A 144,179-nucleotide genomic window follows, 5' to 3' on the forward strand; every position below is an offset into this window, starting at 1 on the left:
AAGGAAGAGGATTGTATCTGATTTGGACTCTCAGTTTGTATGCAGAGCTGGCAGGTTGTGTGGAGCTCGCCTTGAATTGGGATCGCACATCTGTTCTGCAAGAATTTACAAGATGATAGCTTCCACAAAACACCAATATGTTTGATTTCAGAAGTGTTGGGGCTTGGGCTTCCACTTAAGCGTTTTGGTGCATAATAAAAAAGGTGTGTAATGAAAGAGCACGTCTGCGTGTGTGTGTGCGTGACACAGTCCCTTGAACTAAAGTATTTCTGCACTTACCCTTGTAATTTTCTCTCATTCCAGTACAGCTGATTTTTTTGTTTTTTTGAGGTGAGAAAAAGTCTTGTGCCTTATGCCAAACCAGTGTGTGTAACCATGGTTTACATGCAAAAAAAAGGAACAAGGGTTCGAGCACCAAAGACATTAATCACTATACATCGTAAATCCTTGTGTGCTCTCTTTAGGATTGTCCCTATATTTTGTTGGACAGTACACGTTGTAAAACATCATTGCAAAATGAAATCAGATCACTAATTCATGGAATTTTATTTCAATCTGTACTGCATAGCAACAATGTCATTCTTAAGAAGGGAGCTACTTAATTTGATTTTGACTGGATCCCTCTTTACACGCCACCAGGATAAACACAGACTTCACACGAAAGCATTTAACCTCTCTTCCTCATAAACCTGGATAATGAAGGGTGGGTACAGACTGAAGCTGGATAGAGATGCTGTGAAGTCTGTGGCTGTGACCTTTCCACCTCAGACATCCAGGAGCACACGTTGTGCAGCAGTGAGCGCTAACGAAGACTGCCCTTTCCTGATGTACTGAGGCTTCGCAGTCCCTGCTACGGTGTATCACGTAATCTGGGATGATGTAAAAATGGTTGGCAGCGCAGAAGATGAAATAAGCCTTCCTCCTTCCTTCCTCATCTTCCTCTCAGATAGGCTGCCTGAATTGCTTTTGTTTTGGGATGAACCCTTGTTCCAAGTGATTCCTGCACGGAAAAGAATGCAAAGAGCTTTTTACAGCTGCTGGTCATAGGCCATGTCTGTGGACTCCTCAGATATCCGTCAACGGGCCCATTTCCGTGGTGTTGCCTAGTCCCCATTATCTGCACACACTAATCAAGTTTGCACCATTTTCAGATACAGCGATTTAACAAGGTCTTGTGTTAGTTTTGGTTTTTTTTTTTTTTTTAAGGAAAAGTGCTATCATGCCTTTGACATCTGTATGTGAAGAAATACCCTGAACTGCTTTGGCTGCCAGTTGTCTCTTTGCAAAGTAATCTTTGTGCTACGTATATGGCGGCAAATGTTTCTGTAGTACAACCCCTTACTCCTTTAATTATGGCTTATTACCCCATGAAGGATAAGAGTCAATTAAAGCTCTTAAATATACCCTATTAATGACAGCTATAAATGTACATAATACTTTAGCAGTGCTGTACTGGAGTTTGGTATGCTAAATAAAGGCCCACAATCTTTCTAAAAATACACTCCTGTGACTTTGAAAGAGACACAGGTGGAAGTTTACCTGGAGAAAATAGGCGTAGTTGACAACTTGTGGCTGAAAAATGGTAAACCTCAATTTCTGAGGAGCTCTTTGTTGCTTATAGATCAGGCATGAGAGAAATCTTGCTCCTTTGAGGTGACTGCCAAGCTTTTGCCCTGGGTACAGATGCGGCTTCTTAAAGACAGAATGTTATTTACAGCCTATGAGATACCTGCTATTTTTAATAATGCCTCTCAACAAACAAATAACAGAAATTTTTGTTTATATTAGTGAGTGTTGGTATGTGTGTGTGTTGTGTGTGTGTGTGTCCATACGTGTGAATGTAGCCCTTGCACATAACGCGCAACCTGTGTGTGGCCGTGATAGGTGGTGTTCTAGTCATGTAATTAATTAAGTCCAGGCTCACCCTAATGCGCAAGCTCCAGGGTGTGCACCCATCAGCCTTTCTAAAGCTGGAGCACTAGATTACAACACTGACACGCCTAAGCGGGGGCCTGACATTAACCTCATGCTAGATTTAAATCATTCCAGCCGGTCTGTTTTGAATTTCCAAATGTGTCGTACTGTTCTAATGAGTTAATTCATTTGGTATCCATTTCCTCCTGTCAGCTGCTTTTGGAAAAATAAATCGTGCATTGTTATCTTAGCCTTGTCCATCCTATTAATGGTTTAGGAAATGCAGCTGAAGATTATCTGGAGTTTTCTATGGCAGAGGTTGACCTACGGCAACGGGACCACAATCAATCACATCTGGAAGGAGTCACAAACTGCAAAATGCTTATTCACTTTATTTTCTGTCTGCAGCATAATACTTATTTTTTTTTTTCCCACCATTCATGCAGAGGGGTAAAAACAGAAGTGAAAGCTCAAGAATTTTGTAAAAAAAGTCCATTTTGGTGCATAAATGTTATCCACCCAACCAAGACGGACACACCAATATACTAAAACCACCACATTTACCAGCAGCACATTGGAAGTCTTCTCTATTCCCTTCTTGTTTGGGTGTAGCGATTAAATTGACAATACCATGACAGTTTGCCTGTGCTTTCACAGTGCTGGCGTGAGGCTGGGGATGGAGTGGGGATGGATGTGGTGCTTCCACCCCACAGCGTCTGCCAGCGCTGGACTCACAAAGGAGCGTTGTCCAGAAGGAGCCATGGGTCACCCCGAACGCTGCTCTCACCCGGCTCCATGGTGCAGCCTTCGCCTGCGATTTGTCAAGACCTGTCCCCTGTTTCCCAATACGATGTTCAAGACGGCGCTACCTGTATCCTCTAATTCACTCCGGTGAGAGGCATTACTGTTAACTGATCCTCACGGAGTTTATAAACCAAAGCTAGCTGGGGTGCCTCTGATTCCTGCGTAAGAGCTGGAAAAACTCCCATGAGCGGCAACTCCTATCTATTAATCTATTAATTGGCAGCAGTAGCCTTCCCTGCTCTTTCCAATCCCTCCACCACTTCCAGAAACTCCCATTTTTTTGCCTTACACATCTTCCTTAGTTTCCTAGCAAGCATTTCAAATCTGGTACCCTATGATTATTCCAGAAACTAATTTTTAGGAACGCCTAGGCATCTTTGATCCCTGGCGTTCTGGCTGCGTTGCCCCTGTCAGCTTTTTGCACTGTGCTGTGTGCTAACCCCACTGCGGCACACAATACAGAGGTACTCATGCCCATGCTCTCCCTTCTCTCCAACCACAACTAGATCATCTCAAAATATCTGTACTGCTCAGGGGCTCTACATCTCACGTGAGGGTTCATAGATTAATTTAGCACAACTAGTTTACCTTGGGATTTAAACAAGCTACTAATTTAACAGCCCTGAATCCTTTGGGCTGCCCCTGTGCTGAAGTCCTGTGCTTCCCATAGGATCTGCGGGAATAAAGAGTATATAAAAAGAAAAAGAAGCATGAAATTCTTAGCCTTTCAGCCCTTCATTTCCCCGTGACTTTCAGACAGTTCTGACTTGCACACCGGAGAGACTCAGAGGTATTTTTTTTTATGAGAAACAGATTGAATGCGCAGGTTTTCATTGATCTCAGTGCAAGTGAAGTTCACCTCTCTGAAGAAATCCCTGAAGAGTCTAACGCACGGTGCCAGGCGTAGTCAGGACCTCGTACTTGAGTTCTTCTCCTGCGCTTCCATTCTCCTCAGCAGGTGGTGGAAAGTCCTCTTCATTTTCCCTTATTATGTTTTTAAGTGTTGCAAATTATTTTGACCATTCTAGCCCTACTTTGACTTAAGCTCCTGAAGCAGAGCCCTGAGATGCCCTTTAATCCTGAACTGAGAACTGAGTGGGAGCACAAGCTGCTTACACAGCAGTGGGGAAACCTGTTCTCCGAGAAGGAAATCTCTACAGCTGTACATGGTCCTCATCAGCACTGAAGTAGTGCACAAATCCGAACTGGGCGGAACAACTTGCACCCTTCACACATCAGAATTTCCATTTTCCCAGAGTGTTTCACGGTGGGTGAGGTAAAAAACCCCTCCCTTCGAGATGCTGGTGACTCTTGGATGGCCCCGCGTGCCTTGGGTGGGCTGCTTGGCTGGTGTCCCGCGGGTAGCTCGTATTTTCCTTGGTGCTGAAGAACTGCAGCTACACATCTGCAAGATACTCCAGGGAGAAATGGACCACAGTATGATTTCCGTAAATAGCCTCTCAAATCCAAGATTTGTGAAAAAAAAGCTGTTGATGCTTCCACTTAAATTCTATCTTTATTTCTATAACTTAGTTCAATTTTAGCCAAAAAAAAAAAAAAAAAGTAATGCATTCTCTGTAACAGAAATTGGTTCAGTTCCACTGAAATGTGTGGAATTGCATCAAATATTCCAGCAGAGAATTTGGCCCATGAAGGGAAAAGGAGCCTCAATAATGCTATTCTCTCCACATGAACATTCATTTTCCTTATTGTCTGTACCAAGAGATCATTTACTCTAGTCAGAACTCCAACTGCAATTTTTACTATCAAGAATATTGCTTTTAAATAGAAAAATAAAAAGTAAACTATGATAATTTTCAATACTATACTACTATAGCCTCAATTTTCAAGGAAAAACATTACCAAACTCAATTTCGGATAACGCTCTATTATGTGCAAACCACTGTTGATATAATAACCTCTATTTTAGGTTGCTAGTAAAGAGAAGAACAATGTGACCCATTTAAAAACTGGCTCACAGAAAAATATTAGCAAGCCATTTATCATTTCTATTTAATTTTGTTGATGAGAACCATTCGACAGAAACATTCCTTTGTTACAAAACTAACAGTAGCATAGGACGTATTTGAACATAACACAGGCACTTTGCAACAGTACTGAGAAATGGACTTTCTGTTTGTTGCCAATTGTTTGGAAAAGAAATATAGAAAGGAAAACACTCACCTTTGAATTCTTCAGTACATGGAGCTTAGATTTTCTAGAAATCTCTGATTAATGGGCAAATCACACTCACGCAACTGGGGTGCTGCGATGGCTGGGTACAAGCTCTTTGGGAAGGATAGGACGGGATAGTGAGGAGGGAGAGTTGCCCTGTATTTGGGAAAGAAGCAGGGATGCACAGAGCTCTGCCATGAGCCAGCCGAGAGCTGATGGGTCTGGGCGGGCTGGCAGACCAACGTGGGTGACATTGGCATGGGTGTCTGCTACAGACTGCCTGATCAGGTAGAAGCAGCAGATCAGGTCTCCTTCAGATAACCGGAAGAAATCTCATGTTCACTGGCCTTGGTCCTCTCAGAAGCCATTAACAACCTTGATATCTATTGGAGGAGCAACACAGCAGGGCAAAAACACCCAGGAGGTTTCTGGAGTGTGTTGATGACACAGGTGGTTGAGAAGATGAAGAGGGGAAGTGCTCTGGAGGATGTGAGTTTTCCAAACAAAGAACTGGTTGGGAATGTGGAGGTCAGGGACAGCCCTGGCCACCTTGACTATGGGATGGTGGAGCTTAGGATTCTGAGAGAAGGCAAATAGCACATTAAAACCCCTGGAGAGCAGGAGAGGAAACACTGGCCTCTTCAGGGACTTGCTTGGAAGAATCCTAAGTGAGACCATCTTGAAGAAGCGAGGAAGAGTCCAGGAGAGCTGGCTGACTTTCAAGGGTCACCTCCTCCAGATTCTAGAGCAGTCCATCCCCATATGCAGGAAAACAAGCAAAGGTGGCAGAAGGCCTGCATGGATGAGCAAGAAGCTCTTGACAGAACTCAAAGATAAAAAAGAAACATTCAGGAGGTGTAAGTAGAGTTGGGTGATATACGAGAAATATAGAGACAGTGCCCAAGTATGCAATGATCTGGTTAGGAAAGTCAAAGTTGAATTTGGTGTTGAATTTGGTGAGGGATGCGAAGGGCAACAAGTGAGATTTCTATGGGTGCATCACCAAAAAAAGGGAGACTAGGGAAAATGCGTGCACACTGCTGAATGAGGCAGGGGACCTCAGGACACAGAAAAGGCCAATGTACTCAATGCCCTTTTCTCATTGGTCTTTACTGGTAAGACTGAACTTCAGGAATCCTTGGTTCCTGAGACCCACGGGAACATCTGGACCAAGGTAGAACTACCATTGTTGTAGGAGGACCAGTTTAGAGAACACTTAAACAACTTGGACACACACAAGTCCATGGGACCTGATGGGATGCAACCACAGGTGCTGACAGAGCTTGCTGATGTCACTGCAAGGCCAATCTATCAAGAGTGAATCCTTTGAAATTATGCCAATCGAGAGAGGTTCCTGAGGACTGGAAGAAAGCAAATGTCACTCCTTTCTTCAAGAAGGAATTACAGGCCAGTCAGCCTCAGCTCAGTCCCTGGGGAAAGGATGGAACAAATAATCCTGGATGCCATCTGCAAATAGATGAAGTACAAGAGGTGTTTAGGCATAATCAATGTGGATCTAGGAAGGGAAGATCATTCCTGACCAATGTGGTAGCCTTCTAGGACAAAATGACTAGTCTGGTGCATGAGGGGAAAGCAGAGGATGTTGTTTATCTTGAGTTTAGCAAGGTTTTTGACACTGTCTGCCTCAACATTCTCACTGGCAAACTGACAAAGTACAGACTACATAAAAGGACAGTGAACTGTTCCCTGAAAATTGGCTGAACTGCTGTGCTTCAAGGATTGAGATTAGCAACACAAAGTCCATCTGGAGGCCACTCACTAAAGGTGTGCCACTGGAGGCTGATACTGGGGACAACACCGTTTAACATCTTCATAAGTTACCTGAACAGTTGGACAGAGCACACCCTTAGCAGGGAGGAGTGGGTACTTCACTAGATGTTTGTTCTGCCATCCACAGGGACCTTGGCAGGCTGGAGAAATGGTCTGACAGGAACGTCATGAAGTTCAACAAAGGGAAATTCCAAGTCCTGTCCCTGGAGAGGAACAACCCCAGGCACCAGTACAACCGGTACTGGTACTGTACCCCAGTACACCAGTACTGTGGGGTCAATCAGCTGGAAAGCAGCTTTAACAAAAAGTACCTGGGAGTCCTGGTGAACACCAAGTTGAACATGAGCCAGAAACGCACCCATGCAACAGTGAAGGCCAACAGCCTCCTGGGCTGCACTACGAACAGTGTTGTCAGCAGGTCAAAGGACTTGATCCTGCTCCTCTGTTCAGCACTGGTGAGGCCACCTTTGGAGACACTCAAGACCCAGCGGGACATGGCCTTGAGCAATCTGCTTTAGCTGACCCTGCTACAAGCAGGGGGTTTAGACTAGATGATCTCTAGAGGTGCTTTCCAACCTCAGCTATTCTGTGAAGTCATTGCTTATATAATTAGAAAAAGAGCTATGTCTGTATGAAGCATTATAGGCACGGATGCAATCATGTTTTTCTGCTGTTACTAAGTTCTATTATAAAGAATTCCTGTATAAACCTATGGGGTGTTACGTGCGTGTGGAATCCTGACATCCACACAGAGAGACAGCAGGGACCTTTTGGCACCTGATTATGGGGCAGATGGGGGATGCTTTGCCTCTCCCCACCAGCCACAGCCCTTAGGGGCTGGGCTGTCCCATCCCCAGGTAAGGAACACGGTGAGCATCATGACCTTGGTCCATCCAGTGTGCTGGGGAGAAGGAGCGAGCTGCTGGTGGGGGACAGCTGGCTGTGCTGGCACCGCGGCAGCTGGGGAGCCCTTCTCTCAAGGAGAACCTGCACCTGATTTTTCCAGCCTACTTTCTAGACCTTTTGTGCTGATCCCGCAAAGCACAAAGGGAATAGAGCAGGGCTGGGAATATACGTGTGAAAAAATATCTCCCCCAGCCTTTTAGGCACTGAACAGAAGGAATATGTAACAGCATGACTTTTGCACCAGTTCCACGGAGATAAAACTGCTTCTGAAAGCAGTTTTTTTGGTTGTTCAGGAAAACTCATTTTCTTCCCAGGTTTGAATTAGACAAGGGCATTTCATTTTTTCTTCAGCTTCCTATTATTGTTATGATTATTATCATCAGTGAATTATTTTGAACGTCAAGCACATGGAGCAAACTAGACTTTTTTTCTCTTTTTACATCATCCTTTTAATAGTAAATTTTTGGTCCGCATTTTAATAAATGGGGGACCACCACTTACTCTGTTCAGGATTAATGCATTCATGAGTCTTATTTTCAGTGGCTATGAGAGACAGACAACATTTTAAAGCAAATCGAGGTAGTCGATATCTTCCCTAATGCATTTTTAATGTATGAGACATGGTAAGGACCAGAAAAGCATTCTGTGCTCTGCAATAGCATTTGACAACAAAAAAAAAATTAAAAAGCAAAGGAAGATAAAAACAAGATAACACAACATATAGAAGAGGGAAAGATAAAGCCATGCTATTAGTTTCCAGTTAGATAATTTTATTGGGATTTCCAGCATACAATGAATGAACATGATAACTGGTGGGGGGATGAGGATGTTGTGATATTAATAAGAATGTAATTCCATATGAAACTGTCCTGTGATTTATAGCTAATAATATTACTGAAATGAGGCTAATGAAGGCAATCAATCCTATATAATCTTTTTTTTGTAAATCTGATTCTCAAAGCATTTCTAGATAGAAAAAGGACACGTTTGCCTTCTCCTCCCAGCAGTCCCTGCTGACATGAGAAGTCCCACTGAAATCAATTGACAAGCAGTCCGGGGAGTAAATAAAACTCTGTGGATGCACTCCTGTTGTGCCTTGCTTCTGCAGTCCCCCTCTCATGACAATGTCCTTAAAGCCACATTTTCTTTGAGTAAGCAAATTTCTCCAGTGCGTCTGGAGTGCAGTTACAGATCTTACTGGCGTACTAATAAACTCTAGCTGCTGTGAAAGTTACCTTTGATCTTGCTGACTTGGGTACTGATTGCAAAGACCGTTGCTGTGCTCCACCAGTCTTCCCAAGTTCCAGATGATAGCCTGGTGCAGCATGACTGAGTAACAGCAGAGTTGACAAGGTCCCTTCCCCAAGGATAGCATCCCCAAGCAACAGCATCTTGGCCTGTATCAGGAACAGCGTGGTGAGTAGGACTTGGGAAGTGATCGTCCCCCTGTACTCGGCACTGGTGAGGCCCCACCTCAAGTGCTGTGTCCAGTTTTGGGCCCCTTACCACAAAGAAGACATTGAGGTGCTGGAATGGGTCCAGAGAAGGGCAACGAAGCTGATGAGGGGTCTGGAGAACAAGTCTTGTGAGGAAAGGCTGAGGGAGCTGGGGTTGTTCAGCCTGGAGAAAAGGAGGCTGAGGGGAGACCTTCTCACTCTCTACAGCTACCTGAAAGGAGGGTGTAGAGAGGTGGGGGTCGGTCTCTTCTCCCAAGTCACAGGTGATGGGACAAGAGAATATAGCCTCAAGTTGCACCAGGGGAGGTTCAGGTTGGATATTAGGAAAAATGTTTACACGGAAAGGGTTATTAAGCATTGGAATGGGCTGCCCAGGGAAGTGGTTGAGGCATCATCCCTGGAGGTATTCAAAAGACGGGTTGACATAGTGCTTAGTGACATAGTTTAGTAATGTGGGGGGTTCTTTTGTGTGGTTTTCTTTTTTTTTTTTTTTAAATTAGAGTTAGGTTGATGGTTGGACTAGATGATCTTAAAGGTCCCTTCCAACCTAGACGATTCTATGATTTCTGCAATCAGCCCCTCTGCGCTGCACCCAGCACTGCTTGGTCCCGCTGGTATTAGTGCTGGAGTAAAGTAAAGTAAGGAAAGCTTCATTGTATTTACCCACGCTGCAGGAACATCGCAGACTGCAGTGTATCTCCACTTCTTCCCGTGATCTTTTCCCACTCCAGCCTGCCTTTGTCTAAGCAACTGCAATCCATCTTCAGCGAGATCTGGCAGATCCCTGAAAACTTACAGACTGGCACTTTTCCCCCTCTTTGTTCTTGCTTCTTTCCAGTGTGGTTTCATCACCCATTTTCCTGGGGAGGGAGAATGCAATTTAGAATAGGTATCTTTATAGCATTTGGAAGAACACCTATTTCTTCAGAGAAATGTCATGGGATATATTTAAGAACACAGACATTTAAGAAATACTGGAAGTAATTTTACTTTGCTTTGTTTTGCTTTGAGTTCAGAATTGACAGTTCTCCTTACGAGGGAACATCTACAATGAAATCACTAATCCTGTGAATACTTTTGTGGGTACTAATGTGTGACCACCATTCTTGGCAGAATGTAAAGAGAAACTTCCACACATAACATCTCCTCAAGCCCAACACCTTCCTCTCTAGGGTTCTGGAAATGGGCAGTCTAGCAGAGGTTCCTGTCTCCGTCACCACGCTCATTTAAGTCAATGGCAATAACCTTTTTGATGTCAGTGAGGCAGGATAAGATCTTGTGTCAACAGCCAACGCTCACATCTTTCCTCATCCCAAGAACCTTGCTGATACCTGACTTAACAACTTACAGGTCCACATCACCCAAATACATGAGTAGGCACAGACGTGACAGCAAGGAGGTATGATGGTGAAGAAAAGGATGTGTATTTAAAGTTGGAATAAAAATATGTTGTTATGAACAAGATAATAGCACGCATTTTTCTGTTCCAGGCTTTTTTCTGGATGCTGGTTCCAAGCAGCTGCTGAGGTTAGTGGCATGAAGCACAGGAGATTATGGGCAAAAATGTATTTGAAATATCAGATGCTCGGAATAGCTGAAGTCTTATCTGAGCTTGGTGAGAACAGGCTGAGATATGACACAGACTGGAGAAACACCAGCGACACAGCAAAAAAGGGAATGGGTACTGGTTTCAAAAGGAAAATAGTTGATTATGTTTTGCCAGAAAACAAAAGATTTTAGTTAGAGTCCTGACTGGTTATTTGTGTTCGAGGTTACTTATGAAAACCACTTATCACAGAGCAGATTAGATCCTAGCACTGTTGTGCTGTCATCACTGTAAATTCATTAATGCTTCACTGAACTGTTCTAATGCCATTAGACCGCCCCGTGTCACATGTGTCTGTGAATGCTCCCTTTGTCTCCCTGCTTAGCGCGGAAGGTGGAAGGCACTGGAATTGAACTGATTTTTCAAGCCAAGAATCTTTGCAGTCATAAATAAAATAAGTCCCTTCAGCTTAACACTCATTGCCTCCTTTCTCCTGTAGAAACAGATGTCAGCACAAGGAGAAAGCAGGTGCAGAGTGCCTCTTTCAGCTGCTTTTGGAGGAAAGCAGGAAGTGAATAAATCACTGGGAGACGTGTTGTATGTGTCTTTAGAAAAGCATTTATAACTTCTAGATACGTTTCTGCTAATGAGGGTGTGAGATGCCAGCTCTTTGGAAGTTACAGCATGCGCTGTTGCACTTTCGTCAACTCTGATGGATGCGGTTTGTGTGGGAATATAATTTAAACATGAGGATATGAGGAATGATTTATTATATTACCAGAGAAAGTACTTAAGAAAAAAGGCCTAGTACCAGAAAAAAAGTCTGCCTTAGTTGAATGCTATTAGAATTACAAAATTTCTGAAAAACTGGGAACCCTCAAACAGATGCTCTCCATACATTGCAGTAATGTCTGAATCCGCAAATAAATAACCCTGAAGTATTAGTTGTAAAATATCATCATTTATGACAAACAGTGTCTTAACTCCTGAACTTAATGAAGGCCACGATCTTATTATTGCTGTTAAAGTGAACAGCAACGTGAACTGAAAGGATGTTACGTTTGGGGGTGTGGTGAGAATTTGAATACTGCCATTTTCCCCTGAGCCAATCCAGCTGTCATACAAAATACTGCCATTTTTCAATATGGGCAAGATTAGACCCAGTATGATCCATAGTCTCTCTGAGATGCCGGACCGAGGTGAGTAGAAAGGAACAGAAGGTGCCGTAGCCTCTCTTCCCTCTCTTTCCACATCTATCGGCAGAGCTGGTTTGGCGTGGGTGGAAACACACCATTCTTTGTCAAGAGCTGGCACAATTTGCCCTCATTAGCGGAGCATGCCCACTTTTATTTGCCACTCTTGCAGTACCTCATTTTAAACGCCACGCCGCAGGGATTTTGTAAAGTCTGTGGGATTTTAACTAAGAAGGAGAAGTTTTTTCTTGTAAGCTCCTGCAGCTTCCTGGCCTTGATGCAGGGCACTGCCTGGCACGGATTTCACTTTCCCCGTGACACTGGGAAAGCACTAGCCCTTCTGTCACACAACGACTTGCTTCGGTGCCCTCCGCTAGCAAAGAAGCTCTGTGATAAACAAGCTTTTAATTTTGTATTTCCACGCTTTTTAGTTCGTAACTCGCAACTTGACAAAGCTGTGTGTCAATGACTGTGCCAGAAGCTCAGCCCCGAACAGAGACGCTAGAAGAAGTGTGAGGGAAGGGGAGAAAGTGCTCACAGGAAGCTCACAGAAGTAGCGTACCTTTAGAAGCTTTGTAGATGCTTTGATTTAGTGCCATCAGCCTTGTTGCTGCGATCCTTCTACTTACTGCTAATGTAGGCAGTCCAGGAAAAGTCCCAAGAAACTCTAAATGATGCCTTTCAACCTGAAAAGTATCTTCTGCCTCCCTGAATTCCACGGAGGGATCTGCCAAAGCCAAGAAATGTGCCGGGACTCACAAGGAGCCTGCCCTGTCATATGATAAGGTCTCTCTGGAACAAACTGTTGTTTAATCAAAGTAAATAGGTAGCCAAAATATCACAGAGCATCAGGTTTTCTGCAAAAAGCCCTGCTGGCTCCTTCAATATGACGCCAGCTCAAGCGTGTCAGGTAGAACTGCTGGAGATGGGCCATATTCTGCGTGAAGGGAATACCCGGCACTTGAATGCATGCTAACATACCCAAGCGAGAGCTTTTCAGTGCCAAAATGAGATTTGAAGTGCTAAGCAAGAATAATAATACAATTTAGGAGAATTTCAGTTTGCTATGAGAAATACCGACCCACAGCTGGGAGCCAAAAATAAGCTATTTCAGAGAAATAAAGCTGAGCAGTTTGGGAAGGAGCAATGGAACACAAATAGCAGAGGACCTTTTCTGCTTACCTGACGGTCTTGTTCCCTGATACCTTCACAATAATCCTGTCTCCTGGTGCTCTTCCTCTGCCCCTTTTCCAGATGAAGAGAGGCTGAGCTTATCAGCTTTGCTGATACAACAAAGCACACCGTGCTACCAACTAACTCCCTTCCTGTGGAACAAACATTAGGAAGCAGCTGAAGAGATATTTAAGACTCACGTGTTTCGGTGTAAACCAGAAAATGCCTGTTTTCAGGTTCTTAAACAGGAGCGGGGAGACCGTGAAATACAAAATCTTATAGGAAAAAATAAAAAAGGCTTATATCAAACTCTTCTTTTTAGTGAAGAAGTCTTCCCTGATGCCTTCCCCCCCTTTGGAAAATGAAGCTGCTGTATATGGATGTATTGCAGGACAATCGATAAGCTATTAGAGCCACTGGCTAACTTACTGCATGGAAATCTGGGGGTTTTCGGGCAAAGATTTCATATTCAGTGTGTGAAAGGATTTTTGTTTTTAATGGCATGTTTGAAGCTGTTCAGTGGCTTGGGAAGTTAGCAATCCCTTTACACTTCTGAATGTGAACATCTCTGTGTCCGTCTAAGATGTCCTTTTTTTGAGGCTGGGGATACAAAGATAAATCCCTTTAGCGATTCTTTTTACAACACAGCTAACCTAAGGCTGGTATTACTGCATTATTTTTGATGATATTATCACCCTGGAAGAATACCAATTCAAGAAATCAGCATTCAGTGTTCCTACTCCAAACATTTAAATTAGAACAAAATCAGCTGCTTCCTCCTAGTTATCTACATTGAAACATGATTAATGAACAGCAAAATCTAAATCTGAATGGAACCATCTCCTGTTCCTAGGTTCCAGGTGAAGCGTTTTGAGTTGCAAAACTGAGGATGTGAGCTAAGAGTCTTTCTGGCAGCATTACAGTGTTATCTCACACTGTCCTCTGTCATTTACTGCCTGATCTCCCTTTAAATACTTTCTCCTTCATAATTATTATCTGCAGTTGACCACTGGACTTTGAAACTGCAAACTGCTTTCCCTATCTTTTGCTTCCTGCTGTAATACTTTGAAATCATACGGTTTGGTTTCTATTGCCAAGGTTACAAGTGACATGACTCAAGAGGGAGAAGGCAGAATAAATTGCATGCAAATAGGGAGTTCTTTAATTGCTACAAAATATGACAATGTCACAACCGGAAAAAAAAAAAAAAAGCTGTGGTACTTAGAATCTGGTGCTCATTCAGTGGTGAATAGAAAAAATAATTAAAAATAAAACCTGTAATAAGTGGGAAAGGGAGTAAACAAATATTGATATGAAGTAGAAATTGTGGACTACAAGAATATTGACGAACACTTTAGGGAAAAATCCATAGCTAGGGTTCACACAAATAAGTAACCATTTTCGAACTATATTAGTAAGAAAAGAAACACTAAGTCAGTTACTGGCTGAGACTGTGGAATTGTTAATGACGACAGAGAAACAAAATATTCATAAATATTTTGAGTGTTCCATGTTTGGAGAGAAGGAGTCTGATCTTCTTACATCATGCGTGGATATAGAATTTTACAGTTTATCAATAGCTAAGTGGTATAATACAATATCAGAAAACTTAGAATTTTTAAATCTGATTTTAATTTATGTACTCACACCCTAGAGTTCTACAAGAATTGGCTGAACAGATCTTCAGTCTTTTCCTCAATTTTTAATAAATCCAGGAAAATATTACAAGACTTCAATAATTTTAACATTATGTAAATATTAAAGAAAAAAAGAGAGGAATGAGATAATGTAGGTAATTACTGCCTAATTAGGCTGATGACAGTTCCAGGAAAAATATGAAACACATTGATATGGGATTGCAGTCATAAAAGCTTGATGGAGAGGAATATAATTAATGCTAGTGACAACAGTTTTACAGAAAGTATGTCTTGTCAAACAAAACATATATAGTGAGATTACAGGCTTTTTATGAGGCATATGATTTACTAGTGTACAAGATTATTAAAGATGAACACTAGGGCTCATTGAAATGAATGGCATCTTAGGTCAACTGACTGTAAAATGATAGCGCAGGCTGAGTCCACATTGTGTAGACTGGCTCCCGGATACCCTGAATCAGAAAGAGGATTTAATGTTTATACTAAACAGCAGCAGGACAAGAGCTCCAATGTCTGATTCAACAGAAAAAAAAACCAAGACCAAACAAAAAAAGAACCCCCAAAAGACCCCAACCAACCAAAACTAATGTGAATGGTCGATTTTTTCACATAAAAAAGAAATAAATGAGAACACAGAGGTGAAAACAAGAGCTACACAGGAGAATTCTGATGTTTGCATTTTTAATGTGGAAAATATCCAGAAAAAAGCTAAAACCAAGATATGCTGGTCTTGACACTCTAAGAAGTGTTAACGAGCTCCTCTTGTTTAGACCACACAGAGGTGACCAAAGTGGGTGAGTACATTAGAGAGGAAACAAAAAGCAATAAAGGCTCTTCCATTGAGGCAAACAAGCATGATATGAACCAGCGGCTGGAAGTTAAAGCCAGATAAATTCAGATTAGAATTGGGTACCCATTAGTTAACACTGAAGGGGGTTAACCACTGGAACAAACTGTCAAAGTAATGAATTCTTCATTTCTTGAAGTCTTCAGGTCATGCATTTCAGGAAAATATACTGTAGCAAAACACAAGTTATTATTTATTGATAGCCAAATAATTAACTTAATACATGAGTGACTGTGTGAAATGCAATAGCTTGTGATATAGGAAACCAGATCACACCCTAAATGTTTGATTTCATAGCTTTACCATAGTGGGGCATGTGAGCACTTTGTCATCTATGGATGTCTACACATTGATAAGCAAAACTAAGTAGATTGAATGAAGAACTTACTCTTTTTTTTGGCCATCATTTTACAGAATCAAATGTGTTGTCATCCCCCTGCATCCCCTTTCTCATGAGCTTCCCAGATGGAAAGTCAACATCTTTAAGCCACCACTTACTTGTGCTCTTCTAGTGAAAAACTGCTCAGGCTCGTTATTTAGCTCATTCTCTCATTTTATTTTAAACAGTAGATATTGTGTCTTTCCCTGATTCAGTGATTCTTTTTGAAACATTTAATTTGCAGGTGGTGGATGTAACATCTATCAGTTTCGCTGACAAAAAAGCCACTTCATTTCAATAGGAATTAGATGAAACTCATAATCCTTCAGGAATCTCGCTGAATGTTAAAGATCTGAAATTACTACAGTTAAGTAAATAAATATTTATCATCTCCTTATGGCAGATTTTTCCTCTAAGCATCCCATCTTCTTCCTTGAATTTGGGTCTGGGCTTATCTTTAGTTCTTCTTCCTTCCTAAAGAAATAAAGAACTATTTACATAGGAGTTTTGCCATGTCAGGGCCCTTGATTATCATTTGCATTCTGTGTTTCAGACAGATTGTATTTCATCCTTTATCTGACTTTTCCTTTTGGCTTACCAGGGGAAAAAAAAACCCACCTCACTTCCCTTCTACTCTGCTATTGTCTGCAGGATTTCACTTCACTTTTGTACTTACTTTACTTCATCAGCAATTCCTGTTATCTTTGACACTTTTTATAATTCTTTACAGATTTTTTCCTGGGCTAGATCCTGTTAGGGAAAATAAAAGCTCCAGGAGACTACACTAGATTATTCTCTATTTTTTTTTTTTTTATTGTGCCCTTAATTACACTGTATTTTTTATTATTTCTTCGCTTCCCTTTTGACTGTGATATTTTTAGTCCTTAGAAATGGCTTACTATTCCTTGGGTTTTCTTTGAAGAACTTGAAACTATCCTGCTGTAGTTTTAGTATCCTCTAGATGTACATGTGAATTCTCATGGGCAGCCATAATAGCCCCATTTCACACATTTGAACCCGGGGAAGAATATATGCCAATTATGCTCATTGGTTTAGAAATGTTAGCCTGTTCTTATTTTCCCTTCATCTCTTGTGCACTCTTACAGATGCAATTTTGCACGTAAGAGCTTTATACCTGTACTGTGGAAAAACTTGTGTACACGCTTTCAGATCAAGGTGTCGATCTTTTAATTCCCCCCCCCCAACCCATGTATATTTTAAAGTGAAACGCGTGAAGCGTGCGCAGGACCAACCTGCGGTCCCACGAACTGGCAAAGCCGAGAAGCACAAATTTACACTCACAAACCATAAAACACAAAAGGCCACTTGAAACCACCTTTTGGTGGGGATGTGAGGGGAAATCGGGATCCAGCGGACATATTTTGCAATGTTAGCAGGATGGCATTTGCCAATGTAAACTGGACTTGCAAACATTCAGAGTCTCTCACTATAAATGGTTTCTCTTTGCTATAAATGCTCCCTTTATTAAAAATGGTCTCTCTTCACCTTTTCATCTTGGACTATTTATACTACCCGACCATCCTTTTCCTTTTTGCAACACATTACTTCAGCTGCAGAAAAAAATGATAGGCAAAGAATATTATTCCAAGAATACTGGAATACTATTCCTTGTAATGAACTAGTTCCTTTCAAAACGTGCGGAGAGGTTTTCAATTTTTTTATATATAAGCTTGTGCTTTAACGGTCAATTGCAGAAACTTTCTGCTTACACTTCTGAGTTTGGAAAAGAATCAGACTTATTTGGGAGAGTAATCTGGCAAGAAATAAGGATAGAAACAAGACCATGGGAGAGATGATTGCTGGCCAACTTCATAGTCCAACACAGGAAGCTAAATAGGAAGCCTGAAAAAGCTAGATGACCCTGATCCCTTCAGTTGCCTGTGTTGCTGTATGGACATTGCCTTTTCTTTCAGGACACCTTGGCAAGAACTGAGATCTGACTTGGAGAAGCCTAGACGGACTCTAAATTGCCACAGATGGACTGCTCTAATATCCCACAGAACATTTCTCTCCTTATCATAATATTAAGTCCTGTGTGCCCTCAACTACTCTATGCTGGCAGGAAGATAATAAAGAAAAAAGTGAATAATAAAGGAAATATGATCATCTCTCAGTCTGAATTTCTCATCCCTCAAATCAGAGCAATACCCACCAGTTCCGTGGCCTACACGAAGTCCTGCAGGTAGGACTGTATAGTTTAAAATAACTTGTATGTAATTCTGCTTTTCTTTTTCCGACAGATTTCTTGGTAAAAGGTACAGTTCTCTGCATTGGACTCTCCCTGTCGGAGTGGTGAAAGTAATAAGTATAGTTGTTGAAATGCAACCTCTTAAAAAAAATGTTGCTAGTCATTAATGACAATTTAGGCATAAAAATTTCAGTATTTGGATGCAGAATTCTCATTCAGGCCTGGTTTTGCCAGCATATACATTTTAAGGTGTTTAGGGAAGCTATGCTGTCTTTTGAAAAAAATCAGTGGCTGTATAACAAATAGTAATAAGTATATCTAGATATAGGATATACAAGAACATTTGTTTGCAGTCTCACCAGGATTAAGTATTACACCAAACATATTTCAAAATGCTGCTTCTCGGCTGACAAACAGGGATGTCAGAGACGCCGCAGCTTCTCAACTACTGTCCTCTGAGTTCAAAGAGGAACTGTTAAGCCCTGGCTCTGTGCCCGAGCTTTTTTTTCCTGATATCATCGAAGGGTGTGTGATCATTAATCCCAGTTAAACAAGAAGTCAGCATGTTCCACAGAATCAAAGGCTGAGCTGGGTTTCAGGAGAGAGGTGCTTCTGCTGGTGAGGTGCCATGTCACTTTGGCTGGGCTTCTACTTTTCACCCATCAATTTGGTACTGGCTTGAGGGCCATAACCACCCCTTCCTACAGATTTTTCAGCATGGGCAGCCAATGTAGCAAACACCACAAGCAATAAATTTTTACAGAGTAAAGAGTGCATTTACGTGTATTATAGTTATATATTTAACAAGTTTTCTTAGTAAAGTCAACTATTGGGAGCTTCTACACAAACTTAAACTTTCGATATCTAGTAATAACACTTCTGAAGATTGATACAAGGCCAGTTTAGGAGAGAGATGGAACACAGACGGCTGGCACAAACCGTTTGTTCCCTGCAAAGAGCGCACTTAATTAAAGAGGAAAGAACTGTAAAGTGGAAGTAGGTGCCTTGGGACAAGCATATCAGGTGACACAACACTGCAACGGTGAGTGTTTGTAGATGATTGCACAGTACACCAGTGTGTGGCAAAGGGCAGCGCACAGGGCACCATCAGTAAACTACATACAGGAACAAAAACGGGCTGACAGAGCACGGCACTTTCAAGAGCGCCTACCTCGTTACAGGAGACCAAATCCCACTGATCTTGAACAAGGCTTAGATCATACCTCTGTCCCCACACCTGATTGTCTCAACCCTTTTACTTGAAGCTGGGTCCCCAAATGACTGGGTTGGTTTGTGCAGAGATTGGTCGGGTCAATATCTGCATTTGTGGTTGGAGTTTAATGTGAGGGCTCTGTCCCATGCCCCATTTCACTGTGGAGACATACCCTTGAACTCCTTTGTTACATGCTTCACCATTAAAGAAGTTGTAGGAATCTAATCTGCTGATTAGATCGTGCTATTTCTGACTGATACTATGGAAGAAATAGGATATCTGCACAAAAAGCAACTCAGCAGACGTATGGGAATAAAGAAATGCCAGCTATTCAGTAAGGCTTTACCTGCTATGCCTAATTTTACAGAGAGATATGAAACGAATGGAAAGGTTAAAAGGAAGGGCAACTAATACCAGCAGCTTAGTTCTTAAGTTCAGTTATGAGTGGAAAGCCATGAAAACTATTTATTGCAAAACAGGAACTCGCAGGTCTGATAATGTTGCCCCTCATAAGTGTGAAATTCTAGAACAGACGTCCCACAGGAAAGCTACTGCAGGAAAGGATTTAATAGAGGGCATGAATGAAGTACTGTGCTTCAAGGAGCAAGGGAATGAACCCAGCCTCCTAGGACTGTTTTTTTTTTTTAAAAATGTGAGGCTCTGTTTGAAGAGGAAAATGAATTTCCAGTCAGATGGACCAGAATCAGTGATGATTTAGTTTGTTTTTTCCCCATGTGGTGGAGCAATGATTGAAAGGGACCGACATTAATAGAAACAACTTGTGTGTGTTTAAGAAGCAATTAGGGAATAAAACATAACAACTAATAAAGCCAGTTTGGTATGGGAGATGGGTATGCATAATACAACATGGTATCTCGTGACTAAAATTCATGTTAAAAAATCTGAGTGTTCTGTTTGTATTGATGTCAGGTGCTCGCTATATGAGGAAAAATTTGCTTTTTTTCCTCAGTAAGCTGTACCATGGTTGTAGTTTATTTGGGTAGTATATATTCCTTTCAACCATCAGTACTGAGGGTAGTAACTAATGATCCTGCAGAACAGAAGCGACAGAGCTGGGCTCCCTTGCTTGATCGGTGGCTCCCTTATCCTCACTGAGAGTCCCCCATCCACGGGAGGGACACAGTGCTGTGGTGTGAGGAGGAACCACAGCATCACAGAATGGCTGAGATTGGAAGGAACTTCTGGAGATCACCTTGTCCAAATCCCCTGCTCAAGCAGAGCCACTCAGAGCAAGTTCCCCAGGATTGTGTTCAGACGAATACCTCCAGCGATGGAGACTCCACAACCTACTTGGGCAACGTGTACCAGGACATAGTCACGTTCAGAGTAAAAAAGTTTCCTGACGTTCAGAGGAAACCTCCCATGTTTCAGTTTGTGTCCATTGCCTCTGGCTTGTCACTGGGCACCTCTGAAAAGAGCCAGGCTCTATCCTTTTTGCATCTTCCCTTCAGGTACTTGTGCACATCGATGAGATCCCCCTGAGCCTGCTCTTCCCCAGGCTGAACAGCCCCAGCTCTCTGCCTTTCCTCACGGGGGGAGATGCTCCAGTCTCTTAACCTACTTCGTGACCCTTCGCTGGACTCTCTCCAGTGTGTCCATGTCTCTCTGGCACCGGGGAGCCCAGAACTGGACCCAGCCACCCCAGGTGTGGCCTCACCAGCGCTGAGGAGAGGGACAAGATCACCCTCCTTGACCTGCTGGCGTCGCCTTGCCGAATGCAGCCCAAGGTATCACTCACCTTCTTTGCGGCAGGGGCACAATGGCTGGCTCTTGTCCAACCTACTGCCCACCAGGACCCCCAGGTCCCTTTCCTGCCGAGCTGCTCTCCAGCCTGGTGCCCCCCAGCCTGTGCCGGGGTTGTTCCTCCCGGGGGTCAGGGTTCCACCCTTCCCTCTGTTGAAGCTGCTGTCCCCTGGTGTCCCCAAACCGCCTGTGCCAAGCCCAGCGGGGCAGCGGCAGCTGCGGGGGACACCCCCCCCCCCCCCTACCCCACACCACCCCCGGGCGAGGGGAGCAGCCTGGAAGGAAAGGGAAGGGAGACGCAGGGAGGGCAGAGGAGCAGCGACACACAGGGGACACCAGCCGGGACGCCGCCCGCTCTCCTTCTCCCTTCTCCGCCGGCTGCCACCCTCTCGCCCGCCCCGCCGCGACACCGGGACAGCCACCGGCTCCCGGGACCGCCCGCCGGCCGCGCCCCCCCTGCCCCTGCCCCGCCGGAGGACGACACCCGCCGGCGGAGGGCGGGCCGAGGCGGGGTGCGGAGCGGCCGCCAGCCCGCCGCAGCCCCCCTCACACGCACCGCCCGCCCGAGGGGAGCCGGGGCCGCTGGCAGGGGCGCCCGCCCATGGCTGACAGGAACCTGATCGAGGGCGCCGAGCCCTCCCCGCCCCGGGAGGAGGCTCCGGAGTGGGGCTACGAGGAAGGTGAGGAAACTTTCCCCGCGGCCGGGGGCGAGTGGGGAGGATTTCAGCGGCGGAGCGGAGGGAAAATCGACCCCCCCTCCCCGCCCAACACACACACTCCCCCGGCCGCCGGCGGGAGCGGGGAGGCGGCGGCGGGAGAGCGGCGCGGAGCGGCGGCCGCGGAGCCGCCCGGTAGCGGTGGCCGGGGCCGGGGTGTCGGGGAGCAGCCCCTGTCCCCCCCGGCTTCCCGCGGCGGTGGGTGATGGCGGGGAGGGTCGGGCTGGCCCGGGAAGCCGCCGTGCAGCGCTCGGTGCCGGGTCTGCCCTTAACGGCTTCTCCCCTTGTGCCTCAGGGGTGGAGTGGGGGCTGATTTTCCCGGATGCTAACGGGGACTACCAGTCGCCCATTAACTTGAACTCGAGGGAAGCCAAATACGACCCCTCGCTCCTGGAAGTGCGGCTGTCGCCCAACTACGTCGTGTGTCGTGACTGCGAGGTGATCAACGACGGGCACTCCATCCAGATCGCCCTGAAGTCAAAGTCAGGTATGCCGAAACGCGGCCTTCGCGCTCCCCGCTAAAGCTTGTGTTTGCCTCCATTCCGGCTGTGCCTGCATCCCGGAGCATCGGAAGGGCAGCTGTGCCCGTCAGCGAGGGGTTGTCCTCCCTCGGCATGGACTGCGGCCGGTAAGAGCTTTGCTGTTGGCTCCAGTAGGGAAAGGAGCCAGCTTTGCAAGGAGAGCTGCAGGTTGCGATGGATGGTCAGTCAGATCGGTGCAGAGCGTGTCCAGGGATTCCTCCCTGTGGTGGTGTCATCTAATCCGCTGGCTTTAGCAGTTGCCCACATTCAGAAGCAGTCCAGACTATCGCTAAGAACAGTGTGATGCCAAACTGCTTTGTACAGCTGGCAAAATTTGCCCTTGGTCCAAAGACTATGCAAGTTAAAAGAGCTTTTTCCATTAGTTTGAGTGGGCTGTGAATGCTAACTACAGACTCGGGCAGCTTAAGAGAGATACTCCAGTTATACATGCAAACAATGTTGATGAAGAGCAGGTAGCACAGCAGTCCTCATTTTCTTAAAGGGTTTTTTGGTGTCATTCATCCAATAAGAATGAGAAGCAAATAATGAAAGAAACAGTTCCAACTTAAATGAAATTGCAGTATCTCATTCAGACCTTTCATCTGGATAAACTGTTCTGTATGGAGGAGACAACTGTCAAGAAAATAGGAGGAAAAAAAGTTGTTTGTGCTTTCCATCAACTGTGGTAGTTCTTACCACGTGTTTGGAAGAGCATCCAAGTTATTCTAACCAGTCTTAGCTAGCTACAGCCTTTTGGGGGTATTTAAACGGCTGAACATTGTCAAAACATGAGACATTCCAACTTTTGTTTCCTTCTGAGATCCCAGTAGTCGTGAGCTACAGCTGTGCTGGGAGTGAGGGAGTCAGTTTAGTTTTACACTGAGTTCTTTAATAAAGAAGGGTTTGTTATTTTAATAATTATGCTTTCCTTTATAATTTCCTTTCCATGATAAATTCCATGTATTATTGCGACACAGAACATTTCTTTCCACAGAATTTTGCAGATTTCCAATACAATATAAATTTTGTGCTCCCAGTCAGTTTTACTGCCTTAATCAGGAGCAGAGCTCTTTTCCCAAGCAGCAAGGTTCTCTCTGCAGGAGCAGGAAGGTTCTTGAATTCTCCTGTGGAGGAAGTGAGAGTGACTGCAAATGACATCATCACTTGCATGCCAAAATGCAACTCCTTCAACCCTACCTTTCCCAAGGCCAGTTTGGAACTTAGTAGCAATAATTAATGAGGTGGGACCAACACACTTAAATGCATGTTCAAAACCACTGGAGACTTAGGAGAAGGAGAGACTTCTTTCTAAACTTGAATGCAGTCTGATGCCAGACTGATGAGTCTTGAAATATGAGAAAATGTGAAGTAGAATAAGAGTTTATGACTGAGATATGGAATTATGATTTCGGAAATCTTGTTTTAGTTTCAGCTTTTCCTTAGATTTCATGTTACATAATTTTCCATTCTCCGTTTGTAAACTGGGGGTGATTTACCCATTTTTGGGTGGGGGAAGACAACATTTATTATGCCTACCAAGAGAAGAAAAGAGTTAATAAGCTGTGTTTGACCTAGTATTCTGGCCAATTTTCAGGGATTGCGGAAACTCCTGCAGCTTCTTTTCCTCACGGGGGATCTCTGATGACAAATCCATTTAGCCAGATTATTTTAATGGGAACTGTTGAGCACTAAATGCTTTTGAAACTCTGTCCAATTAATGTGGAAGAGATCCTCATCTACTGTGACGTTAACAGTCAAAGAAAAACTTACTTGTGGAAAAACGTAAACTGATTAAGATATATATTAAAAATAAATTTGTCGTTACTAGTGATTGATTTTATCCTTTAATTCAAGACACACAGTCCATCTGGAATTCCCAAATCCTACTTATTACTTAATTGCAAACATTTCCACAGGCTGCTTCCAGTTTGATCGTGGTTACATGTGTTATACATTAGGTGGAAGAAGCATGACCAACTGTGTAATGGAATTGTATATTGAAAAACGCTTTAGAGGATATCCTACTGACAGAGAGACTTCTCTTAAGCCAGAAGTGGATTGCACAGTGGATGATGGTTTCAGAATCGTTTTCTAATGAGGATCAAAAATTGCTGGAAGGCAAAGCGAAGTTGCACGTTTGACGCATTGACAAGGATCAAGATTTGATGAAAGGCAAAAGAAAGATAAACATGCTTCATGCACTGAAGTGTTTTTATCATGGGATCAGTGTTATAACTTAAGCTTCAGAAATAAACTCTTTGAAGCTGCTGCAGGTTCAAGACTCCATCATAGAGAGAACATTTGTTCTAGTTACACTTTCTCTAGGACCAATATTTTAAAACAGAGAAAATGCACCATTTTCCTAAGAAGTAGCACTAGTTAAGTATCATGTTTCTTTATATTTGTCCAGATTTCCCGAAATACTTTAATTGGTTGTTTCCCCTGATATTCACCAGATTTAGGGATTTTCCCTATGGGATATAGGTATACATAGAATATAGATAAAGCAAGTTTAAGAAGCAAATCTGAATCTGTAACTACATTTAGGACACTTCATTTTAGAAACCCTAATGGCTCTTAGATTAGTAAAGAAGAATTATCAGAGGAAGGTTAATCAGAATATGTTACTTTTTTCTTCAGTGTAATTGCTTATGAAAACTATAACTGATCAGTTTTCTTTCAGGTTTTTTATAGTTCTGTACTTTTGTTTTTATGTTTTTACAGCTGAATATGATTCAATTCCTAAAGTATGTTTTAGTGTTATACTATGTCTTGTGCTCCAAACTAAGGCCATTTAGTTTGTTTGTCAAAATAACTTTATATTATGGAACTTTAATTCCCTAAAGCTGTAGATTATGCAATGAATTAATCCTTATCAATTATCAGAGATTGTAAAAGATTAATTCAAAGTCTATGAAACATAAGCTAGTATTTAATGGATTCTGGAGGAGACTATGATTGCCCTTAAGTAAAATCCAGCCCTGCCTAGAAGCCAATATTCAATGGTTTCAATGGGAAATTACCTACAGTTTATGGAGTAGGATTTGATCTGAAGCAGATTCACAAATCCCTGGGCAAGATGTTTACATTGATTAATTCCAAAATCAATTGGGCCTCACAAGGAACAGTTGCTTGCTTTTACTATTTATCGGGGAAAATGCAGAAGTATTGAGCTATTATATAATATTTGTGTGTGTGTGTTGCAGTTGTGGATAGATGCTTTTAAGAAATTCCGGATGTTTAAAAAACTGAAGTAAAAAGAAAAAAAAGCCATGGCTCCCTAGAAACTGTTTTTAAGTAAATAAGGTGTATTGTTGCTCCTGTGTGTAGGTTTGATTACATTTGGATATGGAGGCATTCTGTATCTCAGAAGCCTGACAGGTGGTGTATGGCTGAACAACTTTACCTAGCAAAATATTGGCAATCAAAAGTTTTCTATCAGTTTCTGTGGCTCATAGCAAATACAGGTGATGGGAGAGTAAGCATTTGGGCAAGTTGGAGGTAGTTACCAGCTCAATTCAGCCCCCCCCTGCCATCTGTTTAAAGCACACAGCTACTGTCTAGATAAGAGCAATAAACATATGAACTCTTGGGGCTGATGTTTTTATTTGGTGCTGTGACCAGCTGTTCTGCCTCCTAAAACAAAGGGTGCAGCAGGGCAGCAGTTTCACTGCTGTTCGTAACTGCCTGAATTCGCGCTCTGTACTCACACGGCACTTCAAAAGTAAAGATGTCAAGTGTCTCAGCTTCACTCTTCTCCTCTCTAGTACCGCTGATGATAAAGAAGCTTGCAACAATCTCCCCATTGTGTTTGGGGAATATATTCAGTGGCTTGTTCTGCTTCGAAAGCCACGTTCCTTACCATTTGTCTTCTTTCCCCAGTGTTAATAGGGGGGCCACTACCTCGAGGACATGAATTTGAGCTGCACGATGTTCGGTTTCACTGGGGGAGAGAAAACCAGCGTGGGTCTGAACACACAGTTAATTTTAAGGCCTTTCCCATGGAGGTAAGAGTGACGCTGCATTGCATAACACTCACTAAATGCAAAAGACTTTATTTCATAGCCTGAATTCCTGGTAATTCAAAAGAGGGTTTCTTTTAAGCTCAGCATTTTATGGCTTTATATTTTAACCACAAAGCTATCTTGCTGAGGTGTGCTTTAGTGCAGGTAAATTAGGATATGCATCTGGAACAGAATGCCTCCAGCACTCATCACATTGTGTGATTAATTGGTCATAAAGTTAACTTGCAGAATTATTAACTGCTGTCTTAATAATATTAGCGTTCTAACAAGATCTGCCATTTCAACACTTCCCATGTCACCTTGACTAATAGCTATAGATGGGGAGAACTAGCCACTGGAACTATTTCCATGGTGAATAATAACACCTTGGGTAAATTTGGAGTAGGTGCAGAGCAATTTGTTCGTGAAATAGCTTTACATACCTGAAAATTGAAGATTATATGATATTCTTGGGTATGTTCTATAATATCTCAATGAATTACAAAATTTTGAAACACAAAGTGATAATGCAGTCTGAAAAAAAAATCCAGCAGTTTCTGGGGTGTCAGTCGGAGCTCCTAGGCAACCCAAAATACTGGGAACTATTTCTCCTGCCCTCCAGCAGCTGTTCAGCATATTACTTAACTTCCCACAGTCCCGTTTCTTACACTTGTCAAGGAGTGGCTTGGAGTATGCCCTAGACCCTGGGCTGCACAACTAGTTTTAACAGATGCCAACCCCGATGTTTGGTGTCTTCAGCTTTGCATCTTTTGTTTCAGTTGTTGTGCGCTATTGGTTTTAAAGAAACTCAAGGTTTTTTTTCAGAGTTCTTTGAGTTATTCTTGCCTTATTTATCTATCATAATCCCTCACAAGCCTTTTTCTCGGTGGTGTTCAGTGCTAGGAAATTTGTTATTGTAGCATTATATTCATGAGTGCCAGGCTACTGGAACAGAACCGCTTTACAGAAAAGGATATAATAAGTATTAAAGCACCTGCTGCAGAACTAAGTGTAAAAAGCTTGTGGACTTACACCATCAGTCTAATTCTTGGCATTGTTCGGGTACTTTCTTTAAGAACTGTGGGTCAGATCTTGGTCTCTGCCGTTTGTTATTTTGCATTGGTCCATCAAAAAACTCCATATATAAAGTGACTCACAGGGGCTTTGCAGGTTGATTTCAGGCAGATCCTCTTTGCAGGTTGATTTCAGGCAGATCCTGGCAATTCAGGACTGTTACTTAAATGGGGAAGACTCAGCAACCAAAGGGAAAGCAGAAGAATCACCTCTGCATCCTGGTTACCTGGCATAATATATATAATATGTTTTTTATGGGCAGTAGGACCTTCAGGATACTGCAGTGTTTCTCTGAGGCAGGAAGTAGCTTGTTCGTTATGAAACAGCTCTGCTTTGTGCTTTTCCTCAAGGCTGATCCAGCATGTGGTGGTCAAGAAATATTGACATGAACTATGTCAAGAACTGTACTTGGGAGTCTGTCAGGGTCTTCTCTCTCCTTGTTATTAGGACCACTTTGCAAAGCATGTGTGTGAACAGTCCATTGATAATCTGCAGAAACCCCAGAATTCACTATTCTACATCAGTTCAGAGAAAAATCTACTTGACCCAGAGATGCAAAACAGCAAACTTAATCTGTCATGCAGGGATTTCATTCTTCACCTACTTTAAAAGCAGCACAGCAGCTGCACAAACAGAATTCTGGCACAGCTGAAGAACATCACCTGGAGGTGAGCGAGCCGGTGTTACCCCATCTCTCATATGTAAGCAGCTTTCAGCTAGACTCTGATCTCCAAGAAATAACTACTGATGCAGAAATTCTGTAGCAGAAGAGAATTACTTATAATACACTTTGAACGCAGTGTGAATGTTTAATTTTGCAAACAGATCCTTAAGCAGGTTAACTTTCCTGGCAGAAAATGACAGCATGGCTTGTCCTATCCAAGTCAGTTGCACACAGATGTATGGGCTGAGCCAGTTCATCATCTTCTGCCCCGTGTTGCAAGAAAGTGCCGGGCAATTTGTTCGATGAATGAGCTGCGTTTCCTTCCGCTATGTGCACAAAGAGCTGCCATATTAAATCCATCTCAGATTGTCCAAATCAAATATTATACTTGAGCAAGAATAAAACAGGTGCTTGTGACCACTGTAAACGTTTATGAAGTAGTACACCTGAAAGTCCAGAATGGAAGATTTTCTGTTTCCATTCCAGGGATTGCCTCACCTAATTTTTATTTGTGGAGAACAATACTTTTGATCAGGGGGCAAGGAAATCTTATTTTCTTAACTTTTAACCTTAGCATTGGTTTATACTGCTGTTGGAAATCACTGTAATTCTGAACGCATGTTGGGGTTGATTTTCACTGGGTTTGTTAGTTACTGGACACAAACAGTGACAGGTGCCTGTTTTGGCTATATACAAACAGTCTGGTGTAGTTCATGCTTTTGTCCTGTGCTAAATGCAAAATCAACATCTAGAACATCTCTCTTATGAGGAAAGGGTGAGGGACTTGGGTCTTTTTAGTTTGGAGAAGAGAAGACTGAGGGGGGATCTGATCAACACCTATAAATACTTAAAGGGTGGGTGTCAAGAGGATGGGGCCAGTCTTTTTTCAGTGGAGCACGGTGACAGGACAAGAGGAAATGTGCACAAACTTGAACATAGGAAGTTCTGTCTAAACATGAGGAGGAACTTCTTTCCTGTGAGGGTGGCAGAGCCCTGGAACAGGCTGCCCAGGGAGGGTGTGGAGTCTCCTTCTCTGGAGACATTCAAAACCCACCTGGACACGTTCTTGTGCAGCCTGCTCTAGGTGGACCTGCTTTGGCAGGGGGGTTGGACTAGATGTTCTCCAGAGGTCCCTTCCAACCCCATATCATTTTGTGCTTCTTTGATTCTGTGATTCTGTAAACAGGCAGTTGTTTGTGCACAAGTGCATGCCTAGAAATAGGTTGAGCACCAAGTGCATAAGTTGGGATCTTCTTCCAGTGAGCAAATCTAGTAGGATGTTTTCCTAAGAAACTAGAAATTGTTTACAAGGCAAATGATAAGGATTTTAAATTCTCCTCTCTTTGCAGGAGGAAGACAAGTCAAGGGACAAGCAGTAGTTTGAAAACATAAGTGCTTGGTTTAAGTGGGTACATTAACAACACAACAAACTAGACCCAGTTTATATACTCTATTACACCAGTATAAACCCTGTGCAGTTCTACAGAAATCAACTTTGAGTTTGACGAGATCTATCTGAGATGAATATCTACGACAATTTATTAACTGGAGCAGCAGTTTGTTTTTTTAGGACTGAAGACTGTAAGTCTTCATTTTATTATATTGGACTAAATAGTTGTGGAACAGCTTCAGATCATCAGTGTAACGATCTTTGTGAAGTATGACTAAAAAAGAGTGTTATTTTTCAAAGTTTGGAAGAGCACTGTTCAGTTACTTCCCTAGTCTCTTCACCTTTGATACCATAACTGCTTTTATAGAAATTAGGCAATATCCTGTATTAGTTGGGTAATATCCTGTGTCTCTTAGTGCAAAAATCTGCTATTTCTTACTAGACAGCTGGGGCCTTTGCGCATGGTTAGGATATATAGGTTCATGGTGAAATAGGTTAGACTACTAAGCTTATGTAACCTCTGGAACAGCTTCTTGAAATAACTCACACTGTCAAAAAACATTGTTCATGTCGCTTGGAGGCCGAGTTCATTGTTATTCCACCTTCCTTAACTGAAAAAAACAGAATGTTGACAGTAACACACCGGCGGTATCATTTTCACCGTGTTTGCAGTCAGTCAGGAGACCAGGGCAAAACAATAAATAGTTGTCAAAGGTAAGTACTGCAACACGTCTTCTTAAACAAGGGAAAAGCAGAGGGCTGTACGTATCGGTACAATACTCCTCTCTCTGCTCCTTGAAAACAAGAGCATGAAGGCTGCTCTTGCCTTTTGGCCAGAAATTGGAAGGAGACGTTTGTGCAAGCTTCTCCAGAAATCTTTCTCACCAAGGACTTCTGCACATGAACAGTGTTACTTTGCCTTTTGGCCACAGTTGCTTTGGCCACCGCTTGTGCGAAATATTTAGTAATGGTTTTAACATTGAGAGACTGTTTCTTGCCAGCAAATGGAACAAGGTGCCAAAAACTAGATTGTGCTTTGCAGTACACGTTTCCAGAGAGCAGTAAAATCCACATTTATGCCCGCATGTGAGTTACCTGAACCTGATTTAGGTGTAAGAAAGAGAGGAGCTGTTTGACATATTTATTCCTCTCCCTCAGGCCAAAAGTATGGATTGGAGAAGGAGGAAGAACAAATGAAGATCTAATGAAACTCTGACTCTCTCCCTTACCTTTGATGTATAACAGGGAGATAGAGGGGGACAGGAATAGCAAATCAATGCTATTTATTTTTGTTGTTTGCAAAGTTAAAATAGGGGCAGCTAAAAATGGAGGCCCATTGTACCCGATCTCTGTATAAACACATACAGTGCCAGTGCGAATCAGCTTACAGTCAAAAAAGACAGGAAAGGCAGCAGGAGAAAGTGAACCATTTGATGGCATCAATGCTGTTTTATAAAAAAAACCCAAACATAAAAATGTTTTCACTGCTTCTGAAGTGAAGGGAGACAGGGGAAAATTTTGCCTTAAAGGCACCTTTTACTTACTCGAGTGGTGGTGTGACCAAAAGCACATTCTGACCATAAGGGAACAGTTGTTTCCAGGCCGCTGTTCTGAAATAAAGCTATCTGAGAAAATAGAAAGGTTCCTTTCACCACTTGTAATATGACCAGGAGGATAATTCTTTGTAATCCGTCCTCTTTAAAATGTAGGATTATATTAGCTGTGAACCATGTGAAAGCTCTCAGTAGAAGAGGATTGGCAGAAAATAATTTTAAAAAGGTTTCCAAGATGTGCACGAAGATTAAAAACAGTATTGTTGTCTGCCTTACAGTTTTTGAGTAGAATAGAAAAAATCCAGTTGCCTGAAGGACCAGAATCAGTTCTGGTCTTCTCTCTTCAGTAGAAAAAAAGGTGTTCCTTTCTGTTGTGTAATGAAGAGCAGACTACTTCATTCTGTAGGCTCTTTCAGAGTTACTGAAATACCCGCTGCAATGAAGTTAAATATAATGCAAAAAACCATAGTCTACCCTTGATCTGATTTAAACCATTGAGTTTTCCTTTGTTCGTGTGAAATGACGCCTGCCTAAGGATTCTCAAACAGAGTTACAGCTTTAGGGCTTCAGGTCAAGCTGTTAACATTACGCTTACCTACCGAAGTCTTTACAGTCTTTGGTGTGGGCATTTTCCTCTGCCCAGCTCTGAAATCATATACCGTCACACTGTGCATCCCTTTTCTGGCATTTCTTGAGGGGAGGTGTCATGCTTTCAACACGGAAATTCATTCTTTGCCAACTTCTAGTATTCCTTGTGAACGTTATTTAATCTTCTGTTTGTTTTAATCAGTTTCGTAATAGCTTGTTAACAAATTATTTGGGTTAAAAAAATAAACCAGAGTATTTGTAATTGTAATAGAAGGCCTGGGAGACAGTGTGCATGCAAGCACATCTCTCCCGCTTTATGCAGAGACTTACAAACTGCAGTGGGACTGGGTAGATGTGGATTTAATCCATAATGACAGTAGTTTCTAATATGTAAGCTCAGTTCCGATATCTGTGGATTTTTGCCAGTAGCTTTAATGGGACTATGATCCCAGTCATAAACCCTAAAAGAAAAGGTTTTAAATCAAGGAGTAAATCCTGTTGCCTTAGCTGATTGCACTGATTACCTGCTTGTGAAAAAAACCTAATTCATTCCACTGGCTTTGGCAGCACAAGAGCTATGAATGAAGAGTATCTTGCTTAGGCAGTCATGAATTTAACAGGAGGCAAAAAGAACAGATTCCAGAAGGGTTTACTTAGCTTCATGCTGAGGTCTGGAACTCTGCTCAGAAATTGTCCAAGTTTTCTGGTGGACAATTAACTTGTTACTCAAAAGGCTTGGCTGGTTTTCTGAATTTTGGAACCATTGCAGATGAATACTGTGAGCTGTGGTTAAAACAGTGCGTCTTAGAAGAAAATGATGACATTCATGTAATAGCTCTATCCTTGACAAGTTATGAATAACAGATTAATAATAGTTTAAAGTAGATATGCCCATTGGACATTGTCTAATTTTTGAGGACAGAATTGTGGAAAAACACAGGAAAATCAGGCCAGTGTCTAAGCAGATGTTTTCAGTGGTGTTTTCCAAATCGGCACTGATTTATACAGAAACAGAATCTTTTAAATGTTATGTAGGTGACATTTACGAACACAACAATAATACTTAGCTTTTCACAGCACTCCATGGGCAAAATTGGTCCTAGCACTAGTTCTAGGGCTGTCATTGAATGGGATTACGTGGGATCCTAGCCCCATACATGCAGGTGTTTAAGTATTTTTCTCTGGTTTTCTACATGCCATATACTCTGCCGTCCCCTAATTGATGTGACCGCTCTTTGGGTTTTTTTGTAGTGGTACGAAGCTGGGAGTTCTCCGTGCCCTCCCAGTATGCTGGGGAACAGAAAACCAACAGCAAGATAAAAATAAAATTACCATCATTGTAAAAGCACACACGAGCAGCTTATGACTTTCGAGATTGTTAGTTGCTAAGCCCTTTCACTATTAGATTTTTATTGTGGTTGAAGGTTAATTCGACCTAAATAGGCGCATGCAGCCTCTGAAGTATACTTTGTTTCTAGGTAATTTGTCAATATGAGCTTGGATTGCCCCTTGTTTTTCTCAGTCAGGTGTAGTTTGAATTTTTCAGGGAATACATCTATGTGCTTTGTATTGTGGATTCGTGAAAACAGCAGGTGCGAAACCGAGCTGCTGTGCTAGCACAAACATGATTTTAGCTTGGCTAGTGCCTGAGAAATGCTCAGTTAAGCTCTGTGGAAGAACTGCACACATCTACAGAGGTAGCAAATGTGATCTTCTGTCTGTGCAAAATCTGCAGTTTATTTATTGGATTGTGGAAGATGTACAGGCTGCCAGACAGCAGGTCAAGGAATGGTGCCATTAATAGTCTATACTGAAGCTTCTTTATGCTTTTGTCTCTCTTTTAAGACTTCTCCTATTTACAGCCAGTCATGTGTGGAGAAGCGTCGTGGCTCATACCTAAAACTCTTGAGGTGGCAGTTGCAATAGTCTGTGATTTGTAATTTCTACCACGATGGAGTATTCTTTTAAGAAATAAATGGTCCAAACTGCAAATGACTGAGCAGAATAGGAAAAACTCTTCTAAGGAGAAACGTCGCGGGTGGAGAGAAGTTGGGTGAAGGAAATGAGAATGAGAAGAAAATGAGGAGTGACTCAAGAGGGAAGCCCTCCTGTGGGCTCCCCATTCCATCTTACCTCAGCTTATTGGTTTAGTTCTGCCAGAAGCTGAGGACAGTCTTTGTGCTTCTCCTGTAATAGGCATATTGCCCCAAATTTTCTTGCAGACGTGCTGGGCTAAGATGCAACGTTCGGTCTCAGCCCGTACTAACGGGTTTGGTGGCTCTGCATCCTCGCAGAGTGAGTAACCTTGAACAAAATAGCTTTTAGCAGTCCCTGTCTGTGGCCTCTGAAACTTTCTAAAAAGATGTGAATCTTTTCTGCTCCTTGAGCAGAAATACGGCTTTGCTTTCTCCTTATTCTGGTTTCTCACGCAGATGCCTCGGTGACAGTGCTTGTGAATATAGAGGCTGCTATCGTGACACCCCTTCTTGCCAACCCCGTTCCCAGCTCTAAGAAGATGGCTACTTAACGTTTTCACTCTGCTGTGGGAGAAGAGCTTATGTAGTCACTTAGAAGATGGGATTTCTGAAGAGGGTTTAAGCCCAAGTTTTTGAGCACAACAAGATGTTGTGCATCAAGTCACTTCCTTGATGTTTTTCTTGGCTGGGTGCCCTTGATGTGATTTGCTTCTGTTGTACATCGTTTTCGAAGTTCTGCCATGATCGTTGCTGGCATCTTGCCTCAGTTTCCTGGTGCCTTGGTTTTCCTGTTTGGTTTTCCTTGGCACTTTGGCACTTTGCCCTAACCACTAGGCCGAGCTGTTTTTCTGTCTAAGACCTGTCACTTGTGGAAGAAGCTGGGAAAGGAGATTCCTTATTTCCTCCCCTTCCACGCTGCATGCTTATTTCAGGACCAGTTCCTAGGTTGGCCCCAGTGAATGAGTTAGTACTCTAAGAGGGAGATAATAGCTTTCTGATGCTAACCTCAAAATTTTGTATTCTTTGTGCTAACGGTGCACACATGGCTTTTAAGAGGTAAAGGATAAAACCTATAGATCATCTAAGAGCTGAAAACCTTTGAAGGCTTCCACAAGTATTTGCTGTGACTCCTGAGTGTATCACAAGCACAAATAATCTAATCCTTAAGACATCAGCGCGAGAGAGACAAGTTCTGCTATTGCCAATGAACTGGTAGAAGACATGTTCAAAGGGATTAAATTGTTTGGCCATGGTCACACATGATGCCTTTTTGAGAACTGACAGAGAACTGACTCATGATTCTTAAATGCTTGAATTCTAGTAAGACTTTCAGACACTGTAGTACCGAAATAATTAATTTAGGTTGTAAATCTCAGTTCAGTAATTTCATCTGATGGGCTATCTGATGCCCTAGTCCGTAGACCACACTGTTGCCAATGAGATAGTCTCACTGGTCATTCCTGCCTCTTTGCTCTGCCAGCATTAAGCCATGTAATGAACTGGACTGGGAAACGGTTAAATTTTAACAAAATTTGGAGAGTTTATGAAACTATGGGAGAGGAGGAAGGTATAATACCATTAGGCAATCTGCAAACTTGCAGTTCAAGAGAAAACTGCTGGAGATGCATAACAAAGTTTATTATTTCAATGGAAGCTTAGCCAACATTACAAGAAAAAACCTGACTGAATTTCCTAGAGGAGTGTAGTATGGAAGAGCAACTGCTTACTGGAGGACAGTCAAGATTATGATTTAAGATAATATGCAGCTGCAGATTTTCATCTCTTTAGAGAGACACCCTTAGCTTTGAAACACAGAACTGTGGGATTCAAATCAGTTATTAATAAAACTTAGTAAATTAGCAGGGAAGGAGTGTTTTTTACTCTGCCTTTGTTAGAGAATCTGTTGTTGAAAATTAAATCAGTGATTTAAATCCTTCTACATATGAACAGTCTGGTTTTAAATCCAGGACAACAGATTGTAGCCAACACTTTGTGGAATTGGACATGCTTATATTAAATGCTTAGTCATATAAATAACACTTCCAGGATTAAATACTTAACCCATAGCACTTTGTGTTTTCTGTCTTCTTGATGGGATTGCTCGCCTGTAATAGCATCAACTATTCATCAAGGGCCAGTCCTTTTTCCAAGCTTTGCTTTTTCTCGCAGTGGAGCTATAAAAGCACACGCAGACACACACATACACCCACGCAGGTTGGCAAGAATCCAGAGTAAAAGCAGGAAGGAGGGTCCTGCGTGAAAATCCTTGATTTTTCCTTCCTGGCCTTCATAGTTGAAGGGAAGGAAGAAGAAAGGCTTGAATGTATATTTGTTCCTGTTAGCACGGGTAAGGGCAGACCCAGGGCACCTCAGACGACATGTTTGCTGAGGCCAGGCTTGGTATCAGAGAACAGTAACCTGCTCTGTGGTGCTCCTTGCTTCACACGCTGAGCAGAAACTTGGCACAGTGAAGAGCCTGACCTATGAATCTGACGGTAATAACTATGGAGCTTTCAATTTTCTTACTAATTGGGTTGATACTGGAAGTCAGCAATCTGGAATCAAGGCTGTTTTGTCTTTTTCATTCCTTTTCTTAGCCTGTATAATTTTATTACAGTTGGAAAAATGTTCATTTTTGATTAATTCCTGTTTTCTTTTATCTTCTCTGTGTTCCAGTGCTCGTGCTTTCAAATGGGAAGAAAAAATAAATACACACAAATCACAAATTACAGCATTCTCAGTTTCCCCTTTACCCTTTGATGTTCTGCCAGTGGTTTTCCGAAGAACCAGGCAAGCTAATGTCACATGTCAGCCACCTCTGTGAGCAATTGGGGAGAAATTCTGATTTTCCTGTTCAAGGCCTGGACAAAAGAGGTCTAGGTGGGGTTTGCAGATTTGTGCCCTTCACAAAAACTGAGACAAGTAAAGATATTGGCGTTGTGGTTGCATTAACCATAAGATAGTTTCTGCCCACGTCTTGCTTCCCAGTGAGTGCTGTGAGATCTGTTGGGCTTTGTGTCAGTCTTGTGTCCCCATCCTGTTTCCTAATCTAGTACACAGTCGAAATGAAGCCCCTCTCTGAAGAGTTAGTCCTTCTCTGGTTAGGAGAGGGACACAAGACCCGGTTTTCCCTTTTTTTTTCTTAAGTTGAAAATTATTTTCTTCTTTTTTAGCCTTTTAGCTTCTTTTACCAGAACAGAAAGACAAACATTAAATTGGATTTTTTACAGTTCCCATTACTTTTCTTTGTAGTGTACTGTAGTCTTTTGAATCTCTCCATATACGTATGTACTTCCTGCTGCTAATTTAATTTCTTCAATGGACCAACAGCTTTTTGTCTTATATGAAGTGAGGCTACTGCCTGTGATTACTCTGTTCAAAGGGAACACGGATCCCTGGTTAATATTAGAAGTTGCAATGTTTTTATTATTCTTTTTCAGTATGGCGTACCAATGTTGATACTTCTTTGGCACAAGCCACAACAACTGTGAGAGTGTTTCTTAAGATGCTGCAAATAATTCAGTAGTCCCCCTATTCCTTTCCTTTTCAGTGGCACACCTGAAGATATGGCACATCTTGAAGGTACGCCACATGATTGCCTAGACTGCCTTTGCTCTTGCTTGGCTGGCTTTTTGCAAAGAAAATAGATTTTGGAAGGTTTCTTTGCAACCCTTTCTTTCATGATTAAACTAAAATAATTTTAGTTACAGCCATGTTCCAGTTCATCTCTGTTTCAAAGATGTTGACAGAGGGGAGAGCACCACTCAGCAAGGGTTCTGGACTACCCTGATATCCCAGTCGAGCATTTGTTCTTCATGTTTTAGCTGTGAATTTAGCTTTTGTCCTGAGACATATAGTATCTCACACTGTGACTGCCAGGTTGTTTAAACAGCATCTCCGGGATACCTTGTACTCTGCTCCAACTTGATTTGTTTGCACCTAATTTCTCTGATTTTAGATTACAGACTTCTTTGTTCAGGGAATGTCATCTTGTTCTGTGCTTACTTGGAGCCTGAGAATTAAGTCACAGTCTAGACCTGCTAGATCTTTAACGCTTTCAATAAATTGTAACGAGCAGAAGTTCAGCAGAAGCTGTGCTTTCCCACCTCCCACGTTATATTAATCAGGAGGCTTTTAACGCAAGCTGTATCATCATCTGTGTTTCTTGGCGCTGCTTTCAGCTTGTCTCTCTTGGCGCTGGAATTACCGTTGCTCTCAAAGACAGGCCCACAGTTCCCTTTATGCCATTTTTTATGACCATGATCTACGTATGGCATTTTAAAGAAGATTTAGCTTCTACTGAAATTCAGGGGCATTTTGGCACCTATCCACAACAGAAGCCTTGAGAAATTCAAGTCTACAGGCATAAATCAAGTACAGTGATTAATAACCTAACTCCCTTGGCGACTTCCTTGTCCTCTTCTTGATTTTGCCCAGAGTTCATGATCTAGTCATTTGCTTTTGTTTGCATTTGCATTTTCAAAGGAAGCATATTTACCTTGACTGAACTGTAATGTTTAACCAGTTACTTTGTTACTTTATGGGGTTTTGTTTCTTTTTTTGTGGCATGGAGTATGTATACATACTCCTGCTTCTCCTAAGGTTTTTTCAAACAGCCTCTGTATCAATTCCATTAACTTTAATTTCCTAAACCTCTCCTTCAGGCTGTTAATAACTAACTTTCTATTTTTTTAATCACTTTTCTTGAAGCTGTGTGCCCTGGTCATATCCTTGGTTTGGTCCCCTTATGAGGATTTGGAACTTAATTACTGTATATTATGGTCACTGCCAGCAGCTTAGCCAATTGCTTCCTGAAACAATTCAGTGCCAAGTCAAGTATCAACTCATAAATTCTTGTGCACATGTATAATAGCAAGACACAATTTTTCCACATTTTCTCCTCCTGTGATGTTCTTTATGCAATATTTGCGTTGGTGAAATTACACATGAGTATTGTACAACTGGGCTGTGTTGCCTTCCATCATTCCTAGCTGAAATCCTCAGCTTCATTTCATCCCTCTCAAACCAGGAAAAAGACTTTGTGCTGGCCCTAGTTAGGTTGCCAGAGTTTCCCATTTGTACTGTTCCCGCCTGAGCTTTTATGGTATATTGTGAATGAAACTGAATATACTGATCTCTAACAAACTTGGGTGAGTCCAGGAGAACAGTTCTTAGCTCTCCAGTCTTCAGCAGAGCAGCTCCAAAGCTGCTTTAATTTACCTTAGGGATGTAGATTCATCCATGAGATGGGGTTTATGTGGAATCAAAACAGAGGTTCAGCTCCACTCTCTTTCTCAGTGCTGACAGAAATATGACAAAAAGCATTATGCTCAAAATTTCCAGACTAACATGTTTTAGATGCAACTATGGTTAAGATGTGGTGATGCAATATTCACTTAACTATCAGTCTTTTGAGGTACAGCCTATGTGAATTGAAATAAAAGTTGGGAAGATACGAGAGCAATAACATATCTCTCATCCTTAGATGCCTTCTTGTCCTGTAATATTACCAGGCTAAGCAGACTTTTCTGGAGCTTGTAATTGCTAGTTGCAAAGCTAACAAGAAATAGCTGTATAACCTAGTTCTGACCAAGGAACAAAGCTTTCCAGAAGATTAATTTACAGATGATGCAGCATGTATTGAAGAAAGAAGCTTTTGTAATAATTAGCTCATTAGTAAAGAGTGAGAGTGTAGAGAGTGGAAAAAGTACAATGGGCGGTTGCAACAGCAGCATAGATTGAAGCAAGCCTAGTGACGGTAGTGTCACAATGTGATATTCTAATAGTTGAACGTGCAGATCTGAAGAGGAATTCTTTAAAAATGATGGTCTTGTACTGTGTGTAGAGCACAAAAAGGAGCCTGTTGTACAGAATGACCCCCAGTGTCACAAACTCTTGCAATATGGGCCATGGTTGCTAATTAGCTTGAGGGAGGGACCTACACCCAGGGTGGGCAGGTGTTTCATGTTGCCTCCTGATGCCTCAGACGCCAGTGGTTTTATCGGGCATGAGTCCCCTGTAGGGCTTGGTTCTGGTGCTGGGGAGGTCAGGAGGAGTTTTGATGTTGACACCTTCCCCCTTGACTCCAAAGGGGTGCAGGCTTGGTGCTGCACATTGAACGATGTTTTATAGGGATCCCAATGACAAATTAGAGTTTCAGTAGTTTAGCAATAACTATTCATAAAGAAAGCAGTTATAGTACATGGACTCCTTTTTATGGTAGCAAGTCATTCCAGATTGTGCAGGTTTACAGCAAATTTGTAACATTAAGATCATATAAGAGTGCAGAAACACTGGAGCAGAGTCCTTCTTCTCCCCTTACCATTAATCAGATATGTCATAACAAAAGACAAGCTGTGATTTATTTCAGAGTGTATCTTCCTATAAGGGATGAGCCTGTCTCCTGTTTGGTCTGGCACTTGGGTGACAGATGGACACCAGCATGTTGCAGTAAGGGACTGAGCTAGTAGCAACTTCCCTGGCATTGCGAGAGCTGATCGAGTAAGCTCAGATGGTAGTAAGCTTAATGAAACATGGTCATTCACAGAGGTGGATGAATGAGATGGTCTGAGAAAGAGGCGTCATTCAGGAGTCAATCAAGAGGGGTCACTCTTGGCAGTCATGGGCTCCTGAACAGAGGCTCTTGGGGAGTGTGAAAGGACGAGAGACAAGGGACACAGGTTACAAGAGAGGTTCTGATTAAGTACAAGGAGAAGAAAAATCTTCACTATGGGGGAGGTCAAACACATAACAGGTTGCTCAGAGAGGTTGTGGGATCTCCGTTGCTGGAGATATGCAAAACTTAGCTGCACGAGGCCCTGAGCAGCCTGATCTGACTTTGAATTAGTAGCTAACTTTGAAGTTGGTGCTGCTGTGAATGGGGGAAGGAGGTGGTTGAACTTCAGGGGCCCCTTCCAGCATAAATTATCCTGTCATTATATGTTTTTATGTGTGAGCTGGGAATAAAGTAAGGTCAGTGACAGAGTTTAAAAGGTCATTTTTTTTCTCAGTGAGCTTAGGACCCTGCAGATTTCCACAGAACAGCCAGTGCTCCAGATGGGGAAAATGTACGTGGTTTTGTAACTCTGTTTTTTATTGAGAAGAAGTGGCTTCCAGAACTCATAAATATACTAGGTCACATACAGTGACTCTGATTCCTGCCAGAATCTATCATCCCAGGGACTCTGATTCTGTGTAAAAATCTACCGTCCCAGGCCTTTTCTTTTTGTATTGATGCAAAAGGTATTTCTGTGGTAGAGAAAGGAATGGATTTAAATGTAGGGTTTTCTTTTATTTATTGATTTTAAAGCCAGAATCTCAGGTCCTTACTCAGTTTTGAGAAGGTCTTGATTTGAGACAGGCCATGTGTTAATGTCAGTGTCAGCTTTTCCTAAGCAAGGACATGAGGACGGGGATCAGTAGTCTTTTCGTTGAGTGGGAATTGAGAAGATTCTCAGAATTTGTTCTATACGGAAAAATCCTTCTGCGGGGTTTGCTCTGCTACCTGAAATACTTTCTTAATCTTTCATGTGAAGAAGAGTCTCTCCAGCTGTTCACAGAAAAAATCAACGTTATCAGCACTTTATTATCATTTGCCTTCATGAGTTTTCAGTTTATCTGATTTTAAGGAAGTCACCGCTACAATTCTTAGATTTTACAGCTGGAATGTTAAAAAGCTCCAAATGTTTTTTTTTTTTATCCAAGAGAAAAATGTATTTTTTGAGTGCTAAGGAGTTTCTTACTCCTAAGCCTTCTGATTATTTTGTAAAAATACAGTCTGGCACACGGAGCCAGCCACCGATAATGGGTAACAGCATAGCTGGCTCATTTTGGTTGTATACAACCAGCATAACTAATGAATATCAAAACATTAGCTAACAAGTTGAGCAGAGCCTCTCCTGCCATACTGACATGTGCAGCTTGTTTTGTACTCCGAATGGAAACCACACAATGGTAAGCTGCCAATACATGCAGCTGATTATTTAGAAAAAACACGTGTGGTTGTGTTCATATGGAGACTAGCACCCCTTGAGAGTATGCACTTTTTATATAGCTGTCTCAAATAAACATAAAACTGAAGGTTACTGAAATACAGAGTACTAATCTAATAAACCTCTCTGGCTATTGCTACTTGTAATGTAGAGATGCATGAGTATGAAGTTGTCAGTGTAGGCAAGCATTATATTATATTTACAGTGTCAAGAGTTGTAAAAGCACTGGGCTCTTTCCTCTGTGCACATCTGATTCCCATAAATATTAGCAGGAGTTACAGGCCATGTTGTTTGTGGACTGCACTCTCTAGAGTTCCAATTTTGTAATGTTTGTAGAGTTTTTGCCATGTTTTTTTTTAAACTGTTATCTGATGTTTTCATCTGATGTCATATTACAAATGAAAAAAGAGCAAATAAAAGGCAGAACAGCTCCAGAGAACGACAGGAACACACAGCATAAACCACGATTTGAAAGGAAAGCTTTGCTACAAATGCTCAGATCTTAGTACTTCCTTGCTAATATTTCCCTTTCTGAATCACTTTTTTGTGTATTTACCCAGCTCCCATCTGAGCTACATTTTTCCTGCTCTGTAGAAGAATTAATTTGCTTTGACTTCCATTTATTTAAGTGCATGTTGACATCCGTTTATTTATTTAAATGTGCATGCAAGGGCTTATCAGAGTTAGGCCTGTTGGCCTGTTGTTAGAAAATAGAATCATAGAATCATAGAATAGGTAGAGTTGGAAGGTACCTTAAAGATCATCCAGTTCCAACCCCCTGCCATGGGCAGGGACACCTCCCACTAGACCAGGTTGCTCAAAGCCCCATCCAGCCTGGTCTTGAACACCTCCAGGGATGGGGCAGCCACAGCTTCTCTGGGCAACCCGTTCCAGTGTCTCATCACCCTCACAGGAAATAATTTCTTCCTAATCTCTAATCTAAATCTCCCCTCTTCCAGTTTAAAACCATTATTCCTCATCCTATCGCTCTGCTCCCTGATAAAGAGTCCCTCCCCATCTCTCCTGTAGACCCCCTTTAGGTACTGGAAGGCCATTATAAGGTCTCCCCGGAGCCTTCTCTTCTCCAGGCTGTCCCAACCCCCAGCTCTCTCAGCCTGTCTTCATAGGAGAGGTGCTCCAGCCCTCTGACCATTTTCTTAGCCCTCCACTGGACCTGTTCCAACAGGTCCATGTCCATGTTCTTCTTGCGTTGAGGACTCCAGAGCTGGACACAGCACTCTAGGTGGGGTCTCACGAGAGCAGAGTAGAGGGGCAGAATCACCTCCCTCGACCTGCTGGCCACATTTCTTTTGATGCAGCCCAGGATGTGGTTGGCTCTCTGGGCTTCTGGGCTGCCAGCGCACATTGCCGGCTTGTGTCGTGCTTCTCATCCACAATACTGTGCCATTAATTATAATTTTCCATTTGGTCGCCTGTCCAATTTCAGTTTGTAAATCCCTAACGACAGAACCTTTTCTATGAATAACTATTGCCCATACCCCCTTGATTCAAAACTGGGGGCCAGCAGTCCACCCAGTACTCTGTCTCTAGCAGTGTCCGTAAGGGATGCTGTATGGGATGCTGTGTAGGGAGAGCACATGAGCCTGACCACTTTTTGTTGTACTCCCCAGTCATGTACAGTCGTAGGACTAGGAGTGCTCGAGCCTACATCTCTGCCTGCTCTCTTTAGTGTCTCATTTTGGACTTCTTGTCCATTATTTGTCTAATCCATTAATGAACCTGCTGATACTATTTTGGCACAACAGTGTTTATGACAGCAAGTTCACAACTTGCTGTGTAAAAAATGGATTACTAATCTACTGTAATTATTGCCACTTCTGAGGAAGTAACACAGAAGCATCTTAAACACAGATCAGAAGTCTGTTCTGCCTTGAACTTCAGAAACCTAATAGAAAATGATGATTCTTGTTTGAAGGAGCTTACTGTGCACTTAAAGCATCTTTGAGCAGAACCTCAAAGTTCCAGAACCTTTTGGACCAGAAAGTGCTGAGTGCCCGTTTCAGTACCTTTAGTAATGTTGATTACTAAGCCTGAACGTAGTCAAGGGGTGTCTTCATTGGCCTGAAGTATATCCCTTTTTTATCTTTGTGTTATGTGTTTTGTTTTTTTTTCAGTAGACCATCCTGACCTCTCTTGAGCTAGGGATGGGATGGAGGGGATGCAGAGACCTAAAGATACTCCTAAAATGGGTAGCTAATACTTAACTTGCTCTCCCCGTATCCGTGGGAGATGTGGGAAGAGGTGCTGGCCAGTAGGTATGTTCCTTGGAAAGCAGTTCCAGTTGCAGGGCGTTTTGCACTGTGGTCCCCTTCCATGCAGCAGCAGCTTAGGGGTGTTTTGCAGCACGTCTTCCCGTCAGGTTGCTTATGCAGCCGCACAGACTGATTTTAGACCTCTCAGTGCTTTATAGTATTACACAGAGGTTTTGGTGTCTTTTTTTTTCTAGCTGATATATAGCCATATCTTATGAAAGTTTCTGCCCTGGTGAGCCTGCTGCCAGGACAACCTGTTTCTGGATAAACTGGAGTCGTTGCTGGTACGATCTGAAGCTCTTGCTCATTTTCCTCTTGCTGAGGCTCAGCATTTTCCTTTGAAATCTTCAGAAAAAAAACCAAACCCACTGTTGTCAGAATGCAGACAAATGTCAGATTACAGACTTCACCTCCAAAGGAGCGTAACACACTGCTGAATGCCACGGCAGCTTCAGCCAAGACCCGCCTGTTGACACAGTCGAAGTCATGGTCTCTTTACCTTTGGCCATCACCCTCGGTGCTATTGTTCCAGCCACCAAAGGACAAGCTTGGTGTGACATTTCCAGTCAACCGAGGCGCGGTGCCATGCGCCGCTGTTCTCGCCCCACCAAGGACATTGCCTTCCCGACTGTGGTCACCCCAACCTCATTCTTTTGCCTTTCCTGCTGAACGTCGGGGTTTTGGTGAAGCTTGTGGGGCTCCCTGAGCCCCCTCTGGTGGAGAACTGATGCAAACGCCAGGCTCGTCTCTGGGAAAATGAAATGCTGTCTTTTCTTGGGTAGTGGTAGTTCCGTGGCTGCTAAAGTGGGTGTTGGAGACTGAAACCCCATTATTTGATCCTGTGGTTTTGTGACTTTAAAAGCCAAAGGCAAATCGAATGTGTAACAAAAGCTTTTTATAGATGATAAAATGAACGGCATCCCTCAGCGATAGTGAGATTGCTTAGTTCTAACAGGGAGCATTTGTACGTCTAGAAGTTTTGTAGCTGTGGGCAAGTACATTTGTGTTAGTGTTCTCATGTGAAAATGAATTATTATATTTTTTAAGAAAAAGGTTTCATGGTTTTAGCACAGAAGATGCCTTTCATCAGCATGAATAGAATTATTTGTATGATAATTTGGAATTTAATTCAATTTACAATATGTTCATTTGAAATTTTATATTGACTTTTGAAATGAGAATCATCAAGAGATGTGCTTAAATTCTCATTGGAGATTAAATAAGGGGAGAGTGATTGCTCGAGGAACTGGTCTTCTGAAATGCTGAGACGCCTGAGTGAGCTCCTGGTGTCTGAGGGGCAATAAGCATTTCACAGAGGCTGCTCCTGTGCAGAAATAAGACACAAAATAGGAAGACACACTATCTGTTTTCAAAACTAATTTTGCTGGAGGTGGTAATGATGTTAGATAACAGGGTGACATTTTAACTTCTTAGACACATGATTGAGCAAAACATTGATCATGATTTTACAACGGGAATTAAATCTGAGAGTTTGTATTTTTTTAGCTGTTTTATCTATGTGGAATGTGAAAAAGTTGTTGGCAGATAAACTTCAAAGCAGCTGGGCTTAGGATGTTGAAGCTCTGCAATGTTATCAGACCCAGCCACAGAGATTACATTTTAGCATTAGTGCTGCAAAAACTCGTGTTTGAAATGCATATTACCTCTCAGTAGATACTGCTGTTCTTTCCTTCCTCCCTCCCTCCTTCCCTCCCTCTTTCCCTCCTTCCTTCCTTTAACAGTTTTTACCGTCAGTCTGTTTCCCAGCACTTTTCTTTTTCCCCTCTTTCCCAGATCTCCCTTCGCATCCTCCTCCTTCCCCTCCCTCTCCTCCCTTCCTTTCCCCTTTCCAACTCTCCCTGCTAGTCTGTCTTCCAGCACTTTTCTCAAACACCGCCTCCCAAATCATGCTGTGACACCTCACCAGAACAGACTTAGTGTTTACCGTACCCTGACATGTATTCATGCGTTAACTCCTGCAGACCCTGCTGCCTTGTGGAAGGAGGCAGCTGAGGGCTCATATTTTACTTTTTGGCATCCTTTTCACTGCTGTCCCTGCGATGGTCTCCTCTAGCCATTTTTCTCCACTTGGCTTTCTCTATGTTTAACCTTTCCTGAAATCACTTCTACTGTTACTACTGACATTTGAGTCGCTCATCTTGGGAGGCGATATGCAAGACAAGTGACATTAAGATAGTACAGTCAGCCCCTCAAACGTGTGTTTAGACAGCCTGTGTCCATAATCATACTCCTGCCTTGGAAGAGAGTTGGCTAGCCGAGAGGTGACACTGGTGGGTTTCATTAGATGATGTTATTTCAGTATTTGAAGTGAGGGAGGTAGTCATTAACATCATTAGCATAGTTATTCACACCTTTGTTGTAGATATTTGGTAACTGGCTATACGTAGAATCATAGAATGGTTCATGTTGGAAGGGACCTTAAAGATCGTCGAATTCCAACCCCCTGCCATGGGTAGGGACACCTCCCACTAGAGCAGGTTGCTCAAAGCCCCATCCAGGCTGGTCTTGAACACTTCACTTTCTCTGCAGCTGACCTTTTTTTTTCTTGGCATTCCTGATGTTTATAATAGGAATCTACATATATATACGTGCACAGCCATAGGCACGCACATGTGTATATCCACTCATGCACACGCACGTGCTGAGGCTTTGTTAATTAACGTTAAACTGCTGGTGTTCTTTTATTACAAAACATTTTTCTCCATTGGTCTATTTGCACTGCTTTTTTTTAGCTTCATCTAATGCACTGGAACTCCACACTGTACGGCAGCATTGATGAGGCAGTAGGGAAGAAGCACGGCATAGCTATTATTGCTTTGTTTGTGCAGGTAAGTTTCCCGTGTTGCACTTGTTATCACGCACTATCATTTGTCTGAGAAGAACGAGTTCCTTTCATTTTTAATGATTTCATAAAATAAAACGGTGTATAACTGCTGTTATTCTATTCAAAAGATACTTCTCAGTCATGTTTTCTGTGTATGTGCTAAATAAGTAATTCATGTTTAAACAGGATATTGAAAATAGGTTAGTTAAAGAAGGGATAATACATAGTTAGCCGTCTCTCTCTGTGACTCCAGCTATAAGCAGAAATCCACTCCCCATTCCTCTGAGAACAGAATGAGGGCTCTCAGGAGGTAGAGGTGCTTCACTGCCTTTGTAAAGTTGTTTTTTCCATTCCTGGCCAGGCCTGCTATTCGGGGATTGAGGAAATACACAGAGGAGAGGAGGAAAGAGGAAAAAAAACCCTATGAACCCATTGGCAGAGCCAAAAAGTGGTAGTAGGCTTGTCCTTTTCTGAACATAGGGACAAGTGTGTTTCTTCACACAGGAGAAATGTGAGGTGCGGCGATAATACTTCTTCAGAGATGCCAGATTGAGAGTGTAAAGAATCTCACCACAAACCCTCAGAAGAGCCTGTGAGAAGGAGACTTAAAGTTTGCTGGGGACAAGGTGTAATGCAAGCTGGGAAGTTAGCCCCGTAATCTAATTGCTGTTGAAGGGTTTTCAAGGGCTGTAGTCTATAAAGAAGATTTTCCGTTTTAGTCCTCAAACACTAAATTCTCATCCTCCTCATGAGAAATGGCAAACTTTTATTTAAATGGGTTTGGAGGAAGACGTTTAGAGTTCATGCTTAGATCAAATGAATTTTATTTCACAGTGATATTATTAATTTGTCGTATTTCATAACAAGTTTATGAGTGCCTTTGAGCTTTACCTCTGTTTGAATTTAGAGGTACATTGGTTACAGCTCCAACACTCAGATAGAACTGCTAAAAATGGGAGTTAGAAAGTCTTCAGTTTTGTATCCTAGAGGGCTGTGTGATAATTGCTTATGTAAGTCACCTTCTAATTCCAGCAGAGGTAATGTTTGAGTTAGTTAGAAAGTTATATATAAGTTCTTAAATAAATCTGAAACTTCGATGATATATTTTCCATTTCTGGTCTCTCACCTTTATCAGAGTTCTTGAGGGTTTTTCATTAGCCAAAAAAGGCATCGTATAATTACAATTGACCAAGGAAAAACAGTATTTATGCTGTTTATTAAGGAATGGGAAAAGGAAATTCGGTGACCATTTTTTCCTGTTAAAGGCATGGAAATATAATAGTTTTGCACCATAGTTCTCAAACACATAATTTTAAGGTCAGTGAAAATATTTTCACTGATTTACATGACGGCCCTTGGTGATCATTAATTTAGAAACAGTGTCTTTAAAGTGATTACAATATCTTTTAGGCACTTAAAAGGTTTTAAATTGAAATCCCATTCTGAAACAAAAGAAAATCCTCTTAAATTCCTAGAAATCGCAAAGTACTTTTTTTGTTGACATTCAGTTGTTTCCTTCCAGTGACTACTGTGCCATTCTATTCCAAGAGAAACGAAAAGCAAACAAATTTCTCAGGGTTTAGCTCTCCCGTTCTCACTCACGCCCGCTTCATGCCTCACCTCGTATGTGTACACATTGGCAAAGAAATCATGTGGAAGGCGGTTCTGACTCTTCCTATTTTGACAATGTTGCTCTGAAGGTAAAAGCTAGGGTCCTGGAACGGGTGGTTTTGATCAGAAGCAGCTGAAATCAGTGTGCAGGGTGAACAACGCTCGTGGAAAAAAAGAATCTCTTATTTCAACAATGAGTTTCTTTTGAAAGCTTCATCTTCTGTGCCTTAAAGGCATTCGGTAAAGGGAGTGCTGCAGGCTGTCAGGAGCCTGGCTTTTGCCGTCAGGATCCCAGAGATGCCATAAAGGAGGGGATCTGACATTCGGTGCTCTGCAGGCAGGAAAAAAACTCCCCCAAGCTTCAGAGATACCTTGGGCCAGATTTGCAATGCTGTGGGAACAAATTAAAAAAGTGTCTGTTATGTTTGTTCACTCTGTTCCTTCCTGTGTACCTTTCTGACAAAAACTGGTAAGGACAAACTGCATCCTTGGCATTTATATGCCATAATGCTGCATGATTTTGCCTCCACATGCAGTATATGCTGCAAAACAGGGTTAATCAAAACTTACCAGACTTATCTGTGACTCTTTCTTTTGCTCTTTGAGTTTCTGTCTCTGCTTTAAATTTGTTTGCACCTTGTTTACTTTTGACTGGCGGCTTTACAGTGGTTTAATTGTTTGGAGTTGCCATGTATCGGTGTATTTGGTTAACACGAGGTTGTGTAGTTTAACTAAAAACAACTACAATTCTGGTTGACCTCCGTCTTGCCTCGCAGTTTCTGAAACAGAGAAATACTGAAACTCATCTTCGCTTGCTGTATTTCAGATAGGAAAAGAGCACGTAGGCCTAAAGGCTGTAACTGAAATTCTCCAGGACATCCAGTACAAGGTAAGGCACTGTCTGAAAAAATGCTTCCTTCACTGACCAGAGAGAAAGCGAGCAGAGGGTCTATATGAAGCCAAGAGAAGGGTTTCAGATGTGCCTGTAGGAAAACCATGTGTGAAAGCCATCATTTGGTGGCCTGTATCAGAACCTCAGCATTTTACAGTATTCAGATAATACACAGTCACTGTAGTTCCTTTTCTGGTGGCCGGAAAGCTTGATCTCCTATACCAGTAGCTGATTGCAAATACTACCTTTTCAGTGATTACCATGGAATCAGTGTGAATGCAAGCTCTGCAATATACTTAGTGAACACCAGCAGCAGTATCTCCAAACTTATCTGGTTTTAATTTCTAGAGCAAAAGAATAGATAAACTGAGCAACTATATTAGCTTGCAGTGGGAAATCAGTAAAAACACAATGCCGTCTTGTCAGGTGGATTATGTGTGGGGATGCTGAAGGACGGATAATAAGCTTAGCAGGACTGAGGAGATATGAGTGCTCTCCAGAATGTTGATGCTATCTTAAATGACCTTGGGCAAGTTACTGCTGTCTCTGCTTCATGGTGTCTGTCTGTAACATAGAAATAATCATACTTACCTCTGATTTTTAAGGATTTTGAGATGTGTTAATGAGCTGTTATATATTGGTCTGGAGTGATTAGCCATTCACTTCAGTGGATGCTGAAGGGTAGAAAAATTAGAAGCTGTTATTAGAAGGGAATTGAAAACCTTCTTGTAGTCAAATAATATATGGCAAACTTCAGTCATGATGTTTAATATTACAAACTCATTGTTTCTGAAGGTGTCAGAGAAAACAATAGTGTACAGAACTCTGTCGTTTCATTACTGAAAGGACAGCCAAGTAGAGGAAGTTCATGAAAGGCCTGGTCATTGTGAGCATGTTATACTAACGACTTCCAGAGGGTCAGCATCAAACCTACTTTTTTGGCATACCTAAAATTCTCTTGCGTTAAGTATGTGGAACCAGCTTTATTTTGTTAGGTGTTATCCATGGCAGTCAGGGAAAAACTCACTTTGGCCCTTGTTTTTTAAACTCATTTTGCATGGAACCCCTGAATTTCATGTAGCGAATTTCAAGGCTGGGACTTGGAAGGAACCCAGGTACTGAAGGCAGAAAGTTAACAAACTGCTGAGATGACCTTAGAAGTAAAATATAAAATAGAATAAAAAACCGTGTTTGTGTAGCTGCAAGGACAAATGCAATGATGATTAAATGGGGCTATTAATGAGGTTGCTTTGTACAGAAATTCAAGGCCTAATGCTATAAGAACACACAGTGTGTTTTACCTCTCCATTCATCATCATTTTCATAAGAAATTGGAGATGAGATTGATTTGTGTTCGTTTTTTCAGGGAAAGTCCAAAACAATACCCTGTTTTAATCCCAACTCTTTATTGCCAGGTAGGTGCCTTTGCTTACTTTTGTGTGTGTGGATTACTAGCTAATTGCAGAGACAATCTTGCCCTAAAGCATAGCCTAATTGCAAGCCTGAGAGAGAGTCCCATGAGGTGGTAATGCATTTTGCACCTAGTGGTGCTAACAGGAGTAGGGATAGAATCATAGAATGGTTATAGTTGGAAGGGACCTTAAAGATCATGGAGTTCCAACCCCCCTGCCATGGGCAGGGACATCTCCCACTAGACCAGGTTGCTCAAAGCCCCATCCAGCCTGGTCTTGAACAGAACACTTACAGGGATGAAGACTCTTTGGAATTATTGATAAATCTGCACCCTCATGGTGTGAGTGAGATGTGATACTGTAGTCCGTGCAGTGCTGGCAACGCTTATGGCTAGATTTCTTGATGGTTTATCATCCCACCTAGAGGGGGAGCTATGCGTAGTGCTTCCTCTGGCGTAAAATAGGAAGCTGCTATTCCTTAAACAGAGGCCTGTTTTCACTCAAGAAAGCATAAGGTTACCCACTTACCAAGGTAGCTTTTTTGGCAGCATCAAAAGACAATGCCATAATGCAATGACAGTCATATAGGATACAAAGGGTAGTGACAATAGGAGGCAAATTCAAATTCATATAACTGAAAGTTAAAGAGTAATAGTAAGAAACACCCACTTCCTCTACCTTGTCTTGAAAAAAAAAAGTGACTTTTTAAAAAATGCGTTTCTACAAGAAGATTCTGCAAGGAATCCTTCTGAGCTAAATTCCCTGTCATAGTGGCAAGATCTTTAATTTTCTGAAGTAATCCAGGTCTTCATTAAACTGTATTAATTATATCAGAAGAATATTGTTTAGGTTGCAAAGTCAAGTGCTCAGCAATTAGGAATTGCAGGAATTAAGGCTGCCTGTGCCCTTCATGCATATGCGTTGTAAAACATCTTTTAATTGCGTGACCATAAGTTATTTCTTACAGGACCCCTGCCTCACAGTTCCTATTTGATGCTGATCAAGTCACGTAAACCAAAATTTTCAAAAGTCATCTCTAACTATGTGTTCCTCATTTTCTAGGTGCCCGACTTGAGATCATGGGGTCTGATTTGCAGAAGTGCTGAGTGCTTACACCTCCAACTGAAGTCAATGGGAGCAGTGCTTTGACTGTATTAAGTGCTATAGAAAGTTAACTACTCTGAGAAATCAGGTTCTAAGCATCTCATACTGAACACCTCAAATGAATAGATGCATTTGACCTTAACTTCTCTGTGCCTCAGCTCCCCAGCTTTCAAGTGTGGGGGCAATCTGCCCTTCCTCACCACTCTGGGGTGTTGGAAGGATAAATTAATTCATGTTTGTGGAGCACTCAGACACTGAAGAAATGAGTGCATTAGAAACAGGAAAGATCAGAGAATGTGGTCCTTCTAACAAGCAGGATTTGAATAGCATGGGAAAAAGAAGACCAAGGACCACATATTGTACTGAGAAAGCCAAATATTAATAGATGCTTTTCAAAAGAATATCATCCATCTTTGCAAGTAAATGATGAAAGGTTCTCTAGAAAAGACATACGTGATCATGTAACAAAGTAGTGTCACAATGCATGCACAGGATGGGCTGAGTTAATTCTTGCAGTTCTTAACTTTTGAGTGTTTGATCATGCAACTTGCTTTCAATGGATTTGCTGTCCATTTCTATCTATTAGCTATTTGAGAAAGAAAATTACACCACCAAAACAAAATCCATTCACTGACAGTCACAGGCTTCATTAGCAAGATTTAATTCTACTGATATTGCTCTGAGCTAGTAGTGAAGTGACAGTAACAGGTTGGTTAGGTCAACCATGGAAGTTTATTTGTTTCCAATCTCCCATTCTGTCCTTGTCGAGCAAGTCACAACCTTCCCCCTCGCTCTCCATGCCATGATTAACCAGCCTTTGTCACCAGTTCCTGTCTAGTTTTGTTTCTTGTCCTCTCTTTTACAGTCAGGCAGTTTCCTCTCTGTACTCTGTACACTTCTTAAGCTGTGTCAGGGAATTATTTGTGAGCATGGCCTACAGCAGCAAAGGAAAGCCGCGTGTAGTCTCACTTAAAAAGTGCAGTGTGACTGGAATCTTTGAAGCCTTAAAATTAAGATAATTAGAATCAAACGAGTGTATGTAGGGTTAAAACTCTGCTTGGAGAAACTGTTGTACATTTTCTTGAGAGACAACTGTTTATTCTGGTGGCTATTTATAAACCTATTAATAAGTTTATAAACTTACTAAAATAAGTTTATTCTTAAATAAACCTTGGGTTTTTTTTCTGCTGTGAAATTCAACTCACTTTTCTAAAGCTAGGAGGCACCAGTGCATCTCAAAAAATATGTCACCAGAATTGTGAACTGAAAAGTTTGGCTTGAGCTGTTTTCTCTGAATTTTTCTAAAAAATGAAATAAGTTCATCCTAAGGAGACATATCCTAAATGTAGAAGTCAGTTAAAATTTGATCACCCTCTGCTTTCAAATGGGATGTTTCTTGCAGCTTTTGACACTTAACAGGAGTTCTTTCCCACCATATTATTCATTTACTGTGTCAGTTTAAGGAGTTGTGCACGTTATTTTTCACATCTAAGTGGCATTTTCATCTGCAGGGGGAAGTTACTGTAATATAAAGACCACAAGCTCATGTATATTCACACAGTGGACAGTGCTGGGCAGGTTATAAAATCACACTGTAGCTTACTGCGTACTAACGTCATCATACGAGAAAGCCCATTGCTATCATAAGCTGTCATAATTGAAAGACTCGATTATCTTCCTTAACGTCATTAAAATTCCACGTTTATTTTAATTTCAGATCCTCTTCTGCGTGACTACTGGGTGTACGAGGGCTCTCTGACCATTCCTCCCTGCAGTGAAGGTGTCACCTGGATATTATTTCGCTATCCTTTGACTGTGTCCCAAGTGCAGGTAACGGCTGTGCTTAAAGTGACCTTGGATTATGGTTATGAGCTAAAGGTTATAGCGTGCAAATATATATATCAGGACATTATATCTGTTCTCCTTGAAGATCCCATTAGATCAGTACATGGGTTTTCAAGTAAAGGTTAAGCCTTTTGAGTCACTGAAAGCAATGCAAAGGTCAGAGATGAAAAACCTTGTTATCATTTATCATCTGCATTTAAAATAATTCTTTATTAAAGTGAAAGAAAAAGAAAGAAGTCAATGGGCAAAAGAAATTCAGTTCTTTGTAATTGTAAGCTTTCAAATATCACTGCTTTTTGATGTTAAAGGAACAAAAAAGCACAGGGAGACACTATGTGCTGGAGAATGAAAAATGTTAACATAGTACAGGCTAGCTATATTGCATTGAACTGTATCTAAGTTATCTTGCTCTTTTTTAATTCTGTTTTATATTAAATGTCAACTGGAAACTACCTATTTAAACTTGATTTCACACATATGTATTTTAAAATGTTTTTTTTAAAAATTATATCTTACCAGTTGTGTGAGACTTTCTGTAGAAAACATTTCAAATCCATCTACAACTAATCCCAGTAAAAACAATGAAACCTCCTGATGAATATACTCCCACAGTCTGCGAGTCCCAGCTGGAGGAATGTGGGTTTAATTTAAGTGAAACTATCTAAAATCCTTGAAGCTGAATGCCTTAATTTTCATTGCCTACTCTGAAGCATGTGCAAACAGAAGGAAAAATGTATAAAAGGTGATAAATTCAGATTTAAATTATTTCAGCTTTCATAACCTAAAATTTTGCTAGTAGTCCCAGCATAATATTTTAACAATTTTAACAATTTGAAATTGGCAGTGTTTCTTTTCACATGAAAACTGAATTCTGGTTCTAATCATAGGATAAAAGCAATAGCTCCCAATAAACGTATTTGTATGGTAGCTGCAGCTTAAATGTATTCCATCATGAATCTGGTATTTTTTTGTTTATGAAAGGATCGGTCTTATGGCTGCTTGTTACTGAGTAAACGGAAACAGAACTCTGTTGTCATTATTAGATGCAGAACAACTTTTAAAGACAGAGTGCATTTCGTAGCTTGGGAGCCAATTCCATTCATGTGGGTAAATAAGAGGACTTAATCAGAAATATAAAGACCATATCTATAACACTGAGACGTTGTATGATACTTTATTTCATGCTGTTTGCAGATTCTGTTGTCTCTATTCCCTTTTAATCCAGACAATGCATGGAGGAGAGCACGATTCAAGCCATCCTCATGTGGTGGGAGATGGCGGGGGGGGTGAATGAAAGAGAAATTAAGCAGAGAAATGCAACTTCAGTTAATATTATTTTCTGCTCATATACGACAAGAAAACAAGATGTTGGAACATGGTGTGAAGGGAATAAGTCTTCAGAAGAGGATATTGTGCCACTGGTGTAACACCCAATGATGATGGCTTGGATGGGCGTACACTTCACTGGGTGAAAAACTGTCTCGATGGCTGGACCCAGAGCTGTGGTGAATGGAGTTAAATCCAGTTGTTGGCTGGTCACAAGTGGTGTTGCCCAGGGCTCAGTAGTGGGGCCAGTTGCGTTCAATATCTGTATCAATGATGGACAAGGGGATCAATTGCACCGTCAGCAAGTGCAGATGACACCAAGTTGGGAGGAAGTGTTGATCTACTTGAGGGTAGGAAGGCTCTACAGAGGGATCTGGACAGGCTGGATCGATGGGCTGAGACCAATGGGATGAGGTTCAATAAGGCCAAGTGCTGGGTCCTGCACTTGGGTCACAACAACCCCACGCAGCGCTACAGGCCTGGGGCAGAGTGGCTGGAGCTGCCTGGCAGAAAAGGACCTGGGGGTGTTGGTCGGCTGTCGGCTGAACATGAGCCAGCAGCGTGCCCAGGTGGCCAAGAAGGCCAACAGCATCCTGGCCTGTATCAGGAATTGTGTGGCCAGCAGGACTAAGGAAGTGATCGTCCCCCTGTACTCAGCACTAGTAAGGCCCCACCTCAAGTACTGTGTCCAGTTTTGGGCCCCCCACTACATGAAAGACATTAAGGTGCTGGAGCGGGTCCAGAGAAGGGCAGCGAAGCTGGTGAGGGGTCTGGAGAACAAGTCTTATGAGGAGCAGCTGAGGGAACTGGGGTTGTTCAGCCTGAAGAAGAGGAGGCTGAGGGGAGACGTTATGGCTCTCTACAACTACCTGAAAGGAGGTTGTAGCGAGGTGGGGGTCGGTCTCTTCTTCCAAGTAACAAGTGATAAGTTAAGAGGAAATTGCCTTAAGTTGCACCAGGGGAGGTTTAAGATGGATATTAGGAAAAATTTCTTCAGAGAAAGGGTTATCAGACATTGGAACAGGCTTCCCAGGGAGGTGGTCACCGTCCCTGGAGGTATTTAAAGATGGGTGGACGTGGTGCTTAGGAACATGGTTTAGTGGTGGTTTTGGCAATGTTAGGTTAATGGTTGGACTCGATGATCCTAAAGGTCCCTTCAAACCTAGATGATTCTCTGATTCAGTATTACCGTCTTACTTTAATTACTAAGCACATCCTGAATACCTCTCTTTTAACCAGCGGTATTCCCACAGTGCCTGGGGAAAAGAATGTGATTCATAACCATGTCCTTCTTTAGGTGAGGGGTTTCTGGTTTGTGTTGCTGCATTACTTTGATTGGTATAAACCAAATCCAACGAGAACATTGCAGTGATGAAGGGCTCGCAAGTCATAGAATTATAGAATGGTTTGGGTTGGAAGGAACCTTTAAAGAGCATCCAGTTACAACCTACCTGCCATGGGCAGGGACACCTCCCACTAGACCAGGTTGCTCAAAGACCGGCCCAGCTTGCTGTTAAAGGAGGGGCTTGGGTGATGATACTTTTCCCTGCCGCTGACACAGTATGTGGGTGAAGTGTGGTGCTGGAGCGGAGTGAGAGATTGGAGCGGACTTACGCCCAGATGATCCACAACACTTTTTATTCATTGTAGATCAGCATCAATTAGAAAAAAAATCCTCACTGCTAGTTTTGAGTGCAGCAGCATTAAAGTCAAAGTTGTGCAGAAAAGACTTATTAAAACATGAAGGGCTTTTGCCAAGGTGAGATAAAAATTTTACTTGCATCAGATACTGCTTTCAGGTGTCAACTGAAAACAAATATGGGGACAAGGAAGTGAGAGGCAGTGATTCTGGGATTCTACAGTCAAGAGAGACTGAGAGTTCTCCTGGATGCCAAAAAGAAGATTTTGGGGGTGCCAGAATATTTTGCTGTAGCCTAGACATCCAAGATTTTAACTTGTAATTAGCATTTTGGATGCAATTAAGTATCTAGCCTCTTTTGTGCATGTGGGCATGAGTGCCTGTGAGAGATTCCATTTAAGGAGAGATTAGAAATGCAAGGGCTTTTGTCTATGGAAAATAAGAGGATGTAGTATAGCATATACTATTCTGAATCATCCATGGAAGGTTGATAAAGGCATTTGATTTTATTAAGCCTGCTGTTGTATTAAAGCATAGATATCAGTGCAAATGCATTGCTAATGAATTTAAATACATTATTTTTACATGTCATTAACTTGTAGAACTTTCTTCTGTGGGATACTAATGAACACAGCTTATGAAACTTCAAGTGATTAATATAAATGCTAGTAGCATCTGTAGTTATAGCTGGTAAGAGACAAATTCAAGGCTTTCTATTTTTTATTTGTCAGGCCATAAAATAATCTACTCCTGAGTGTCAATAAGAAGTAGCAATAAAGAATGACACAGTCTGATATAGAATAGGTTTTATTGCCTTCCTCTGATGAAGCTAATGTGTCGGAGACAAGATACTCATTCACATTCTCATTTGCTGTAATTAACATAGCAATATTGATTAGCTTAACAAACTGTGGGTCACAAGGGGAAAAAATGAATAAAATTGCAGTTCTAGTTCATGGTTACATCTATACATTTTCACATGTACTTATTTTGAAACAATGAAGAAGTGACTGTTTTGGCATAGGCTGAGCATTGCAAAGTAGAGAACCTTTTCCTGTTTCTCCTGAAGATGTTTATAGATAGTAAAGTTCAACTGATGAGCTGATTTGCTACCGATCTAAGTCAATGTTAAGTGAGAAGAGATTAATCTCCATGTGCACCTCGCTTCGGCAGCTGGGATCCGAGTGTGTTGGTTATATGAACAGCAAAAGAGCGAGCCAGGACTGCAGCATCAGGCTGTGCTTTCCTGGAGTCCGATGTTATTTCCTTACTGCAAGACATGAGGCTTCATTTCCATCAGAGAGCCGTTTCCTTCATGGGTGGTTCTGTGCGAGGTCTGGATAAAGTGTGCCTGCAGCTCTTCTCCCCTGGAGAATAAGGACCTTGCAAATCTGGTTCTTGGAGTTTTACTACTGACCTCAGTGGAAGGGAGCTTATCTGGAAAGCTGCACTCTGCAGTGCTCTTCTTCAATATTCCTGCCTTGCTTTTGTGGTTTTTTTCATCCTCATTTATCTTAGATTGAAATATACAGCCCAGAAAGAACGGTGTTGACTCCTTTGGTGACACATGTGCCTACACTGCTGAAATACAGTGGGAGAAAACAGAAAAATCCCTGCTATTAGGCCAGTAAAGAGCAGGAGATAATTGTAAAAGACTTGCTTGTGCTTCTTTCCACTATATTTTTTTAAAAATGGGACGTGTGTGAATAATGTGCTTTGTGGTTCCCTGAAGCTCAGGACAAGTACATTGTCTAAGACACTCAGAGTAGGGATTTTAAACAATGGTGTGACAAGGAGCTGTCGTTCTGCTGTACTCATTGTCAGAGTTAACTGGTTTTTGTATTGAATGGTGAGGTCTCTAGTCCTTTTGTCTACCTCATTCAAAATCAAGACCTCCTAAAGGACAGAAATAGTAAGTAGCGTATGGAGCTGGAGTGGGATTTGTGCAAAATTTATGTAGTCTGTGAAATAAAGCAAAGCCCCGAGAAATTCATGGTATTCTGTTCCCGGGGAAGCAGATCTGTGTTCTTGGAAGTCATGGAGGCATGTGAGATTTTCAGACAGAAGGAAAATGCTTCTGTTCCTCACACAGAAGAAATGTTTGTAGAGAAAACATGCACATTCTATTCTTCAGCAAATAATTTAAGTGAAACGGAAGAAAGTAGTGTTCAGGATCTGAATACAGGGAAGTGGTAAACACATTCTTGCAAAATTCTACAAAATACAGACTAAATGCTTTTACTCAGTAGAAAGGTGACTGTTAACAATGTGGATTTGCCTCCTCACTGGTTAGAACTTGATCCTGAGTTTTGGCGTGAACAGGCCTAGGTGGACCTTAGTGTCTTCTGGGCATGAGAAAAACCTTTATAAATGGCTATTCCTGTTGAAAGTGTGTGAATAGCCAAGGGTGCTTAGCTGTGTGCCTCTAAAATATCTGTCTCTGCAGAAGTCCTATAGGGTGTACTTCCGAGCATTGACTTGTGAGGGGTTGGGAGGAGATAGTAGGTGGTTCCATATGGGTTAAAGCAGGATGAGTGGGGCACACATATTGCTTTATCACGTGGAATTTTAATAGGTAAAGCAGTGTCAGCACAGCTAGTGTCCTTCTCTGACAGAAACACTCTTCAAGAGTGAGGGACACGATGTGTAGAGGTCTGTGTCACGGGGGTTTGAACCACGATCTGAAGGACTAAACAAGGAGGCCGGAGATCTCAGAAGCAATTCCCCCTTGGAGCAGGGCTACAATTCTTGACTTCCCTGAAGACTAAAGAGCAGGCACGGGGATCGGATCAGTCCTGCTTTCAGAATCAGAATCAGAATCAGAATCAGAATCGTAGTGGTTGGAAGGGACCTCAGAGATCATCGAGTCCAACCAACAGTAAAAAAAAAAAAAAAAAAAAAAAAAAAACACCACAAACAAAACCACCACCCACCACCTGAACACACAACACAACAACCAAACCAAAAACCATCACCCACCCACACAGCACCCCACCACAAACCAGTAATCTTGGACACTAGAGCATGCCCTGAAGAACCATGTCTACACGTTTCTTAAATACCTCCAGGGATGGTGACTCCACCACCTCCCTGGGCAGCCCATTCCAATGCCTGATAACCCTTTCAGTAAAGAAATGTTTCCTAATATCCAACCTGAACTTCCCCTGGCGCAACTTGAAGCCATTACCCCTTGTCCTATCATCTGTGACTTGGGAGAAGAGACCGACCCCCGTCTCTCTACAGCCTCCTTTCAGGTATTTGTACAGAACAATAAGGTCTCCCCTCAGTCTCCTCTTCCCCAGACTGAACAACCCCAGCTCCCTCAGCCTCTCCTCATAAGAACCTTTCCTGACTGAAGAAACTGGAAGCTGCTTTGTGAGGAGTACCTCCTGGAGAAAGATTTCACTGTGGGGTTTGGGGTAGAGTATTTGTAGTTAGAGTAGGAGACAGCTTGCAAATGCCAGCTTTGCAGGGAGAATTCAGCTCTTCCCTCTTCTTCATCTGTGTTTGTTTGAAGTCTCTCATTCTCAAAAGATCAAACAAAAGCCATATTCTTGTAAAATGTTCCTTCCTAAACTACAATTATTTCAGACTTTCCAGAGTTGATTCAGATGGTGAAAGAGGCTACCTTAACAGAACCCATTCCTTCATTTACCAGCACTTGACTCCTGAAGACTTTTTCAGTTCCAAGTCTGTAGTGGGTTTGTTTTCAGTTTGCTTTAAATAAACAAACAAACAAAATCTTCTGAAACAGGGTTCTGCCTCTAAAAGCATCTTCAAGGAGCTTTACAGTTCCTTCTGCTTTTTGTCTTTGGAGTCTAAGCTGTCGCCTTATATCTCAGCTGCAAGAAGTTGATTGTTGATTTCCATGCACATTGCTTTTTGAGGAAAATAAAGCAGAGCAGAGCTAGCCTCCAAATCAAGTAAATAAGTCTGTATCAATTCTGCTGTAGAGTGGAAAACAACAATGAAGTCTTCCAGGTTGCAGTAAGAAAGTATTCTCTGCAGGCAATATAAGAATAAAAGTGCCATTATCTGCTGTTTAGTACCTCATTTCTTTTAATTCTGGACTCACACTTGCATTCAGTCTGTAATCCTTCATAGGCTGTTTTTCATGGAGAAATTAACTCTCTATAATCTCTTAGATGATAAAATGATTAATTACTTCATTTTGCTTTCTGTGTAGCTTCAGTTTCAAGTTTCAGCTGAGCTGAATAGTGAGGCATCACGGGGTCAGTGCAAGCACAAAGGCTCAGGCTAGGGCAGTCAGCCCTCAAGTAGGTTTGCTGCATCCAGCTAAGATAGCTTGTCAATATGCCAAAGCAAAAGCAAACACAATATTTTTAAGTAGTTGTATCTACTTATTTAGAATACCAGACTATTAAAAATAGCACTGTTGCACAATAAGGTCTGATATTGATGGGAATTGTATTGATTTTCTCAGTTTTTTATCAGACAGAGCATGATGTTGATACCAGGGATGGAGATGGAACCTGCTCACATTCTTCCCTACACCAGATTAGATTTAGAAAAATCTACACAGAGTCTATAAACCAGAAACCTATTTGGTTTTGACCAATTGAAATGTTTTGTATTGATTTTGGGCTGTATTTGATTTTCTAAGTACACTTAGCACCTAAATCTACACAAATTTTGAAGTGGTATTTTTTTTTGATTGGAAAAACCATACTTTTCCACATAAAATGTTAACAGACTTCCTCTAAAGCTGAGAGTCTGTTCAGATTCTCCTGGTTAAAAAAATAATTTTTATTTAAATGAAGCAACAACTTCAGGCAATAAATAAATCTCTGGAAGAAATCCAAAACAATTTATAGTCACCAAGTTATTCCTGAAATGCACTTCTTGGAAGAAGACCAGAATGATTACTCTCATGTCACAACTGTGAGGTTGATTCATAGGATGTAATCTACAATGGCTAAGAAGGTTATAGATGCCAAAAGAAGTTATGAAAAAGCAACAGATAAATTTGCCAAACCATGTGCCTAAAAGTTCTTATTTTTCTCTATATGTTAAATGTTTTGACAGTGCTGAGAACTGGTTTAAAATGTTATTGATGATGTACATTGACCTTAGTATATGGTACCTGAACACTCCAAGTTTCAAAGCTGCAGAACTTGCTGGGCAAGGCTGATTTTGATCATTAGTCCCATAGTGAAGAATGTATCTCAGCTTCTCCATGTCTGTTTTTCTGCCTTTCAGATAGAGGAATTTCGTAGACTGAGGACACATGTTAAAGGTGCTGAACTTTTGGAGGGCTGTGATGGAATCCTAGGAGATAACTTCAGACCAACTCAGCCACTTAGCGACAGAGTCATCAGGGCTGCATTTCAGTAGCAGAGGAGGAAGAACAACAACAATAAATCTTTATTCAGGTAAGTAAAAGCTTAGCAGAAAAAACAAAACATTGAAATAATTTTCATAGAGGAGATTTAGCTAAAGGAGAAAACACACTGAGCTCATTGCAGCTAATCTTATGATATATTGTCACAATTGTAAATTTTGACACTATACTGTTTTGTTTTATTCTGTAGTATAATAGTTTGGTTACTATTGATTCTTTACTGGCTGGAATAGTTCGGTTGCTATTAGGTTTTTTAGTGGCTGGAATCTGAAACACGATTTAGTGAATTGAAATATTTGTATTGACTTCAGTAGGCAGTGGATCTCGCAGAGTTTGATCATGGTTGCTTCTTGTAGCTTTAAATTTCTCCTACTGCAGTGAGCAACAGCACGGTATGCATAGGTTATGTGGTAGATTTCCCCAGTTACTGAGGTTCACTGGTTGATTTCTTACCATGTTTTTAAAAGACCAGTCATTGGTGAATCTTTCCAGTGTTATCTATTAAACCCCAGGATAGTAGTTCAGGAAGGAGGCGCTTTTTTTGTATCCCTTCTCCCTGCTTTGCAGTGCTGTTCTTTCCCAACAAGACTGCGTCTTGGACAAAACCAGTGCAGATAGAAGGGGAAAGTAATGAACTTCTGGCTAATTTTTCGTATATCATTCATCAAAGTAGTTCCTGCTTCTTGCCCTCAGTGATGTTTTGAGCCTTCATTGGCTCGCAGAGCAAGAATTTAAGGATGATGTTGGATTCAATGCATAAGCCATAATGCACATGTGAATCTGGATTATCCCCGCTTCAGTTACTAAAACCTCCCATGTCGTGTTCCCCTAGCCTCTATCAGCTACAATATAAATTCCCTCAATGCTCAGCAGTTACTCCTAAACCTCATTATACTTAGTTAATCAATGTTTTACTTTAATGAAAAACCTGGTAAAGAGATTCTTAGAGGGTTAAAGAAAATTTGTCATGAAGACAACTAGTTACTTTGAAAGTTGTGAGTCAAGGCACCAGATTTACGGTTGATTTTATAGTGAAGTGGCCCCACCTTGATGCAAATAGTAAGACAGCTAATCTGGGAAGTCTTCCAGGAAAGAATGAACTTGTTCACTTGCTTTCTTTAATAAGCCCTACTACTTTTTAACACAATAAAAAACATTGGGTACTCCCTATTACCCTATTTTACTGGTAGAATCCATTATATAAAAAGATCAGTTTTTCTACCTGCCCATTTCTCCAAAGCCATATGCTCACAAGAGAACCAATTTATCCAGAGTTTCACCTGGAATCATGCTGCTGAAAAGTTTTTTATAAACACTTTTGGGTAAAGACATTTATTTGTACATTAAATTCTTGGCCTATCTAGGTCAATGGTGGAACTCCTTAGTTCACATCAGGCTCAGTTGTGGAGTTAAGCCTCTTCAGAGCAAGCTATGGGTCTAGCCCCCAACTTCATATGAAGTGAACAAATGATCAGGCAGCAGATAACCCCTAAAAGAGATTGATAGTTCAGTGCTTCCAAAAATGGGTCCATTAAAACCAAGTGGGAAGATTATCTTTCCTCCTGCATATGACAGAAATTATTAAATGGGATGGGACAGCGGCCAACAATTTCATGGTCTTTCCATATAGTGTAAGCATTCAATATAGTGTATGCATCTAAACATTTTTGAAGTAAGGGTTTATTTGTATTTTATAAACCTATTTAGTATCCACATGCCAGAAGTTAGGAAAAGAAATCAAAACATTGGTCCTTTTATAAATACTGTTTTCTCATTCCCATATTTAATTTTGGGCACATTCCTAAGTCCAGTTCTCAATTACATGGTTCTCTGCAGTCACCAAATGTCATCACTTTAATCTTGAAATGGATGTTTCAAATTCATCCCAGCTTCTGCATAAAAATTACTTGGGAAAATCATAGCAATATTAAAGTACAATTTTTCTCAGAAAGTGAATAATGCCCTCAGGCCAGTGCAGGTAATTCAAGTCTGTAACAGTGAAATTACTTGACACGCTGAGTTTGAATTTTAAGCATGAAAGAGTTTCCTTTACAATGCTGGAATTGAAATGTGAAAAATTCCCCTTTTGCTTTCATGTTTGAAATTTTATTACATTTGTCAATACCTATAAAGATTTGTTTTAAATAATAAGATTTTTCTTGGCCATGCTTCACAAAATAATCTGCAGTTTTAATTCCCAAATGATGGAATTTTTAATGTAAAATGATAATAGTCACTGTAGGGCTATGCTAATTATGGACTCTCAAGCACTGAGAAAGAACTGTGGCTTTGTGTAGCCCACAGAAGAAATGGCACTCTCTCTACACCTGATTGAATTATTTATCAGAAATTCATTTGGCCAGGCCTTCTTTTTAGTTTTGGATGCATCAGTCCAAAGAGCACTGAATCAATCAAGGGTTCACAATATATTCTTGCTATTGAGTTTGTCTCTGGGGAGCTGGGAACTAGATACATGAACTGTAAAAAGAAATCATGTGGCTTTGATCATCTTTCTTCTATGCAAAGGGTGAGAAAGAGAAGAAAACAATCCTACATACTTTGTAGTGATTTCCACACAGAGTTCTCTCCAGGAGGAAAGTGTTGAGGAGCGGTAGCTTCTCATGCAGACCTCAGACATCCTCAGAAGAGACACCTTCCCCCCTTCATAGGCATGGGCCTTGATCTGGGACTGCTGACATTGGCTGAGTATTGCTAGGAAGGCTCAGTAGCAGATGTGGAGGTAATAGTTTGCAGGGTGGCATCTCAATAGTGATCCAAGAGGGAGCATTTTTTCCTTTCAAAGAGGAGATTACTTTATATTTTAAAGCTCATGTATGTCTTGAATAGTAGAATTACAAACCCACTGGTGGACTTCTTTCCTGCTTGGTACCCCACTGCCGAGGCTGCTGGAACTCCTGTCAGTAGAGTTTTTAATATTTACTTTTATTCCAAGCCAGTGTGTTGCAGCCACTTGAAGAACCTTGAGGAACATTAGTTTTCCATGACCTTGTAACTCTGTCAAGGAAAGAAGGGGACAAATGTTTCCATACGTGTTGTATATACAGGAGTAAAAGAGGTTGCTTGAAAGGTCTAAGTAGTTTTGACTGAATCAGAATGCAGAGTCTTTGTGTGCCATGGGTTTTTTTTGGGTGAATGTTCCTCTATCATGAGAAGAAGCAGATCTCGAAATACCTCCCTCAAGTTCTAGAATGAAGTTTGGCGAGGCTCTAAAGAGAACCTTCAGGAGGATGTAATAGGTAGAACTTTGTTGCTCCGCTTCTCTCTTTAACTCAGTGGGCTTTAGAATAAGTTTGTTGCTAGCTAGTTGGCCTCTTCTGGCCCTGCTTTTCTGCTAAAATGCATTTCTCTCTTGTAGTCTGGTGTTAATGAGTCTTTGGACTCTGTTGTGTGGGTGTTTCTGAAGTACAACCTCTAGAAAACAGCCTTTATATCTTTTCTCTCCTGCAGTTGCCAAAGTTTTCGCATCTGTTTCCTTTGAAAAACCCATTTTTTTTTTATTTCTAACCTCTTTCTATCAATCCAGTAGTGATAGATACAGGCAGGTGTTAAGGAATTTGGGGGGAAAGCTCAGTACAGATTTGCTTTTAGACATGGAAGGTGAAAAAATGGAGTCCAGTTTTAGGTGGGAAAGAACAATAGAATCTCAGAATAGTTGTGGTTGGACGGTGCCTCTGGAGATCTACTAGTCCAATCCTCTGCTCAAAGCAGCGTTAGCTACAGCGAGTTGCTCAGGGCCATGTCCATTTGGGTTTTAAATATCTGTAAGGATGAAGATTCCACAACTCTTTGAGCGACCTGTTCCTGTATTTGATCACTCGTGGGAAAAAAGGTTCTTCTTAACTTTAAATGATATTTCCTGTATTACAGTTTGTACCCATTGCCTCTTCTCCTTTCACTGGATACCATTGAAGAGTTTGGTGCCATCTTCTATACTTCTCACAAAGTACTTATACACATGGATAAGATCCCTCTTCAAACATCTCTTCTTGAGGCTAAACAGCCTCAGCAATCTCAGCCTTCCCTTCTATGACAGGTGCTCCGATCCCTTAATTGCTCATTGCTGGACTCACTCCAGTATGTCCATGTTTCTTTGGAATTGGGGAACCCAGAACTGGGCCTGGTACTCCAGATGTTTCATCAGTGCTGAGGAGAAGCGAAGGGTTATCTCCCTCAACCTGCTGGCAGTGCTCTTCCTAGTGGAGCCCAGGAGGCTGTTGGCCACCTTTGTTGCATGGGTGCATTACTGGCTCATGTTCAACTTGTCTACCAGGATGCTCAGGTCCTTTTCTGAAACAAAAGGTAGAAAGGATGACATTGTGACTTCCTCAGTTCTACCACTAGGTTTTTTGATGCTTCATTCTTGACTCGGAGCCCTTGCTGTGGGCATCAGGCTATTTCTCGATAATCTCAGATGATCTTGGAAAAAGATTTTTGATTCTTACTGTCATACAGCAAAGTTTAACAATGTGTTCAACAAATGCTGCCACTCCTAGAAATAAAATAAGAAAAACCTTAAATCTTCCATTTTATTAAAGGCTAGTTTTTTGGTAATTTGGGTCCTGACTCACTGTTTTTAAACATGTGAATTGTGAGTATTCCAGCAGGCTATTTTTTGGGGGGCTTGCCACCTTACCTAATACATAAGTACTTTTTCAGTAGTGTGTTCCTCACTGAAGACAGCATCATTTGTGGTTTCCAATGGATTTATTACCCTCTTTTTAATCCTTGTTGCTTCACATGTAATAGAGCTGATAGACATGCCTTTCTCCTCTGTTACATCAGTGGAACAGCTTTATCTGTGAATGACCAAGATATCTGATTTCAAACCCTTGAATATCAACTTCAGTTGGTAATGATACTGAATTCAGCCTGGCATGCCTTCGTCCCTTTATAAATCAGGGTGCATAAGCATGATTGCATGCATAGGATATTTAAATGGCATTGCTCCCATTTTCTAAGAGGAGGTCAAGTAAGTGCCTGGTACAAAAGTCATTGAAATCAATGAGATTCTTTTAATAGAAGTCAGCAAGATCTGATTCTAAAAAACAACTTGCTAAAATTATACTGAAAGAATATTTTCTTTTGAAGGTGATTGATAAACTTTAATTTACTTTCCGCTGAGCATAATCAATAAATTAAAGAATTTGATATCCAGTGTGTTGTCTCAAAAGTGCGCATCCCAGACACAACTTTATTTTGTATCTGTAAATGAAGAATTATCTTCCAAGTATGATGATTGTTTATATCTGTTCCATTTACCTATCTGCATTACTCCAGTTCTCCTGAACATGTTTTTTGTGACTGATTCAGAAACTCCTTGAAAAGTGTCAGTTTTTATACACACAAATGGATGTACACATTCATACATACACATACATTTTTAGTAGACCTCAGATTGTCAGCAGCTGCAAGTTTATTCAATGTCCTCTAAATTATGATAGGAGAAATTAACTCGGATTAAACCCCATTCTTAATATAATTACCATCATCCTAGTTGTACATTCAAGATTAGAGGAAAAAGAAATAAATGACATCATTAAAATACCAAGGTTTTGCTAGGGCTGAGGAACAGGAAGGAGTTATTTAGGGTGGGAGGAACAAAGACTTCGTGCCTGGTGCTGCTCTGCATGACACTGCGAGGTCTGAGCAGGCAAGCAGAAATGGGTAAAGCATTAGTTTCAGAGTGTAAAGCTGAGGAGAGAGGGAGATGTGGTGACCACATCCGGTGCATTTAGTGAGTTGATTGTGCAAATTACTTGCTTTTGAAGCTAACCGAGCTGCTCTTGTGGCAGCAAAACTACGCTGCCCCTTCTGTAGGGTCACTGAACAGGACATTGGTGTTGCCGGTGGGAACAAGCTATTACTGAACAGGTAGCGGTGCGCTCCCTCTTTGTGGCATTGCACATTGTATGGTGACAGTAGATTATAGAATATGAAGGGACATTGAAATACAGAGTGAGCCGTGGAGCTGTGCCTTTGAGAAATGGAGGTACGAGCGGCCCGATGCTGTAGTCCATGTTTCTTTGCCTAAGCAGATCTCGGTGAACTTCACATTTGAATGGAGGTTTATGTTACCAATCAATATGTGTCTTTACTCTCAGTTGCTGGTGGCCTTTGTCGTTCCTGAAGTTCACAAAGTTGCTCTGCTGAAGTTCCAGCACTTGGGGAACTTTCCTGTTATGTAGATCAGAGCTGGAATGAGCTTTCAGCAGCCATGCATCATTAGGCTACTGTGACCATTCTTCTCTTATGCCTGGTTTAAAAGAAAAACCCCAAAGATTATCAACACTAGTTCTTTAGAAATACAAATAATGATTTCCTAGATGTGACGAAATGCCAGTATTTATGCTGCTTCTCAGCATAAATTTTCCAATTTTTCATCGGTCATTGTTTGTCTCCATGAGTGTAGGTATTGTTTTTAAAAGGGTGTTGGTTTAATTGTTACGTTTCAGTCTTTGAAAGAAACTCAACTTCATGTTATCAACAAAACTGACTATTGTTCTCCTGTTTTTAAGAGCTTGTGTACAGTGCCCAACACTCTGCTGCCACTTCAGGGTACTTAAGAATGTGCTTATGACTACAGGATGGAGGGGTCAACACCTTTGTCTTGTGAGCCACACACCATAATCAGAGACCTACCGGAAACACACCAAAACTTTTGGAGTATTCAAGGAATGGAGCACTTCAGGAATGGCTGAAGGATGGTGCCTTTTCAGGTTGCTTCCCGCTGATTAGTTGTAATAGCAAGGAGTGGAGTTTGCACTGAGGTTGTAAGTTAACCCTGTAACATCAGCCTGACTTGTTTTCCCACTGCTGAGGATTCAAATTAGTGAGTAGCAAAACACTTTTGTTGCTTGTGTGACGTACTTCTGACACAGGAGCCACAGTTAGGGATCTGGTAGCCTCAGGCAGCCCAAGAGTCATAGACGGGTCACTGCTGTAGTAGGAATCTATGCTGTGTCCAGGCCAGAGCATCAAAAAGGGAATCAAGCCCTAAGTGAGGAAGAAAACCATTTTGAGTTGTAGCCATTTCCAGAATGAGTATCATATTGGAATTTTCCTTGTTCAATCCTTTAATGAGCTTTTCTTAGAAATACACAAATATTGGTGGAGGAATGGAAAACAGTCAAAATCCCTTAGCACCGCTGAGCAGGGCTCCCAAATTTCTTGATCTGTGACTGTCTATCAGCATCACACATTCTTTGCTATCCACAATGCACTGCTATCATCAGCTTTTTTCATGAAAAGCATTCTGAGAGTATAATTTGCAGCTACTTGCAGTGTATGGTTTGTACACTGCTACTTAGGAAGTGATAATGTAGCTGGGAGTGCCTGTCATAAAAAAAAAACACCCTCACAGCATGTTTATTGGCAATTTCAACACCAAAGCTGGAGTCTGGACACGCACTGAAACTCTGCCATGTTATTTTTACTTGTTGGGAAAATGCTGCAAATTAGTGGTGAGGCAGAATGGCAGGAAGCTTAAATCATCTTTGATAAAATTACACCTGTTTTTTTAAAATGTAGAGACTCCAGATTAGTACATGTGAAATACAGTAATGGAACAGCTCTCAAATGTCAAGGGAATTCGAAGGACCTACAGGTACATGTGCCTGACCACAGACAGAGAAGAAAGTCTACAATATGCATTCCTCCCTCAGCAATGCTATACATGTGAGGCAGCGGGAGTCGCTCTGGTTTACCTGAATGAAGTCACACGGGGTGTTTTAAGCAGAACATTATTACTCCATTGAAAGCGAAGATCCACGTAGTCACAGGTCTTTTAGTGGAATTTGTAATTCTAATGATTTCATATGGATGGAAACAGTGCAGTGAAAGCCTGCAAACAGACTCTTGCTAAGCAGACAGCAGTGTTTTGAAAACAAATAGAAAAAAAAAAACTAATCAAGTTATTTGGGTTACTGAAAATGTTTTTGCAACTGATAATTGTCACTCAAGGAAGAGAATACCTGCAGTGGTTGTTGTTAGCAACGTTGTGACTTGCACCACAGTTTATGACAGAGCAGTGCTACAAAGCAAAACTTACTGTAATTTTAAAAAGATTTTTATGCATCCCCACAGCTCAAGAGAAGCAAAGGTACACTTCAGTTAGCGAGATGCTGTTAAACGCCTACAGAACTAGATGTAGACTCAATAAATTGTGACCTTTCCATGGAAGGAATGCAAAGTGTTTCAGTAAAGATAAGGATTCGTAAAGTAGTCAGTTCTCTTTTCTGAAACACTCTAAATTCACGCCTGACCATATTTTCAGGTGATGCTTTTAGGAAGGTGTAAGATAATGGCGATCTGTAGTCAGTGTTAAAGTGTTTTTCCTGCCCATATCCTTTGATTTTTTTTAAGCTCTTAAACTTTTTGGTTTAACCTCATGTTTAGGAGGAGCATGCAAGATGCTTTTACAAGTTAAAAAAATAGAGACACTGTGTAAGACAATAATGGTAAGGAATATGTTAAGACAAAAGAAGTAGAAAAGTTCTCCAGAAGGCAGATTGACTACATTTAAATAGCAGAAGAAGTTTTTGATCTTGTGTCGTGATCTTGACCTCAGGCTGCTGCAGTGGGGTATCTTATTTCCTCCCTATCAGATGGAAAGGCATATTATCGTGGCCATCCTATTTCATTTCTCCATAGTCCCGTTTATTTGCACTCTCTCAATACTTTTGGAAGACTTTGAAAAATAATCCTTTTCACTGAAGTTTTCTTATATCTTCTCTTTCAAATGTTTTCTGTCTATTACTATGGAAACATTTGGACCTTTAGTTCTTAAAAATATGCCAGCTTGTCCCTGTCTTTGCTCTTGCCACTGCTTGTTTCTGAGATAAAGTTACAGTCTTGCATTTATCCCATTTTGTACAAGAAAATTGATTCTATGCATGTGAGAAATCTAAGTACATAAAATTATTATATGGAAGAATTAGAAATAAATATTCTTGGAAACATAAGGGTTTTGGTTTTTTTTACATTCTGAGGATGACTTCCAAATTTTAATTGATGTTATTAATACTTTTTTTTTTATAACCATGGGTGTTGTGATAATAGCTCTTAGATTTCCCAAGTATTTACACTGTATGGCACTGATTCTGAAAGGTTTTTTTTTGGAATGGTTGGCTGATCTGTAGAGGACTCCACCAGAAGCAGGGAGACTCTATTTATATGTAGGACTCCACCCAAGCAAAGGAAATTTCAGAGGCAGAAATAGAATCTGTAAGCAAGCAAGTCATCTGGGCAATTTTCTGTTTATAATACTCATGCCCATTTGTACAATTTTAGCTAAAATATTACATTTCCAAAAACTTTTCAGAAGAATAAGAGAAGCAGGTGTCTTCACAGCTACAGAAACCTTTAGCCTGAATAGTGTGTTACTTGACCACATGTATTATGGAACAGCGCTATTAATTTAGTATAGTAGAAAAACTACTCTTAAATAAGAATAAAGGATAAACATGAATAACAACGCTACCAATATATACAGTCAGTCTTTTGTCAGACGCTACGTTAAGTATTTCTATAACAAACACAACTGAAATGTTCAGACTGGCTCATAATTAGGCTCCTTTCCAAAAGTAATCCATTAATGCAATAGCTGCCCAAATCCCAGTTCAACTTAATTTCACTGACTTTGATTTTTGGACCAAAAACATTAAGCTTGAACTAGTGAAAAATGTACAAAATGTGCATTCAATTAAGGAGTAATTAGATACTCAATCACCCTTACATCACACTAGGGATTATCCAAGAAAGAAGAGAGATACTGCTCACTGCACTGTATAAAACACTTTTGTTAATTAGTTTAGCACTAATTGAGATTGAGAAAGTGTCACTGTGTCACAGCATTAGTTTGCCTATGCAGAACTTTAAGAACACAAAGTTTTTGGCTTCCTTTGAGCTTCCTAATTCAGATTTTTCAGTCTAGTTCCCAGACCCAGGATCTTCTGTCTAGGCAAGAGGAACCTTTCTGTTCACTTCAGGTAGGGGGTTGGTCCCTGTACCCTCATTTCCGTAGCCCACTGAAGAACATGCCAAGAGTTTTCCCAGAGGTGGAGAATAACTTTTTTTTTTTTTTTTTTAATGTTATACCTTTATGCCAAACCCCAGGAAGAACTGGGAATCCTCTGTACTATTACATAAAGTATGACTATGGTTAAACCAGCTGCTCTGTGAAGGGCTTACAGCCTCCCTGAGAAAGAAGCTGGTAGAAAGTTCTACAGGTTGACCATTGAATGTTCCTGCTGCTAGACACCATGACTTTGGGGGGTATTGGGTGATAACTAGGTATAACATAGAAATTATGGCACAGATTGTAGATGCTGACTTCTTGACAGTGCTGCTGGTGGCTGGTAGCCTCTGCACTCCCTTTCTCTTAAAGAAAAAGAGTGGGGACTCTCTAGATCTGTTGACTCTTCCTGCAAGCAATTGTAGCCCCAGGTGACCGTTTGCACCCAAGCACTTAGGAATTTTTTTGTGTGTACATACTAAGCTATAGTTGGCACTAAAATAACCTCAGGAGAAATCACAGAATCATAGAATGGTTAGAGTTGGAAGGGACCTTAAAGATCATCCAGTTCCAACCCCCCTGCCATGGGCAGGGACACCTCCCACTAGAGCAGGTTGCTCAAAGCCCCATCCAGCCTGGCCTTAAACACTTCCAGGGATGGGGCATCCACAGCTTCTCTGGGCAACCTGTTCCAGTGTCTCACCACCCTCACAGGAAAGAATTTATTTCTGGTATCTAATCTAAATCTCCCCTCTTCCAATTTAAAACCATTATTCCTCATCCTATCACTCTGCTCCCTGATAAAGAGTCCCTCTCCGGCTCTCCTGTAGGCTCCCTCCACATATTGAAAGGCTGCTATGAGGTCTCCCCGGAGCCTTCTCTTCTCCAGGCTGAACAACCCCAGCTCTCTCAGCCTGTCTTCGTAGGAGAGGTGCTCCATCCCTCTGATCATCTTCCTGGCCCTCCGCTGGACCCGTTCCAACAGGTCCATGTCCTTTCTATGTTGAGGACTCCAGAGCTGGACACAGTACTCCAGCTGGGGTCTCACAAGCACAGAGTATCTTTTGATGCAGCCCAGGATGCGGTTGGCTTTCTGGGCTGCCAGTGCGCACTGCCGGCTCATGTTGAGCTTCTCATCCATGAACACTCCCAGCTGCTCTCCGGCCATTCTCCGCCCAACCTGTATTTGTGCCTGGGATTGCCACGTCCCAGGTGCAGGACCCTGCACTTGGCCTGGTTGAACTTCATGCAATTTGCACGAGCCCATCTCTCAAGCCTGTCCAGGTCCCTCTGGATGGCATCCCTTCCCTCCAGCATGTCGACTGTGCCACCGAGCTTGGTGTTGTCAGCAAATTTGCTGAGGGTGCACTCTATCCCACTGTCCATGTCTCCGACAAAGATGTTGAACTGCACTGGTCCCAGTACCGACCCCTGCGGAACACCACTTGTCACTGGCCGCCAATTGAACCATTGACCACAACCCTTTGAGTGCGGCCATCCAGCCAGTTCCTTATCCACCAAGTGGTCCATGGAATCCATGACTTTGCAATTTTGAGACCAGGATGTCGTGCGGGACAGTGTCAGACACTTTGCATAAGTCCAGGTAGATGACATCTGTTGCTCTGCCCTTGTCCACCAAGTCTGTGGCAGTATCGTAGAATCATAGAAATATAGAATTGTTAGAGTTGAAAGGGACCTTAAAGATCGTATCGTAAAAGGCCACCAAATTTTTCAGGCACAATTTGCCCTTGGTGAAGCCATGTTGGCTGTCTCCAATCGCCTCCTTATTTTCCATATGCCTTAGCAGAGATTCCAGGAGGATCTGCTCCATGATCTTGCCAGGCACAGAGGTGAGGCTGACTGGCCTATAGTTCTCTGGGTCTTCTTTTTTTACGATTTTGAATATCGGGGTTATGGTCCCCTTTTTCCAGTCAGCGGGAACTTCACCAGATTGCCACAATTTCTCAAATACGATGGAAAGCAGCTTAGCAACTTCGTCTGCCAGCTCCCTCAGGACCCGTGGATGGATTTCACCAGGTCCCATGGATTTATGCACCTTCAGGTTCTTTAAGAGGTCTTGAACCTGATCTTCTTGTACTGTGGGCAGTTCTTCACTCACAGAGCCCCTGTTTTTGCCTTCCGTGACTTGGGCAGTGTGGTTAGAGCCCTTGCCGGTGAAGACTGAGGCAAAAAAGTCGTTCAGTAGCTCAGCCTTATCCATATCCTGGGTGGCCACGTCTCCTGTTTCCTTCCAGAGAGGGCCCACAACTTCCCTAATCTTGCCTTTATCCCTGACATATCCATAGAAGTTTTTCTTATTGTCTTTGACGTCCCTGGCTAGATTTAGTTCTGTCTGGTCTTTCTGATAATCTGAGATTATTAGTACAACAGAATGAAATGATTTGGCACTCTCCTGCCTACCACTTCCGAACTGAGAAGCACTGGGGCAGCCCAAGCAGCTGATTTCCTAAGGTTATGCTAAAGCACGTGAATATGTGTTTGCATGAAAACAAGTATTGATTTATCTCTGCTGGTAATGAATAAGAATATAGCCGCTATTAGGAGGGACAAACTGGGTGATTGCTTTCTGTCTCCTGAGCCCACCTGACTCCCATGAGAGCTGCATGCTCAGCGCTTCACTTGGTAGGGCCCCTAAAATGGCAACCAGTAAAAAATCCTCAGTGACTAGTATATTTTCCTTTCTAGTTTACAACCGTGCTCTCCACATTAGAATCAATTACCTGATTGATTCAGAAAGCCGACTGTAAAGCTTTCTTTCAAGTTAATAATTTTACCACTGCATTTAACTTTGCATTTTTATTGCCATTTCCTTCATTAAATCTTCCAGCACTGGCTTCACCCTAAAAGAGAAGAATCAGGACCATTATGTCACTGAAGTATATACCCTGGGACTGCCCCCACCTGCTGTCATGAAATCCCTGTTTTTAGTTTTCCCTGTCTCCCTGGCTGGACATAAACAGTCTTTCAGACCCACTGCGGAGGAATTTCAGTAACATAATTGTTCCATTCTCTTTTCAGAGAGGGGGGAAGACAATGCTCCCACAGTGCCCTCAGATGAGAAATGGAAACTTTTGAGGCTGCTGCTTCAGTTGAACCACAAAGCCCGTATTGTTTGTCTTCATCTAATTCAGCCTTGATAGACAGCTGTGACAGTCGGTCTGTCTGCATGGTCCAGTGAAATTCTGGGAATGGGGCCTGTATGTTAAAAGAAGAAAACATGTTAAATCTTCCAATTCAATCTGTTAACTATTTTTAAATGGTAATTATCATTGCTTATATAGTTTCTTTGCCACAGCATTCAATAGTGGTCTGTCGTCCAAATAGTACTAATTTTAAGCTTGGTATGAATGTTAATGTGTAGAAATAGTCATTATTCTTTTGAATGTTAGATTTAATTTTATTCCATATTGTCTCTTGTGTTGTCAGTAACCATCTTTTCTGTAGAGGGGCGGTGCTTTCTATAAAGCTAATAAAAACATTGTTTGTTCACAGAGAGCATTATACAAATTCAGAATTAATTTTTGGGCAGAAAGGAGCCTTTCTCTGCCAAACATATGCACTTAACATGGTTTATCTGAATAAGGATAAATGACATTTGCATTACTAGGAACCTAACTGAAATCAAGGACAATTTTGAAATACGGAAAATGAACGAATAAAACAATAAACAGAATCATCTGGATTATTTTCTACTTGGTCAGTCATGGAACTTTGCAAAGAAATGTTCAGTTCAGGCGGAAAATGATGAGCCTTTGTTCTCCTGTGAATTACGACAGTTCCATTTGTTTCTGTACATTGCTGAGGTTGGTGGTCTGGGAACCTGCTCTGCATGTCCTGAGCTCCCTGCACAGCATGGGGATCACCACGCTGGGCCACACATGACACATCTGACAGAACAGATAAGGGAATGGTACTCTAAGCCGAGTTCATCGCTTCTCATTCCTGCAAAATGCCAAGATCTGAAGGACAGAGTCAATAATGTGGTTTGCAATAGCTTTCATCACCATAGCTATTGATGAGGTCATAGAATCAATCACAGAATGGTTTGGGTTGGAAGGGACCTTAAAGACCATCCAGTTCCAACCCCCCTGCCACGGGCAGGGACACCTCCCACTAGAGCAGGTTGCTCAAAGCCCCATCCAGCCTGGCCTTGAACACCTCCAGGGAAGGGACATCCACAGCTTCTCTGGGCAACCTGTTCCAGTGGCTCACCGCCCTCACAAGTAAAGAATTTCTTCCTCAAATCTAATGTAAATCTCCCCTCTTTCAGTTTAAAACCATTACCCCACTTTCCTAGCATGAGGAGGGCAGGTTTATGCAGAGACCTACGTGAATGGAAGGACACCGGAGGCACAGATGGCTCCAAGCTGGCACACCGTGGAGGGTTGCAAACCTAGGGTTCACAAAGGAGAAGTTACTCCCTGGGAGCAGATCTGTAAGTCATCCATCACAAAGTCATCAGCAGTCCATGGTGAAGGCAGTGTTAGAAGTCATGCTTCATCCGCCTCATCAAGGGCTATGGGGAGAGCTGCAGCTGAATAACGAGTTACGAATTTGCAGAGTCATTTATTGTGTATATTGGGGACAGCAGAAACAATAGGACAAACCCACACACCACACGTGAGCTGGGTGAGGGGGAGTGGATACTGCTGACTACTTCATGTGCTCGTAACTGTGTGTACCACAGAAACACGTGCTTCCTTTGGAGAGACACCCAGCTGCCCTTGACAGCAGGCATTGCAATAAATGCGTAGAAAATGTACAGCAGGCTGCCCACCACGATGTCACCTGAGTTTTTTTTAGCAGAATAGCAGTTGGAAAATTGCTCTTTGGGCCTATAGAAACTTGGATTTCTTAGGGTTATGTGTAAGGAAGTCCCTCTCCACCTTCTGCCCGAATTTAATGAACTATAACCCCATTATCTAGTCAAAGGGTTTAAGATTTCAGTGCTGGCCAAAACCACGCTTTCCATCTGCAATGTTCCCAGCACTTTGAGAATGTCCATGTAGCAGCTTCACTGGCTGCTGCCCCTCAACCCTTCATCAGTGACTCCTCAAGCAGCTGCAGCCAGAGACCAACCCCAACATGGTGGTCACCAGAGCCTGGTGGCCCACATTTTGCTATAGGGCAGGGAGGGGTCTGCTGCAATGACCTGCAGTGGTTGGGCTGGACTGTCCACAGTTTTTGACAGGAGTCTTGATAATTTGTCCTAGTGGTCAGGTTCAGCACTAAAATCTTGAAACAAACCACCCCAAGACAAATCCCTACAAGGTGGAAGTCAAGTGGTTTCTGCCAGTTGAAGACCTATTCCTATCTTCTTGCACCCAGCAATGAAGGAACCCTCCAAAAGCAGAGTGAGTCACTATCTGAACCTGGCATTTCCCGGTTACATGCACGGCTCACTAGGAAAGATCTGTTTCCTTTGCACACAACTTATTATTAACCGCCGAGTATTAACTGAGAGGAACTGCGATATTAATACAGCAAATATTGACATTATGATGAAGTCTGAACTAGATTTATTCTCTAAATAAACGTGTTCCTTATCTTGGAGCTGGCTGATATTATTCTGGCTGTGAAATACAGATACATTGCAAAGCAAATGATGTAATGTCTCCACTGAAAAACTGAAGTCCATTATTTCCCTTTCCTGTGCTCCTTTCCTGTGTTTGCTGTTCTTTCCTGCATTGCCTCTTGCAGTGAACTTCTAGTTGTATAAATACCGCTGCCGAGGAACTGAGGTTAGTAAATTTTTCTCAACATTTGTCAGGCTTTTTTTTTTTTTTTTGTAGGTTTGGCTTTGAAAGAGGCAAAAAACCCCACTGGTAAAAATACTTATAACTGTATTTTGTCTTTAGAATCATAGAATCATAGAATCATAGAATGGTTAGAGTTGGAAGGGACCTTAAAGATCATCGAGTTCCAACCCCCCTGCCATGGGCAGGGACACCTCCAGGGATGGGGCATCCACAACTTCCCTGGGCAACTTGTTCCAGTGCTTCACCACCCTCACAGGAAAGAATTTCTTCCTAATACCTAACCTAAATCTCTCCTCTTCCAATTTAAAACCGTTACCCCTTGTCCTGTCAGAACCAGATCTAATTATAACAACAAACTCATTCACAGAACACACCCGTTCTAATTACAGATTGGTCAACCCCCGTTCACGGTGTGTCGGGAAAAGTTAAATTAGTCTTTCTGGTTTGGGTAGGAATCCGCAGGGAGGAGTTTGCAGGAAGGGCTCTCTGTGTATTACTTCAGTTACACAGCACCCACGAGAGGCTTTATGGAGTGTGGCGAGGCTCTGCTACTCGCCAGTTAGAGTTCGTGCTTATTCTTGTATTAACATTTTTAAGAAATCATAAAAACCGGTAAAGGTGTTCTGAGGGTAAAGCCCAAACTTAATAATTTCCTCCTCAAGCCTACAGCTGCTAAAATTCTTCTGAATCAGATTGCTGTCTGCACTGGAAGTATTTCTAAAGGTAAGTATTAATATGTGTGATGCTCCACATAATTTCAAAGATTTATTAGAAATGTGAATTACAATTTTCCAAGAGGTGTTGAGCAGTTACACACTTGTTGATGAAGAAATTAATGACATAAAACTTAAAACCAGCTATGTGCCTCACGAGGCAAAAGCTGGCTCTGCAGCCTTCTGGTAAACTTTAGGAAGGTATTGGCAATGAGAAGAAATCCGGCTCTTGGGAGAAGGCAGGCAAGTTGGGGCAGGGACTTCTCCTGTCAATGATCTCTCTGCAAGTGATGTATTCTTTGGGTTGTCAAGAGGATGGGGCCAGACTCCTTTCAGTGGTGCCCGGCAACAGGACAAGGGGCAACAGACACAAGTTGGAACACAGGAAATTCCATCTCAACATGAGGAAAAATGCCTTTCCTGTGAGGGTGACAGAGCCCTGGAACAGGAGTCTCCTTCTCTGGAGATATTCAAAACCTGCCTGGATGCATTCCTGTCCAGCCTGCTCTGGGTGACCCTGCTTTGGCAGGGGGCTTGGACTAGATGATCTCTGAAGGTCCCTTCCAACCCCTACCATTCTGTGATTCTGGGTTCCTCTCTAGTTTTCTGGAGCTGCCAGGAAAACTTCGAGGCTTTAAGCTCTTAGTTTGACTTCAGACTATGGTGTGATACGCTTTGCACCCTAGGCTGTGATTCTGGGCTCCTGCTTGTTCAGATCAGAGGAGCCTCTCGGAGAGGACCATGCTGCCTTCTGCCCTGGGTCCCACGTTTCCTTTGTGTGAAAATCAAGGCTTAGGTGGAGCAATAATGAATACTAGGCCTGTCCCCAAAGTACACCTGGGAGGTGACCAGGCATAAATTGGTGTGGGTTAAAGGATAGGCTTGATCCCAGACATTACAGCAGCAAGCATGGTATGGTAGCTGTGTATAGAAACAGATGTGAACTAGGACACTGAGTCTAAGAGGACATAATGGTGGTCCCCAGCCAGCATCCTATCTGTCTCCTAAAGGTTGATCCATTGGTGTTTCTGAATCCAAGAGGATAATTGAAGGCTACTATTGCTGAAGAGTTAAAAGTGCTTAACAATAGGGCAATGTAAAGAAAAAATAATTTTACTGAGAAATTTCAGCTGAATTTTGCTGAGACTGCAGAAGCAACAAGGAGGGGGAGATCTACGCACACTTCACAAGAAATGTGGACAGCCTGCTGAACATGAGCCAGCAGTGTGCCCAGGTGGACAAGAAGGCCAACAGCATCCTGGCCTGTATCAGGAATAGCATGGCCAGCAGGAGTAGGGAGGTGATCGTGCCTCTGTACTCGGCGCTGGTGAGGCCTCACCTCGAGTACTGTGTTCAGTTCTGGGCCCCTCACTACAGGAAGGCCATTGAAGTGCTGGAGCGTGTCCAGAGGAGAGCCACCAAGCTGGTGAGGGGTCTAGAGAACAAGTCATATGAGGAGAGGCTGAGGGAACTGGGCATGTTTAGTTTGGAGAAGAGGAGGCTGAGGGTGACCTCACTGCCCTCTACAACTACCTGAAAGGAGGGTGTAGAGAGGTGGGTGTTGGCCTCTTCTCCCAAGGGAATAATGACAGGACCAGAGGAAATGGTATGAAGCTGTGGCAAGGGAGGTTTAGATTAGATATTAGGAAGAATTACTTTACTGAGAGAGTGGTCAGGCACTGGAACAGCCTGCCCAGGGAGGTGGTGGAGTCGCCATCCCTGGAGGTATTTAAGGAACGTGTAGACATGGCACTTCAGGGCATGCTCTAGTGCCTGAGATTGTTGGTTTGCGTCTGTTTGTGGGTGGGGTGGTGTGTGGTTGTGGGCGTTTGTTTTGGTTTGGTTTTGGTGTTTGGTGTTCTGGGATTTTTTGGGGTTTTTTTTGGTTTTGGTGGGGTTTTTTTGTTTTTTTTTTTTGTTGGTTGGACTCGATGATCTCAAAGGTCCCATCCAACCAAAACATATTCTGTGATTCTGTGAAATCATATGCATCAGTGTTCTCCAGAACCTCCCAGGGTGCAGCTGCTGTACGCTCAGACTTGCCTTCATTGAGTTTGACTGGTGGGCACAGCACTGGTGCAGTAATGGCCTTGTGCAAATTAATCCTTTCATGGCTGTCACATCAAGTACAGTGAGAATGAAGAGAAGCCTCTTTCCTTCGAGAAATGGAGGAACTCCATGATGAATGGTGGCTACAAAGGAAAAGGGGAAAAATCCTCTCTTATGGTTGAGGGTTCTGGAAAGAGGACAAATTTTGGCCTGCCTCTCCCTCCTTGGCTGGGTTCCATGGCGGCATCAACAGTCATGGAGTCAAACTTTGAGACTTTATACACCAGTACTGCCTGCTGAAATGTCAGGCAGATGGAGAACCATCCACCACATCACCTGAGGCTGGACCGTGCAGGATGCATTTGGAAGTGTTTATGTGCACACTTATTTATGAAACTGTAACTGTCATTGCAATGGCACTTCTGTATGTATATCTTTAGAATGCTACTCATAGAAAAACTATTTTTAAAACAAGGACAACTTAAAATGAATTTTAGAACTTCTAATTAAAGCTAAGAAGTTCCAGTATGGAGACTGTGTGCCTAGCATCAGCTCACCAGAACTGTCCATGCAATACGCTGTCGGTATTTGTATGATTGGATATTTTTCCCTTTGTTTAGTGAACATGTGTTGAAGTCCTGCTCCCTTCTCTTTCCCCCCATTATTCACTATTCAGTCCTAGGTCCTTTATACTGAATGCTGTTCAAGACTTACTCTGAAGACATAATTGTTTATTTTGTCTTGGGACTTTTCTCTCTTACAGTATTCATTTGAGCACTTCCGAACTTACCTTCACACTCACTTTGCAAATGCCTTCTCCCCTGTATCACCTGAGGGATATTTCTCTCTGATCATAGACTAACTATCCGTATGATGCCAGGTATAAGAAATAGACTGAGCAGTCAGCCATTTTAGAGAGAGACTCTTCATATTGCCATGCAACACAAGTGGTCCTCGTCCAGGAGAATTTCTTGTGGCCTTATCTGCAAACTTAAAAACTTAGCATAGACTCAATAGTCAGGTTGCCTCTTCGGTCTTCTCCCTGATAAAATTGCTGAGATGATGACTTCTATTGCAAGGTTTGTTTTTCATTGCTATGTCATTTTTTGTGGCCCTTCTGTCCAGTATCTTCACATCCTTCTCACCAGTATTCTTACTACGCTGTGTACAGCTTGGTGTTCCCCAGAGCCTGACCCCATGTTGATCCTAAGAAGCCTTTTTCTTCCCCAGATATCAGGTGAACAACTGAAGATGGGGTCTGAGAACGAAAAATGTTAGACAAACTTGAAAATAACTTGCCCCATAAAGTACACAATGAGCTATTTAAGCCTTGAATAACTAAGAAAAAAGAAGGCATAAAGATAGCATAAAGCAAAAGCAGCATAAAGAAACTTCCATAAGCGTCCTTTTTCTCTAGCAGAGATGTGGTTGGAAATATTTCTTCTCGATTTCCATCTCAACCCAATTGTGTTGGAAGTGGTCCATTCGGGGTTGGGTAAAACCAGCTGATTAACTCACAGCCAGCTCCCAAACCAGTGATTAGAAACCACCTCTAGCAAACCTTATTCCCGAATCTGCTGCTCTCCTGCCCCTCTCCCACCAGTGCCGGGGAATTGGCTGCTCGTCCTGGGGCGGCGCACACCGATCCTTATCCTAAATCCTGACTCTTCACTACATTCCCTGTGTTGGGTTACCTCCCTCCCTGCCTCCCGCCCTCGGCTCCCATAGGACAGCAAAGAAATAAGGCCATAACACAAACTCCATTCTTTTAAAAAGAAGTGAAGCACTTGGGAAGGCTGGAGCTTCAAGCGCATAAGCAACTCTTGTGCTTATTATTTAAGGTGGTGTTTGTGTCTGAGACGGAGACAAAACCAACTCGATCTTACATAGACATAAACTCCATGCATCCCTTAGGCTTTAATACAAATATACACTACAAACCGTGCTTTCTGAAGTGCCTCCCATGTAAACATCTGGCCGTGGTGAGCATGAAACAGATGAAAGCTATGGTAAGTCAGGGAAACACGTACAACTGCCTATGATACACACTGTCAGCAGTATTTTAAATAGCAGGTATAAAGCAACTCTGGAAAATGTGTGTTTAACCTCATGTTGTGAAGACACCAAATTTTTTTTTTTTTAAATGCACTATAGGTCAGTTGGAAGTGAATTTCATTATCTGTATTCATAATTAGAAAAAAAACTTGGTCTCCTTATTTGTATAATTGTATGTGTGGCTGAGCAAGAAGAAAAAGATACAAACCAAAGGTAGCTGAAGGATTTATTCATGACTTAGAAACATGTAGTAATTCACATAGATAAGGAGATGTTTACTCAAAAGACAAATCAAAAACAAACACAAAAAACCCTGAGAGCTGTGTGCTCTTGGCAGGGAAGCCAGTAATGATTATCAAGTGCATGAGTCTCAGTGTGAAATTATAGGCTGCGATTTAGCAGATGTGCTGCAGCAATTTGAACCTTCCTGATTTCTTGGCATTTTATATTTTGACCACCTCAGTTCCACGCAATTTAAAATGAAATCCTAGAAACACACAAAGCCAGAGCATCTCAACACACCCGTGACTAGGCCTGTCATGAATGAAGAAAGGACTCGCGGAGCCAAAGAATCTGTTTTCAACAGGACCCACAGTATCTGGCCTTCAGATGATGATGTGACTGCGCAAAATTTTCACAGGTGTCCTGTGAAGATGTTTAATTGCACTATATTATCCAGCCACTAGATGTCTGCATACTATAGAGCTTCAGGCAAGGTTTGCTACCCAGCCTAAAAGGCAAACAAAGAAAATTCATATCTGTGGATGTCTCTCTCTGTATCATAATCCAGCATCTTTTTTTCTGACCTGTGCCTGTTCAAGGAGGGATCTGTGGGCGAAGAGATACTTTGCAAGAAGAATTACGTGTATGAAAATCAAGGCTGGTTTCTATTAAAAATGGAAACAAAACTGTAGATTAAGCCATTCGTCGAGATCACATCTACTCAGATAATATTCACAAATAAATGCTGGAAATCAAATCCAAATTGCCGCTACCTAAGTTGGCACGAATTCCAATTAAGCGGGTCGTGTGGTGCCACGAAGCAGCAGTAACCCACAACAAAGACAGCGGCAAGTCAGGCTGCAGTGGCGGTGTCCCCGGGATCCAGAGTGGCTACAAAATCATTCCTGTGGCCCCAGTGGGTGCTGGGCGCACTGGTGGCTGCGGGCACCGCTCTCCCGGCATCGCCCCGTTCGCTCTGAGATCTCTGCGGTGCTGGGGCTGGCAGCAGCAAAGCCACCAGTGGCTTTGAGGAGCACCATAAGTCCCGGTGCTGGTTTGCCTCAAACTCTTCAAGGAGTCCTGAGTAAGTGGAACTCATTTATTGGATTTTAACACAATCGATGCCGTTAGGAAACTCAAAACTGAGAGCTGTGAGCACTGTGAGTGCAGGTGTAGCCCCCAAGGGCTTCCCTCTTAATAATAAAGATAAGGTAATAATTTATTATGTTAAAGCAATGAACACATCTCTCCTGAAGAATAGGAGAGCCCAGCCTAAGTGCCCGCTGCATGGGCAGATGTTTACATACCTATTTGGATAAACTCTTTTCTCACAGTATTTCCCCAAGGCACAACGATCAGCAGCCCGCCCTTGGTGCTCGCTGTGCTGAAATGCCAAGAATGGGATGGTGAAAAAATTCCTCTTCTTTCAGGGCTTTGGCACCACCTGGAAAGCAAGTATTGCTTGAGTTCAGACAGACAGCCTCAGAAGTCCCTGTTGTCTGCATTCAGGGTCTGGGAATAACCAAACTTTGTGAAGGTTTGTGAAAATGACTGGTTTACACAAAAAAACTGTCTGTGATGCCTCAAATATCACCACGATAGAGGCAGATTAACCATGTCCTATAACCCTTAAATCTGAACCCTGCCTCCTCCTTCCAAGGCCTCTTGACACCTCTGTCATGTTGCTTTTGTTTGCTTGCTCCAAGGTACAGCTTCCTCTTGCTTCTCCTGATCAGACACCTTCCCTCGCTGGCGTGGCTTCTTTCCCAAATGCATTTAGTAGCAGGTGGCTGCAGAGCACAGCTGCTTTATGTGTGCTACTACATATTATATTATTTACCCCTTCCCAAAAGGATTTGAGTGCAGCATTGTGTTCAGGCTTTCCCTGCTTCTTTACATCTCTTGGTTAGTTAATCAAGTAACAGCTCCTAAATCCAGTTTCTCATTAACAAAATTGAATCTAGTATTAAGGATTCGTTCTCATTTTAGAGTTGATTACCATAATTGTGGTTAGTGTTCCATCACAATTAACTTTGTTTTTAATCACTAAAAGGCTAACAAGCTCATTTCACACCCTTTTCATTTGGTAAATGCAGAGAAGGAAGACGTGATTGGTGTCTTGCAGTTACGAGCTGGAGAAACTTTCTTTCACTGTCCATAACAGTAAGTGTCAAATTCGTGAAGCTGAGGGACAGAATGACGAGGATGTTTTTGTGATTTTAAGAAGTGAAGGTGCAACTGATAGGTTCCCATTGCCACTTCTCTTTGAATTACGAGGAAAGGCTGAGGGACTTGGGTCTTTTTAGTTTGGAGAAGAGAAGACTGAGGGGGGATCTGATCAACACCTATAAATACTTAAAGGGTGGGTGTCAAGAGGATGGGGCCAGTCTTTATTCAGTGGTGCCCAGTGACAGGACAAGAGGTAACGGGCACAAACTTGAACATAGGAAGTTCCATCTAAACACGAGGAGGAACTTCTTCACTTTGAGGGTGGCAGAGCCCTGGAAGAGGCTGCCCAGAGAGGTGGTGGAGTCTCCTTCTCTGGAGACATTCAAAACCTGCCTGGACTCATTCCTGTGCGACCCGCTCTGGGTGGACCTGCTTTGGCAGGGGGGTTGGACTAGATGATCTCCAGAGGCCCCTTTCAACCCCATATCATTCTGTGATTCTAATTAGAGCAGAATTCTGTGTCCATTTATGTGAGTGCTAAACTGTGCCTACATTGTACATAGTCTTGGGGTCTCAAAAGTAAGGAGCCAGTGAAGCCCTTGGAAGATGGGTCTTTTTACCTGTAAGGAAAATGCCCTTTTTGATACTTCTAGTGTTTTTCTGAACCAGAAAGAAATTTTAATTTATCTCAGTATATCCTAAATTATTGAGATTTCAGATTTCAACTGGTTTTAGTGACACTCTATAGGTCTTTTGTTATATCAGCTAAATTTCTCTTTTCATTTAGCCTCCAGCTCCTTTCTAGACCAACCTGCGTTCTACCTTTGTTTTGTTAAATAATTTTTTTTTTTTATTTCTCCAAGACAGAGTGAGAGAGAGACAGAAAATAAAAGGAATGTTTTTGGAGAAAGTATCTGGCAGTTGTCCAGTAAATGAAGAGAGTGATAACGTGTGGTTACATTACTACGTCTAAACGGGAGAGACTTTGTGATCTCGAACAGACACCTCGTCTTGCTAATTAGCCAGTTAGAAAAGAGCAATCTAGTATTACTTTGGTAATCTTTTTATATAGAAATACATCTATATAAATGATGAGACTGCTTTGACAGTTTTTTTAATAATGCTGCTTTCCCACCAATTTTTAAGAAGGAAGAACCCAAATATCTTCAATTTTGGCAAGCTCATTAGGCAACAAGAGACCAGGCGATGAGATATCCCTGGTCCCCTCACTTTCCACATGTCTCTCTCACTAGCAGCCAGAAGAAGAAGAGAAAAAAAATCAAAACATGCTCTCCTTCTCACCAGCGAATTCCAGCTGACATTTTATCTGTGATGGACATCTACATGCAGAAGGGTAGAGCTGTTGTCACCCAAAACAAAGCAGCTGCACCTGTAAGAGGAGGACATATAGCTAGAGGAAGGAAAGGAGTTAGAAATCTGTCAAGTCTAAATCTGCTATCAAGAGTTTTTCAATTACTAATTTAATGAGATCATGTGGTATTTTTTATCTCCTTAGTCTCTTAAATTTTCTTTCATTAGATTTTAATGAGATTTTCCTCATCTCCTCCAGATAGAGTCCTCCCACTTTATCGGTGCACTCTTCCTGTTTGTTTCCAGCTGTACAGCCTTACGTTCAGAGCTGTAGTAAAAATATATTCAAAGTCTATATGTGCAATCCAGACTGACATCACCAGAGTGACTTGCAATTACTTATTATCCACCAAGATTAAAGTGGAAAGTTTCACTCTATTTGGCCTGGTCTTCATAAAATAGACCACAGATTTTCACCCCCAGTAGTTCCTTCATCAACTTGAGAAGCTTGCATTGACCCTCTGCTTAGTCTTGAATTACCTTTAATCCGTATTCTCAATGCTTTACATCTGATACTGTGTGTAACCATATTTGCATTACACGCAGTTTTGCACGTGGTTTTCACATCTTTTGTTTCACGTGCTTTTTAAAGTAAGATCTCGTCCTTTTTTGCTCATCAGCTTTCCTCCAGCTTTTATACTTTTTACTTTTTTCCTAGATTCTTTCTGTCACTTACCATTTCTGTCAAAAGGGCGTAAGATCTGTGCGCTCCTGGATCATCCCGTGGTACAAATCTGATCTGAATGAGGCACGGGCATATTTCTGATGAATTAGCCAGAATACAGGGTATGGATATATGCCAGGCTTTATCCCAACTATGGGTAAACAGATGATGTGTATTCAGAATAAAATTAGAGTGGGCAGGATGAGCTAAAAACTGATCTGTCAAGACAGATTGAAGTTGTACTAAGAACTCAAAATATTTGGAACAAATTTGAACTGACAGACTGAAGTTGTTTTAGCGTTTTGTGTCATATGGCCACAGGGTTTTTGATCTTGTAATAAAACAGGTTTACCATCTTGTCTAACTACAGCCTCAGTAGCACCAATGTCAGCCAAGTGATAAACTTCCTGATATTAAGACCAGAAAGAATCCTTCTGGTAATTTCACCTGACCCCTGAATGACTCAGAGAGTAGAATTTCCTTCATTAATTCACATTGTGTTCAATAACCTCCCATCGTTCTTTAATATCAAGGCCCCATGATAGAAAATATGTGTTTGGCCAATACAGTCAACACATCATTTAGGCAGGATATGTCTGGGGTTTGTACCTCGAGTCACTCTTTCACTCTGCACCTTGGCAAACCTCTCAGTTTAGCAACAGCCAACCTCAACCTGAGCCTTGGCACTCCCCGAGTCCCCTCCTTTCAGAGGATATTTAGCCCAGTACGCTGGTCCATACGGTGCTGTAGGGGAGGCTGGTGAGATACGCTTCCCCCGGACATTGCTCCCAGCTGCCATTCAGTTTCTACTTGCAACTCGCCCCTGGAGCATGGTACGAGTGGGTTCTTCTGCTCTTTCCCTTCTGGGAAACTGTTTTCTAGGAGACAGGGGTGCAGTCCTATGGACCGAGGAGAAGTCGCTTGTTTAGACCTTGCCAAGAGACAATACTGCGTGTTCCCTCCTGCCAGCAGAGACGGGGCAGAGAGCGAGTGTGCTGCTTGGCTTGGCTCAGCAGCCCTCTGCTCCCCTGGTGCTGGCAGCCAGATAGCCACCAGCAGAATAGAAAGAGGAGCTTAGGCAAGCGCTGGTCTTATCAGGGAGAGACAGGCATCATCTGCCCGCGCTCAACCTGTCTGCGAGCAGGCTCCCCTGCTATTGCCGTGCTACAAGGCGAGTGGTGTGGCTGCCAGCGCCAGCCTGGCTGGGAGATGGGGGCTGCCAGTGCTGCCTCCCACATCTGGCCGGTGTCTGTAGCTTAGGGTAAGGCACCAGCTGGGGATAAGAGACAGCTGTGGCTGATGGTTGCCACTCTGGGTAACTCCATTGCCTGCTGCTTGCCAGCCGAGATCTGCATTTGGCCATTAGAGGCAGACCACTCTTGCAAGGGGATAGCAGGCTTGGCACATCCAAGGCTCACATCTCAGCCAGGCACAAGATGGAGATGCAGTCTAAGACAGCACCACCAGCCCTGGAGACTCCAAAAGAGATCAACCTAAGGAAAACCTTCTCCAGCCTTGCCAGGGGAAAGCCAGAAATGATGCTGAACTCTGAATTTTATGAGATAAAAATTGTCCCTGCTCATTTTTATACCTGCATAGGTATACAATTAGGTATACAATTAGGAGGCAGTTGAGTGAAAAGATGAGAAGGAAAACAGGCAGGACATAAATCAATCAAAACAGAATCTTTCCTGTCACTGCAACCAGGTGATGGGTCTTAAGCAAAGAGCCATAAACAGATGCTGACCACTTCCCACAAGGACACAGAAATCACTTTGCGGATGCACTGGAAGTGACAAAGATCTTTTTACTTTTAAAAGTTTTTAATAAAATTATTAGATGGGTGATTGAAGACATATAAAAGAGTTTATGCACTTCTTGGGAAAAATGTTTATCCCTTTCTACCCACTTCCAGTGTGTAAGACCCCTTGATCTGATTGTGCAAAGATTGGATTTGACCGAAGTGTAACACCTTTCTCCGAAAGTCACTGAGTCATCTGTGTAATCCACTAAACAGTCTATCTCTGCACATTCAGGCATCATCTGACAGAAATAAATTTTCACTCTTTCTTGCTCCTGTTAGTCCTTCAGGTCCAGCTGCAGGACAAATAGGTCTGTTCTCTATTTCTAACTCACAGATTTCCAGGATGTGTGTTTTTAAACAAGATTTCTCCCTTTATTTCCTGTTTTCCAGGTACTGGAGAATCAGTAGGGATGTTCCAAATGCTACATTTGTTCAAAGCTCTGTTCAGGACCTGTCTCTTACACAGTACCTCAGGCAAATTATCTCTGAGCAGTAATAACGGCCTGTAAGGTATTTATTGTCTGCTTACCATGTTTGTTACATACTTGCTCAAGTTCTCCTCTTGCCAGAGCTGCAGCAAGACATTCTAGTACCCAGTGTCTAATGACTTGCCCTTCTAATAATGCAGTTTGAATTTGTTCAAATACTTAAATAAATAAATATTAGAGTTGCGGAAACTACTTACGATTGCTCACAGCAAGTTACTACAAAATAGCATTGTTTCTGCCTAGCCATGTAGTCAGTCACTTGAAACAGGGATTGCTGGTACGGCTGGAAACGGGTGGACTCAATGGTACCTGCAGTCAGATCACCTCTGCTTTGGGAGAGAAGGGCAGAGCCACCCCAGTGGCCCTGATGGGCCTTTTGGAGGTCTGAAGTTTCACTGATGGAAGGACTTAATGGAAGTGCTTGATCCTTCCTGGGTCACTGAAGGAGGGCTGTAAAGGAGTAGCCAAAATAATGATTCATCCTCCCTTCTGTGGGCCCTACTTGGGTGAAGTCTGATCTCCCCTTAGCATACATGAGCCTGTTGCTGCTGTAAAGACACAAGGAGGTTGACCTGCACTGTCTAGTCCTATCCCAGCACCGAGGCAAGGGTAGCTGATGAGTGTCTAACCTGTGTTAGAGAGCTTCCCATGTGAGCCTTACCTGTCACCTTAGAAAGCTTTTCCTCTGGGTTACCACACTGAGCTTCAGTGACCATGTCCCCCTACTTTGGCCCCATCCTTTTTGGGTCCTTCAGGATATGGACACGGTAGTGCAGCAGGGTACCATGAGGACTGGGGGCTCCGTGGGGTGGCAGGGCAGGGCCTTGCAGCCCATCCTGTCCCACCATCTGAGCCAGCAGCAGCAAAGGGCAGCCCTTGTCCCGGCATCAGGCACCTCCCTGGGAACAAGGACAGGCCTGGCCGTGCCCTCAGGCAGAGACCCAGAAATTTGTCCTGTTTCTAACAAGCTGTTACCTATGTCAAGGCTGTGATGGCATCTGCCAACAGCCCTTTCCTCTGAAGAAAGCCTGGTGCCCACCTCTGCTATTTTTCACATGGGACACTTTGTTTTGTTTAGTCTGTAATCTCTGGTACAGAGAAACCACCATCCCACCCAAAGGCTGTGGTGCGAGTGATGACCAGATGTTACCGATCCCACCTGGCAATACCTCCCCATGGCTCCTGGTGCCCCACTCTCCTGTCCTCTCTGCCTCCCTCCTGTTATTCACCTCTGAGGACAAAAATTCGCTCTCAGCACAATCCACTCTCTGGGACTGAGAAATCTGCAGGTCTTAATTTCATGGGCCTCATCAACATGTCTTGGAAAGAAAGCAGCTGATTAAGCAGTAACTAATCCCTCTTCGTTGTTAGAGTGAAAAGTAGTACATTAAAACATTTTGTATGTTCCCCATCTCCTGAAGTTAAAAGGGTAAAAAAGAAGAAAAGCGAATAACTATGTTTTGGGTAAAACAGAAAGCCTCCTGATTAGAAAAGGAGCTATTTACACGTGCTCCTCAGCACCTGCTACCCAATTTTAAATTAATATCATTTCCCACCTATTTCATAGCTCTTTCTTCATTCCTTGTGCACGTTATTAATTCGTAAGTGACACCGTCCTGCTCGCTGGCTTCCAGCTGTGCGGAGGCGCAGCACCTGGGATGCTTGGGAAGAAGAAGCAGGGAGAGGTGAGGGGACCTCATGATGCTGCTTCTCAATGGCCAGGCTGTCACCTTCTGTTTGGTCAGGCTCATCCATCCTAGTGGAAAACTGCTTCAATAATTGTTACTTTGTCTTGTTTGCATTAAATATAGAGAGCCAGGAGTATGTTCCCATCTATATTACCTCCCTCTCTCCCCTGGTAGGGTTTTGCCAGCTGTGCCTGCCCTGAGTGCCAGCTCTTCAAAAGGGCTACTGTGGCTTTCTCCGGCACGAGGCGCACTCTGGGGAAAACGAACCACAACCAAGACTTATGCGACTTTGCTTCTGTTCCATAAAAACGTAATAGTCTGAGGTGGCAGGATGGCAAACGGAGAGCTGCGGTGTGATTGTGCCCTCAGCCCTTCGAACTCATACGGTGTACAACCTCATGGCTAGCAGCCCATCCCAGGGCAGCCCAGCATGGGGTGGAGGTCATCTGCTCTCCAGTGGCTCCTTCTGGATGCTCTTGCCCAGCAGGGCTCCTCTGCTTAACCAGGGAAAAAGTGGCTTTAATACACGAAGACAGAAACTGGAGTTCTTTGCACACCCAACTGATATTTCCAAGTGCTGCCACCAGAGGATGTACCAAGCACATTTTTGCTGGATCAACACATAAACGGGTTAAAATAGCCAGATTTACCAGCAGAGGTAGCATAACTTCTGTATAGACACGGGAAATTTCAGTGTAAACAACAGTTCATGAAAAACAGAATACATAGAGAGAGGCAAGGAAGTTACACGCTGTATTTTCTGATGCATTTATCTCACCAGCTCTTAAATCATTAACATATTAAATGGAAATGCATTTCTGATTTCTTTAATACATCACTAATACTTGGAATATCTGGGCTAGGCCACTTTCAGCGTTTAATGCAGTTTCTTGCAAAGACAGCAGCCATTTTGATGGTTGAATATTTTTCATTGCAGTAATTCATCTTCTAGATCTGGGGTAGTCAGCAATTTAGGCACCAGCAGAATAAAGAGTGTTCAAAGAGACAATGGCTACTAGACTGAAGCACTGACTCAAAAGCCATTTGAAAAATGGTTGCTATAAAAAGGAATGGTAAGAGCATCAACTGTAGATAACAAGACAGAATTTAAAATTGGTGTTTTAGAGAAAGATCTGTAATCTTCTCAAAGAGAAATGTCAAAGTTTACTTAGCAGTTACATCCTGTATCAACAAGAAACTATACACTTTTAACTGAAAAAACTAATCAATCTCCTCCCAGTATTCTTCCCCCTTATTACAAGCACAGCATATTTCTAGGAAGCCACAGGTACGCTTCAAAACGTACGTCCTGAAAGTGTATAATGCAGCGAAACATTCAGGAATATACATTCTGCATTAATTCTTTTCAGACTTCTTTAATGGTCTGACTCTGATGATTCAGTGTCTGGTTCAGTGGCCAACCACCCCTTACAGTGGAATAGGATCAAGCCTTTTTAAATATATTTTTTATAGGTGGAGTCCCCTTCTCTCGAGATTTTCAAGACCCGCCTTGATGCAGTCCTGAGTAATGTGCTATAGGAAATCCTGCTTCAGCAGGGGAGTTGGACTAGATGATCTCTAGAGGTCCCTTCCAACTCTGACAATTCCGTGAGTCCATGATTTTAAAATTAATTATTTGTCATCGCACCCTGAAATGAAAATGACTCTTCACAGGAGTTTTTTCTCCCGTGGATAAACTGAGTCATGTGGTTGTGATCCTTTCCCAGAACTGACTGTGACTAGTTAACTCGTTTATGCCTCTGTGTCCGTTTAGGCACAAAGTCTCATTTAATAACTTCAGGAGTTGTTAACTTTCTAAAACAAGCTGTTTTACTCGGTACGTGTCCTGTCTGTATTATGATAAACAAACACGAAATCAGATGGGTTAAGAAAAAACTCACTGGTCTGTGCTGAAGTCTGCAGAGAAGAGTTTCTCTGGATATGTGGTAAATTGCAATTATCTTTTTTTGAATGGGCTTGTCAGTATAAAAATTAGCAGAATGATTTTCCTTCAGTTGCAGTGCTCACAACATCTGCAATTGCTGTAGTAGAAAGCAGTGGATGAACAGATTCATTTTCCATATTGTAAATAACAATCAGGTTCTTTCAGCTGGCAGTATCCTAAGGGTCATTTTTCAACCAATCATACACTTTTTCAGTTATTGGTACCATCAGTAGCCACTTGCTCCTGTCAATTTGAACTCAGCATGCAAATGGCAGGAAGCTTGAATGTTGCAGTAAATAAGTTTATTGAGCAGCCAATTATAAAACGGGTATTTTTGTTACTTCTTCCTAATGGCAACCAAGCAAATCCTAAGTACTTTTTCATACTCTTGTCTTCTCAAGGCCGGTGTTAGGTATCTGACCCTGACAGCTGGAGGCCCTGGCAGACCTGTAACATATCAGGTGCCTCGATCATTTCCTCTGAAAGTAGGAAGTCGCTCTTCACCCTCTGTCTCTGTGAGAGCAGAGAGAGAAAGAATTTGGAGTGCTTTGCGGTCCAAGTCCCTGCTCACTCTTTGGCCCATGCAGTTCATAAGCTGTCACTGGAAGCTTCTCATGGTATGTTCTTGGAAATCCCTTAGCTCTGACAAGTTAGGATATAACATCCCTACATTTAACTACCTTTGAATCTTTGTTTCCTTTCTTTGAAGAATACAAAAGGAAATCAAACATATCATGGGAGTTTTGTACCTAAATATACACAACTGAGCAAGCAAAACTCAATCAACATGTAAGGCACAGAGGAAGAACACAGTTCAAATATTAGTATTTTTCTATTGTTCAAGCCTCACCAGTCCTGATTCATGCACAGATGCCAACACGCTGGCGTAGGGGGGAAGGTATCCTCTGGATTCCCAGGAACCTCTGTGCACAGCTGCATCCCTAGCAAGTCCATCACAGCCAGAAACACTGGATAAGCAGACACCAGAGGCTCCACAGTGAAGAGATTGCTTCTGAGATTCCTATTCATGAAGACACCAGACAGCCAGACACATCTGGTCTTGTCCAGCCGTTCCTTGCGATGAAGCCTTTGCTGTTTGCTACCACGGACCCAGCCTGAAGTCCCACACCTCTCGAGTCTCCACCTGAGCCTCGAAGCAGCACAGCCTCCAGAGAAGCCTGTTGGCAGGGCTCGGGAAGCCTGAAGCTCCCTTCTCTCTTCTGCTGAACCATACCTACCTCGTATTTTTGGCCTGATCCAAATCACGGTCCCCAGCAGCATCCAACACAGTAGTACCGCAATGAGGTATACCAATGAGGTATTGTCACTTGCACAACTGCAGAATAGGCAACCCCCGCCCAGGATACAGTAGGTGAGACAATACCTAAGAAACTCCATCACTCACATAAATGGTGCCAAACAGAGCTGGTTGGAGCTGCCTTTCATCCTGGAAACACTTTTAGCTCTGGGGTTTAGATATATGCCCCTAAAATCAGATTTCTCTCACAACTGTGATGTCAGAAACTTCCAAAGCGTTTTCGGTTAGCTTGTTGTGGGAGATTTCAGTTGTACTTCACGTGGTCTTCTCCTCTGTAGTGGACATATCTGGACCCAATTTCTGGTGTGTAACTTTATCCAAAACCTCACTGTAATCGCTAGCACTTTTGAGTCTTCTCAGATGGGTGGCTGACAGGAAGCTGCCTGGTTACATGAGTTTTAACACATCTTTTGGCTAACTCTGAGACCCAAATCCAAAATCTGCTAGAACATGCAAGGACATCATGTGGATTTATGCTCTTTGCTTGAGGACTCTGGAGCTGTAAACCAACGAATGGATTACAATGAGATAAATACAGTATTTTCTTCTGCCAAATGCAATTCTGTTCCGATACTTTTCATTGCATTATTTAATTGAAAGCAGCTCCCATTTTGCTCAACCCAGCAATTTGAAAGTTTAAAAGATAAGCCACATTTCTCTGTTTGAATATACTGTCAAATGTATTTGAAAATAAAATGCTCAATCACTATAATGTTAAGTCTGTTCCTTATGTTTGTGGGTTTAAAATGTTAAACCTAATAATACTCCTTCTTTGAAACGGGGCCAATCCTGCTTCACTTGAAGTCAATGGGAATTTTGCCAATGACTTAAATGAAAGCAAGGTTGGGGCCTATATATTAGCTTCAGGCTTCAGGACTCCACAGGAGCCCAGAACTTCCACTTTCTGGAAATTGAATATTTCCAACTGCACTGAGCTGTCTGATTGCAAATTGCTGCCACATCTCCAAAAAAGCATTAAAACGAACACCGACAAAGAGTGAAGTATTTTTTTTTTCATATTGCTGCCAGATTCTGAAGTTTTAAAGCAACTGTGATAAACTGGAAAAATACCTTTTTTTTTTTTTTTTTCTGGAACAGTTGCATTTCTCAAAGACATGAGACACAGCACCAATCCTGCAGGCAAATACACACAAGGAGAATTGCAATGCACAGGTACCGTCTGCTTGTCTTCAACAAGCCTGTGCACCGCCTGGGAGCCCACCTACACAAAGTAGCTGGGTAGCAGTGGCTGCTGTAGCTACTTTAAAGATTTTTTGAAGAACAGTGTCTTTTAACAGATTATTAGAAAAAATTATGGGTATGTTTTTATAGTACTGATCTTCTTTATTTTGACAGAATGGTTCAGAAGGAAGGGTAAGAATGTTTTAAACACTTTTGTTGCCAATTCTAATCAAATTAATTTAATAAACTCTTTCTCGGTTATTATGAAATCCTAATAAACTCAGTAGGCAGATGAAAGATGAAAGCTTAACCTGACATAGCGAATGATTAGTTCTTTCAGCACTCAGTTCTTTTGAATTAACAGTCAAAATAGCTCATGGAAAATAGTTTCTGCATTTGGACCAGCACATTATGAAACTCCAAGTTATTTCAACCAGTGCTTTAATTATGGCCTGAATATGCAAGCAAACACGAAGCAAAGCAAGAGAGAGACAGGACCAAACACACTACCTTGCTTATTAATCCAATTTAAGTTGTCAGTCTCCCCAGGCACTGAATTAATCTCCTGGTTTTGGAGAGGCTTCCTCCTTCTCTTCATTTAGCGAACAGCAAGCTCGGAGACAAATCAAGTGCCTCAGTGACACAGTGTCACTGTCCCTGTGTGCCTCGTTTCCTAGAACCAGCACACCTACAAGGCTCAAGCTCAGGGTTTATCTGCAAAGGAGTTCAGAAAAATTGTGAAGATACTTCAGAAATCATAGAATCACAGAATGGTTTGGGTTGGAAGGGACCTTTAAAGATCATCTAGTTCACCCCCCTCCCCCCGCCCATGGATTGGTACATGCCATAAAATATTAGATTTTACCCATGTTTTCTTTTTTTTTGTACATTATTTCAGCACAGAGGAACACTAAAACTCATGTTCTGATTTCTGTGATGTACCACAAGTCATGGATTGTCTCTCTCCACCCCACAATCTTGAGGAATTAGTATATCCACCCCTTGAAAAAAACCCCAACATTTGACAAACAACTGAGCAGCTCCGCACCCTTTGCAGGAAAACTTAAGAGAATTCATCCTCTCCTTTCCTTTACTGATATCACAGTAAGTGGGGCCTCTTTTAGAGACTCAGAACATCTACAAGTCCAACAGACTTTGAGTACTTTTGAACAGTGGCACCTCCTGAAAACCAGCATAACATGTCTTTGTGGAGTTCTTTCCACGGCAGGATGTGCATTTGCAAGTTCAATTTGAAGCATATTAAAAGTGCATTATTACATCTTTCTATGAATTATATGTATGCCATAATAATTCCGGCTTACTTTGGACGGATAATGATGGATTTGTTTTATTTATCTGGGAAAGATGGAGTTTGGGGTACAATGTAGTGGTTAAATAATTGCCAAGTCACCATAAAGACATTACTCTATTTAATGTGCACAATCGTACATTCACTCAACTGACGATACAAGCCAAGCAGAACTAATCAAAACATTGGAGGTGGGTGCTTGCTGCCAGCGTCTCTCCCGCATTTACCAGACAAGCTATTTACAAACCTAGGATGTGAGCTACTTAAGTGTGAGTGAATTGAGTTTTAAAAATAAAATGTAGCTAAAATGAAATAAAAACGCTCACTAAGGAGAGTTGGAGTTACAGGCTGTCTACAGATTGGATTTTCAGTAGGCATATCCTTCACCAGTGATAATATCTTCACTTCTAGGCTGTTTGCTGCCCTTCTAAAGCCCAAATATCCATTGTTAGTGAGAAATGGATGTTATCACTAGATTTCCCAAAATCTTAGAAAACACAGCTGAAAAATAACCTCCGGAGTTCATCTGCCCACCTCTTCAGCAGGATCAGCTGTACCTAAACTTTTCCTAGGGGATGTTTACTCAGACTGCTATCATTTGTCTCATGTTGTAGCATGAGACCCTGTGAGCTGACGCAAATCTCTTCGGCTGATTCCTCCAAGCTGATACTGGATGTGATCTCTTTAGGTGATCTCATTAGTTCGCATGTACAAACATAAATGTGTTTTTAATGTGTGATATCAGCGGGAAAAAAAAAGGTAAAGGAAATCTGCTAGTGAAACTCACCAAATTAGAAGGAAGATTATCAGGGTTAGCTAGATCTATAGACCTGTTTGCCTTTTAGTGACAATCTGTTGGCCGTTCATTTTGGGCAGCAGTCCCTGGGTTTGTGGCTCTCTGAGGAGCTGGCATGTCTTTGAGTACAGTGATGGGGCATGTGGAGTTGATGGCACTTGTGTGGTACTTCTGCTTGCCACCCTTGACAGACAGAGGTCCTGCAGGTGCTCCTGCAGGAGAGGTGCCCAGGGCACAAAACACACTTTAGAGTCACTGTGCAGGCCACGTGCACCAGCCTGGGTTTGATACTTTGCTATCCCTCAAGAGAGAAATAAAGCCAAAAAGCAGGAACTGGGAATAACAGCCTAGTATTTTTTGTCCTGACTCACCACAGTAACTAAAAGCCTTGTAGTTACTTATGCATCTGCCCTCAAAGTAGTGAGATGCGAGGACAAGCATCGGTATCTTCATTTGGTACATGTGGAACCTGGGTGCTAGAAGACTGAGTGACTCCTGTGAGATCTTCTCATAACTGTGGGTTACTGAAACATATGGATGCCTGCTTGCACATGTGTGAGAGGAGAGTTCTGCTTCTTCATTAAAGGCAATAGTTTCCCTCATCCTCTGAAAGCGGTAGATGTTTATTGAGCTCCTCAGAAGGAAGAATAGATCCAATCTTAATGTAGGAGGTAGTTTTTTTTACTTACTGAAGCTTAATTGTGTTATTTGTAGAATCTTTACAGAAGATTTCAAATTTGTTACTTTCACCAAGATCATTTCTAGACAACGTGTCATTCTTGCAGAGTTGCCTATTTGCGTTCAGGTGTATAACCTGATCAGTTCCTTACCTATTTATTATCTTCTTACCTTTGTGGCAGCTACTGTGAAAAAGAAAATATAGAGACACTTCTGGGTTCTCTTGATTTTTTTGTTAGCAGAAAAGTCTCTTGCAAAAAGTAAATAGAAAAGTTTGATTAAAATTTCTTCCCAATGAATTAAAGCAAACCATTCTCAAGCACGAACTAATTAATAATTCCATTTAAGCGAATGGATTCCAAAATATATTTCCAGTTTTGTCTTAATTACATTATCAGCACCTAACTAGTGTCACAACAGATAATTTGTTTGTCAGACCTAGAAGTTTATACAATAAGTTTATACATTCTTCTTATGTGTTCCCTTCACACTTAAATAGTGATCTCCTAGTCTGGTTTACTGAGAAGTCACAAGCAGCTCATCAAGTTTTATTTCATAGCAACATTTAGTAGGATAGATACTTCACTAGTGCCATCTCACATTTTCCTCTGAAGACTCCTGTCATTCTACTCATGCATAGAAGCTGAGCTAGTTTTTTTAGAATCCCCTTACTCTCAATTCTTATCCATATTTCTCTAGAGTATAACAAAAATGGCTTCTCAGAGCGAGATCTAATTAATGTTTTGCATATACCTGTGGGTTGACATTGGCAGGCCTCCAGTTGGCCACCAAGCTGCTTAATCGCTTCCCCCTCCTCAGCAGGACAGGGGGAGAAAATAAAATGAAAAAGCCTCTGCGTTGAGATAAGAACAGAGAGATTACTTATCATTTACTTGTCTACTGGCAAAATGTCATCTATTTGGTGAAAATAATTTGACTTATTGCCAACTAATAACAGAGTAGGACAGTGAAAAACAAACAAGTAAGAAATAAATACTCCTTCCTTCCCCCTCTCGGTCTTCCCAGGCTCAACTTCACTCCCATCTGACGATTCCATGATTCCGTGATCTCTTCCACCTCTTCCCCCTGCCCCATGACGTGCACAGGAGGATGGGAGATGAGGGTTGCAGTCAGTTCGTAACACTTCTCTGCTGCTCCTTCTCCCTCTCCCTCTTCCCCTGCTCCAGCATAGGGTCCCTCCCACGGGATACAGTCCTTCACCAATGGGATACAGTTGTTCACCAGATGTTCTGATGTGGGTCCTTCCCATGGGCTGCAGTCCTTCAAGAACTGATCCAGAGTGGGTACTTCAGGAACAGACTGCTCCACTCTGGGTCCCTGAGGGGCCACAAGTCCTGCCAGATTTGATCCTGCATGGGCTCCTCTTCATGGGCCGCAACTCCTGCTGAGAGCCCGCCCTGGCGTGGGGTCTCCTCAGGCTGCATCTTCCTTTAGAGCATGTCCACCTTCTCCAGCGTGGGGTTCTTCATGGGCTGTAGGTGGGTATCTGCTCCACTGTGGTCCTATATGAGCTGCAGGGGGATGACCTGGGTCACCATGGTCTTTACTACGGGCTGCAGGGGAATATCTTCTTAGCTGTTTGGAGATACTCCTCCTCCTCCTTCTCCACTTATGTTGGTGTCTGCATAGTTGCTTCGCTCATGTTTTCCAACTCCTCTCTCGCAGCTGCCATGCAGTGTTTTTTTACCCTTTTGTAAATATGTTATCAGAGAGGTGCCACCAACGTTGCTAATGGATTCAGATTTGAGCAGTGGTGGGTTGGTTTTAGAGATGGCTGTAACTGTCTCTGTCTAACATGGGGGTAGTTCCTGCTGTCTTCTCATGAAATTCACCTCCACAACCCCCTGCCACCAAAACCGTGCAACATAAACCTAATACAATACCTAGTACTTTCAGTACACGATGGCAACTTGTCACTTTTTTCATAGCTGCTGCACACTGAATTAAGAAGTTAAGTATCAATTAGCAGGTATGGAGACACCAACCTTTTCTTAAGAAACCTGAGCAAGCATTAGATCATTTGTTAGTCTCTTCACCAATACAATTCCAAAGAACTTATGGAGAAAATCCTGGGTGGTAGACCCTATTACATTTGTTATGCTAAATAAAAATCTTGACAGCAGTAAAATAATTTTGCACTATTTTGTACTTTATACCATTATAGTACTTAAAGCTGCATGTCATAAAAATGGGGGATATATAAAGTAGAACAAGATATAACATGCTTACCAAAGGACCTTGATTCTGAAATACCCGTGAAAATATCAAAGTTGTAACATTTACAAAATATGGATGTTCTCTATACCAAACTCATTGCAATTGTTAAAATTTGGTTGGATAGCAAAATAGGTATTTTACTTCTAATGTGCATGTACAGCATACACATTAAAAACAATCTTTTTAAATTGAATATTATGTACTTAAGTGGTTAACTGTAATTCATGGATTTAGGACCACTACTTAAGTAGTAGGCTTTGTTTCAGTATTTCACAATTTCTAGGTGCTTAAATATGGAATTTAGTATTCCATTGTCATATTTTATTCAGAAATATCTCTCTCTAGTAACAGTCAATATTTAAGTATGCCTTTGGCGCTAAGAGTCAGAAACAGGGTTTTATCTATCTGAAAAAAATGTCAAGGAAATAGATGGTGGGATGGAAATACAGCAATATTCCAATATCACCACATATGTAGGCTTCATAGAGCTGCTTACAATTTATGTATAAATCTTGACATTTGGTTTCATTATTTGTTTGTTGTTTATTGATATTCCTCACCAGGCTTATGGATGTTCTCTAGTGTATATTTTCATCAGCTATCTTTCTTCTTAACCTGTAAAAGCTCATTTTGATTCTCCTAGACAAAGCATCTTCATCTCATATCAGCCTTCTCATATCAGTAATTCTATTTCCTTCTGTGAAGGGTCTGATGATCTGCCTGCCTGGTAGCTACCACAATTATCTGACACACGCTATATCTATACTACTTCTTCATTGCTTTCCACCATTAAACTGGAGGGGAAGGTGATGTCAGGAGACAAGAGGATGAGAGAATTATTTTGCATTAATAATGCCACAGTCATGACTGACTGATAAGGAACTAAGTGGTGATCGCAGAAGTGTAGTTTCACTCTCTGGATGGATGGATGGAAGAGTGAAGGTATGTCTAAAATTCATTGCAGCAACTGCAATTGGTCTTAATCAGGCATATCAGTACATGATAAGTGAGTGGCTTAGTGAAGTGCTGAGTGATGAATCAAACCAGTCAACATGTGCCTTGTGCATTTCATTGCTCAGCTACATGCAATTGAGAAAGGCTGGCATTGAAGACCCTGCCCATCTCTTCAGTTGGGATGTTCCTCTCTCCTTCACCAGAGACAAAACTGAAAAGAAAAATTTTTTTTTTTTTTTTAAACAGAAATGAATAAGCCAAACATTGGTAATGAGAGAAAGAAGTGCAGGATTCTTCAGGTTTCTGATAGGGAAGACTTCTGGGTTGACTGCTGCAAGCAGGGCCACACACCCTTTTTGTTTCACATCAGCTATAGCAAGATTAACTTTACACAAGAACAGGAAGATGTCTGGTGATTAAATAATAGTGGGTTATTTTTCTTCATATTAGAACCAGAAATGGGCTCCATATAATAGGAATTTTGACCACGCTGGCTATGTCTTGTGATCATGACAGGGTTTGACATTCCCATAGTCTATACCTTAGCTGGGTAAACCAGGACTGTTTGCAGACTCATGGAAGGTGTGTGAACCTTGGCCGTGTCCTAAATCCAGCTAAGTCATCAATATCTATGTTAGCTTTCTGTAACTTTAATTTGCAACAAGAGTTTAAAGCAATACCCATAATACTTTCTGATTTACTCCCTTGCAGACTTATATTTATATTTACCATCTACTCAACTAACTTCTGTTTCCTTAGGGCTGGCAATAGATACTGCATTACTTAGAGGATGACCTGTAATGAATATTGAACTGATGATTTGGGCAGTCTCTGCTGAGAGCCTTGGTGAGAAAAGATGAAATCTCACCAGGAAAGGACATAAACTCATCAATAAGTCTTTGCCAAAGAAAAATATCTATCATGTAGAAGATCCTAGGTGAGAAAAGCAAAGAAAGAATCCAGAATATGTTGTCACAATAAATCTATTCTTCTCATCTGCTCCTGGTTTAGCATTTTCACTTGACAGATTAACAGAGATGTGTAGCATATGGATTGCTCTGCTATGAATTATTGCATGTGGTATTCAGGCCTAAAGTACATAACTCTTTAAAAATGATCGACAATGGAAAATTGTTAATAAATTTTTTCCTACTCAGGTCAATGCTAGTATTGGTGACAGGAAAATCAATTTAAGATTTAACTAGACCAGAAGTTTCTTGAAATTCACAAGTATATGGCTAATTTTTTCATTTAATTCTTCTGCTTTCACATCTGGTGTTCTAGGTTACAGCTCACACCAAAACCAAAAAAAGTACCAAAACTAGCAGAACCCATCCCCCAGTTCTCCAAGAAAGGCTTTTCACATGCTGTTTATGGCTAAAACTGCAATGAAATGCATTTTCAATTAGACACAGATGCACATTGAGAACACTATGATGACAGTTCAACTACTGTAATATACTTAACAGAGAGAGCACTTGTGAATTTGTGATGTTTTTTTTTTAAATGACCCTACCGAAAGGTTCAATAGTTTTAAAATTTTAAGCAATGCTTACCCATGGTCCTGGATAGCTTTTACTAGTGGTTTTTGACACAGTGAGTGAAATCCAGGCCTTCTGAAGGAAATGCAACTCCTACTATATAGGTAGTGGGTCCAATACCTGCATATTCCGATTCTCTCTCCCCAACAGACTATAAAGAGGGATGTTAAAAGATTCAGGGACAGTCAAGGAATGTTCCTGACACAATTCAGAGTCCTTCGCACACTTGATAATGGTATTTTAGTTGTTCGTCTCAAGTATCTGATTGCGTGGTCTTATGTCCCATATCATACTATCTTTAATGACTGCAAAAAAAAGATTAGGTTATGTCTCTATTTGAACACTCAGGGGCATCTTGCTTTTCAGAATTACCCTTTCATTTTACTAATTTCTGAATGTCATTTCACAATGTTTATTTTAAGCTCAAAACTAATAAAATCTATTGAGTGGGCGGTCAAGGCTGTTACAAGACTTTTCCCAGCAAAGCCTGTATTTAAAATGAAGTATCTAGAACTCAATTGAAGAGAATGAATTTCACGTCATTGAAAAAATCCCTTTTTGATATGACTCATGGCTGTGATGGCAAATACAGTCGTCAGATGTTCTTGCAACCGATATGAGTATATACCCAAAAAACATTGTCAGTTTAGTTTGCTGAATAAAAGAAACTTACAATAATAATTAATAGTTGTGAAAAATACTAGCCTTCCTATATACGTTTGTGGGTTTTTAATCTTTTTAACCCAAATACATGAAAATGCTATTACGTTGATATAGACTATGTTTTAAAACACATTTAAATAGCAGGGCAGATCTTAGGGTATATTTATATAGCTTTATAAGTATGCTTATATATCTATAAAAAATCATGCATGTAAGACATCTGACTATTGGGAAAAATATGATCTCAGTGAAAAAGTGAAGTACATAGCAGCTACTCCTGAGTGTCCAGGCCAGATGAAAGAGAACTCAAGGATTCATGCATAGATTTTTGGTTGAATACAGGTTGAAAATGAATGTAGAATGCTTTTGAAAAGCCTTAGATACATTCATACCTCTATCCAAGTTAAGGTGAGTATGTTATGTGTAGTGTATGAAGGCACGGACCCTGGTCGGAGGTGCAACCAGAATCGTTTATTACAACAAACACGGATAGTACCAACTATCTTCTTTCCCAGACAACACGCCCCTGCAAACCCCCAACTGCCAGACGGGCCGAATTCCCCTCAATCAGTAGGGTCGTTAGGCGATGTTTGTGGGTCGTCCCCTGCCAGTGTTCCTGCTGCTTCTATTCCTTCCTCTGGCCTTGCTTCTTCCACAATCCTGTTCACCCACATCATGTAAATAAGAATTGTTTAAATACTAGAAAATGTGCATCGTTAAGTTCACACACTAACAATTCCAGTATTTTATCAATTCAGTACTTTCTCATGAACATTTAAGTTTAACATCTGTCTCTTAAGCATAATATCTTTCTAGAAAACTGGATTTTGGAGTTTAAAACAAAAAGAAATCCAGTGAAAGTCAACCCTAGTAATTTGAAGTGCTGCTAGAAGTGGAATACCATATGCCAATATTGTGTTCATCTAAAGCGTGTTACAAGCTTTGGAAATCACATTGTTTCAACCATACCAAGTGTTTACTTTTCCTTCCCCCAAAATAAATAACTTGGGTCAAGTGGCTTCTTTTAGTCATGTATTTCTTCCTTAAGGAAGGGATATTTGGGATTTTTCTTACCAGTGCTGAACTTGCCATCTATGAAAACAATTTTGCCTGGCTTTTTACAAATCCTTTTCACAGGCCTCATTGCTCTTCTGTGGATAGACATATTGCCCATTTCTGCCATCAACAGATGCAGTGCTTTCAGGCTCTACAGAAAGTAATGGTGCCTGACATTTCTAGGGTGAAAGCCTCTCTTTGGTTTTAGTGCTAATGGAAACAGACTTTTCATCTTCTTGAAAATCCAAAGCCAGAATGTAAATGGCTATGTAGTAAACAGAACAGATTATTTTTTAATCCCAGAAAATAAAGGAAAAAAGTTAAAAAACTCTCTTATTGCAAAGTTATAGCAGAACTTTGGAAAAAAACACTTTGTCTCCAGAGCTTGCTTTCTTTAATATCTATTAGATATCCATTCACGCTGAACAACTACCAATATTTATACTTTATACATGAGGGAATTTGGCAATGGTATGATTACATCAGTGGCAAAGTATTTACGAATGAGAACAAACCTCAGACAGATTGACTATAGTGATTCTCAGAACCATTTTAGGCTAGGATGGTATGTTCAGATGATTTATACTAAACGAAAATCTCAGTTACTTTGAATTAATCCTACAGCAGTTCTGAAAAATAGATTCTCTACTAAGTGAAAGAGACCTGATAAATAACATTTTATTTCTGCTCATAGGAGCTAAGGATCCAGCGCAAAGAATTCTCTATGGTCCAAAACAGGAAAAGAAAATATGTGGTATTTTAGAGCACAGTTTGAAGGGCAGGGAGGTTTCATAATGGAAGGTTTCCTAACAATGGTAAATGCCAGTGCAGGCTTAGCATCTGGAAAGTGATATTCCTTGCAAAATAAGTACTGAACAATGATCCTTGGATAGAATCTAATTCCTATAATAACATATTTCCAGTGTATAGGATGGCCTCGTTTGAATTCTTGCTTCAATCTGTGATATTCTCTGTTTGATTGCCATCATATTTACAATAGGCCAGAAGACGTTGCTAAAAGACTGCTATTACTCAAGGCACTAAAGCCTTAACATCCCAACATACATATCCATTCTGCTGCATCTATGTAACGCACATGCAGCTATCTCTAATGGGATGTACCTGCTTCAGTCTTTGTCAGACAGTGGCCTAAGTACATAAAAGTAATTGATGGTCAAAATTTGAAGCTGACCAGAAAGTATCAAGTTTTGTAGAGGTACTAGATTTTGCATGATGCACTCAGCATGATGTCACTGAGATATTGCCCATCTTTGTCAGCTTTGTCATACTGTCTTACGGAAAAAATAGTTCTGCAGAGGCCTGTTCTTAGGAACAAGAGGGTTCCAGTGTTCCAAAGAAATCAGGCCAATTTTAAGAAGTTTTTCAAATGAAATGTTTTAGGTTCCTCAGTTCAATGAAAAATTTCAATCTGGGCACAGCAATCTGAAACAATTCACAATGGGATTGGAAGACATTAAATTTAATTTAATGGCCAGAGAGCAGCCCTGAGGAGAAGGACTTGGGGGTGTTGGTGGATGAGAAGCTCAACATGAGCCAGCAGTACGCATTGGCAGCCCAGAAAGCCAACCGCATCCTGGGCTGCATCAAGAGAAGTGTGGCCAGCAGGTTGAGAGAGGTGATTCTGCCCCTCTACTCTGCGCTCGTGAGACCCCACCTGGAATACTGTGTCCAGCTTTGGAGTCCTCAACACAGGAAGGACGTGGACCTGTTGGAACGGGTCCAGCGGAGGGCCACAAAGATGATCAAAGGGCTGGAGCACCTCCCCTATGAAGACAGGCTGAGAGAGCTGGGCTTGTTCAGCCTGGAGAAGAGAAGGCTCCGGGGAGACCTCATAGTAGCCTTCCAATATCTGAAGGGAGCCTACAGGAGAGCCGGAAAGGGACTCTTTGTCAGGAGATGTAGTGACAGGACAAGGGGTAACGGTTTTAAATTGGAAGAGGAGAGATTTAGGTTAGATATTAGGAAGAAATTCTTTCCTGTGAGGGTGGTGAAGCACTGGAACATGTTGCCCAGGGAAGCTGTGGATGCCCCATCCCTGGAGATGTTCAAGGCCAGGCTGGTTGGGGCTTTGAGCAACCTGCTCTAGTGAGAGGTGTCCCTGCCCATGGCAGGGGGATTGGAACTGGATGATCTTTAAGGTCCCTTCCAACTCTAACCATTCTATGATTCTGTGATTCTATGATTCATTCTAATTGAAATATCCCATGGAACACATTATTTTACAAACACTGCGTGTTCCATCAGAAAATTTTCTGATTGAAAAAAATCGTGCAAGTCTGTTTGAAACGTTACTTCAGGTAATATGCAAGATATTTCCTTCCAGGTTTTGACCTCCTAAGAAACCATGTATTGACACCTTAAATCAGAACGCCACTGATGTCAGGGGAATAGTTTGTTACTATCAGCAGCTGTTCAGAGAGATGATTTTATAGACTTAAAAGAAGCAATCTCTGAACAATTAATTTCTTCTTCGTTGCACTCTCCTGGAAGTTCCAAAACCACATGAGACCATTAGGTATTCTTTTGAAAGCTAGGAGTCGAATACCTTATTTCAATTTGTTCACTAAAATTTTTTCTCGTTTCCTCTAGCCTGTTTCCTCCTGGCCTCCACGGTGACAAGAGTCTTATAATAAATTCAAAACACTGAGTCTGTGATCATCTCCCTGGTCTGTGCGATGACCTTTTAAATTCTGGACCTCTCAGATGTTAATGCCATTCCTGATGCTATTTGGAGTGATTTTTCAAAGACCACAGTCCAGCTGTTTAGATACTGAAAGAATTGCCCTAGCTATTAGACCAGCTGCTTAGCCTGTCTCCTGCCTTTATCTTCCCCATTCACTTGGATGTAGGAACTAATTTTTCTGGCAACCTTGATTGTGTCAACAAAGGGAGGAGCTAAGCTCAGCTAAGTCACTTCTTATACGGGGATACACATTTCTTTTGCACACACACAGAGTATGCAGTAGAAGAAGAGCAGGAAAGCTGCACACATAGAAAGACAGCAAACTCCCAAACACAGTCATTAATGCAGAATTTTGCTACTCATAAATGTCTTCGTTTTGATCTGAGTTATATTGGTCATTTCAGCTCTCAGTCTTTTTAGCCTGATCACCTTGCATGTGGCAATTTATTGCTTTCCACTAACTTGGAAAGTTTGCATTTAAGAGTTTTGCATTGTACTTGTGTTTGCCTTTTTTTCTTTTTTAATGCTCTAATGAAATTCCACCAAGGAGTTTCATACTTCAGTTTTCCCTTATCATCTGAGTACAGACCTCTTCAAAGTCAGCAACCATCAGCTGGGCATAGTCATTTCAGAGCTTCAGGAACAGTGACTCCAGAAGGTGTCACGTTCTTGCTATAAAATAAAGACTCAAAGCCAAAATGAGAGGTTGCAACTAGAAACGAATTTTCAACATGAAAATGGGATATATATATTTACACATATGTATTCCCCAAATGGTCACACCACCTTTGTGCAACCTGGGTATATGGAAGTCATAACATCAATGCAAACTTATGTTTTATGTGAAAAGAACATCTTCTCCAACATTGACGAGTTTTTCTTTTGTATGAAATGACATTCGCTGGTCCCAGAGTGATGAGCACAAACACTCAAGCACTTCAGTACTCTCAGGGGGACAGAAAGACAATCAGGGTCTTTACTCTGGCAAAGCACTGCAAAATACAATGGCTGGGAATTAAAAGAGTAAAAGTGAATTAGAAACAGGGCAATAATTTTTAGCAGTGAGGTAATTAATTTCTGCTACCAAGAGAAACATGAAAATTTTGGAGATTTTGTTCCCTTCTAATCAGGATTTAGTATCTACCTCTGGAAACACCTTCACTCAAACACAGGAATGTGGAAAGCATCCTATGTGTGATTCAGGAGCCAAAACAGTGGTGTCTAATGCCATCTGAGATGTTCTAGAAGATGTGATCTGGTCTCCAGGTGCTGTACAAATACAGGCGTCTCTTCCCAGCGGTGGCACAGCTGCTTGTCCTGGGTGTGTGTCTCATACCCTGGGACATTCAAACTGGCACTAGATGCTTATGTCTGAGCACCTTGTACAATAGGAAACGAAGCTGTTAATAGTTGGTATTCCTGTATTAATTCTGACCATTTTCAGAAGGAAATGAAAAACAGATTGCCATGTCATTTTTCTGTTCAGTAATACTGCACTGGCAAATCCGTGGAGGGAAACCAGTAATCTTATTCTTGGAAATCTGCAGGAAAGCATATGAGTTTGTTTGCTTTCTCTGAAACATTTTTAATGGGTTTATTCTGTGCTGCCTCATAACAAAGGTAGGTTCATGTCAACAGCAAGCAACCACTTAAAGCTTTGCAGAACTGTTACTCTCATAAATTTAAAAAGGACATGCATATGAAACTTTGAATCCAGTCTTCATTTTTGTCTTCCAGGCCAGATCAAAAATCCTTAACTAACTAGCTATCTAATGAAATAACTAACTGACTAAAGATCAAGCAATGGACACATTATTTTCCTGTTGCAATTCTTATCTGGATTTTTTATTCATTTCTGAGTAATGCTATTCATCCAAGAGAGCTCTATGAAAATCTAAGTGTAAGCGCTACTTATTGTAAGCCAGGAACAAAGAGAGAAGCAGCAGATTCAAGGTTTTTTGGCTATAATGTGCTGCTTTCTAGATAATGGGCTCTCTTGGCGTTATAATGAAAAGCAAATATATCATTAAGAAAGAGCTTCACAAAACCTGCCTGTCATATATCTTAAGCTTCATTAGTTTAGATTAATGACTTACTTGATATACATGACAATAGGTGAAGCAAATCTTTGTTTATTTATTGACAATTCAATGTAACTGTGACATGCATAAACAGGCTTCCTCCTGATTAGTTCCATGTTTTAAAGTAACTTTGTGTTATAAAACTTGTTAACTACAGTATCATTTTATTGAACTCTGCTCTGTGAATGATGTGATCTACATTGAAAGGCGTCAATATTGCAGCCATTCCTGGCAGGCATTGGAGCATTATGCACACAGATTGGAGTAGATATCTCATTGTACAAAGCCACGGACCCAGAAAATGTCCAGTTATTGAGACTGCACAGAGAGGACAATGTTCTATTCATAGGATCTGCAATGCAAGGTCAGAGAATGAAACTTGAACTAAGTGTAAGGTTCAGATTAGTTTCACGGTTTTGCAGAGGACCTCCCTGAGAGTTAGGACTCGGAAAGCACCAATCCTTTCCCAGAGATCCCTGGCAAGGGTTCATAGCACGCATATGTAAGAATAAGTAGTTGGGGAGTGTTTTCCAGTGTGAAGCTCCTGTAAACCTCAGCGAGAGGGAGAAAGAGAGAGTGGTAGAAAGGAAGTTAGATGAGCTTTTTCCAGAAAATGCTTGCAGAGTGATGGTACAAAGATGTTGAATATTGAGATTTTTTTGCTTGGGTGAAATAATTTGTATTTAGATTCTGTTACAGTTTAGAAGCTTTAACCACACTGACATCCTGTGATTAACCCCCCCATTAATGCTCCTGAAAGCACATAGCTAGAAATGGGTTTCTTTGAGTAGCATTTTTAGGCAGAGCTGGTAGGTTGTCTCTCGTTATACCAGTTTCACGCTTTCGATTACAGAGAATTGTTTTCAGTGACTTCTAAATTTTCCAACTTGTCTGGGCTGATATTTTACATATCAAATGTTGACTTCGGGTTGCAATTCCTGGAAAAAGCCAACCAAAATAGTTCAAATGAGCTAACATAAGGATCAAAGGTCAAGGTCAAAGAAAGGGTCAAAGAAGAGAGGAAAGAGATGGGAAAAAGAGTCTTTGCCCAATATGCACACTGCTGGGTGAACACAAGTGTCCTGAATCTCACTATTGTTCTGCTGCTAGTAAAAATGACAACATGATCTCAAACTGTTATCTCAGGGCTCTGTAGCTGACCTGCAAGAACTACATTGCTGCTCTCTGCTCTCTGCTAAAAACTCCAGAATTCTTCTCCAGCTCTGTCATTTGTTGCCACAGGACAGAATTTCCTCCAGTTTTTTCTTTTTAAAAAACCCAAGAGGTCACACATAAAAACACGCAGGAGGAAAGCTAATAAAATAACAAAATTAAAACAGTATTTTCTCCTAAAATGGGAACAAAAAGCTTTCAAGAAAGTAGGTGGATCTGACAGTTGATCAAGTTTTCAAAGGAACATTCACTAAGGTGATGCTATTGGAGAAGAAAATCTGAAAGCTAATTCTTTCTGCCAACATTTATTCCAGAAGAGGCCACAGAGACTCCTTCTCTAGAGCTAGTCTTTTCCAGAGAATAAGCCCACAGGATTGTTTCCTTTAGGAATTTTTAAGCATCTGAAAGAAGCAATTGCTGAACTATTAACTGTGTTTTTAAATTTTTAATTTAGTCTGTCATTTAAACAAGTTGTGTTACCTGAAGAATGGAAAGTGGCAAACATGACATCAATGTTTTATAAGATTTTCTCTAACTCAGATAACTACAAACCAATAAATTATATTTGTATATGAGCAAATTTGTAGGAATATTCTATTCTGTAAGAACAGACTGAGTAATAAAATAGCAAAATATGGTATACTAGGGAAAAGCTGATGTAGCCTTTGCATAGAGAAGTCATGACTCATGTATCAGTTAGACAACTTTAGAGGAGCCAGTGAGCATATGGTTCAAGTGACGTAATGTACATGATTTTCAAAAAACTTTTGAGAAGGTCTCATTGCAAAATCACTGAAGGACACTACTGCTGTCATACGATAAAAGAGAATGCCCCATGGTGGATGAAGAATTGGTTAAAACATAAAAAACAGATGGTAGGAGTGGGTAGTTGGTTTTCAGAAAAAAGGATCTCAAGCATATTCTACATATGAAAAATGTGCCATTCAACATATTCATAAATGGATATTACTTGAATGATAAGGAGGCAAAATCTGAAAATGATACAAAACTATTTGTGATAACCTAAAGATGATTGTGAACAGTTGTCAAGGAACTCAAACTTATAAGTATATGATAAAAAGGTAGATGTAATTAAATGTTAGGAAGTGGAATATAAAGACTAGGAAAAGAAATAACCTAAATGTATTAATGGATGATGGCCTTCACTTTAATTACCATCATTCAGGAAAGGGATCTTGAAGCTACTGCAAACTGTTCTTCAGAACAAAAGCTCAGGGTTCAGCGGTGTCTATAAATGTAACTAGAATTTGAAGAATAATTAGGAAAATAAATAGGAGCCTAGCAGAATTCTTAATCGTGTCCCAATGTGTATTAATCTTCTATTAATATTTCAAGATTTCATTATTCTAAATTTATGAAATGGAGCTTGTGGTCCTGGGCATGGCATAGAAAAACAGACAAGTGAAATACAATTACCAAAGATCCAGACAACAAAGACAACAAAAATAAACAGAGATGTAGATTGTCTTTCATATAGCTACAGAGCAAAAAAAAATAAATCTGAATTTGGAAAAGAAGGTGACAAAAATGCTCTTATCACAGTACAAGTAATGCCACCAAATGAAACTGTCAGAGTAGACTTTAAAACACAAAAGGTACACTTTTCTAAACTAGTGTAGAAGGGAATCAGAGAATTCGTGTGGGCTACATCCACTGTTGGCTAACACACATGATGATCTGTAACCTCTAGAATAAGAAGTCAGCTATTGCTGGAGGTTGGCTCACTCTCTACACATGCTGCCCAATGGAGACATGGGTCCAGGCTCACCTTTGGTGTCACCTCTTTGGCAACATCTACATTCAACATTCAGAAATGAGGAAATGGGAAAACTAAAGTTCTCTGTGCAACCGTAATTAAAAATTCTTTTTTCAATGGGTCTTGTGACATCTATTACATTCTGTTTTGCCCCTTTCATCTCCTGCAGTGCTCTCTCATTCTCAGTACAAGTCCAGCAACAGTTTGGGTAGGGAGCAATGCTGCGTACAAAGGCGGCTCTGCTAGAACTCACTTCACCAGTTGCAGTTGTCTGACTGACACAGGGAATTGCAAAACAATACTGAATCAAATAAGGCCAAAGTGCCTTGAATACAACCTGGAGAACGCTTTCCCACAGTTCATTGACTTGTGTGTTCATGCTCCAGGCAGGCAGATATCTACAAGCCTCCTCCTGCCTTTGAACTGCACAGCATCAGCAGCATAATTGCAGCCAACCTATGGTTGTTAGATGGCAGCACGGTTTCCATACCCTCCTCCCTGTTTGTGAGCTCAAAAGCTTTCCTTGAAGAGAGACATAAATCTCGAGTTTTGAACAAATTTAGGCTCCCAACCAAGAGGACATACAGCTGCAAAGTGACAGAAATTCACATCAAATTGGACTTTTCATAGTTCATCACTAATTTTTACTGCAGTACAGGGATCTGATTTAAAAAAGCACTAGGAACCCACAACTTCAGCTAAAGTCAATAAGATTAGGCAAGCTGCTATAGGATGTTAAATGCTCTGAGTCTGATCTTCCTGTGTCTCACATTCTTCCTGCTAATCACTGGAGATACATGTTCTCACAAATGTGTTCAGGCACTCTGGCTATAAAATAATATTCAGACCACTCTTCAGCTCACAAAGATGTTGTGAAAATAAATTAATTAATATTTATGTGTCACTTGGTTGTGGAAGTGATGAGTGTCACTGAAAAGAAAAATTCAGTTTTCCACCTAAAAGTCTAGATTTTAGCAACAAATATGGCCTGAAGTTGCAGACTGAACAATAAGGAAAACCACAGAATATTGATTAGATAATTCTTCAGACCGTTTTGCATGCTGAATGAGGTAGGTTATGTACAAGGAATTATTTTGTAATTGTATAATTAAAGACAATAGCGGAAAAATGTGCAGACAGTCTTCCCATGGCAATGTTAATTCTGACATTTCCTAACTGCCGAGGGCTTGCTTTGAAAGCCTGTTTTTTTGAATGTATGATTTGTGTGTGTGTGTAATATAAACCATAAGTTTTATATCAATGCTGATTGTTAGAAATTTTATATATATCCATCCCACACTTTTACTGTAGTATTTTTCTATAAATTGAAAATAAACATATTCTAAGGCAATTTTAGACACATTCACATTTTATGGTTTAGCCAGTCCAGAGTAGTGCTAGATTTCTGCATAATAATATCATCGCATTCAAAGGAAATAGAGAGTTCGATGGTGGATGGGCTATTGCAGATCAGTGAAAACAGAAAGATTGGTTTTCCCCTTCATATAAGGTCTCTATTTAGTAGAGTGTGACCATGCCATCACACCATACTGAAAAAATGATAAAAGCAAGGCTCTACATCCAGGCCACTTATCTTAAAAATAATTTACTTTCTATTATACCAAAGTGGTGAGAATAATGTTGTCTGGGGATTTTTAATATTTGTAGACTATACTTCCATTTCAAGTCTCTTGGGCAGCAAGAGCATATACTCTGTTTCAACTGGTATAGTCTGAATAATATTTGTAATTTGAAAAAAACAGCAAACAGGTACTAAAATAATCACAATAGCCCAAGGCAGAAACCACAAAATCTGCTTATAATTCACCATTGTCCACAAAAAATTGGCTTCTTTCTATGACATCCTAGCAGGCTGTGGCCCTCAGTTTCAAGAGAAGATTAGGACAGAAAGATTTAAAAAAATTTCTTCAGCTCCAAGATATAGTGGGAAGAGTGGTCCTCTACTGCCTTTATTGCTTTCGTGTCATGCTGATCTGAAGGAACTTAAGTTCTTAACACTTCTAAAGTTTCTCAGGCAGCATAAAAAAAAATACTAAAAAAATTCCATATTCCTCTGTCCTTCAGGTGAAAATCCTGGAGGAAATTGTCTTATCCATGTAGGAGATTGTTAATGAGCTTGATGGAGGGGCAGTGAACATGAATTTTATATGTTGTGTGTAAGATTTTTTTCCTTAAATTAATAACTGCAATTTATCCTTTTGTTCTCTGACCACCTTTTATGTGGTTGCTAGCTATTTTGTTTCACAAGAACCTGGAAGATAAATGTTCAGAGCATGAAATATTACCTTCATCCCCTAGCCATGCCACAGATCATACATCCAGGTTAATGTTAACAAAATAATCTGTAGGTAGACTCAGGGAAGCAATCAGAAGGAACTACTTTCAGGTCAGGAACTGATATGTGCAATTTTCCTTGAAATTTTTTTATGGTGAACTGCTTCAGCTGTGCAGGACAGGCACATAGGTTTGGCCCCAGGATTCTTGGCTCTTCTTAGTCACACTTATTGCTGCCCAAATCTGACACGATATGCTCTTTGCCATTTAGTTATCCTTATTTGGGGCAAAATCTCAACCAAGACCCTTCATAGAGCTGCTGGTATTGTCTTCAGCAGATACCAGCTCCAGCAGGAAGGCACAGAGCTCCCCACATGGCAGCGGCACAGTATCCCTGTCCAGAGGAAAACAACTCTTTCTAGATCCAGCAGCTATAAATTCACTGATACCAGAAGCAGTAAGGTTTATATCCCTCTCTAACTTGAAACAAATCCTGTTTAACTGAATTTAAAGCACACTTACTGCCAGTATAAAGGCATGATCCTCTTCAAATCCTACTAAATCACTGGTCTCAGTTGTGATTCCCCTGAAGGAAAGATCAGTGTAGATTAGGTTGTGGAACCCTGGTTGTGAAAAAATGATCTTGGGGACCAGACAACTGAGACAGGTGTCCAGCTCCTCTCCCTATCTGGTTTGGGAATGTTCCTGTTCCAGGGTGGCACAGGAGAAGAGATTTAGACATAGCTAGGTGTCTCAAACTTAACTGTTGAGATGTCTGTAGACAGATATTTTGCCCTACATAGCCCAATTGCGGACAAGTAAAACAGCTTTCCTTCAAGATGAAAGGACATTCATGAATATCCTTTACACTAAAAGAGAAGTGAGGATTGGAAAGTCCAGCCACATGGAGGTGTAGGTGTACAATGAAACTTAGTAAGGTCAGCTCTTCACTGGTTGAAATCAGCATAGCATCAATGCCTTTAAGAAAACAATGTCAATTTACATTAGCTGAGGATTCAATATCTAGTGATGTATTGAAGTGAAGGGAGGCTTTTCCCCCATCACTGAGGTGAATCAACTACCAAACTGGGAGAGAGGAAAGTCTTTGTCTTAAAGGATGACTCTGAATTTCAACCTGACCTTGTTGTGCCAAATGGCTGCCTGAAGGAACCTGTTCCCGTCCCTTTTTCAGATCTCAGGGAATCCAGTCAGCTGAGTGGGATAGCATAGGTACCTAAAGCTGAGGGGATTTATTTATCTCGTAAGAAAGGTTTTTAACTAGAAATTATATTAGAGCATCTTCTTAGTCAAGGAGGATAAAAATATACATCAGCCAAAGAAAGAGCCAGTCTTGAAACCTCTAATCACGTGAATAATCATGCAGAAACCTACAGAGCCCTGAAAAACGGCCTACTTAATAAAGACCATCATGTTTAATAAATTTGATATACCTTTTTTTTTTTTTTTTTTCCCCATTGAGAAAGAACAATAGAACACATCTAATTCATTTCAGTTTGGAAATGAAAGAATGACTCAGAAGCCACAAACTGATTAACAAACAGGAAATGGAGAAAGACCTCTGAGTTGTAATTTTGAGACAATATTCTACAGTTAATCTCTGAAAAATAATGGAACCAGACTCTAATATTAACCTGTCATTGCACTGCAAAAGGATCTAGAGAGAACAGTAAGCAGTATCAATGAAATCAATCTAATGACATTTTATTGTTGTTATGGACTAGAAATCCAGAGATCCAGCTGACAAGAGGAAAATATTCTAGATTTTCTTACTAAATTATGCAGTTGCAACACTTTATAGATTGTAATGTAAGGTAAAAACAATGTCATTTTGAATTTAAAAGCCCAATTTTCACAAAAGCCCTATTTAGCTTGGTTGTGTGATCTTTCCTTGCTGCCAGAATAAAATTCAGCAGTCCTCTTGTCAAACAGAATGCTCAATACTTTTCACGATGCTGTTAAAACTCCCTGCCACTAGAACACAGACATGTAAGAAGTGTGAGAACCTCAGAACTTAATCTAAAGCTTTTTAAACCCTCCTTATGTTAGCTCAAGTTTGTCTTTATTAAAAATGTAACATTTCTTTTATAAAACAACAATTAGTGGTCTGACATAATTTAAATTACTGCCTCCAAATAGGATGCTAAAAGAAAAATACATCATTCCATTGAGATGGTGAATAAAAATAAATCTCAAAATAAGACCAAATGGGGATATTATCCCATGAGAAAGAGTCTTCTGAATCGATCTATTATTTCGCAGCTTGAAATGTGCCACTATTGTACTTGCACTTGATTATGAGTCTTGTTATCACTTCCTCCAGTTGATCCAAATTGAGTGCTTCTGACATTTGCAAAGTTACTCACATATTCCGCTGCGCAGCAGGGAAAGCCTTGTTAATGAAGAAATAACAAGCAGAAGAATTGAATAAATATTTAGTTGATTGTAAAGAGGTACAGTTGCTGGTATTTAAATGCTGGAAATGAAAAAAACTACAACACCCAAGTCACAGTAACACGCTTGCTCATGTCCTCTAAAAAGGGGTGCTGGTGGTGTTTCTCTCCATGCCACAGGGCACTTTCATTTCCTGATTCTATTATATACTAAGTGGCCACCTGAACCTGCCAATGAACTTGTACTATTGTGTTTTTCTATTTTTAATCCGAAAGGAGTAAACACATTTCTCATCAGATGTGTCACACACTGCTCTACATTGGTGAGATTTATGAAGGTGTCACTGAGTTATTACAGAGCCATTCATTTATAAATAGGTGTCCATTCTTCAGGAAATCATAAATGATAGGAGTATTTCCACCATTTCACAAAATCTGTATTGTAAGAAGGATGCCCATTTGTGTTTCTTTTTGACTGCACTACACTGGTGTAATTTGTTTTTTGTCCTTCCCGCCTTGCCCATTACTTCAAGGCTTTCTCTCTACTTTATGATTATGTTCAGCCAGACTCATGCACTGGATGGCTAACAGTAGTACAGCAAGGAACATAACAACCATTTCAATACTCATTTGCAGACACAAAAGAACCCCCTCCAAAAATCTTCTCTTTTACCAGCCAGGCATGCAAACTCTGAGTCAGCTCTACTGCTGTGTATCTTTTTTTTTTTTTTTCATGATCTTTAGAAGTTGATGTAGGGGTACTTTTAATAGATACTCTTCATTAAACACCTACCAGGTCTGCCCAGGAGTGGATATGAATGCAGCTGTGGCCATTTGACAGTGACATCTCTTATGATCTCCAGTTGTATTTCTTACTTGGGAAGAATCTTTCTTTAATATATCATTAGTGGCACTTTAAAGTAACTTGAGAAAAAAACTCTTCTTGTCAATCATGAGGAAAACTAGTCTGATAGGATTGCTCCAGGGACATGAGAAGCAAAGGCAGATTGTATACAACAATATACATGTTTAAAGAGTTCAGGAAAAGCAAAAAAGGAGGAAGAAAAACAAAGTATCAGCATCCTCTAGATTTACAGTTCTTCTGAATGTCATATGGGATATTATGGCAATGTAATTAGGTTGCATTAAAAAAGACTGGGGCACTATTTCCTGGCTTATTAATCTTTCTTTAATGTTCATTTGGCACATTACACATCCTGTCACATTTTTCAATATTCAAATATTATTTTGACAATCACTAGCACCACAACCCAGAAGAAAAATGTTTGCTTAGAGTGTTGGGTGTCACCAGCTGTTGGGTATGTCACCTAAACCACCTAAGCAAAAATGAAGAGTCACTTTCCATGCTGTGGGGTTTTTTTTTGGGTGCTTCATTTTCAATGAAAGGGGTCAGGGAAAAACCCAGAAAAAAACCCACTTACCTTTGCGGATGTCATCTAATTTCCATTTAAAAATAGCTTAATGGGGAGGTTTGAAGGCTTTCAACTCTCCAAATTTGATTTTCATTTAATATAGAGGAGTAACAATGTTACCTTTTACCAACTGATGTCTGTCATGCTCAGCTATGTCCTCAGCAAAGTTATGATTTTGTTCTGACAACAGGAGCTTTGTTCCACTTTTGAAGTCCTCTTTCACGCATATAGAACATTGTGTTAGAAAAACAAATGCCTTCACTCTGGCACCAACTTTAACAGCCAAGAAATAACGTGAAAATCCATGTACAGGCTCCAAACAGCAAATGGGATTGATTGACGGATGTTTAAAATAGATCCCTTTCTGCACTGTGACTGATTTCCATGCTCAATCTTTGAAGTCTGAGAAGCCCTCATGAGTGTAAAGTCTGTCTGGGCTCCAAGAGGAGGATTGTGTCTGTGTGTATGGTATGTTAGGAGAACTTCATACTCACCTTTGCAATGCACTACACTTAGATACTTGCTCCTTATGCTGAGCAGCATTTACAAACCACTGCAAAAATTTCTGTTGGCAAATAACTTCAAAAAAACCATAAAAAAGCTCCGTGGATCTTCTGTGGGAATACAGAGGCAGAGAGATTCCACAGATCATCTCATAGCACAACTAAAGGCGCAAAATCCTTACTTAGCCAAATAGAATTAATGATAGGCAAGAAGGAATTTTTTTGCTGATTCATCCATCTTCCACCGTGAAGCCACTCTCCTCTTCAGGTCTTCCCACTGGCTCCCATTCATTGTGGAAAGTGTAGCCCTCTTTTCCACTGCTGTGTCCTTGTCCATCCAGTTTCTCTGCTTCTCTCAGTCTCCATCTTCACATTTAGCTCTATCTCTACGCATTTCTGTTCTTCTCCCTTTTGTGTATTTTTTTTTCATGCTGACCACTAATAGAGGGGTTCCTTCTCAGCCTGATGCATGAAAATGCTACCTTTGCTCTGCTCATGTCCCTCTTAAAACGCTCCTCCCCTGTGCTGTCTAGCAGAGCTGTCATTCACACGTTAAAACAAGTCATCCAGTTCCAATGGAAAGGGCACTGGCACAACCTGCTCTCGGCTTCAGCTGTGGGTCAGCATCAAAGACAGAAATCCCACTACACTCGTCTCTCTTCTTCTGTGCCTTTCTTATTCTACTTTGAAGACAAGAAGGTAAAGCTCCAATAAGAATACCAGAAAAAAACCCCACAAAGGCTCCTAAGTATCACTGCATTAAAAGATTAAGCCAGCAGTCCCTTTAGCCCGAATCCAGCTCTTCTTAATTGTTTCATGTTGTAGCAGGGAATAGGTTTTAATAATGTCTAGATCTACTACTTGCTTTTCCAGTGGAACATATACCAACCTCCTTAGGGCAAAGACAAGTTTCTTGTTCTGTATAGATCTGCTCAAGAAGTAAATAATAAATGGTTCTACCCAGGGGCATTAACGGCAATCAATGCTACCTGACTTTTAATGAGATGATATCAGCTATGTTATGACACTGAGATATATAAAGGCAAATGTCAGAGTCTCTTATCAGTAATATCTGATAGATTAGACTTTGCTTAAAACATACATGTGGAAAAGCAGGCCCATTTTTTTGGTGTAGAGGGTATGGCATATCTGAATCTGCCCTGTATTTCAGTAACTGGCACCTGATGTACCAATCCCTCCAACGGAGGCTACTTTCATTCCTTATTATTTCTTCTCCCACCTGTACCCAGCAGTAGTTTGCATCTAGTGAGGATGTGGTGACAAGAGGTTTTGCATTTGAATTTTCCCTCCTGTCCTTTGAACTTGTAAGAAAAACAAACTGCTTCTCTTTATTTTACGGAATACCACCTTTCTAACTGACACAAACTCCCTGGGGGGAGCGGGAGGAGCTGATAGCAACCCAGGCCAGTTTTCATCATGTGGTGCTGAGCCCTGAATAGACTATTTTTAGTTATTATAGCAGTATACAAAATCAATGAGCTGAGTACAATAGCTGTGACCCATAGATTGCAGTGGCAAGGAATTTTTCCAGGATACAGTGAAAACTGAGTAACTAGCAGTGGCTTATTTGCCGTGCCTGTGGGCACACATAAAACCTTGTGGGTGTGACTTAACACAACTAGTCCAGAGCTTGGAGAATTAATCCAGATAATTAGAGAGCATGGTGCTTTCTGCCATGTCACATTCCTCTGTGCAGAGGGAAAAATGGTATTTTAAGGGGTTACCTGTAAGGACAGGATTTATATGCCAAAGTGTTGCAGATAATTTAGCCTAGCCAGGTTTATGTCCACCAGGTTTAGGAAGCATATGAAGCATGATGTGTTGGGAATTATGGTCTTATGGTTTTTTGATCATTGTCTGAAGAAGACCTGCAAAAAAGGAGCATCAACGTCAGTATTTATTTCACACTGTGGTCCAGTATTGCTGGCAGTAGATGATCTTCTTATATCTGCATAATGATGGTGCTGCAGGAATCACATAAGGACTGCTTGTCTTTTTACTTTGCTTTTGCAGCCGGAGACATTTCCGTTAAAACTGACATTTGAGTGAATGAACAGAGGACTGATATGTATCTGATATGTACTTGTCACATATAGAAAGAACCTTGGTGTTATTTCTGCTTACAGACTTTTGCAACTGCACTGAAGCAGAGGCAGAAAGGGGAGGGATTGCAAACTAACTGCAGGTTGTGGCCACGTGTCTAGTGGTGGAGAACACGTATTTTGTATTGCAACGTGGCCCCAGAGGATACTGCAGCATCATCCCAGAAACTGTGTGTGACTAGCCCAGTGTTTATGGACCTCTAAACTATGCACATTTTAATTTATTGAGGAAGTTAACCATACAATCTACTGGAAAAGAAAAAGGTCCATTAAAAGAAACGGACTTGAAGATCATTGAGACTGAGTCTGAGCAGACAGCTGGCAAGATAATCAAGTGTGTGGTTCCTTAGGTCATACACAATTCAGGTGTACAGCGGGTCTACAGAAAGTTATGTTCTGCAGAAGCAATATATACCGTAAATAAATCAAGCCAGAATAAATTATTTAGTCTCTTTCTGATATTTAGCAGCACATTGCCCATCAAATTTAGTGGAAGCGGCAATTGCTCAGTCTTGGAAAAAACCTGACTTTTCTCTAGCTCAGCTCTGAACCTAGCTGTATCTGAATTTATATATATAATACCACAAACATGCAGCTACTTTTTTTTTCCTTCCCCACAGAAATAGCTTTCACTGTATGGAAGAAGCATCTTCAGTGGAAAGTCCCGAGTTTAGGAATTGCAGGCTAGGCCCCAGAGCATCTCTTTTGAGATTTTTTTGCCTTAGGAGGCCAGCAGGTACACAGGATGCTTTTTCCAAGCCCGGTCCTAGCAAGCCACATGCACTGCAATTTGGGGGCAGCTCAGTAGCACCAGCCATGGGCCATTTGAACCCTTTTTTTTTTTTTTTTTGGGGGGCTCTGTGATTTAAAGTGTCCGTGGGGAGAGGGCTTAATGATATAATACTGCCACCTGGTGACCACTGCCAGAAAATTTAATCTCGAGGAGAAAAAGCAAAAAGCTAACAAATGTAGGCTTTAACTTGTCCATGGATGAGGAAGGGGTGAGGAAGCAGGGGCAGAAGCTGCTGGGGCAGGGGCTGCATTGGCAGCCGTCGCTCCCTCCCAGCCCTCTGCCTGGGCTGCCTCTCCTCGTCCTTAGAGAGAGGTGCCGTGCAGGGCTGGCTTTAAATTTAATTATCGGGAGAGCTCATTCATTCAGGCACTAAGAGAACCTGAATATGCAGAACATAGGGTTTCTTTTTTTTTTTCTTTCTTTTTTTTTTTTTTTTCTTTTAAGAGTGGCTTAAATACAGTTTCCATGGCAGTTAATCCAACTTTGACCCAAATTAAATTTCAACGTCTAAAAATTCATTCAGCCAGAGAAGGACAATGTTTAGCCCTCTCTGAACCAGGCAGAGAGCTGTGTGAGAACATTTCTCCTCCCCTGTTTTGTTCTTTGCAGCAGGAACCTGTGTAATCATGAAGCCAGCTGATGCTGCTCAAACACCGCCCCCCCCGGGTGCAGGAGACAGCCCGGGGACCTTCCAAGGGATCCTGCTCCTAAATGTGGCCCGCTCAGGGGATAAGGATTTGGTGGCATATCACAGCCCCTCAAGGCAAGGGTAGGAAAGGCAACCATTCAAAAATATCTTATTGCTGTAAGAGACTTCTGTGCTCAAAATGAAGATGAACCCATTTTATGTCCTCCCGAGAAAATAATATTCTCATTGATGTTCACTCTCATAAAACACTCTCTATTTTATGACACTATCAGTACAAAACAAGTAATTTAGATATTATAACAGTATTTTAGATGATACCTAGTATCAAAGACACTTTCACCATAATGGTGGTGAAGCACAATAGAGGTTTTATAATATAAAAAGAACTTTCCCTACCTGTTATCATGCTGATGGAGACATAGTCCCTGTTTCAGTCCTGCCCATAGTGGCAAATTACTTTTAACATACTATATATTTCAATGATATCTAGTTAAGATTTCATTATGACATCTCAGTATAAAATATAATGTACTATTTCTACCATGTTTTCCTAAAACATTACTGTGGGTGAGATTTTTCACATTAACCACAATTGCAGAAATGACTGATGTTTAAATGTGAAGACAATTTTAGTCATTATTAAACTTCATTATAAAATAAAGTACGTGGGTGGAATTGTGGTTTGATGCTTTTGTAATTTGCTCTACCTTTTCAATGTACTTTTCAGTTACATTAACTGAATCATTTCATCTTATAGATGCAAAGATGAAGGAGAAGAACAAAAACATGCCCATTAACTGAAGCAGTGCAAATGTGCATAGTTAATGGAAACCATTTTGACATTTTGTATTTGATTCCATGGTGTGTCTACTCAAACAATTTCAATGGCATATTAGAACAAAATGCTACATTGTACTCTTCACTAAGAATGCAAGTAATAGACTTCAAAAATTACCTTTCGACTGAAAGTATTATCTGTTGGAAATGAAGAAATGTTTTACATTATGAAAGGCTAATAGCAGTAAAGGGGAGCAATGGGCTGTAATGAGAATTCAGGCAGGGAGGGTTTTTGACCCTGTGTTTCCCAAATGCATGCGTTTTTACAAGTTATGGCAGAATTGCTTAGTGACATAAACTCCTGTGTTTAATGGCAATTATTTCACCGTGTTGCAATTAAAGGCTTCTTTATGCAAGATCATGTTAAATATTGTGGCAATATTTTTTTTCTGCCACAGAACAGATAATTGATTGCTTTTCCAAAACCAATTTTGTTTTTTTTTTTTTTTTTTTTACATGATCGAATCAATTCAAGGACCAGATGCACTCCAAAATATATTTCCACTCTGATGCTAAAGCAAGGTTTACCTATTAAACAAATTCTGCATTTCACCACAGGAAAATTTATGTGTTGGTAAACATATAAATATTTTTTACATGCATTTAAGCCTGATTGATGAGAGTATTTCCATTTCTTGTCATTTTCAGGCCAGCTAAAAATTGCTGTATCTTAAATTTCCCATTTGAAAATTCATAGAGGTACCATTCTTCTGATTGCCTCAAAAATGTTACCTTATAACCACTTCTCTGTGGCAATACACCCAGTTTACTTAAGAACAGCTGGACTGCGACTCTGGAATGCAACTAGAAAAACAAAAACCTCTGCATATACATTTCAACTAAGTGCTGGTTTTGGCATCTCAGTGAAATGTTTGGCTACAGAATTTTGCCTCATTGAGATGCACGATTGAGTGTTTGGCTGATGGATAGACTGCAAGCCTCCACAAGCCAATTCAGCTTAACAAGAGCTTAGGCTATGCTTGCCTTCCTTCTGTCCTCCTGCCCGCTTTTCTGTGTCAGGTTTTCTTTCCAGGTGATGTCTGGAAATTCCACAACTGGCATCAAAAACTTGTTATAATTTCTAGTTGTTATCCTTGATTCACTCCAGGGAAGAAGGTTGTCACTTTTTGGCTTCAGTTGATTGCTCTACCATACACATACCGTTTCTGGTGACTATTGCAATCTTTCACGAGAAAGAGATATCAGAATTTCAGCACTCCTTATGCATTTCGAAAGGGAAGTAAACCTCATTCCCTTTAGCTTCTTAGTCTTCTCTAGTTCAGTGTTCCTCAGTCTTTGTTCTGGAAGTCACTTGTGCCTGACAGGCACCCAAAAAGTGAAAATATTGCATTTAAACCAAAAAACCTCCCACTTCTATACACATTTACTTCCATGCAATAAAGGAAACAAGCAAGTTGAATGAAGGAAAGCAGAAGCAGGAGACAAACATTTAACACTTAGGCTAGCTCTTACCGTATCCGTGCCGGCTGAAAGGTATAGGTAGGAGCTAGGTACTGATTTTTATCAGTGCCTGCCTGCAGGCAGAGATGCCTTCCTTGCTAATTAATTTTTTATCACAGTGTACATTTAATATTTCTAATGCTTGCATAGTGATCAGTATTTTTACTATAAAATATTTGGAAATTAAAGAGTAGGATTAATATCTTGAAAGAAAGGGGAATGTCGCTTCTGCTTAGAAAGATAACTTAAGCAAGTTATCTACCCTCTTCTGCCCCATCACCATCAGGGTAAGGAGGAAAGGTAGTCTATTAGTTTTTTCCCTAGAAACCTAAGCTATTCTTCAGCTGAAAAAGAGGAGGAAAAATATCTGCTTGTCCTTTTACAGATAATTCCCATTAATTGAAGACCTAGTTCTCTGTTTTTACTGGCTGCTTACTTCTTTTATATAGTTAAAAACCCTGTGGAAAACTTAACTAGGAAACAAAACACTTATTCAGAAGGTTAAGGCTTCAGTGTTATCCATGCTTTGTAGCTTTTTTCTCTCTATTTGTGTGTGTGTGTAGGCTATTGGAAATATTACAAATCTTGTGTCTTACAGTCTTGGGCATCCTGATTGTAAAAAGATTTGAAAATAGAAGAGTTCCTAGCTAATACATCTGCACACAGGGGGTATAATCTCAGAGACTGATTCACCATGGTGTTATTCACATACACTACTGAAATTCTATTGGCATAAAACTGGACTAACAAACAGGAAAATTAGGTCCTCATACTCTTTTTATAGCAGCTGAGCTGCTTTGTTGTGTTATCCTCCTAGCCAGAGCATAAAATATGTATGAATAAGGCAGTTTCTGTTGAGTCATCCTTGCTGAAAACATTCTGTTAACTCTAGCCAGCATAAAGATTTGAAATGTTTCCTGGACAAAGGTGGAACTTGGGGTCAGGACACGGGTGGGCCTGTGAGAAAAAGGCAATACAAGACAATGTTTATGGGAGAGAGGGAAATCTTGCATTTTTGTTGTTATTGAAGTGAATGGCAAAGTTAAATTCAAGTAAAATTATCAGAAAAATAATCCTAACACAGGAAAAAAGTTAATTTTACATTAAACTGCTATGGATAACTCTTATCCAAGCCTCAGATGCAAAGTTCAAAGAAGTCCCACTACACCTGAAGATACAGAGTTCATCACTAGGCAAATATGTCTTCAGTACAGTGCCTGTCTTTCATCATCTAATTCTTAGCATGAAGCAGCTTCATACAAAGATGCCTGCCATGTGAACTTGACTTGTCAATCAGCCTCTGTGCCAATTATTTCTAAAGTTTACCTTATTTCTTTAATGCTAGCCCTAGCCTAAAATTGTGACCAGTCTTAACTATCAGAGGTAAAATGTCCTTTGCAGCTTCCGCTCTTGCCTATGATGAGATTTTGTATTTTCTTTCCTCAAAATTTAAAAGCTTTACAAAAATTCTTTTTTAAATATTCTAGCATTGTTAACTAAAACACCCCCAAAGGCCTGTTAGTTTTTTTCCCTCTGGTTTTCTTTTTTTGATTTCTTTGTTGCTTTTTGGTTCAGGATCAACTTCTGGATCAGCTTCTGTTTTTGGATCTGTCTTTGACTATTTTTTTTTTTTTTTTTTTTTTTTAAGGCAGATAGCATGAGGTGACCTGGATATATGACTTGGGTCTTGTTGATGCCAAAGGCAAGGTGGGGCAGGAGGCATAACCATCAGAGCTATAATGCCATTTGAGGTTATGACCAAGTTCCTGGTAGACAATGAGCATATAAATATCTAACTGACCACAGCCCATTTTGCAGCCACCCACTCCTTTATTGAACTAGGTGGTAAATCACCCTTCGGAAAGCAGTGAGGTGCTTACAGCTCTGTGACACATTAATTTAATATTGGTAAATCCACCTCAGAGGTCTGTAATTTTACAGTTTGGCAAGTCAGCCTTTGGATTCTTCTTGGGTGCCGTTCTCTTCAGCGGAAGAGACAGAGACAGTACTGCTGTCTTTTACAGTATTAGTACTACAATTCCTAGATAGTAAATCCTTACTCTCTTCTTCATGCCCATAGTCAACATGTGACAGGCCTTACTGGAATATGATTTTTGTCAAGAAAATGAAGTTATCCTAGTTTTAGGTCACCCCGTACTGGTTTTGTATTTAAGCCTAACAAGAGTTTCACTTCAATGAGCTAATAATACCACCTAAAAATCCTACCTATTAGCAGAAAGATCCCTCACACTTGCAGTTCTCGGGAAAAGTAAGAATTTAAGCGTTTATACTGTGCAAGAGTAAGTAATGAGGAAGGCTGTTCTCAATAAACAAAAGCTTTTCTCATGTGAAGGCCCATTTTAGCTTAAGTGGCATCCTGGAATGACTTTGGGCATGTTATGGCATTGTTTTTATCTGAGGTATCACTCATGATGTCTGAATGCTCTGGGCTTTTAATCTCAGAGGAACCCTATTCTTGAAGAAGATGAACCTGTAGCATGTTACATTACAAATCTGCTGTAGTTTGAGCAGGGTTTTTCCTGTAAGGGCCTGGCTCAGACTAAATGCTCTCTTCCATATCTTGCAGCGTGTACCTACCCACCGAAACAAATGTCTTTCCATAACTGAGACATCTGTTGGGATACCAGGCCATGGCAGCAGGCCACAATTTCACCCTGGGCAGACCTGCAGGGTAGACATTTGTTTTACTTAAAGTATGCTCCAAGAGGAGAATTCAGGAGTAAGTCATGCTAAACAATGCTGAAAGACATGCTGAAAGTTAGGTGGGTCACGTGCTATGGAAAGCACTGAAAATGTAACTGATCAGGAAATTATGTTTTGGGCTTATATGTCTTCCTCTGAAAATACCTTCTGGGTGAAGACTTACAGAAATCCCCAGTTTCTAAAACAAGACTGTGCTGGATGCAGAGCTATTCAGTGTAAGGTGAGTCCGATGGCACAGCTCCGGTGGGAATTGAAATGAGAGAGAAAGATTAGGCACCACTGGTACCAGGTGGTAGCTTACTGAGGTTTTTCAAATCATAATTTTGAGCTGAGGCATACTTTACTGGATCTACCTACATCAGTAGTTTTATATGCAAACTTAACACATTCTGCAGCTAATTCCTTAGGCTTCTTTAGGACTTAGAGCACATGAGATTTCTGAAAGAGTGATATATATATGTATATATAAAAATATATGTAAAAAATCTGTACAAAGGTTATCATACGCTATTAAGCTCCACCGGACTAGCCAGAGGACTGTAAGTAATAGTATTTTATAGATATAAACAAGAAGGCATGAAAAGTCCGTCAACTGTTGAGAATATTGTTTTGTTCCATAGTACACTTGTCTTTCTTAAAAAGTAAGGAAGAAAATCTGAAACAATACTCTCTTCCATTGCATATACAAAGCCTGGGCTTGTGTTTTGTCCTTGTACTTTCACCCGATGACAAGTGTAAGTTCTGGACAAATCATTTGGGTAAATGTGGTCAGACATAACTTTCCACCTCCTAAATTGAAGAGTTCCTTCATGAAATGAGCAGAGACAAAAGATTTTAAGTCATCAGCTCATCTTTCTGTGTTAATGAGATAGAGAGCTTCAGATTTGTTTCCAGAAACCACTTTTTCTGGTTTTATTACAAAACAATATTTATAAGCCAAATACACACACGCAAAAGAAATCCAGGATTGTACATTCAGCATGTTACCAGCTTGATCATGAAGCAATACAATTTATTTGCTTACTACTATGCTGCACTTAATTTTTCAAGAAAAAAATACATTTTCAAAAACTATGTTGAATATTTGCTTCCAAGTTGCATATAAAGACAAATATAAATGATTTAAAAAAGAACTAATATTTTGGGAATCTTCAAATTTTGGTTTTCCAAAGAAAGCAGGCTTCATTTCCATGGTCACATCATCAGGTAATTTCTAACAAAGCAGTTCCACTAGGATGACCCAAACTAGCATTTGAAAATGTCTGGAGTGAGCTTCTCCACAGTGTGAAATATCCAAGGACTACCCAAAACTTACCATGCCACCACTCTAGAGAAGTGATCCAGTTTTTAGGGCTTTCTGTGCAGATGTAACACTCCTGTGCAGTCTTTTTGGAGCAGTTTTGCTAGTGAGTCAGTGCCTTTATTAGCAAAAAAGGAGAGCAGACATGTTTCTTTCACTCTGCCTTTCAAGCTCTCTGTTTGTTGCTTTGCCTGTTAAAGACTCACTTAGTTTCAAGCTCCAACAGAGAATTCTCATTAGCCAGTGCATCAGAACACCACAATGGTGTAACTTCCATATCATTAAATCTTTGATGCATCTGTCAAGACTACCGACACCACCTGTCATAACTGTGAAGAAGATATTCATCCATGGGAAATTTGAATAACACTGTGAATTTCTATCATGAAGTTCCCTTTACAACCTTCACTTTTGGCTGCCATCAAAGATAGGTCAAATGAAGCGCTGGATGTGAAATCTCTTGGCCTGTTACATTTACTGGAAACTCAAATCCAGATTAAACTATAGCCCTGGATGTCAAAATGTGTGCTCACTGCTGGCCTATATCTGAGGGAAATGTCTCCTAATTTAAACTACAGAAATAGCAGTTGGATGGACTGGGATTTATTCCATGTCCTGACAAAGGCTTTCAACAGCAAATTACTTGATTCTTTTCTATGTAACACTTTCATCTTTCATCATGAGTTCTGAGGTGCATAAACCTGATTAACTACTTAATCAATATGTTTTTGCATATTTGTAACAGCACAATTAGAAGAAAACTTGCCTACCCCTTTTTTTTTCTGTTGAGTTTCTATGAGTAAATAGAATAGTAGTTTTTTATTTCTATTATTAAGTTGTATGTGTTGATTTGATATTGATTCTGAGATAGCCTCAGAGGTAGCATAATAGAAGTGCCAGTTATTAATTTCTTTAGCCCTAGACTATCAGCCTGTTTTCAGAATATGAAAAATTAGAGAACATAGGAAAGAACTATACTATAACTAAAATTTACAGGATGTCCACCTTCATCTAGTGCCTGCCTGGCAAAATTCTGTGGTTGGAAAAACCTTATAAATCACATACCGGACAATGGAACTAGAGCTGTGAAAACATATGCTCCTGAATAAAGGAAGAAACTTATTAATTTCAGCATTTGCAAAACCACTGTTGGCATTACTCTGGCATACACTGTAGGAGAGCATCAACTAAACCAAGATGTAACCTTTGAGAAGGGCCAGGTGGTGCAAGAAAGGCAGTGCTGGGAAATACTAGCATCTGTCTTGGAGTATGAGCCCATGTCCTGCTAGAGGCCACCCAGGGTATAGTCCCAGGAATTCTACTGGACACGGAAGCAACTTCCATTTTACAGGCACAAGATTTTAATAAATTAGTGCCACATATTAACATGTACTGTATTCCACAATTAGTGTGGACTTGGAGTTTGAAGACACTTAAACACCCCATGGTTATTTCAGTACCTCAATTGCTCTATACCCAGTGACTTACTTGCCCAGCTGTTTTCTAACATTGCAACCCACCAAATAAACAACTGTAATTTAAAACAATAAAATTACACGGACACAAAAATGTTTCTTCATGCTACAGAAGGCATTTCCCATGCCCTTCCCCCGGGAGGTGCATCTGCTTACAGTGGTTCAGAATTGATTCTGATTCACACAGAATTGATTCTGAACCAATTGTACTTTTTTTTTTGTATGCCCCAAATTCCACAGCTTCCAGGCTGAATCTACTGTTTAGGATCTCTTTGGACAGCTTTCTTGAGTTTCTAGATTAACACTATTACGTGTAGACTTGTACATACCTGGAGGAGGAGTGCCACATTAGGGATGCTCTTCTGATTCCAATTCCTAACCTGCTGTGGAGTTCATTTGGATAACCTTGCATGACACTGAGTAGTGCCAGGAAAACATTATCTCAATGATTAAGGGCCAAATCCATGAATGTGCTTAAACACCTAACTTCCACTGTGTCTAAATTAGATCCTCAAAAGCCTTGAGGAGCTGCTTCAAGTCCACAGGTGCCAATATTCTTGGCTATAAAATCCACTACATTTCTGTCACTCAGAGCTATGCTCATCATGCTGATGACAGGAAAGGTGTCTTTACCTTTGAAGAATTCACAGAAGGAGAAAATGTCCAATACACATCCCTCAAAGCCTCTCTTTCACTGATTTGTTACTGGGAATTGAACAAAGTTTCTATGAAAGTGTGTTAACAACTAGTTTTTTCTATGAGGACTCTTTCTTTCCCCTCCCTAATGAAGCAGCACTACTTTGTATATAATAAATATTCATCATCAAGGCATTACAATTAAAATTAATGTCATAGATGATTAAAAAGTCAGAAACTATGGTTCCCAGTGACAGGATGAGGGGCAACAGGCACAAGCTGGAGCATAGGAAGTTCCATTCAAATATGAGGGAGAACTTCTTTAGGGTGAGGGTGACAGAGCACTGGAACAGGCTGCCCAGGGAGGTTGTGGAGTCTCCTTTTCCGGAGATTTTCAAGACCTGCCTGGATGCAGTCCTGAGTAATGTGCTCTGGGCAATCCTGCTTTGGCAGGGGAGTTGGACTAGATGATCTCTAGAGGTCCCTTCCAACTCCAACAATTCCGTGATTCCATGATTATAATGTTGAATAGTCAGTTGCCTGTTGGAAAAAATGCACACATGGTAAACGGAAGATTACAATAAGGGACTTTTTTTTTTTTTTTCACTGTGGGAAAGATAGAAGAAGAAACTTGCTTTAAAAAAAAAAGGGTAGGAAGACTGGGAAGAGGCTTTATGAAAAGATTATCATAATGTTACACTCTGTTTAAACAGGAGAGAGCTCAGCTCCTGGGAAACAGCAGGGTCTAACCTCACAAGAGTTTGATCCTTAGGATCTCAACCTCTACTTTTCTTTTCGAACTAAGTACCAGCAATTACCAGTGCACTCAAGTGACTCCTCTTTTATATTATGTGAATGTTGCTATGGATTGCTTTACGGCCCTCCGAAGTGGACCTAATATCTATGAAGCCTGTGGCAGTTCTTCCACTGATTTATAAACATTTTGGCTTGAACCATCCTGATAGGCAAAGTAGATACAGATTTAAATTAATCTATGTCCAAATTCTTCCAATGGAATGTATTATCAATAGGATATGAGCAATCTTCCTGCCCATCCTGTCTTGGTCTTCACATGTACCTTTAGTTAAAACCCATTAGTTTTCCCTTTCCCAATACCATTCAGCAAGAGGATGCTTTCAGTCTTCCATTTTGTGTGCTGCTCCAGCTGCCATCACAGGTGCTCTGATTAATCACAGGTCCCCGTTATGTTTTTAGTGCCTTTTGGATAATTTAACAGTGAAGGCACTCAATGAATTTTTTGATAAGTCTTGGCATTTGTTATAAATTTGCCGTTTTGAGTTTCTAGTCCTTTTCCATTAGTAAATAAATTATGACACTGGGTTATTTGAGTGTTGTAACGATGGCCACAATTTCTTAGTCTAGATGGGCAGAATTACCATCCTGCATCATGGCCCACCACCTCTAGCATCTTATCCCTATAAAGGATCACAGCAAGTCACATGAGATCACATAGCTACAAGTGAAAGCTCTCTACATGCTTCTCTGGAGTTTCAAAGGCATTGCAGCTGAAAGTGTATGAGGCTTGTCCTGAGCTAAGTGAATTTATGGTGATATCCCCTACAGGGTGGAGGTGGGATGGGAGGAAAGGGCTCATCTGTGAAAGGTTACAGAGGTTGTGTGGGCATGCTCAGCTGTTAGACTGTTGAGGAAGATTTTCATCTCCTTCCCACCTCTTCTCTTTGGCAGTTGAAAAAGGGGATAAAACTCAACTTTTGTATCAGGTTTTAATAGTTTTTTTTTCACTTAGCTCCTAGTTTTTAGTATAAAAATCATTGGCATTATGGAGCTGGTGCATTTTATTTTTCCACCTATCTTGAATGTTTACACTGTATATAAGCTGCTTTGGACGAAGGTGGAAACCCCTTTGCAACTGACATCTAAACATTAGGTTTCCCAGAGAGGTTTGCTTGTAAGTGTAGCAAGTTCTTTTCTTTTGGCCTGAATAATTGGGTGACTGCCCAGAAAGAAAAAGGATGAACTCTCCAGCTCTTACAGTACTTTCCTGAACATACTACTTTCTGCACCAGACAGAAAGCAAAGACTTTCCTCATAAAACCATTAATATATTTAAAATGCTACTGGAAAAGCGGGCTGCTTATCTGCACGTTAAAGTGCTACTTGTTTTCCCCAAAAAGGTCATACCACACTGTTCACACTCGTGTGCTTTCTCAAGAAATCAGGGTTGTGTGGTCTGTTACCTTTAGAGAAACTGTGGGAGATGTTGGATGTAGATTCTGTATCATGTGATATGTGGTAAATACGTAGTTGAAAAAGATCCATAGGAATGGTTACAAACTCTTTTTCAGTCACCCTATAACAACTTTAAGACTGAAACTTAAAACCTAAAGCTGGGACTTTTATTGCACCTCAGGAAGAAAGCAGAAGACAATAAGGGACATGTCCACACAAGGATATTTTTCTTCAGTAAAATTTCCCCAAGGATCCTAGGAGAAATGTGCCCTTGTGGCCAAGAAGGCCAACCGCATCCTGGGGTGCATCAAGAAGAGTGTGACTAGCAGGTCAAGGGAGGTTATCCTCCCTCTCTTCTCTGCCCTGGTGAGGCCCCATCTGGAGTACTCTGTCCAGTTCTGGGCTCCCCAATCCAAGAAGGACAGGGAACTGCTGGAGAGGGTACAGCAACGAAGATAATTAGGGGCCTGGAGCATCTCTCTGATGAGGAAAGGCTGAGGGACTTGGGTCTTTTTAGTCTGGAGAAGAGAAGACTGAGGGGGGGTCTGATCAATGCTTATAAATACTTAAAAGGTGGGTGTCAAGAGGAAGGGGCCAGTTTTTTTTCAGTGGTGCCCAGTGACAGGACAAGAGGAAATGGGCACAAACTTGAACACGGGAAGTTCCATCTAAACATGAGGAGGAACTTCTTCACTTTGAGGGTGGCAGAGCGCTGGAAGAGGCTGCCTAGAGAGGTGGTGGAGTCTCCTTCTCTGGAGACATTCAAAATCTGCCTGGACATGTTCCTGTGCAACCTGCTCTGGGTGGACCTGCTTTGGCAGGGGGGTTGGACTAGATGATCTCCAGAGGTCCCTTCCAACCCCATATCATTCTGTGAGTCTGTGTGAAAACAAAGATAACCCCGTGGTCACTTCCATCTGAATCTGTGGGAAAATTGCCTCCTCTTCTTAAAGCTGGCAACTGGTTTAGGCACGGGTGGGTGGACAGTTGCTCCAGTGAGCATTTGACAAACCCGACTAGATAGGCTTACAGGTAACCTCCATCCTGTATTGTGTCTCTGTCAGAGACCCACTCCCAGTGACTCTGAGGAGGGTACAAACAGATTATACAACACAAGGAGAAACAAAAGCTTTTTTGTTTGTTTTCAGGGCCATGTATAAAACTGTAATTCCTGGACTAGTCACAGATGATGGCTAATTCTCCCTTTAATCCTTATTAAAGGTGGGTAAGGACTTACTATCCTCCATTTTTCCCCCTCCATATACACCAGGAGCTATGGTTTTACCCATGCTACAGACTGCAGCTTTAGTAAAAAAGGTATCTCTAAACAAGGGAGCTAAAGTGCCAGCACAGAACTCAGGTAAGTTTACTTAACCCTAACGTGTTTCTCTTTTGCTTTCCTCAACCCTCTGAAAAAGCCTACGGTTTCCTTTTCGTACAAAAAGCTAGTGAGCTTTCTTATGTACTTATTTTTTAAAACTGCTTTTCCTGGTCAGTTCCTTGAACCATCCCCCATTTTTGCTGAGAGTAAAGGAGAATTTCTCTCTTTTTCTCTAATGCAAGTGAAATGAAAGGTGGGGCAGAAGACCCTCTGGATATTCTGGAGGATTTCCTCTTTACATTGCATGGGTCTCCCACACAATGGATGAGTGTGTTTTGGGGTGGTTCACGGTGACAGTGGCCCCTCAGACAGAGTGAGAGGGTTTGTCATGTTCTCCAGAACCTAGACCCAAGAGGGAGGGAAGCCCTGTCCAAGGACCACATGCTGAGTCAGGCTGGCAGTCAGCAGCTCCGTGACTGTTGCTGCTGTGGAGTCTTCCCAGAGCCAATGAGTGGAGATGACTGTTAACAGGGGAGAAACATCTCTGCCTATGGAACTACAGAGGACCCTGGTTGAATAGCCACAAATCTTGGCTTGATATTAAGTGACAGTGTTAAGGACAGGAACATTACAGGCCGTATGGCAAGCATTTTTGATTGATAATAGATGTTTATACATTTCATGCTGCCTCTCTGGAGATATGCCTAGAAAGATGAGATGACAGGGCCCAAAGGAATAGTAGTTCAGATTTCTGCCTCATCATTCATATCTCAAAGGTGCCTTCCAACCATGAAGATTCTGTGATTCAGCCTACCTCTTTATTAAAATGTGATCACATTCAACACTAGTATACAAAATACTGGAGATGCAATGCATAATTGGCCTGCCCAATGAAGTTGCATCAATGCCTATGAGCATGGGTTTAGATCACTATTTTGAGGACAGAAAAAATGTATTTTCAAAGATTTTCTTCCTTGAGCCTTCGGATGATGTGTTATCTGATCCCGTATGGGTTTTTTTGTTTTTATTTAGAATGTCTTCCCTCATCCCTTTTTGTATGTTTATATTTGTCCTAATATCTAATATGACTGAAGCAGGTGATGCATAATTTATGTAAAGAATGATCTTCATTTAGCACTTACAGAAGCGAGAAAGTTCAATGAGGTCACCAGGCACGTATCCAGCATCTGTGCATTAAACAGACTACTGTAGGTGTGTTGCCTCCAAAGCAAAGGAAATGACTCAAAAGACAACTGCACCCACCTTTGTCTCTGGGCAACCTTTTGTAGCTGGTTCTCTCCCATCATATAGTGTTTCAGTGTGATTGTCTGAAACTGGATGGATCTGAGCTGCCGAAACCACCACCAAGGTTACATGAAGAGTACTGTCTTCCTCAGCCTACACACTGACTCATTAATATGTTTTTTTGAAGTCCTGGGAGCTCTATCAAGAAGTCGGTGAAGGAATGTTCAAAAAGGAAACTACTGGAGAAAACCACTGAGAAATGTGCAAAGTAAGTACATATTTGGCAGACTGGCAGAAACTATGAAACAATTTCTTCTTCATTGCTCAGATAACAAAATGCAATTCAAGAAACAATACTGGACTAGAACACGATAAAATAAAAAGCATGGTATTCAACTGGAAAATAATTTCTGAAAAAAAATTAATAATTTTGGTGGCCATAAAAGTTTCACAAACACAGGAACATCTGCTGTGCTAAAGCAAGATGGAAAGAGCAAAGACCGAGCTTTGAAACATACAGAAAACAGATGAGATTTCTGTATTGTATTTACAATGTTTTGTTGTACTGATTTTGATGGAATAAATAGGCTTCAAAGATGTTACGAGGACCAACACTAAATAATCAAATCAGGTTGAAATTTTAATTACAGAGGATTTGACCAGTTTGGTTCTATGACATACAATTATCATTACAAGTATTTCAGGCAAGGTTAAATATTACATGAAAGAAGGAACAAGGGACAAAGCATTTGTAATACAGCGTAGTAATTTAGTCTTTTATTTTAATAACATTCCTTATTTCTATTCCCTTCAACAGCAAAGAATTTTTGCAGAAAAATCCTTTGATTGACAGGATTTCAGATGGTTTATGGAAAAAAGAAATACATTCAAGGTTTGTCTGCTTTATTGATGTTAAATTCCTGAACGCAAAGTCAGACAACAAATGCAAAATGGGTAGAAAACAATAACCAATAATATAAAGAAAACATCTGCTTCTGGTTCACAGTTTAACTTTTAATTCTTACCTCCTGAAAATATCATCGGAATAGCATAGGTTCTTGCTGACTGCTCTTACACCTAGCAAAATCTGTACCAACATGTGGCTATTTAAAGACCTCATTATTACCGTGCTTTTTATTCATAGATTTATGCATGTTGCCAACATTTCATAGCTGGCTAAGTCAGATTTGCTAAACATTTGCCAGAAGAAAAAAACTGAGTACCCAGTTGCAAGTTATAGAGGTTCTTCAGAACTGAAGATACCAAGAGAGGTGCTGATGCCATCTGAATTGTTCTCTGTAGCTCAGTATGGACAGACTTACTGTGTAAAACAGTATGTCGGAGTCCTGAAGATGTCATAGCGGAGTTTAGCACCTATGAGAAGGATGCTAGACTTCACTTCTTACTTCACTTCTTACTACACTTCACCCATTCCCTAAGCATTATTGGCAAATCAAGGATTTCCCCAAAAGGCAACGAATAAAATATGCTACTCTGCTTTGCCCACTAATTATGCTTAATTTCTGATATAGCAATTTTCATGCATAAATTTCCAATCTTAGGCTCTTGATGTTTACCATACATCATTTCAGTACAGTCCTTGGACTGCATCAGGAGAATTTCTGTTTGCTTTATTTAACTTTGTGTTTCCGTCTTTAACTTCTGATGATTTTTTAAAACATTTGTATGTAAGACTGTGTTTTGTGCTTTTGTTGATTTGGATATGCAAAAGTATGTGTTAAATTCTACATGCTAGCCATCTATCCTTTTGGATCAGCATGATTTTCCCTGAAGTTGTTGATTATATGTGTCCATACAACTTGTTTTGAACAAGATGAGATGCATGCAATTTACATAATCAGCTCTGTGTACTAATTAGAGGAGCCACTATTTTCAATATCCTAGAAAAATGATGCCAGGCTAACACAAGGATATTGAAAGCATCTGCTTCTCTAATTAGTAGACAGGGGGTTATCTTCCATTTTTATTCAAAGTGTTAATGTGTCAAAGTATTTTGCTACACCAAAGAGTAGTGACATTTTGATCTAGGAAGGTCAAAAATAAGATGCCTCAACTAGTATTGCATAGGAGCTGCCCTTTATGCTTCACAAAGTAAACAAGACACCAAGCTTATTTCCCCCCCAAAGAATAATATCATATACAGGCCATACGAATCTGCAGAATATAGTCAGAAAGAGATAATCCATATATGAATGTTTTTGGTGAAGTTATTTACAGGAATATCTCAAAAACAGCATTCTCAGAGTTCTTAGAAAATGAGTAGATGACATAAAAACTGGAGAAGCTACCATTTCTCCAGTTCCAGGCATCTATATACAGCACATTTTGACAAAATTTCTAATATGAATGTCTTTGTCAGGAAATTTTAGCCATTAACTCTTGCTAATCCTTTACCTCTGTATTAGGAACTTCATGCTCACTGCTTCCTTCTTCAGAAAACACATAACATGGCATAAGTAGGCCACTGAAACATTATTATTATTCTTTTAAACCAGACTTTTGAAAACATTGACCACAAGAAAATTTCTCTAGGCATAAAATCACTTTTATAGTTATTTTCTGCTTCCTCACCAAGTTTTTCAGTGTTTTTTAAAATATATAGACAACACAGCTCTACGCAGAATTCCAGTGTAAGTTTCACCAAAGTCATGTGTAGAAGAGGAACCTCGACAGTCCTAGGCATGAGTCCCCAAATTATGCACCAAGAAACACATAACTTGTTCTTACCTTCATACTTTGTATGGTATTCAGATATATAATTTAGCTAATCAACAGAAACCTTGCACAGTTGGATTTGATGATCTTAAAGGCCTCTTCCAACCTAAACAATTCTATGATTCTGTAGTGCTGTTTCTGGTTGTACCATGCTCTAAGTCATCACAATTTACCAAGGAATGCAATATTCTATGTCTGTTTGTCTTTATTAGTATTTAATATTTATTATTTACTTCTTGATAACTTAGGGAAATATGAATAGAACTGGCTCGGTCTAGAGACAAAGGGCTTATATATTTTGCATAGATGTCCTCAGACTGTAGTCAACCCTACAGAAAATAATGGAACAAGATGTCACTTTATGGTCATCTTTAAACTATAAGAAAAAGAGATTTCTTAGTCATCTAAGTGTCTTTCTTAATGAACCTCCTTCCTCTTACAAATACAAATAGAGTTTTTCTCATAGCTCAGATAAGATGCTTGATGTGGGGTAGACCTGGAGACTGCTAATGGCATACAATGCTTTTCACCTTGAAGTCACCAACCCAAGCTTTAACTTTTTTCCATTGGACAGAAGGAATTTCCCTCCGGGGTGAGTTTGCATTTCACTTCCAGACCAGCTAAAGTGTAGTTTTCTGCACTCAAGAAAGTGTCCACAGTTCTCCTTAGCAGACCCCATGGGGCCACGAGCTGAGCGTGCCTGGGAGCCCCCGGTCCTCACTGCATGGGTGGACAAGGCAACACCAGGGACTGGGTAGTCCAGCTTGGTTATGGGGGCCAGGCACCAACAAAGCTACAGCCCTCCCTCTGCAGCCATACCTGCTGCAATTTGCCCTCTTTGAATACAGTATATGCTATGAAGATATTTTTGATTTTTCTTCAACCCCTCCTCTGCCTGCTTCCTGAAGTTTATATGGACTGGAAGGAGGTAGAGGAGGTAAATACTCCCCATCTGTTGGAACAGCTCTGCACCACTCCCCTTCTACCAGGCTGCACTTTTTTTATGACCAAGATACAAAGACAAGAGACAGACATTTTTGTTCTGCAAGGCTTTCTGTTTAATTAAAGGCCTATTGTGCCTGAGCTAACTCTCTGTTTTTTAAGGAGGGCTCTGTTTAAAATCAGAGTAATGGGTTATTACAATTGTAGAGAAGAACATTTGCAGAGAAATATTTTGCTCTGGTTAAAATTTTTGTGGAATACCACAAAATACAAAATAGATCCCTTAATCTCAGTGGCTATCTTGAAAACTTATTACTAAAATATATATAAATGTGTAAGTACTATTCATTTTTTCAATGTTGGCGTGTTGTAAAATTCTGTTTTCTTTTCATTTCATGCTGTTGTAAATAAACTGAATCTGTACAGTAGGTTTTTGTCAGACTCCCAGAAAGACAATTTTATTTTATAGCACATCCTAGACTGACAGCCAGAAACTGTTCTGCACCACCTCAGTACAAACAAAATTAGCTTCTCACAATATTTTTGCAGATGTTAAAGGTCATTAATAGAATGAAACCAGATGACTAAAGCAATACATTTGGAATGATTGGGTTTTATTTTTCTCCCCAGCTTAAAGACACAGAGTCCTCTTTTCTTGACTATTTGGCTGCGTTTCAAATGTTCTTTTTTTCTTTTTTTGCTATTTAATGGTTTCCAAAATCATAAAAGTGAAAGTAGTGGGATATGTATTTCTTGGCTTATACAACCTCACTTGCGTGAAGGATTTGGGATTTTTTACAGAGGTGAATATAATATTAACTGTTCAAACTACACATTCCTGGAACAATTGCCCAATCTCCACATTTTGATCAAGGTCACACTTTTGCAATGATCAAGGGAAAGACGGTTAGCAGATGCAAGAAAAATCATGTTCAAAATGCAACTATATCCAGGAATAAAAAGAAAACTTCCCTTAGAAATGAAGGTAGTTCTATAGATTTTGAAGTGCGTTGTTTAAGTGAAAGCTGATGTTGATATCAACTAAAAGTTAACCTTTTTCTTTCCTATAGAACAGCTCAGTCATACTGTGATTACTCTTTTGTGGCTACCTAGATGATAATAAAAAGCTTTATTTTTCTTCTAACTTTAAAATATTACTGCTATACATGTGATTCTATATCCATCAGTTTAAATTATATTATTCTATTTATACACTTCCAAAATGACAGATAAATAATAACTAATTGCTTGTCAAGCAATAGCAAAGTCTTAAATGCTTTTAAAGACATACGGTATGTCAACCCTTTCCAAAAACTTTAAATATAAATTGAAATGTGCAAATCAGGCCTTAACTGAAAGTTGAGGTAAGAATGCTTGTGTCCTTGCTTTGGAACACTTTAAATACAGGTGTTAAAAAAGAAAAGTGAGGCTATTCAACCTGTGCAGGAATGGATGCTGTCAGGACATGGCAAAAATGAAAAAGCAAGAAGTTATGTGAAGGAGTGACAAATGAAATAGAAAAAGATTGATGAGATAGAGGGGTCATTGCAGGGCCCAGACATCCAGCAGAGGGAAGAGAGAGAAGCTGTCCTGTGGTAAGGATGCCTTAGGCAGCCTTTCCTTACCTTAAGAAATGTAAGAAAACCCTTTCTTATGGAGAATGAAGAGTACAAGGCAGAGAAAAAGAGATCAGTGTTATCTTGATTAATGCGAATTCTGGACAAAGACTCCAACTCTAAGTCGAGGCAAAGAGAGAGGAAAAGAGATTTTTGAGATACTGGATAGAAGTGAGGCATGAAACTAAGGATGAAAGAAAAAGTCTAAGCATAAAACTATTTATGAAGAGGGATGAGCAGGAAGATCATAAATGTATTTGAAATAGGAGAAAAGGGAAAGGGCAGGCTAGGTTTTGGTGAAGCAAGGCAAGGAATTTTATTTTAATATGGTCTGTTTGAGATAGTGTTGTAGTATTCAGGTTGAAAGCCTGGGGAGATAGCCAAAGGGGCTCAAGTGAATGACTAGAGACATGATTTGGCACAGAGAAATAAAGCAGTAATTAATCAGCAGAGGGCAACAGAACTGGTAGTCAAGTCTTGTTACTGGTTAGGTTAGAAAGGGGAACTACAGAAGAGAGAAGGCCAAGAATAAAAAGCTTTGAAGAAGCTTTGAAAACCTGATCTTCACTGAATTAAAACAGTTGAATGCATGAGAGGGAAATGTGTAAGTTAATAAGAATAAAAACTAAAAAGTAACCTGGTGAAGTAGCAAAAGAAATAAATTAAAAAAAAACTGTGGAAATGATTAATTCCCTTTCTCAAGAATCAATAGAAAAATGTGCTATTTACTTGTCTAAAAATAAATAAATATTTTTCCCCATGTCTTATAGCTGAAAAGTTGGCAAATAGGGAGTAGGTGGTTCCAGTACCTTGGAATATCATGGTATGGTAATTTTCCTATGCTATTTATTGCAAAACAATTGCTGTGAACTTTCTGGCACACAGCAGCATCATTCTGATGCTGGATAGTTTTTTTAAGAAATCATCCAAAAAGATTTGTTTCTTTGCCTTTTGAATGGCTTTATTTTTCTTAGAATCTATTAGGAGGATTGGGCAATGCTTTTGTCTGACTAGATCTGGCAAACAGCTGGGCTGCATGGCAAATACAGCAAGGATGAATAACTGAGGTGGGTGGGGGAAATCTTTAAAGGTTAATGCAAAATATATGCAGAAGTTTTATGAGATAGACCTTTTAAGTACCATTGCTCTTTAAACAGTTATGGCATAGGCATACTTCCTACAGCAAGCATAGCATGAAAAAAATGTATCATATATTAAACCATTCCCCAGCACATTTAGAGATGCGTGTGGCAGGACCCAATAGCTTGTCTTCCTCTCCTCAAAAAGTATGTGGAGAGCTGGATGAACTGTAAATGCAATCATACCACCACTGTTTTACAAGAAAAAATTGATGTGCTCAGTTTCTATGCTAGCTAAATAAATTTAGATGGATGAAAACCTCAACCAAGACCAGCTAACTTTCATGAGAGTACACAAATTACAGAGAGGCTACCTCTAGATCACTGATACTTTTAAGACCTAAGCAGTCTCTGAGGACAGGATCAGAGGAAACCCCCCTCAGAAAGAGGTATTTTTCACACAGGCAAATTGATAAATAGTAACAGAGTGAATTTTCTTTTATTTTTGTTGAATCTCATGGAAAACTGTTTTACTTAAGTAAGAATGCTATCGCATTCCCCTTGATCTACTGAAATATTTGTATATGCAGACATATGGGAGCCACGCTTTGCTGGTAACAGTCTTAATACTTTGCATTTACAGAACCCTCTTCAACTACAGATCTTAAAGCACTTCCTTATACAAAGATCAACCAATGAACTTCTCAAGCATCTCAGTTAATATTTTCATGCCCATTCTGCAGATCAGTCCAGTGCTGCATTCTGGTGTCTCGTGCCAAGATCATGCACTTGTGAGTGCAAACTTCTCTGGACCACTGAACAACAGCCTGTCAATGTGAAGCGCCCTGTAAAAGAAAGTCTATTGCATGTAGTGCTAATGATGACCACGTCTAACTGAAAAACCTAGCTATTATAGCTGTGTTTTTCTTTGCTTTGAATTGTCAAAGTGAATCACACATTCTTTTAAAACGATATAAAACTAACCTATCAGCTCGAAGAGATACTGCCTAAACTCTTCTGTTGTGGTTTCCTTTAGAAAGTCTGATTTCCTTTAAATATTAATATTTTGTACAGTAGCTTTCCACTCAGTTCTGAATGGAAGGCATCTGTGGTAACTGTGTTAACCTTTGGCAAATGTTGACTTGTTAAGTATCTTCTTCAGCTGCCAAACAATAATTTATGTTACAATATGAAAGTAATTTAATTCTGTCAAAAAGCAGGCAATCTAGATATTATTCTTTGTACGTATGAACAGGATTGCTATAATCAATTATGTAATAAAGTAAATATGTTTAGAAACTATTGAAGGTAGACAGGCTTCATTTAACTAATTTTAAACAATGCACTGAAGATATTGTATACAATTTTCCTCTATTTAGATATATATTCATACCCTGTATGTACACACTGATTTTCTTTAACATTTAGGGTTATTTAGCTAACAAATTAATTCAACACAATGAGCTCATGCTGCAAAACGCCATGGAAATGGAGTATTTACATATGCTAATGACTTCCAATTAAGAAACATGCAAATAATTGGGAGAAAGCAAAATTAAAACACTGCGCTAATAACCTGACAATTACAAGGAAAACTGTATTACGCAAGACTGCAAACATAATTGCACACATAAGGTCTATTTGACTACAAGGGTAGCTAATACAAAATAGGCACCAAATTGTCACTTACTACAGGCCTTGACAGACTTCTTGCTGTAGGACTCCAGCCCTTCCAAGTGCAAGGTCAAGTGCTGGGGTACCACATGGGGGTCAGTGACAGAGGCAGGATAAGTATCAGGTCAGGAAATTCATCATTACGGTGATCTTTAACAGCTCACTCTTTGGTGTAAGAAACAAATGGGACTGCAGATGGGTTTTTTTTTTTTGAGCCGTTGGACTAAGATAAGCAAGATAACTAAGAGCAACAGCAGCTGCTTGGTGGCTTGTGGTGATTAAGGATTTTCCCTTTCACAGCAGAAAAAAGAATTTCCTTCCACCAGAAGATCATCATTTCAGAACTTAGTTTTAATTCAAATGGTGATGGACTGTGGGAATTTAAAACACCTCAGTAGAAAGTCATTCTGAAAACAGAAAATTCTGTTCTGAAAAGTCAAAATGTTTCC

General features: G+C 41.0%; 1 protein-coding gene across 2 annotated transcripts; it reads left to right on the plus strand.

The window, feature by feature from the left end:
* The first annotated feature begins 21,511 nt into the window (after positions 1-21,511).
* On the plus strand, positions 21,512-75,559 carry CA8 (carbonic anhydrase 8). 2 transcript variants are annotated; one of them, XM_074146333.1, is made up of 9 exons: positions 21,512-21,709; positions 22,041-22,232; positions 26,149-26,273; positions 46,533-46,628; positions 49,062-49,124; positions 50,494-50,542; positions 53,361-53,473; positions 61,674-61,846; positions 74,888-75,559. In XM_074146333.1, exons 1-8 carry the CDS (start codon positions 21,631-21,633, stop codon positions 61,806-61,808), a joined length of 852 nt encoding a protein of 283 aa, XP_074002434.1. In that variant the 5' UTR covers positions 21,512-21,630; the 3' UTR covers positions 61,809-61,846; positions 74,888-75,559. The 2 variants fall into 2 exon arrangements, with proteins under 2 accessions (XP_074002434.1, XP_074002435.1); XM_074146334.1 differs by lacking the exon at positions 74,888-75,559 and adding an exon at positions 68,352-70,788 and having other exon boundaries at positions 21,535-21,709.
* The last annotated feature ends 68,620 nt before the right edge of the window (positions 75,560-144,179 follow it).

The sequence above is a fragment of the Numenius arquata genome, chromosome 4 (genome assembly GCF_964106895.1).
Source record: "Numenius arquata chromosome 4, bNumArq3.hap1.1, whole genome shotgun sequence".
In the NCBI taxonomy this organism is placed as follows: Eukaryota; Metazoa; Chordata; class Aves; order Charadriiformes; family Scolopacidae; genus Numenius; species Numenius arquata.

Excerpts from the sequence above, each read along its gene's own strand:
- CA8 (XM_074146333.1), top strand. The coding sequence starts at position 21,631 with ATGGCTGACAGGAACCTGATCGAGGGCGCCGAGCCCTCCCCGCCCCGG. Across the intron at positions 21,710-22,040 it reads GGAGTGGGGCTACGAGGAAG|GGGTGGAGTGGGGGCTGATT; the intron begins GTGAGGAAACTT and ends CTTGTGCCTCAG. Across the intron at positions 49,125-50,493 it reads TCCAGGACATCCAGTACAAG|GGAAAGTCCAAAACAATACC; the intron begins GTAAGGCACTGT and ends TCGTTTTTTCAG.